General features: G+C 34.0%; 1 protein-coding gene across 2 annotated transcripts; it reads left to right on the forward strand.

Annotated features, from left to right (window-relative positions):
• The first annotated feature begins 30,787 nt into the window (after nt 1-30,787).
• Nucleotides 30,788-99,029, forward strand: CWC22 (CWC22 spliceosome associated protein homolog). Of its 2 annotated transcripts, none has more exons than XM_074302972.1 (20): nt 30,788-31,094; nt 44,386-44,540; nt 45,925-45,983; nt 47,938-48,039; nt 50,087-50,335; nt 52,624-52,752; nt 54,325-54,493; nt 54,881-54,934; nt 59,372-59,507; nt 59,597-59,803; nt 59,915-59,977; nt 64,615-64,716; nt 65,454-65,535; nt 72,267-72,327; nt 83,059-83,136; nt 83,835-83,987; nt 85,843-85,970; nt 87,916-88,017; nt 88,172-88,377; nt 98,160-99,029. In XM_074302972.1, the coding sequence occupies exons 2-20, from the start codon at nt 44,514-44,516 to the stop codon at nt 98,741-98,743; spliced, it is 2,691 nt and encodes an 896-aa protein (XP_074159073.1). In that variant the 5' UTR covers nt 30,788-31,094; nt 44,386-44,513; the 3' UTR covers nt 98,744-99,029. The 2 variants fall into 2 exon arrangements, with proteins under 2 accessions (XP_074159073.1, XP_074159074.1); XM_074302973.1 differs by lacking the exon at nt 30,788-31,094 and adding an exon at nt 31,838-32,048.
• The last annotated feature ends 45,150 nt before the right edge of the window (nt 99,030-144,179 follow it).

The raw sequence follows: 144,179 nt of genomic DNA on the forward strand, positions 1-144,179 counted from the left end.
AATCTTCCTAAGAGATCTATACCTATTAAATGTAAAACTAACTTACTCTGCATTTTCAAAATATCTAGCCCTTGTAGCTAACCAAACATTATTCCAAATTGGACAGGCACTGCCATAAAATCTTTCTCTATTAGGATTGTGTTGGATTAACTGAGTAAAGACCCTCTCATTGGGAATATGGCCTTAAACTATTCCCTAATTATGACTTGAGACTTTTGCAATAACATGTTGAGCTATAGCTAAAAAGCTGCAGGTGTTCAATTGTTTTGTGTGAACATTCTTTTCCTATTTTCCACCAACTCTTAATTAGCATGTAATGAGTTATTAAATTAATTTCTGTGTTTAAAGCATAAACCTGGACTCCCTCAAACAATGGGAGAAAAAGTCAAAGTGGGGGAGAGGGACTTCTATTTAATTTTATGTTTTGTTGTTTATGCTTGACACTCCTTTTATTGATATAATAAAGCCCTAAATGCTTTCTCTTACTCTGAGAGTCTTTGATTGTTTTTGTGGTCATGACTGTCCCACACAATTTGGGATCTCATTCCAGGATATATTCTATTAGTGAGGGGGTCTCTTTTGAACCAAACCCTTGGGCAAGTGCTCTCCAGAAAGTCTCTGATGATTCTTGGACTTGGCTCAGGAACTTTCACTCAGATCGGGTAAACTCCCAAAAAGAGACACATGGAGAGACACTCAGAGAAAGCCAAAACAGAGTGGTTTAGCAAAGATAGAGGATTAATTGGGTGCAAGAGATAATATAGCTGAGAAAAATTTTAAATCAGTCAGGTAAATTGTGCACAGCCCACAGAAGTAAGGACTTGGGGGGAGTGACAGAGAGGGAGGGAAAAGAAGAGATTCTATCTGTAAGCAGACTTTACTCTGCTAAGCAACTTGTGAGTCACCTGGGTGACTAGGATTGGGATTGGAAGAATTTAAATAGTTAAACTCTATAAAAGATTCCTATTTCCTTTTGATATTGGAAAAATCCTAGGTAGTTCTAGTCCGTAAGGATTCTCTTATTTTTCTTTGTTAAGATTGGGTGAGTTTGAAGGGGGTACAGTTTCTAAGAGAAATGTAGTGATGATGAGGTCCCCTGACCTTAGAGTGCTTTTATTCTAAAAATCTGTCTTTGATGATTCTAACATCTTCTGGCCTTAGTCCTACAAACATTACTGACTGTCAGACAAATAATCTGTTGGTCAATAATAACCAAGTTCCTGAGACAATAGTGAATAATCAGTAATATATAGAAATGCTGATGATTTCTGTGAGTTTATTGTATATCCTGCAACTTTGTTAAAGCTATAAATTGTTTCCAGTAGATTTTTGGATGATTTTCTGGAATTCTCTAAGTATATCATCATATCATCAGCAAAGAGTGATAGTTTTATTTCCGCAAGGCCTATTCTAATTCCTTTCATTTCTTTTTCTTTTCTTATTGCTAACAATTTAATGTTGAATAATAGTGATAATAATGGGCATCTTTGTCTCACCGCTGATCTTATTGGGAATGGGTCCAACTTTTCTCCATTACAAATAATGCTTGCTGTATATTTTAGATAGATACTGCTTATTATTTTAAGAAAAGCTTCCTTTATCCCTATGCTATCTAGAGTTTTTAATAAGAAGGAGTGCTGTATTTTGCCAAAAGGTTTTTCTGCATCTATTGATATTATAATATGATTTTTGTTGCTTTTGTTATTGATATGGTCAATTATAATAATAGTTTCCAGATGTTGAACCAGCCCTGCATTCCTGGTATGAATCCCACTTGATCATAGTGTATTATCTTGATGATAACTTGTTATAATCTCTTTGTTAATATTTTATTTAAAATTTTTGTACCAATATTCATTAGAAAAATTGGTCTGTAATTTTTTTCTCTGTTTTGGCTCTTCCTGATTTAGTTATCAGTACCATATTTGTGTCATAGAAGGCATTTGCCAGTACTCTTTTTTACCTATTCTTTCCAAATAGTTTTCAAGGTATTGCAATTAATTGTGGTAGGATTCATTTGTGAATCTATTTAACCCTAGAGATTTTTTCTTAGGGAATACATTATTGACTAATTCAAATATTTTTTTTAAATGGGACTATTTTAAGTAATTTATTTCCTCTTCTGTTAACCTGGGCAATTTATATTTCTGTAAATATACATCTATTTCAGTTAGATTATCAGACTTGCTACCATAGAGTTGGGTAAAATATCTTCTAATTATTTCTTTAATTTCTTTTTCATTGGTGCTAAGTTCACCCCTTTCATTTATGATATTGGTGATTTGTTTTTTTCTTTCCTTTTTCTGATCATATTAACCAAAGGTTTATTTATTTTGTTAGCTTTTTCATAAAACCAACAGCTAGTTTTATTTATTAGTTCAACAGTTTTCTTAGTTTCTATTTTATTAATATCTCCTTTGAGTTTCAAATTTTCTAATTTGATATTTAATTGGGGGTTTTAATTTGTTCTTTTTCTAGCTTTGTTAGTTGCATGCCTAATTCATTGATTTCCTTTTTCTCTGTTTTATTTCTTTAGCTATTTAGAGATATAAAATTTCCCCTAAGAATCGCTTTAGCTGCATCTCATAGTTTTTGGTATGTTGTCTCATTATTATCATTTTCTTGGATGAAATTGTGAATTGTTCCTGTGATTTGTTTTTTGACCCACTCATTCTTTAAAATTAGATTATTTGATTTTCAATTGATTTTTTATCTCTCTTTCTCTGGTCATTTATTGAATATAATTTTATTGCATTGTGGTCTGAAAATGAAGCATAACTCTGCTTTTTTTTGCATTTAATTGTGAGGTTTTTATGCCCTAATATATGATCAATTTTTGTGTAGGTACCATGAACTGCTGAGAAAAAAAAAAGTGTATTTCTTTCTGCCCCTATTCAATTTTATCCAGAGATTTATCATGTCTAGGTTTTCTAGGATCCTAATAGCCTCTCTAGTGTGTGTCTTGCTTATTTTGTAGTTAGATTTGTCTGGTTCTGAAAGGAGAAGGCTGAGGTTCCCCACTAGAATAGTTTTGCTGTTTATTTCTTCCTGTAACAGTATTAAAATCTTCTCTAAGAATTTGCCTGCTCTACCACTTGATACATACCCATTTAGTATCATTACTACTTCTTATTTACAGTACACCTTTGTGAGGGATGTAGAAAACCCTTTCCCAAAATGACTACTCAGAGATCACTCAGTAGAAAGCAGAAAGGTTGTTTATTAAAACATCTGAAGGATGAGCAGTTCTATCACAAGATAAGGGAAAGAGAAAGCTTGTGGTAGAAGGGCTAAAGAAGTAGTAAAGATACAAAGCTTTTATACAAGAGATTACATCACAAGTAAGAGAACATTGAAAAGGGGAGAAGGAAGCATCTAATAAAAGGTTTCTGTTTCCTCAAAATCACCTGGTTTCTAGGAAACAAAAAATCAGGCCTTTGGGCTTCAGATTAATTAAACAGACAGTGGTCAAACTAATAGACTAAATATCAATAAATGTCGAATACTGATAAATGTCATCAGCTCAGGTTAAGTAAATATATTTATAGCTGGCCAGGGCTCAAGTAAATATGGACCTGCACATATTGTACAGGCCATAGGGGAAAAACAGAAATAATTAAAATAAAATACAGAAAAAGAATTAATATATTACTGTAAGTTTTTCATCTTATCTCTCTATTCCACACACCTTTATCAAGATGTACTTTCCTTATTTCTTTTTGTTTCTTTGTTTTTTTTTTTTTTTGTTTTGTTTTGTTTTGGTTTGGTTTGGCTTTTGGTTTTGGGTGAGGCAATTGGGGTTGTGACTTGCCCAGGGTCCCACAGCTAGGAAGTGTTAAGTGTTTAAGGCCAGATTTGAATTCAGGTCCTCCTGACTTCAGGGCTGGTGCTCTATCCACTACTTCACCTAGCTGCCCCCTCTCCTGATCTCTTTTAATGAGATCTATTTTTATTTTTGCTTTATCTGAGATCAGAATTGCTACCCCTGCTTTTTTTTTACTTCAGCTGATGCATTATAAATTTGGTTCCAGCCTTTTACTTTTACTTTATATGTGTCTCCCTGTGTCAAATGTGTTTCTTATAAACAACATATTGTATTCTGTTTTTTAATTCACTTCTATTTTATGGGATAGTACATCCTATTCACATTCACAGTTATGATTAGCAGCTCTGTATTTCCTACTGTCCTATTTTCTCCCCTATATATACTTTTGTTCTCTCTACTCTGTCTTCAGTCATTTTTTTACCTTCTCCACTCACTATCTTATCTTTTATCAACCTTTCTCCTTTCTCTTACCTTTTTCCCTAGTGTTTGTCCTTCCTTTTATTCTGTCCCTCCCTTTCCTCTTTCTCCTCCTACTTCTTTATAAGGTTAGACAATTTTCTATACTTAACAATTAAATTATTTCCCCTTAAAGCCAAAACTGATGAGATCAAGCTTCATACATTGCTTGTCCCCATCCCTTCTTTTCCTCAATTATAATAGGTCTATTGAACCTCATCATGTTCCATTATACTTCCCTTTCCTTTTTTTTCCACCCATAAATGGCTTTTTCTTTGATCTCATTACATCAGAGTCTATTCATAAACACACCCCCTATCCATATAATGTCCCACTCTGTCTTTCTGTGGTTCTCTTGAATCCTGTGTTTGTAAATTACATTTTCTATTTAGTTCTGGTTTTTTACATAGAAAGTCTCTTACTTCATTAAATTCCATCTCCTCTCCTAAAAGAGAGGAGTAAAATTCTTGATTAGAACCCTAGGTCCTTTGCCTTACAAAATGTGACATTCCAGCTCTCTGGTCCTTTACTGTAGAAATTACCAGATATTGAATAATCCTGACTGTTGCTCCTTGATATTTGAATTGTTTTTGTCTGGCAGCTTGTAATATTTTTTCCTTGAGATTATTGTTTTGGAGTTTCATAACAATGTTCCTTGGGGTTTTCCTTTGTGCTCTCTTTCCAGAGATGATCAATAGATTCCTTCAATGAGTATGTCCCTCACTGTTTCTAGAATATTGGGGCAATTTTCCTTACTGAGCTATTTTTTTAAGTGGGCTATTTTGACAGTGAGGTATTTCACATTTTATTCCATTTTTTTCATTTTTTTTTTTTTTTTTGTTGATTCATGCAGTCTTACAAAGGCATTAGCTTCCACTTGCCCTGTTCTAGTTTTTAATGTGTGATTTTCTTCAGTTATCTTTGTATCTCTTTTCATTTGGTTTATTCTACTGTTTTCTTCAGATAATTTTCCCCTTCCTTTTCCAAACTATTGACTCTCTCATGCATCGCTCTCATTACCTTTCTCATTTTTTTCCTCTACCTCTCTTATTTGCCTTTTGAAGTTCTTTATGAGAAACTTCCAAGAAGTTTCTTTGGGCTTGAGACCAATTTATATCATTCTTTGATATTGATTCTGTGGACATTCTGTCCTTCTCTGAGTTTGTGTTTTGGTCTGCCCTGTCACCATAGCAGCTTTCTCTGGTCAAGGTTCTTTTCTGTTTCTTGCTCATTTTCTTTCCTTTTCTTTTGTTTTCTTTTTTGTCCTCTATTTTTACTTTTAAAGTTGAACTTTGCTCCAAAGGTAAAGGGGGCCCCAAGCTTCCTGTGCCCCCCTTGTATTTGTAGAGGAATCTTTTCAGGAAATAGCCTGCTTTGCAATCCTTTCCCATTATTTCTTATAAAACCTTAAAAGTAAAGGATATCCAATTATCAGAACCAATAGTCTCTACCAATAGTCTCTACCAATCCATACTTAGGTACAATTTGTTCCAATATTATTCCATTAACCCCTCTTAAAGCAGCAGAGCTCAGGATAAAGCCTCCATCCATCCCCTATATCTCACTTTCCCCACTGGTGTCATTTTATTAAAACCTAATCTAAATATTTTGGAACCAGGCTCTCTCCCTCTGGAGGGACACCTCCTCAATTCCTTATTTTTAGACATATTACATACCTTTCAGATAAAATTTGTTCTGCAATTATACATATCCTTATTTGCCAAATTTTCTTGCTTTTACTTCTTTATTAAAGGGAGAAAGCAAGGTAAACATTAAGATTAAGAACATAGGTAATATCAAATAACTTTGGACCAAATTTCACAAAATTTATACCACATATCCAGTTGGGTTGATAAAATGTTAAGCCACAGTTCATATAACATTTTTTACAAATTGCCCAATATTCAATTTAGTAAATAACATAGTAACTTAAATATATTTCATCTAATGTGACCTCTTTAGGTAAGGGAATCAAAATTTTTAACTTCAAATCAAATACAGATTTACATTTTTAGTGACAATACTTCAATATAAATACACACATATTTCTAAAATCTTATACTGAAATAAAAGACCTGTGGAGGAACCTCAAAAATAAACTTTAAAGGACAGCTTATAACCTCTAAAATTGACTTTGTTATTAGGAATGTTTTCCTAAACTTTCTAGATTGAATCTCTCACTGTTATCAATGGAAGTAGGTATATCCTATACTTATTTAGGATATGAAATCCTTGAGAGCTAAATTCACCTTAAGCTTTGATTAATGAGACTTGCTATTTGAAATAAAATCTTTTGGAACTGTAGCCGATATTATTTGGAGTTTTGAATTCAAGTATAATTGTCTGATGGATCATCAAGCCAGTAATCCACCATCTGAAAGAAATATGGCACAAGTTACTCAGAGGAATGTGATCTTGAATTACTACAGTTAGAGTTTAGTGTCTGGGTAAGAGAAGGACAACCTTGGCCTGTGCTTAAGGTGGGATACTTTTGACTCAGTTTCCCAGTGATGTCCCTTTCAATAAGAACCCACCTGATTATACCTGAGTATGGCTATAGGGTGGAATTGTTAAACTGAGGTAAGGATGCTTTATCCTGTCATGTATGTGCTCTCAGGCTGAGACCTGAAGGACCAGTTTTTTATTATAATCATGTCCCTGCCTATAGCATATTTCTATAATCAGGGCAAGTGTTTCTGTAGATGTAAGATCTTGGAATTAACTATCTGAAAATATGTGGTCATTATATCCCAAATTGTAAAGGGCTGAAACTCTTGAGTAGATGCACTGGAATCAGACAACTGAGCACTTAAAGGCTAATTACCTATTGGACAATACTCTATTAGCATATGCTTGGAAAATGGCCCTTCCTACTATTCTGTGCTGGCTGGATCTTTTGGTTTATACAGAGAATGGTAGGAGGGATTAGAGGGTGGAGTAAGACAAGCCAGAGTCACTTTGGCAGTAGACTAGAAGGGAGGTTGTGAAGATGCTGCATCCATCCAATTCACTTCTACCCCTAAAGACCAAGAATAAAGACCAAGGACTTTTGCTTATCCTGATTCTGGCTGATTCTAAGGTATCCAAGTATTAACTTGGTCTTCACATCAAATAAATGAGTAGTTGGCCTAGTCATCTATCTGTTGATAGATGCATGTATCTATTTCTTTTAGCATTTTTGTTGTGAAATGTTACCTGCTCTAATTAATGGGGACATAAATGATTGGAGTGATAGATGGCCCCAGGTAAGATTTGGAGGGGTACAGAACCCCAATCTGTATGCTGAATAGGCTCATTAGACTCCAAGCTGTGGTCACATTAATTACTAACCAGACAATAAAGTTACTGGATTTCTTACAGATTTGAGAAAGCCTATAGTTAGCAAGGAAAGGGATTTTATAAGTTTTGTGGTATAACTCACAATTTCCCAGTATAAATGACACGGATGAACTTTGAATTTGTGCCCCCTTTAATCTGTAAAAGAAGGGAGATTTGAGGCCTCAGACTCCAGAGGGTCTTGGAGAAGGCATATTTTTCAGACAAACCTTTTTCCTAAGATAAGCAGCACCATTCAACTGAAAATCTTGGGTAAATCACCCTCCATTGATCTTTTGGGTAGCCAGATCCCCTTTCAGGAAACTCTAAATTCTGAAAAAAAAGCCTTCAAAGTTATATTCATTCAAATTGGGAGATCCTGGTCTGATAATCAGCTCAAACTTCCCTCCAAGATCTGCTCATAAAATAGGTTTCTGTTAACTCATTCTTTGCAAATTTCATTAAGAGATTTGCCTGCTAATGATGGGGGTTGAGGTCTCTTTAAGATTCCTTTCTGATTTCCCAACCCCCATGGCTGAATATCTGGGCCCAGCCCCCACCAGATCTGATCTGGCTTGGGTTTTCTTAGCCCCGAACAAACAGTTTCTTCCTTATCTGAAAAGCCCACCAAGAACTTGGAACCACCCACAATCTTTTAGGTATAAAAGAGCCAAGCCGGAGCTCTCTCTTTGCAGGAACCCTCCCCCCCCCCCAACACATGGTATCCTTCCAGCCATGCAAGGGTTCCTGCCCGCCCAGAGGCCACCTTTGGTCCTGGCATCTTTCTAACTAAACTTTACTTCCAAATTCCTACAATAAACCTTTTATTTATCAATCTAGGTTTTTGGGTCTGTAAATTCATTTACAGGGGACACTGTACCTCATGGGATCTTGCGACAACAAATGGGGTTCCCCTTTTCCTTTCTCTCATCACTAAGAGAACACTTCTTATTGAAAAATAAAACTTCCTTTTTGCCACAGACTTTGGGGTTTGCGAATTCTTTTGCATTTGTACCTGCGTCTCCAAACAGAGGGATCTCTCCTCCTTCCCACACAGCATCATTTTGTGGCCTGGTACTGGGATCCCCAAGAGCCTGGCTGAGGTAAGCCCCCTTTTCAGGTGATCCATTCTATAGCAAAGATAGCCCAAATTTCCTGGAAAATTTGGGTTGTCTGGGGCTCCACACCCAGCAGAATTCTCTGTCTGGAGACACTGGGCCAGAAAATTTTTGTGGCTTGACAAAAAGCCCCCTTAATCAGGGAAAGTTTTTGTCATCTCTCTCTCTCTCTCTCTCTCTCTCTCTCTCTCTCTCTCTCTCTCTCTCTCTCTCTCTCTCTCTCTCTCTTTCAGGATGTCTAAAGAGAACAAAAAAGCTATAGAATTGGAAAAGCCTTGGGGTTTGTGACAAAAATGGAACAGTTTACTTCCTCTATTCCTAAAGATTCTCCTTTAGGCTATCTCTTAAAAAAACAGAGACAAATTCGGCTTGAAAGATCTCAAGATCAAGATCATTTACTTTTGCAATGCTTCTTGGCCTCAATGTATCTTGGAGAACCAGGAAAAATGGCCCATTAATAGTTTAATTAATTATAGCACCATCAAAGAGCTTGACTTGTTTTGCTGGAGACAAGGCAAATGGACTGAAGTTCCTTATGTTCAGGCTTTCATGGCTTTGTCTCAAGACTCTAAATTAAGACAAAACTGCAGAATGTTGCTGATCATGTTTAATGCAGGGGAACTGGAGGTAGAAACTGACTTTTAGATGACCCCCTCCTTTTCACTCTTTTAGGAGCACAAGAAGCTTCTGTTCCTCTTTGCAGTTTTTATCAGGAGGCCTGTAAATCCCCTTCAAAACTACCCCATTATCAAAAACAGGACCTTAGGTCCCACAATATCTGATTCCCCTCTCCTCCTGAACTATATTTTAAGCCACTCAGCCCCACGCCACAGTCCTTCTCATATTAAGAGTGGAACTCCCCTTTATTCTCCTCAAGAGCCTGATTAAGCCACAGTTACTACTCAGGACCCTGATTTAGCTACCATTTCTAAACTTTTCCCATTGAGGCAAGTTGCTGACCACTGGGGAGGAATATTTAGAGTACAGATGCCCTTTTCAATGTCAGATCTTTCTGAGAGAAACTGGGCAGGTACTCCAAGGACCCCACCAAGTATATTGAGGGGTTTAAGGCCATTTACCTCCAATACGATCTTTCCTGGGAAAATGTTAATATCATTATCTCCTCCTGTTGTACCATAGAGGAGAAAAAGATAATCTGGGATCAGGCCCAAAAGTTTGGGGATTACATAGCTGATTCCTCCTTTTATGGTAGATACCCCCCACAAGCAATAGTCATGCCAGTTTCAGACCCAGGATGGGACGACCAGAGAGACAGAGAGACAGAGAGAGAAGGGACCACCTCTTAACCTGCCTCACTGAAGGCATGCAGAGGGGAATTAAGAAGCAGGTTAACTATGACAGACTGAGGGAGATCACCCAACCAGCTGAGGAAAATCCTGCCCTCTTTCAAGGTTGCCTTGTAGAGGCCCTCAGGAAATACACTAACTTGGACCCCACTTCTCCAGAGGGGACCACTGTCCTCAGCATGCATTCTATTAACTAATCTGCCCCAGGTACATGGAAGAAACTGCAGAAGTTAGCCTTGGAAGTGGCTTTTGAAGTTTTTAACAACAGGGACCATGCTACAGCAGAGGAAGAGAAATAAAGAGCAGACTCAACTTTTGGGTGTTGCTATTTCTGAAAAACACAGGAGTTTGTGTTATAAGTGTAATGAACAGGGACACTACACACACAACTGTCCTCAGGAAAAAAAAAAAAAAAAAAAAAAAGCCCTTGGCCCTTGCCCTGAATGCAACAAGGAAGAGCACTGGAAGAGGGACTGCCCAGAGAGGATTAGAGCCACCACCTCAAGCCTTGCCCTCCAGTCTCCTCAGGACCAGGAGTGATGATGCCCGGGGTTTGGCCAGACCCCCCCCCCTTACTCCATGACCACCACTGAACCTAGGGTTATTTTGGATGTGGCAAGTAAGGCCATTGAATTTCTCTTTTTTGATACGTTGCCTCTCTTTCGGTTTTGCTCTGGCACTCTGGTCCTACTATACCCTGCCCTCATAAGGTAATGGGAATTGAAGGGAAACTGCAGAACTGTTTGGAACCTTTCCCTCTGCCTTGACAGCTTGGTGACCTATTGTTTGTACATTCCTTTCTAAAAATCCCCTCCTGTACTAACCCTTTATTAGGGCAGGATCTAATGGTGAAATTGGGGGCTCAATTCTCTCTTCTCAGACCTCCAAGTAATCTTTTTGTACTCCTTTCAAGACTCTCCCATATTCCCTATGAAATCTGGGAAGAAATAGATTCTTCTATGTGGAATCAGGCAATCCCCAGAAGGGTGACATACACTACCCCAGCCTTAATTAAACTGCAAGATCCTAGTGTATTTCCTCATAAAAGTTAATATCCATTTAAACCTGAGGCCAGGGAAGGATTGCAACCTCTGATTGAGGAATTTCTTAAGTTTAAACTTTTGGTTCCCTGCAAGTTTCCTTCCAATTCTTTCTGTTAGAAAACCAAAGCGGGAGTTTCACATGGTACAGGATTTCAAGGCAATTAATGAAGCTGTCATTCTGATCCGTCCCAAAGTGCCTAATCTTTATACAATCCTCATTCAAATTCCAGGAGACAAAATAGTTCTCCACCCTAGACCTTAAAGATGCCTTCTTCTGCATACCTTTGCATAAACACTCAAAGTTTCTCTTTTGCTTTTGAATGGGCAAAGGAAGGGAAACTTCCCCACCAATTAACTTGGATGATTCTGCCTCAGGTTTCTGAGATAGCCCATATATATTTGGACAGGTATTGGCTAAAGATTTAAGGGAACTGAAGCTGCCGGGCAGTAGTCTTATCCAGCACATGGATGACATTTTACTCTGCAGTCCCATCAGAGAGATGTCCCTAAATGCAGCCATGAAAACCCTAAATTTTCTAGCCTCGAGGTGCTACAGGATCTGCTTACCCAAAGCCCACATTGCCTGTCAGTCCATCAAATATTTGGGCCACAATCTCGCTCCTACTTCTCACTCTCTAACTGAGGAAAGAAAACAAATCATCTTAAGTCTCCCAGACCCTGCCTCAAAGAAACAACTGCTCAATTTCCTGCACATGGTTGGCTTCTGCAAGATCTGGATTCCCAATTTTGGGATTATTGCCAAAGCTCTCTATGATTCTATTCAAGGCTCCAATAATCTTTCTCTTGAATGGGAACCTGATAAGACCAAGGCTTTTAAAACCCTGAAAGCCAAACTGACCTCTGCTACTGTCCTGGCCCTGCCCAACTTAGAAAAGAAGCCTTTCACTCTGTATGTGGATGAAATACGTGGACAAGCTTTGGGGGTTTTGACTCAAACTCTGGGACCTGATCCCAGACTTGTTGCTTATTTCTCAAAGAAGTTGGACTTGGTTTCCCTAGGATAGCCCTCTTGTCTTAGAGCAGTGGTTGTTGTGGCCCTTTTAATTGAAAAGGACTCAACATTAAACTTGGGACAGCAATTAGAGGTTTTAACCCCTCACCAAGTCCAGAGCATTTTAGAAGCTAAAGGGCACCAGTGGCTTATGAGTGGGAGACTTACTAGATATCAGGCTGTCTTGCTAGATACCCCCAACTTAACTCTCTGAGTGTGCGACACCCTAAATTCTACTATCCTGCCCCCTGGCATCTCCCAACTGGGAGAAATTATCCATAATTGTGAAGAAGCTCTAGATTCTGTCTACTCCAGCAGATCTGACTTATGGGAAATTCCCCTTGAGAACCCAGAAGTTGAGTGGTTTACAGATGGGTCAAGCTTTCTTGAAAATGGGGAAAGAAAGTCAGGTTATTCTGTGGTGACCCTTAATGGCACCCTAGAAGCTAAGCCATTGCCTTCTGGGACTTCTGCCCAGACAGCTGAACTCATTGCCCTAACCAGAGCTTTAGAACTGGGAAAAGGAATGAAAGTGAACATCTTACTGGCTCCAAATATGCTTTTCATATTTTGCATGCTCATGGAGCTATATGGAGAGAAAGGGGTCTGTTGACATCAAAGAATTCTCCCATTAAACAAGCTATCCACAAACCCAGGAAGGTTTCAGTCATATTTTGTAAAGGACACCAGAAGAGAGATTCACTTCAGGCCAAGGGGATGAATAGGTTTACAGATTCAGCTGCTAGAGTTGCTACCTGATTACCCCTGACTATGACCTTTAATCCCCCAGCTTTCTGATTCTTATACCCCTTATAGTTCACAGGGAAAAAACCTTTGCAGAAGAGAGGGGGTACATCATTTCTCCCTCTGGTTGGTTTCAAATGCTTTTTACTTCTCAGGTAACCCAAGCAGACACAGCTCCCACCTCTTCAAGGAGACAAAAGTGGGGATTTTGGGAAAATGTTCTTTGGTACCTAAAGAAAATCACAGCAATGCTAATCCCCTAGGTAGGATACTTAGTGAAAACATTTCTCTCCAACCTGACTGCCACAATCAGTCAGCTGGCCAAGGAAACTTCACACTTTCTCCAGGAGATCCAAGAATCTTGGGACTATCTTGCTAACATAGTTTTAGATAACTGAATGGCTTTAGATTATCTCCTTGCCTCTAGTGAAGGTGTCTGCACCCTGGTCAATATCTCTTGTTTTAAGTACATTAACAATTCAAGGGAGGTTGAGCTTCACACTGAGAATCTTAAGAGAAAGCTGGCTGGAAGCAAGACATTCATGAGAAATTCCTTATACGGCCCCTCCCTCCCCACAATTGCTCTGGGTAGGGTTCCTGGTTAGTATACTAACTATATTCCTAATTATTGTTTTTTTTAACTCATATTCATCCCCTGCATTCCTTTCTTTTTAAATATATTTTAATAGTTTTTATTTACCAGATATATGCATGGATAATTTTACAGCATTGACAACTGCCAAACCTTTTGTTCTAATTTTTTTCCTCCTTCCCTCCCTCCCCCCTCCATGACAGGTTGACCAATACATGTTCAATATGTTAAAGTATAAATTAAATACTATATATATATATGTATGTACACACATATATATGTATATATATAATGTCCAAACATGTTTTGCTATACAAAAAGAATCAGACTTTGAAAGAGTGTACAATTAGCCTGTGAAGGAAATCCAAAATGCAGGCGGATAAAATTAGAAGGATTGGAAATTCTATGTAATGGTTAATAGTCATTTCCCAGAGTTCTTTTGCTGGGTATAGATGGTTCAGTTTATTACTGCTTTATTAGAACTGATTTGGTTCATCTCATTGTTGAAAATGGCCACATCCATTTGAATTGATCATCATATAGTGTTGTTGTTGAAGTATACAATGATCTCCTGGTCCTACTCATTTCACTCAGCATCAGTTCATGTAACTCTCTCCAGGCCTTTCTGAATTCCTCCTGTTGGTCATTTCTTACAGAACAATAATATTCCATAATATTCATATACCATAATTTATTCAGCCGTTCTCCAATTGATGGGCATCCACGTAGTTTCCAGTTTTTGGCCACCACAAAGAGGGCTGCCACAAACATTCTTGCACATACAGGGCTCTTTCCGTTCTTTAAGATCTCTTTGGGATATAAGCCTAGTAGTAACACAGCTGGATCAAAGGGTATGCACACTTTGATAACTTTTTGAGCATAGTTCCAAATTGCTCTCCAGAATGGCTGGATGTATTCACAATTCCACCAACAATGTATCAGTGTCCCTGTTTTCCCACATCCCCTTCAATATTCTGCATTATCTTTCCCTATCATTCTAGCCAATCTGACAGGTGTGTAGTGGTATCTCAGAGTTGTCTTAATTTGCATTTCTCTGATTAATAATGACTTGGAGCATCTTTTCATATGACTAGCAATAGTTTCAATTTCTTCATCTGAGAATTGTCTGTTCATATCCTTTGACCATTTATCAATTGGAGATTGGCTTGATTTCTTATAAATTAGAGTCAATTCTCTATATTGGAAATGAGGCCTTTATGGAACCTTTGACTGTAAAAATGTTTTTCCCAGTTTATTGCTTCCCTTCTAATCTTCTCTGCATAGTTTTGTTTGTACAAAAACTTTTCAATTTGATATAATCAAAGTTTTCTACTTTGTGATAAATAATTATCTCTAGTTCTTCTTTGGACATAAATTTATTCCTCTTCAATAGGTCTGAGAGGTAAACTATCCTATTCCTCTAATTTATTTATAATCTTATTTTTTATGCTTAGGTCATGAGCCCATTTTGACCTGACCTTGGTGTAGGGTGTTAAGTGTGGGTCAATGCCTAGTTTCTGCCATGCTAATTTCCAATTTTCCCAGCAATTTTTGTCAAACATTGAGTTCTTATCCCAAAGGCTGGGGTGCTTGGGTTTGTCAAACACTAGATTATTAGAGTTATTGATTATTTTGTCCTTTTGATCTAACTTATCCAATACCAAATGGTTTTGGTAACTGCTGCTTTATAATTCAGCTCCTGAATTTTCAAACAGCTTGTGAGACTTGTCTCTAAGTTTGAAGCTGCAAATTTTCAACTGCTCCTTCAACCTGCAGATCAAGGGACAACACCCCTTAAATGCTGCTGCTGCTGTTTTTAGATCTCACACCACCTCCCCTCCCAGCTTGAACCCCTCCCCCCAGTGAATTTAGGGACAACTCTATGACCTTTGTTTATGGGATACCTCTTTTTCAGTAATAATAACCCAAATCTTAACCCAATATCCCCAACTTAAGCCTCAAATACTATTGTAGTAAGGAAGTAGCATTGATAGTCTTCCTCTTTCACAGGATTGGTGGACTTCTTATAGGAAATGCACTCAGACACTGGATAGTTTGAGGTTCATCACCAACCAATTCCAATTTCCTCCCAAATAAATGAGGCCCAAAGTCCTTTGGAGTAGGGGGCAATGATTTTATCTTCTGAAATGACTTCCTACAAAGAATGGGCATTGAGTTGAGTCATCCTATAGGATGCCATTTGGAAAGGCTTGAGTTGCTTACAGATCTAGTGGGTTGAGTCAGATCCCTGTAGCTACTCAAAAAAACTATCTAGTAATGGTCATTTGAAGATGAATTGCTCAAAGCCTAGAGGAAAACAAACCTAAAAGAATTAGAGAGAGAGAGAGACAGAGAGAGAGAGAGACAGAGAGAGAGAGAGAGAGACAGAGAGACAGAGAGAGACAAAGAGATAGAGACAGAGAGAAAGACAGACAGAGAGAGACAGAGAGACAGAGAGAGAGAGAGAGACAGAGAGAGAGAGAGAGAGAGAGAGAGAGAGAGAGAGAGAGAGAGAGAGAGAGAGAGAGAGAGAGAATACAAAGAGCAGAACTCTCATTCCTGGGAGGTGTGCTTATATCTTCCTTGATGATTCTGCAAATAGCTAAATTAAACATCATCTCTTTTAATAGGAATTATATTATAACTCAAAAGCAATTTTGAGAAAAGGAGAATCCTATCAGAATAACAGAGGTATTCACAAAATCTTTCATTAATAGGTCTCATTTACCTGTCAAAAGCAGGATATTGAGATAAAAAGATTAGCCCAAACTTCACATGAAGCATGTGTAAAGCCTCTCTGCCAGTATTTTTTTAAAAGATATTCTGCCTCTTTTGTCAATGGCTGTAGGATGGCCTAGAAAAGGCTAATATAGATTGGCCATCAGATTTTTGATATAAATTATTCAAAAGACAACACTATGCATACTATACAAAAACAAATGTTATTTCCACATTAGCAACTATCTTAAATGAAAGTGACTTTCCCATTGATGTAACAAAATATTCCTTAAGTTACATCCTTCTAAGAAAACTTGAGTACACTAAAATCCTCTTCTCTAAACCATAATAAATATATTTCATCTTTAATTTTAATAATCAGTAAAATAACAGATCCCACAGTTATATCATTTTATTACATTTACATAAGATCCTTTAAAGACCTTATTTCATACAGATATATACATCTAGCAACAGATAGATGACTAAGCTAAATTATTTATTTATCTAATTATAAGATATAATGACCACATATTTTCAGATAGAAAACAGCAAGATATTGAACTATGCTTATGGCTTCTGTTGACCACTTACTCTGATTTTAGAAATTTGCTACATGAGGAAAAAGCAAGGGCCTGATTATAATAGCTAACAAATACACATTATAGCCAATTCAGGAATCTGTTTGAGTAACTTAATGGTATTTCTCTGAAATGGTGGGCACTAACTTAATTCAGATTATCATTTCTAAATTCAAAACTCAAAACAATATGTCCTATAATCCCAAGAGATTCAATCTTAATAAGCACAGCCAAAACTAGATGCTTGAATTGTCAGGTAGAAATTCTGCTTTAGGAACTTCAAGAAAGCACATTTGCTATCATATTCATTAAACAATGAGACCATGATGCACTTAATAAATTAGATAATTTGCTGAATGGGTTTTGAAATAAGCATTTTCAGAGAATTTGCAGTTAATCAGAAATCTAATAAACTTCTCTTAGAAGTTTCTTGCATTGCTAAGTGATAGAATCTTTGATATAGCATCACAAATGTCTTTGCCTTAAAACAACCACAGACTTGAAAAATAAAAACAAACATTCAGTTATTAATACCATGTAAATCTAAGCTATTCCTTTAAACAACAGAATCAATTAATGTTTTAGTATCTTGATTTAACTAGCAGGGGGAGATGGCAGAATTGGGTGGGGGGGAAGCTCCAGTGAGTGGGTTTGTTTTCTTACTTCTAAGGAGCAGCCACATCCAGTGAAGGAGAGGTAGACTAAGCCTTCTGCTTCCCAAGCCAACAAATCCTGCAAATCACTAGTTTACAGTTTTCAATTCTAAATTTTAGATTAACTACCAAAAATCATAATTAAAAACCTAAAGGTGAAGAGATAGGAACTCTATACTCAGAACCAAGCTTTTTTCAAACTTAGCAAGTTCACAAATCAGGGGAATGGACCTCAGGGCAGGGGCTGAGTTTAATACGATGGTCTCATCCTTTAGGAAGGTGGTCCAGTCATATCAAACTCCTGAAAGTTTGCAGAAGAGCAGTTTCACCCTACCATGTCCTGCCAGAAATCCCAGTCATGTTCCTGAGGTTAAACTATGGGCCACCCCATGGCCACCTTCCTTTGAGCCAGCCCACCACAGCACTGCACCTTTTCCCTTTTCCCCTTTCCCCATGCCACATGGTATCTCTCCTAAATCCACTATGCTTCCCCACTCCACCCCACTTCTCTTTCTTATAGCTAACTCTTTTAGGGTGCTAAGTTCTTTTTAGGACTTAGCCTGCCAGCTAAAGGCAACTTTGTGAAGTTTTTCCTTTCTCCTAGCAAATGTCAAGTTCCACTAAAGAATTTTCCCTTTTTATCATTAACTAATAAAACTCCTTTCTATGCTCTTCCACTTTATTTCATATTCACCATTCCTAGTGTCTATTGTCTCCATTTTGTTATAACCTCTTCCCTAAATAAATATACCTTTTGTCAAAGAGAACAGCCAATGTGCATTCTTCACATGATTGAATCCCAACATCATCTGATATCTACATAACCCAAATCATTCTGGAGTCCTCAAATCACATCTTTTGGTGCCAAACAAAACATCTTGTTCCTCTCTTTCTCCAACATCCTATCACATTAATAACCCTTAACAATTTTAGATTTCAGTATTACAACAATAACTCCAAATAACTTAATTAGTAATTTCACAATTTCTGTAAGTGATAGCCAAATAGACAACATTGTTTATCACCAAAATGGATAGGAATCTCATGTAATTTCCAGTCAAGTTTCTAATTTGAATATATACACCAATTGAAAAAGTTATTTTAAAAATCAGTACTTTAGCTTGTGATATTCTAAATGGATGTTCCATTTAAACTATCAATTGCTTTTGCAAATCAATCTTTCTTGTTCCTTGTTTTTAAAACCACCTTTTTTAAACTTTAAGATTGATAATATAGCTAATATCTAAATAACTTTGGACCAAATTTTATAAAACTTACACATATGTCCATTAGAGCTGACAAAATTTTAAAGCTTAGCTCGTAATTTTTACAAATTACCCAATATACACTTTAGAAAGCAAACATGTGAACTTTTTAGGCTAGTTACCAGCAAATTTTGTTTTAATAACCATTTTTAAACTTAAAGTCAAATCAGATTTAAACTTCTAGTAGAAATACTTCAATATTAATGCACATATATTTCTAATATCTTATTCCCAAATGTATCAATTGAAAGTAATTCTATCATATACAATTTAAATTTAAACACACAGTAATTTAGGCCACAATTTTAGGAGAACACTTCTCCTTCCCCTCAAACACTTCACTCTCCTAGACTGCTCAAAATCTCTGAAATGGCAATAAACTGTTTGAGACCTGAGATGGAGACAAAGGCCCCTGGGAGCAAAATAACTATGACTCCTATCCCCCCTCTAAATTTTGTAGTCTTCCCTAAATGGACTATATTGGGAAGGGGGAAAGATTTTAAAGTGTAAAATGGATTCCCCTAGATTTCCCCAAGCCATGTGGATATAGATCATACCCTTTTATAGAATCCAGAGTCCCCTGAGAAGAGTTTTGGGATTATGGGAGGTTAGGAACATAGTGACCTATCTAGAAAGAAACTTAGGCTGAATCCAGAGCATGGAGTTTGGAGAAGCCTACTGTTCTTTGGAGAGGCTGGACTGGACATAAGTCCACATGCAGCAGCCCTGGCCAAACCTTAAGAAAAATTCAGGTTAAATAAATCCACATAAATCCTCGGCATTTTTATATATCACTAACAAAATTCAACAGCAAGAGATACAAAGAGAAATTCCATTCCAAACAAATGTTGAGAGTATAAAGTATTTGGGAATCCATCTACCAAAGAAAAGTCAGGAATTATATGAGAAAAATTACAAAACACTTGCCACAAAAATAAAATCAGATTTAAATAATTGGAAAGACATTCAGTGCTCTTGGATAGGCCGAGGGAATATAATAAAGATGACAATACTCCCCAAACTAATCTATTTATTTAGTGCTATACCAATCAGACTCCCAAGAAACTATTTCAATGACCTAGAAAAAATAACAACAAAATTCATATGGAAGAATAAAAGGTCGAGAATTGCAAGGGAACTAATGAAAAAAAACTCAGAGGAAGGTGGTCTAAGTGTACCTGATCTAAAGCTATATTATATAGCAGCAGTCACCAAAACCATTTGGTATTGGCTAAGAAATAGACCAGTAGATCAGTGGAACAGATTAGATACAAAGGACAAAAAAGGATACATATATAGCAACCTAATCTTTGACAAACCCAAAGATACCAACATTAGGGATAAAAATTCATTATTCGGAAAAAACTGTTGGGAAAACTGGAAATTAGTATGGCAGAAATTAGATATGGATCCACACTTAACACCATATACCAAGATAAGATCAAAATGGGTCCATGATTTAGGCATAAAGAGGGAGATAATAAATAGATTAGAGGAACAGAGGATAATCTACCTCTCAGACTTGTGGAGGAAGAAGGAATTTATGACCAGAGGAGAACTAGAGATCATTATTGATCACAAAATAGAAGATTTTGATTACATCAAACTAAAAAGTTTCTGTACAAATAATACTAATGCAAACAAGATTAGAAGGGAAGTAACAAATTGGGAAAATATTTTTAAAAACAAAGGTTCTGACAAAGGTCTCATTTCCAAAATATATAGAGAACTGGCCCTAATTTATAAGAAACCGAACCATTCTCCAATTGATAAATGGTCAAAGGATATGAACAGACAATTCTCAGAGGAAGAAATTGAAACTATATCCACTCACATGAAAGAGTGTTCCAAATCACTACTGATCAGAGAAATGCAAATTAAGACCACTCTGAGATACCACTACACACCTGTCAGATTGGCTAAGATGACAGGAACAAATAATGATGAATGTTGGAGGGGATGTGGGGAAACTGGGACACTGATACATTGCTGGTGGAGTTGTGAAAGAATCCAGCCATTCTGGAGAGCAATCTAGAATTATGCCCAAAAAGTTATCAAACTGTGCATACCCTTTGACCCAGCAGCGCTACTACTGGGATTATATCCCAAAGAAATACTAAAGAGCGGAAAGAGACATATATGTGCCAAAATGTTTGTGGCAGCTCTTTTTGTTGTAGCTAGAAACTGGAAGATGAATGGATGTCCATCAGTTGGAGAATGGTTGGGTAAATTGTGGTATATGAAGGTTATGGAATATTATTGCTCTGTAAGAAATGACCAGCAGGAGGAATACAGAGAGGCCTGGAGAGACTTAAATCAACTGATGGTGAGTGAAATGAGCAGAACCAGAAGATCACTGTACACTTCAACAACAATACTGTATGAGGATGTATTCTGATGGAAGTGGAAATCTTCAACATAAAGAACATCCAACTCACTTCCAGTTGATCAATGATGGACAGAGGTAGCTACACCCAGAGAAGAAACACTGGGAAGTGAATGTAAATTGTTAGCACTAATATCTGTCTGCCCAGGTTGCATGTACCTTCGGATTCTAATGTTTATTGTGCAACAAGAAAATGATATTCACACACATGTATTGTACCTAGACTATATTGTAACACATGTAAAATGTATGGGATTGCCTGTCATCGGGGGGAGGGAATAGAGGGAGGGGGGGATAATTTGGAAAAATGAATACAAGGGATAATATTATAAAAAATATATATATATAATAAAAAATTTAAAAAAAAAAAGAAAAATTCAGGTTAGTTGGCATCAAGATGCCTTACAAGCACTTTTTTTTTTTTGGCTATTGTTATTCAGCTGACTAAGAGAAACAGAAAACAAAACACACACACACACACACACACACACACACACACACACAAATACAAACTGCTTTTAAATTCCTTTCTTTTTATCTAGTACAGAGTTGTTCCTTCTCTACTTTCTGAAGAACATCACTTTTTTCTTTACTAGAGTTTCTTGTAAATTTCTCTTGTGCAGATCCTTCCTGCATTCCAGCATAGAGATCTCCACACTCCAATGATCCATGATCACTAATATTTATTCTAGATTTCCTGACATCCATCTCGTCCAGAACTATATGAGAGGTATGTATCAGGAGTTCCCACTTCTTAGTGCCATTAAACTCCCCATCTTACTAAACTGCCTGTAACTTCAAACCCTGTAAGATGTCCTCAGTCATCAAAGGCAATACTTTGCCTTATGTTCTTATTCTTGGTCTTTGCACAGAGTTTGCTGATTATTGCAGTCTACTTTAGTTCCCTTCCTAATTCCTGGATTCATTAATGACCTTGCTTCCCAATATGGTCCTGGGATTTGGAGAGTCTATAAGGGGGAAAAATCCAAGCTGAAGATATGGCCTATAGCAGGCCATATAGGAAATCATCTACAAAAGCTTGCTAGTTTTGTTCTCACACTTCATGGGGCTCAGCTGTTTTCTTGCTCTCTTTTTTGTGTGACAAATAGGGTTAAGTGACTTGCTCAGGATCATACAACTAGTAAATGTCAGTTGTCTGATATTGGAATTGAATTCAGGTCCTTCTGTCCCCCTTCCAGGGACAAGGCCTATCTGTTGAGGTTGGGAATGGGACCCCAAAAATTTGGGATCACATTCTGGTGTTGTGAGGTATCTCAAAAGAATTTGCAGACTTAAACCCATTTCCTGATCAAGGGGCAAAGTTTATTGTCATTATAATGACATTACAAGCAGATTAAATTTCAAGAGGGTTTAGGAAAAAAAAAAAAAAACAAGAGTAAGTAGACACATTTATCTAATTCTTCATGTTATAAATATGCTAATTTTATGTCCCAGAATTAGGACTAAGGAATGGTCTCTGCAATTTGGTTCTCACTGAACAACAGATTATCACCATTCTGGAGAGCAATTTGTCTGTTCATATATATGAATGCCAAGAGGCTCTGTAATATATGTTTAGTATTTTTATTCCTTTAAGTTCTTGTTTAAATTCTTATCTTCTTTTGAGTTTTTATATTGGCATGCTACAGAGATTTCTAGGATGGGGTTTTGTCCAGAATAGTTTTACAGTAATAAAGTATTGTCATGTGAAAGACTGTGCATCTCCTGCATGTTGCTAGTACTGACACAATAGAAACATATTTGTATTCTGAAAAGTGAGTGATTCAGGTACAATATGTCTAATCACTCTTAGTGAAGATACATTCAATTACATTATAACTTCTTGCAAGTTGTGGAGCACTGTTTAGTCATTTTTACATCCTCAACAACCCCTAATAGTATCTTCCATCTAATAGGTGCTCAATAAATATTTGTTTATTGTTCACTGATTTTAAATAAAAACAATTAATGCTATTTACATTCCTTTCTTCCACCATCTTCAGGTATTCTAATAAATGAATAGTCTATTACAGGTCACGCAAATCATCAGCACTTTTTCTAATGCAACTTTGATTTCCAGGAGAGATTTTTAGAGTATTCCCAATATAACTAATTCATTCATTCATTCATTAATACACGGCTTAAGTAATCATCAAGGTGAATTAAATTTTAACTCAATCTAACCCTACAACCTTATGAGGAATCCCTATTTTTGCTTTTTTTTTTTTTCTGAGACTTTCAAATTCCTTGGATTAACAAGCATCAAAGAATAAATGCTTGAGATTGCAAAAGATTTTTTAGAATTTTCCCTCTTTTGTCATGATTATATTAAATGATTATATTAAAATAATATTGAAAGTATGACCCTAAATGTTATCTTGACCTAACACTGAAAAGTCTGACCCAATTGAGTCATTCAAAAGCTAGAACTTCATCCTATTTGTCTCATGTTTTTCAGGGTGACCTACATAATCATCTGGGTTTAGGCTAAAAATAAGAAATGAATCAAATATTGGTCTGTTATTTTCAGGAATTCTCCATTTTTTAGCACTTTTTTTTTTTTTTTTTAAAGCAAGTCTCCAGGACAGAGGCTAAGCTGTATTTGTCTTTTTGTCTTGCAGAGTGCCTTACACATGATATATACTCAGCAAATGTTTATTAGGAATTCTGCTGAATGTATCTGATTTTGTTTTCAGTTGCTGCATTACACTGATCTTCTTCATGTTCTTGATACTAAATACTACACCTCCCCACTCCATACCTTTTCATTTATTAGCCCTATGTTTGGGATGCTCTCTCTTCTTACTTTCACATCCTTACTTTTCTGGTTTACAGAAGACTTAGCTCAAATTGATGAGGTTAAGGTTCCTGGTGGTCAGGAAGTTAAATAATGATGTTAGAGGCAGGTGCGGGTTTCAGGGAACTAAATGAAGACACTTGACTCCCCTAAATTCCCCTAGGATTTGACATAGGGTAGGGAGTTGTGGGAACTGCCTTCTGGCAGTGCAGAGGTCCTCCATAAAGGAATTTACAATCCCAAAAAGCTAGACTGGTAAAAGAAGTTTATTATTGGCGTTGGGAAGTTAGCCTTTGCTATACACAAATAGAAACACTGAATTCCTTGGTGGCAAGGTCCTGACAGAGAAGTAAAATTTATAGTGGAGGAGTCCTCGCAAAGAAGTAAAGTTTCTAGCAGAAAAATCCCAACAAAGAGGTATAAAGTTTTGTTAGGGAAATAGGTGAGAAAGATAGAGAAAGGGTAATGCTGAATGAAATTATCATTTCAGCAGGCAGAGGGTTGCTGCTGTGTCAGGGAGAAAAATTCCTTGGCATGGCACATTAAATCCTCTGCAAGGACTGAGCCCCAAGTTCACTCATTTTGTGGCTAGAAACTAGAGGCAGTTCTTTATGGGGGCTGGGTACAGCCTAGGCTGGAATCAGAATAGAAAAGTTTAGAATTGAATGAGTGTCTCTGGGTTGATCTTCAATTCAATGGGAAGCTTAATCAATAGTGGGTGTTATCAATGGGGGTGATGCCTGGCTCTCAGGATAACAGAATGAAGCTGTTTATTCTGTTTCCCTTGGGTGGGATCTTTTACAAAGTCCAGGATTCAAGGAGACTTTCTCACATATAAAGTTTCTCTGTATGTGTATAGAACTCCAAAGAAAATATCTGTTTATAGAAACACAAAACATCATTTTCTATGGACAGATACAAAATATTTATCCATATAGAGTCTTTCTCTCTATATATATCCCTCTCTCTCTCTGTTATATATACACACATAAATTCTTTGCATTAATATATCCTTTGATTATAAGTTATTTGCAGTTCCCTTAGCACAATCTCATTTTTAGGGTTGAATATTAACAAAAAGCTAGAGTGATTAATCTCCAGCTAAAAAATTGCCCTAGAATGTGAGTAGGAAGTTTTCAAAAGAAGAAAGGCAAGCTATCAAGTTTCATATGAAAAAAATGCTGCAAATACCTAATAACAAGAAAATAGACATTAAAATCACTGTGAAGTATCATCTTGAACTAATCAGATTGGCAAAGATGCTATAAAAGAAAATGGCAGTTGTTGGAGGAACTATGACAAGGAAAGCATAGGAATGGATTTTTGGTAGAACAGTAAAACAGTACAACCAAAGTCAATTTGGAATTTTATTCAAAAAGTCACTAAATTGCACACACTTTGTCCCAGCATAGTAATATTATGTTTATACCACAAAAGAAATTAAAGGAAGTGGGAAAGCAGGATAGATAGATAGATAGATAGATAGATAGATAGATAGATAGATAGATAGATAGATATGGATGGATGAATGGATGGATGGATGGATAGGTGGATGGATAGGTAAATATGGATATGAAGTAGCAAGTTTGTTGTACCAAAGCATTGAAATCAAGTGGATATCTATCATTAAGGAATGGTTAAATGAATTTTATGTACATGTAAAAAAGACTTAATGGTGATTACAATGTAAAAGAAATCAACTATGAAAAACTTTGGAACTTTTTTTATTAATATAATAGACAACTATTACTCCATAGAACTGAAGATGAAACATGCTACCCTAATCCTTTAAAGAGAAATGGTGGGCTACAGATGGAAAATGAAACATATATCTTCAGATACAGCCAATGTGTAGCCATGTTTTATATGACTATACTTGTTATAAAAGAGTGCTATTGTTTGTTTGGAGGGACGGGATGTAGTTGGAGAATAAAGGGTAATGATAGTGAAACTTAAAAAAAAAGGAAATAAAGAAAAGAGCATCAAAGAATCATTTAATAAAATAGAGAATAGATCAAAATTTAGCAGAGGAAAGACAAACAGGACAGCATTAGATCTATGATATTAAATTTGAAAAAAAAAATTTAATAGATTATAAATTCCTTGAGAGAAGGAACTATTTTTCTTTTTCTTTTTCTTTTTTTTAAATCCAAAGGCCTATCACAAGCCTTTGAAAACAATAGGTACTTCACAGTAACAGCAAGATTATGTGATGTTCAACTGTGATGGACTTAGTTCTTCTCAGCAATATGTTGATTCAAGACAATTCCAATAGACTTGGGATGGATAATGCCATCTGCAACCAGAGAGAGAACTGAATATGTATTGAAACATAGTATTTTTTACCCTTTTTGTTGTTTGCTTTTTCTTTCTAATGCCTTTTTCCCCCTTTTGGTCTGAATTTTCTTACAAAACAGGAGAAATATGGAAATATGTTTAAAAGGATTGTACATATTTAACATATCAGATTGCTCTCTTGTGGAGGGGGGAAATAAGGGAACGGGGGAGGAAGGGGAAGGAGGGAGAAGAAAATTTGGAATACAAAATCTTCTAAAAACGAATGCTGGAAACTATCTTTATGTATATTTGAAAAAATAAAATACTACTGAGGAAAAAAAAAAATTTTATTTTCTTCCCTTGCAATATAGGGTAATAGAAGTATCTGCCATGAATGTTCGGAGTAAAATACTTAGGAAAAGCCCTTTGCAAATATTTACCTCCCTTCTTTATACAATGTCTCTTGTTATTATTCATGAGATTTCTTAGGTCTTATGAAGAAAACAGAAAAAAAATGAAGCATGAACAATAAATATATTAATCAAAAAGAGAGAGAAAATAGTAGGTACTTGTTAAATGCTTGAAAAGAATTGAATCTTTTGAAGAGCATGTTATATAGGTGAATTTTTGAAGTTAAATTTGTTTGAAAGTCTTCTTTTACCTTTTTGATACTTTATATCTTACTACTCTCTAGTTAAGTCCCTCAAGTTAAACCTTTATTTATTTTTTTTAATTAAAGCTTTTTATTTTCAAAATAAATACATGGATAATTTTCAACATTCACTCCTATAAAACCCTGAATTCTAAATTTTCCCTCCCTTCTCCCATTCCCTTCCCCAGTCAGCAAGTGATCCAGTATATGTTGAATATGTACAATTCTTCTATACATATTTCCACAAATATGCTGCTCCAAAAAATCAGATTAAAAAAATGAGAAAAAATTGCAAGCAAACAACAACAAAAAGAGTGAAAATATTCTGTTTTGGTCCATATTCAATTCCCACTATTCTCTCTTTGGGTATATGTGGCTTTCTTCATCACAAACCATTGGAATGTTCACGAAAGCCATGTTCATCAGAAATGATTTATATAATCTTGCTATTACCATATATAATGGTCTCCTGGTTCTAATCATTTCACTTAGCAACAGTTCATGTAAGTCTCTCCATCCAGGCCTCTCTGAAATCATCCTGCTGATCATTTCTATAAAACAATCATATTCCATAACATTCATATACCATAACTTGTCTAGCCATTCTCCAACTGATGGGCATCCATTCAGTTTTCAGTTTTTTATCACTATAAAAAGATCTGCCACAAACATTTTTGCACATACGGGTCTCTTTCCCTCCTTTAAGATCTCTTTGGGATATAGGCCCAGTAGAAATACTGCTGGATCAAAGGGTATACACAATTTGATAACTTTTTGAGCATAGTTCCAAATTGTTCTCCAGAATGGCTGGATGTATTCACAGTTCCACCAACAATGTACTAGTGTCCCAGTTGTCCCACATCCCCTCCAACATTCCTCATTATCTTTTCCTGTCATCTTAGCCAATCTGACAGGTGTGTAGTGGTATCTCAGAGTTGTCTTAATTTGCATTTCTCTGATCAAGAGATTTAGAGCACCTTTTCCTATGACTAGAAATGGTTTTAATTTCTTCATCTGAAAATTTTTTGTCCGTATCCTGTAATGTTCTGTTGTCTCCAGAAACTGCTGATTGCTCTCTGGAGGAGATCTGCTGTCTCAACTCAATCTCTCGGTCAGATACTTCTTTCTGTAGAGAGCTGCCAAATCTGACCTAGAGTAGAGACTCCTCCTCCTCCAGAGTGCGGCCCTCTTTTATCCTCCCAGAGAATGGGCATGGGATAATGCAAGGGCTTGTGGGAAAATTACTTCTACCAATGAACTTGCTCCTTTTAGACATTAAGTTCCTCCCCAGAAGTTCAAAGGGGTAAAAACTCCCCTTAAAGGCCAGAACTAGAGAATTGTTAAGTATGGACTTAGCAGTTAGTAAGAACCTAATATCTCATTATCTTATTAGCACTTAGTAAGAACCTAAAAATATCCTTTGACCACTTATCAATTAGAGAATGGCTTGAATTTTTAAAAAATTGAATCAATTCTCTATGTATTTTAGAAATGAGGCCTTTATCAGAACCCTTAAATGTAAAAATGTTTTCCGAACTTATTGCTTCCCTTCTGATCTGCATTAGTTTTGTTTGCATAAAAACTTCTAAACTTAAGATAATCAAAATTATCCATTTTGCTTCTATAATGTATCCTAGATCTTTTGTGGCCACAAATTCCTTCCTTCTCTACACATCTGAGAGGTAAACTATCCTTGTTCTTCTAATTTGCTTATATCATTATTTATGACTAAATCATGAACCCATTTCCATCTTATCTTGTTATAAGGTATTAGGTATGGGTTAATGCCTAGTTTCTGCCATTCCAATTTCCAATTTTCCCAGCCGTTTTTGTCAAATAGTGAATTCTTATCCCAAAAGCTGTAATCCTTTATTTCTTCAGGATTCATCTTGCCATTGCCAATCTAAAATGTTCCTGCCTGATAGCATATAAGTATTAAGGAGTGGAAGTGTGAATAATATGTACATTTAATCTTCATGCTTTTTTATTGATAAGTATTATTAGATATAACCCATGGATGATGCTTTAGTGAAAAATTCAGGTGACAGGCAGGGGAAAGAGAGAAGATTAATAAGATGACAAAGAGTGGGACAAAAAGAGGTAAATACATACTTTTGATACCACTGATATCATGTTTCATTAAGTCTACCTGAGTGCCACATTCTTAGAAAAGAGGCATTTATTTTCAAATCAATCTTTTTCACTATTTCCTGCCTCCTAGTCTTATGTTACTCAGTCTACTTCTCCTTAATGATAAATCTTTGCATAAAAAATTAAATTATCAAATGGCAAAAACAAAGAAATATTTCAAAATATGGAACAGAATTCCAAATATTAAATTAATTATAATATATATAAGTATATGTGTGTATAAGTATATATTTGCATTCATAATTCATTTATTGTTGCTATTATTGTTTATCCTTCATTTTTCAAAGAAGAACAATGACATCATGGGGTGATATCCTGACTTGTTTGTGAATTGAATTTTAGTGAGATAGAGTTGCACAAAGTCATTAGCCTCATTCTCTCTTCCAAAGTCATCAATGTCCAGTGGCAAGATGAAAGTCAAAACAACTGCTAATGGTCCAGGATGCAGTGGATGACATTGGCACTTTTCATGCCTGACCAAGCTCTAAGTGTTTCATAGCACTTACTTCAGTCATTTCATCTGCTCATGCTTCCCATGCTTGGGGAAGACAGCTCTCTAACTTACTGAAAGGTTTGAGGTCCTTTGATTACCCCTAACCTGGTATAACTGCAAGACAATTTCATCATGTGGTCACTAAGTATGATAAAGCTTCTTGGAGCCAGAGGTAAGAGTGGAATGACAGCTGAACCAAAGGTAGATATATAGAGGTGTTTGTGAATGTGTTTGTGTCTATGTGTGGGTGTGTTTGTGAGTGTGAACAAATGACCCAAATTAATCGCAGTTCTTCCTCTCACTGCCTCTGTGACTTGAGCACATTACTTAATCCCTCTGGGCCTCTACCTATAAAATGAGATGATGACAATAAATGAGCTCCAGGGTCCTTTATAGCTTTTAACTTATGATTCCATGTGACAGATTCAGACAGATTCAGAGATAGAGAGACAGAGACAGAGAGACAGAGACAGAGACAGAGATAGAGAGACAGAGACAGACAGAGACAGAGAGAGAGAGAGACAGAGAGACAAAGAGACAGAGAGAGAGAGACAGAGAGACAGAGAGAGAGAAAGAGAGAGAGAGAGAGTGTGTTGTTATTAAGGTTGGTATCCATATTGAGCTTATTTTGGAACATTTTGTAAGATGTTGGCCTAAATTTAATTTCTGCCAAACTAGTTTCCAATTCTGAATAGTAAGTAACTGGGTTTATCAATTACTATTCCAAATGAATTTATTTCTGATTCTCAGTCTAGTTTTTTCCACTGATTTTTCTATTTTTAACTAGTATCCAATGTATTTTAATGATTACTTACTAGAGTATAATTTGAGGCCTCCTTCATTTGCTTTTACTCCTAAGCGGATTTCCTGTTATATTAAACACAAGCCCCCAAATATAAGGTAATTTGTTCAAACTGTAACTTTCACGTTTACAAAGTACTTTACAATCATGATGTCATCGGAGATGAGCACTAAGATTACTGTTTTCACTTTAGAGGGAATAAAGGACATGCCTGGGGTCTCCTAGTTAAAGTCAGTAGGGTTTGAACAAGTTTAGGACTTCAAGTCACATCTCCAGCCAATTCACTACTGAGATGTTAGTGGTCCCTCAGGAATTTGCCACGTGCTCCCGTACTGTGAAGTTAGCCTTGTCGTGACAGAGACTTTCTAAGTACAAAAGCAGAAGGAGCAAACACATAGTCAGGAATTTTCGGGATTTTCCTGGAGTGTCTCCGCAAGATTATCACACTTCTTAATCACAGCAAGACTGCTTTGAAGCTGAGGAGCATAGTTCTTACGTAATAAGCCAGCACGCCCAGCTGTAACAAGGGAACTCTGATTCCCAACGAGCATTGCGGTACTACAACTCCCAGGATGCACCGCGCTAATTCTCCCCTCTACGTTGGTGTGGGCTGGAGCTTGTAGTTTCCTTCAACGCTTCTCTAGTGACCATCTTGGAGAGGTAGGAAGTCCGGGGGCTTGGAAGGTACCTGCTTGTGTCAGAATTTTGGATTATTTTCAAACGAGAAAAAAAAAAATCCAGCTCTGAAAATACCGACGGCTACTCCGTATTCAGAATCTGATATCTATTATCATTGACGTGCTCTCATCCCACGAGCCCTCTTCCTCAGCCTTGAGGTAGGGCGGGAAGGCCGGGGGAACCGGAAGTGGCGTGCTGTGGCATTATGGCGGCGCATTGGAGCTCCAGGTATTCGCAGAACGCGTTTGTGAGAAATGGTGGAATAGACTTGGCGTGGGGTTGGACGGCCGTAGGGGCTGAGGAAAAGTGGAGCTGGGTCTCGGACTCAGCTGAGAGTGGTTCTAAGCGCCGCTCTTTGAGGTGTGGGCTGCAGTCTGCGTTCGGTTCGGACCGGACGCGCCGGGGCGGAGCGGAAGGGGTCGCCCCCCACCCCTGCTCTGGCCGGGGGACTCTGCCTATTTTCTCCCCCCGCGGTAGCGCCGGAGCTCCGGGGAGGCCTCTCCTGGCCCGGGACTCTGGCTGCCCCCTCTCCCCCCGAGGGAGGAATCCAGGAGTTAGGGCAGTAGAGATGGCCCCACACCAACTTCAGCCTCCATAGGGATTTCTGTGAGCCGTAAGGTGGAACCTAGGAAGCCCTTAATTATTAACTTTCTGGCCCGTTCTTCTTTTTCCACCTTTGCCCTGTGCTGTCATTCCTCATTCTCTCCTTCACTATCTCCATTCCCCCCGGTCAGTTCCTCCAGCCTTGTCTACTCTTCCCCTTTCTCTCTCTATCTCTTTCCTCATTTCCCATCTTCTACTCCCCTTGTGTTTCCCTCTTTCCCCCTCTTTCTCTCTGCTTTCTCCCTTTTTCTCACCCCATTCTTCACTTCCACCTGTTTCTGTCTGTACTTACTGAGGTAAAGAGTTTAACCAAGTCACCAGCTAGTAAGTTCGTGAGGCAGGATTTGCACAGGCTCGCTGTTCCATTACAGGCAGAGCCACTTCCACTTTTCCTGATTTCTATCTGGCTCTGGGCCCAGATGGCCCTGGAGGGAAAGCAGGCAGGTGACTTTACACAGCCCACCGTCACTTCTTTACTTGCATGTCTCGGCTACACGTCTCCGATGTCTTGTCCTCTTGGAAAACAAAGTACAAACCACAACAACTTTACTAGGAAGGATTGGATACAGAACACCTGAGGTAGAGTGTCTGCTGGGGATGGAGGTTACCATTGAATTGAGGCTTGGAAAAAACTTTTTAAATTTATTATTCAACTTGGGAGAATTTCAACTAGTGTGATAACCTTGTGAGTATTAAGAAGGGGACAAGAACAAGAGATGTAAAGGTCAGATGGACAGGATTTGAGGGGCGAGGAACAGAGCAGACCGGAGATGACTGAGGTTGGGTACACGCTGATGCTCAAAAAGAGATAAGAAAACATTTGTTAGAGCAATTATGGGGGACTGGGATAATCTTTTACAGAAGGGCAAAAGGATTATATTGCTGGATCGTGGAACAGTTAAGATTAAGTTGCAGCTTTTTGGCATATTTAAAGAGCACTTGGGTAGTAAAAGAGAAGATGTCAGAGCTAACAGGATTGGGGTTTAGAGAGGAGAGGTTGAGAGAAGGGACAAGGAGTCAAAGGTAGTTGAATATATATAGTTGAGCTCTGTATATTTAAGTATATTTAAATGAGTTAAGATTAGAAATGGAATCAGTCAAGCATCTATTAAGCATTTATATCTAGGTATAAATGGAAAAGCAAAAACATGACCTCTGCCCTCAAGTATCATGTTCTCATATGTGATAAGACATGCAAAAAAAAATATATATAGATATATATGTAGAGAGAGAGAGAGAAGAAAGAGACAGAGACAGAGAGAGAGAGTGTGTGTGTGTGAGTGAGTGAGTGAGTGAGTGAGTGAGTGTGAGTGAGTGAGTGTGTGTATGGAAGAATTGGAAGTAATGGAAGATAATGACAGAAGGAAGGCAAAAGAAAGGGAGCCTGGATGGAAGATAATAGGAAAGGCCTCCCACAGAAGATAGGTTTTTGATCTGAGTCTTGGTGGAAACCATAAGATGGGGAATGGGAGTATCCACATATGGAAGATAACCAGTGAAAAGACATAGAATTAAAGAATGGAATGCCTTGTTCAAGAAGCAGCAAGGTGCTAGATTGTAGAATGTGGAATTGAATAAAATGTTAAGAAGCTTAGAAAAATAAAAGGAGGACAGGTGGTGGGTGTTTTTGAAAGCTGAAGAGGCTTTCATATTTGATCCTGGAGATGTTGGGGAGCCACCAGAGTTAAGTAGTGTCACAGCTGTGCGTAAGAAAAATTACTTTTTGCTTCTTAGTAGACTGGAATGGGAAAAGCTTAAGGAAGACTAACAGTCTATTGCCTGGCATGAGTTGATGATAACTTAAATCAAAGCTTAAAACTGCTCAAATTTTGGAAGTATCCTATGTATAGTTATGAAACTTATCTCTGGCTGTTCTCATTCTTTTCTCCTGATTCATATTATTCAACAGATTTTTCACCATCCATTCTTATTCCCACTTCTCTAAAGTTATAGTATCAAAATGTATTGATTCAATTTAGATCTTAAGCTCTTGATAACATTACCTCTTAATACCTTAATTAACAACAAAATTTGCTGTGTCAGCTTTATCAAAAGTTGCTTTGTTTTAAAATTTAACTTTTAAAAAGTAATATTTTAGGGGCAGCTAGGTGGGTGCAATAGATAAAGCACCAACCCTGAAGTCAGGAAGACCTGAGTTCAAATATGGTCTCACATTTAACACTTCCTTAGCTATGTGACTCTGGGCAAGCCACTTAACCCCAATTGCCTCAGCAAATAATAATAATAATAATAATAATGTTTGATTAATGCCTTTTGTATTTTATCACAGTCTCATTTCTCTAGGGGAAAAACAATCACTGCCTCACCTTATATTGAACCTTCTCTTTTGACAAAGAAAAACAATTAAAATGATTAATCTGAAAGTTTCATTATCCAACATTGTAACAACAGTATTTCAGTTTTTTAAAGTTTAGTTTCCTTTTAGTGATATTCATTGTGTTTTCTTTTGGATCTCTTTATTTCATTGAATTAATTCATACTAATTTTCTCATTTCTGGAAAGGATGATAAGACCATTTTTTAATTTTTCTTTATTCAAAAAAGTCATCACCAAGTAACTAGCCTATTGGTGTTGAGCTTATTTGGTTAGGCTGATCTTTAAAAAGCAAACACACTGTTTTCTGGGACCATAATTAGACATCCCATGTTAAACTAAGAATTGGAAAATCCTTCTCGGCCTAATCTCAAGCTAGTATTTTGTGATTGCTCTAAAATATTCTTGTTCAGGAAAATACAGGTATAGTCTTGCTGAGTTAGTTACTTGTGACAGGATGACAATTTATGTCACATAGTAATTCTAAGAAGAGCAGAGAGAGCTATAAATTTTATATAAATTACTCTCATCTCAAGAATTTCCAATTACCAAACATACACATTTTGAATCACAAGAATTTCCCTACAGACTCTACTGCTACTGTATTCATTGTTTTGATGAAACTGCTAGAGCATCAAATGTTAGAAATCTTGTCACTTGCACACTTGCATTTTGTGATATTGAGTGTATATGTAGGTTCCCTCCTCATAGCACAACAAATGACTTAGAACTAAAAGAAAAAGAAAGAGATGAAGAAGAAAAGAAACAACTTTTATATTTCATAAGGCTTAATATATATAAAAGAGGAAGAAAATATTTAAAAAACTTCATTTGGGAAAAAGGCTAGTAAAAATTGAAGAGGAATAACAGGAGAAAAATGTAACATTTTACAGTATAATTAGATTTTGTATTGTCTCTTGATCATACACCATTTCGTAACACTTTATGCTGGTTTTCATTATTAATTGTTTACATTGTATAACATTCTTTTCCTGCATGCTTCTTTGTTGACTGGGTTCCTCCTCAACTTTGAGTTTTAGAAACTTTAGTGCTTCCTGATTTGCATCAGAATAATATATATATATTTTTAAGGTTAAAAAAAATATGCTTCAATCTGTATTCAGACACAATCAGTTCTTTGGGTAACATTTTTCATCATAAGTCTCTTGGATCTTTGTATTGCTGAAAATAGTTAATTCATTCACAGCTGATCATCTACAATATTGCTGTTACTTTGTGTACATTTCACTTTGCATCAGCTCATGGAAAGCTTTCCTGGTTTTTTTCCAAAAGGCATCTTGTTCATCATTTCTTGTAGAACTATAGTATTACGTCACAGTCATATACCACAATTTGTTTCTCCCTTCTCCAGTTGATGAACAATCCCTAGTTTACAGTTCTTTGCCTTGGGGAAATTACTCTTGCCTCCCTCTCCCTGCCCTGTTTGTTCTGTTCTCTCTCTCTTTTTACACTTCCCCTCTTCTAGAATTTTTTTTTCCCCTTCTGACTGCCCTTTCCCCAGTCTGCCCTCTTTTCTATCACCCACCTTGTCTTTCTCCTATCTCCTTCCCTTCCTGATTTCCTGTAGGGTAAGATAGATTTCTACACCCAATTGAGTACATATGTTAGTTACCCTTTGAGTCACTTCTAATGAGAGTTAAGGTTTACTCAGTTTACCTCAACTCCCCCTCTTCTTTTCCATTGTAAAAGCTTTTTCTTGCCTCTTTTTTAGCAGATAATATATACCACTCTAACTTTCCCTTTCTATTTCTCTCAGTACATTCCTCTCTCACCACTTTATTTTTCTTTTAGATATCATTCAGATTCAGCTAATATTTGTGCCCTCCTCAATGACAAAAAATCATTATGAATCATAAGTATTATCTTCCCCTGTAGGAATGTAAATGGTTTGATTTTGTATTCAACTCTGGTTTTTAAAGAACACTTGAAAATTCTCTATTTAATTGAATGTCCATTTTCTTCCTTTGAAGAGTTATATTCAATTTTACTGGGTAAGTGATTCTTTTAATTCTAATTGCTTTGCTCTCCAGAATATCATATTCCAAGTCTTCTAGTTTTTTATGTAGAAACTGCTAATTCTTTTGTTATCCTAACTGTGGCTTAACCATATTTGAATTGTTTCTTTCTGGATATTTGCAGTATTTTCTCATTGTCCTGGGAATTCTGGATTTTAGCTATATCATTCTTGGAAGTTTTCTTTTGGGGATTTCTTTCAGGAGGTGATTGTTGGATTTTTTTCAATGTCTTATTTTACCCTCTGGTTCTATAATATCGGGGCAATTTTCCTTGACAACTTCTTGAAAAATGGTTCTTAATTTAATTTAATTAATTTATTTTTAATCACGGCTTTCAGATAGTCCAATAATTTTTAAAAATTCTTTCTTCTGGATCGATTTTCCAGGTCAATTGTTTTTCTAGTGAGATATTTTACATTATTTTTATTTCATTCTTTTGGTTTTGTTTTATTGTTTCTTAATTTCTCATAAAGTCCTTTGCTTCCATTTGCTAAATTCTGATTTTTTTAAGGAATTATTTTCTTCAATGAGCTTTTGTACCTTTTCTATTTGGCCAATTTTGTTTTTTAAGGTAATCTTTATTGTACTTCTTTTGGCATCACTTTTATTTCTCTTTCTAGTTTTTCCTCCACCTCTCTAAACTGATTTTGAAAATTCTTTTTGAGTTTTTCTATGGCCTGAGATCAAATCTTATTCTTCTTGGATGCAAGTACTTTGACTTTATCATCTGAAAGTATATTTTAATCTTCCTTATCACTGTAATAACTTTCTATGGTCAAAATCTTTTTCTATTTTTTGCTCATTTTCCCAGCCTTACTTAACTTTTAACTCTTTGTTAAAGTAAGGCTCCATTTCCAGGGAATAGGGTGCATTGTCCCAAGTTTTAGGAGTTTTCAGAGATCCTTCTAGGGACCTGTAAGTTTCCAGTTCTTCCATTGTGGTTTGATGTAAAAAGAGATGTGTTTACTACTCTCCTGGCTTGTGCTCTGGTCTATGAGCAACTACAAGCACTCTTTTTTGCCCTGGATCTATGAGAAGGATTTCTACTCCACTGTGGCTTTTAGTGTGCTTTTACTTTTTTTTTTTTTTTTTTTTTTTTTTATGATTTATATTCTTTTTTTTTTTATTTAAACTTTTTGAAAATTAATTTTATAATTATAATTTTTTGACAGTACATATGCATGGGTAATTTTTTTTTTACATTATCCCTTGTATTCATTTTTCTTTTTTTTTTAAATTAATTTTATAATTATAACATTTTTTTACAATATATATGCATAGGTAATTTTTTACAACATTATCCCTTGTACTCCTTTCTGTTTTGAATTTTTCCCCTCCTTCCCTCCACCCCCTCCCCTAGATGGTAGGCTTTCCCATACGTATTAAATATGTTATAGTATAACCTAGATACAATATATATGTGCAGAACCGAATTTTGTTGTTGCAAAGAAAGAATTGTATTCCGAAGGTAAAAATAACCTGGGGAGAAAAACAAAAAATGCTAACAGTTTACACTCATTTCCCAGTGTTCCTTCTCTGGGTATAGCTGATTCTGTCTATCATTGATCAATTGGAATTGGATTAGCTCTTCTCTATGTTGAAGATATCCACTTCCATCAGAATACATCTTCATATAGTATTGTTGCTGAAGTGTATAATGATCTCCTGGTTCTCCTCATTTCACTCAGCATCAGTTGATGTCTCTCCAAGCCTCTCTGTATTCATCCTGCTGGTAATTTCTTACAGAACAATAATATTCCATAACATTCATATACCATAATTTACCCATTCTCCAATTGATGGGCATCCATTCATTTTCCAGTCTCTAGCCACTACAAAAAGGGCTGCCACAAACATTTTGGCACATACAGGTCCCTTTCCCTTCTTTGGGATTTCCTTGGGATATAAGCCCAGTAGTAGCACTGCTGGATCAAAAGGTATGCACAATTTGATAACTTTTTTGGCATGATTCCAGATTGCTCTCCAGAATGGTTGGATTCTTTCACAACTCCACCAACAATGCATCCCAGTTTTCCTACATCCCCTCCAACATTCATCGTTATTTGTTCCTGTCATCTTAGCCAATCTGACAGGTGTGTAATGGTATCTCAGAGTTGTCTTAATTTGCATTTCTCTGATCACTAGTGATTTGGAACACTCTTTCATATGAGTGGAAATAGTTTCAATTTCATCATCTGAAAATTATCTGTTCATATCCTTTGACCATTTATCAATTGGAGAATGGCTTGATTTCTTATAAATTAGAGTCAGTTCTCTGTATATTTTGGAGATGAGGCCTTTATCAGAACCTTTTACTGTAAAAATGTTTTCCCAAGTTGTTACTTCCCTTCTAATCTTGTTTGCATTAGTTTTGTTTGTACAAAAGCTTTTTAATTTGATATAATCAAAATTTTCCATTTTGTGATCAATAATAATCTCTAGTTCTCCTTTGGTCACAAATTCCTTCCTCCTCTACAAGTCTGAGAGGTAAACTACCCTATGTTCCTCTAATTTATTTATGATCTCATTCTTTATGCCTAAATCATGGACCCATTTTGATCTTATCTTAGTATGTGGTGTTAAGTGTGGGTCCATGCCTAGTTTCTGCCATACTAATTTCCAGTTTTCCCAGCAGTTTTTGTCAAATAATGAATTCTTATCCCAAAAGTTGGGATCTTTGGGTTTGTCAAACACTAGATTGCTATTTTTATTCACTATCTTGCCCTGTGAACGTAACCTATTCCACTGATCAACTAGTCTATTTCTTAGCCAATACCAAATGGTTTTGGTGACTGCTGCTTTATAATATAGTTTTAGATCAGGTACAGCTAGGCCACCTTCATTTGATTTTTTTTTTCATTACTTCCCTTGAAATTCTCGACTTTTTGTTCTTCCATATGAATTTTGTTATTTTTTTCTAGGTCATTAAAATAGTTTCTTGGGAGTCTGATTGGTATAGCACTAAATAAATAGATTAGTTTAGGGAGTATTGTCATCTTGATTATATTGGCTCAACCTACCCAAGAGTATTTAATGTCTTTCTCATTATTTAAATCTGACTTTATTTTTGTCACAAGTGTTTTGTAATTTTGCTCATATAATTCCTGACTTTCCTTTGGTAGATATATTCCCAAATATTTTATACTATCGACAGTTATTTTGAATGGAATTTCTCTTTGTATCTCTTGCTGTTGGATTGTGTTGGTAATGTATAAAAATTCTGAGGATTTATGTGGATTTATTTTGTATCCTGCAACTTTGCTAAAGTTTTGAATTATTTTTAATAGCTTTTTAGCAGAATCTTTGGGGTTCTCTAAGTATACCATCATATCATCTACAAAGAGTGATAGTTTGATTTCCTCATTACTTACTCTAATTCCTTTAATTTCTTTCTCAGGTCTTATTGCCGAGGCTAGCATTTTCTAGTATAATATTGAATAGTACTGGTGATAGTGGGCAACCTTGTTTCATTCCTGATCTTACTGGGAAATGTATTCACTTTTCCAAATTTTCCACTTCCTCCCCTAGGTGATAGGCTATCCCATACATGTTAAATGTGTTACAGTATTATTCTAGATACAATATATGTGTGTAAAACCAAATTTGTTGTTGCACGGTAAGAATTGGATTCCGAAAATATAAGTAACCTGGCTAGATAGACAGTAGTACAAACATTTTACACTCAATTCCCAGTGTTCCTTCTCCGGGTGTAGTTGTTTCTGTCCATCATTGATCAACTGGAATTGAATTAGATCTTCTTTATATTGAAGATATCCACTTCAATCAGAATATATCTTCATATAGTATCGTTGTTGAAGTGTATAGTGCTCTCCTGGTTCTGCTCATTTCACTCAGCATCAGTTCATTTAAGTCTTTCCAAGTCTCTCTGTATTCATCCTGCTGGTCATTTCATACAGAGCAATAATATTCCATTCATTTTCTAGCCACTACAAAAAGTTGCTTTTACTTTTTAAGGATTCTAAATGATTGCTGGAGTTCCTAAAGTTCTGAAGACTGTTATTAGTATATGCTTTATTTTATTACCTTGCTTTTGTCTACTTCTCTTGTCCATTCTTGTTGCTCTTGCATCTTTCTCCTTTTTTTTTTTTTTTTTTTGCCTTGTCGTTCATCTAGGTTGAACTTTTTCCAGATATTGTTAGTCTCTAATATGTGTTTATCTAAAAACATCTGATTGAATATAATCTACTTAAAATATCTGTTCAAAAGCATCTTTCTAACTTCAAATGCTTGTTCTGGTGTGAAACTACTGTGGATGCTGGAAGGTTCTGGGGGAAATGGCCTCTTGATTTACTATTACAATTTTGTAATTTCCTATAGGCAGGAACTGAGTCTTCTAGTGTTTTTTTTTGCTTTTTTTGATTGCCTATAGTATTAGACCCAAAGATACCAAATAAATAAATACCTTTAGCAACAAGGAATGAATTGACAATCAATCCTAAAGTGTAGGACTGACTATATCACTCTTCTGGAAGAAAAAGAAGGGGGAAAACAAACTAATACTAAAACTGACCAACACACCCCTCAAATTTTAACTATCTCTTTAATATTTTACACTGTTTACCCATCATCCAACCCCTGCAAAGGCATAGAAGGCCATATCTAATTGTATCTTTTCTTTGGGCCAAGATTGGTTCATAACTTTGCAATATTTGGTTTGAATTGGTTTATAGTGGTGGTTCTTTCAATAACATTGCTGTGATCATTGTATATATTTTCCTGACTCTCTTTACTTCATTTTACATCAATTCATGTAAGTCTTTTTTTGCTTTTCTGTGTTCATCACAATCATTTCCTGAAGGACAGTCATATTCCATTACATTCATATGTTTCTGGTTTGTTTCTTCATTCCTGAAAAGATGATAATGGTCATCCACTTTCTTTCTAATTTTCCCCCAGTCCAAGATAAAAGTTTATGTAATATTCTTCTCTAAAATGTAATATTCTCTGGTTGGGGTTTTTTGGGGGTCTCTGGAGGCAGCCTTAGTTTCAGTTCCATAATCACCACAAGTGCAGCCAGGAATTAAAGTCCAAATCTTTTATTGTCTCCTTCACTTGGGGCTTGGCTAGTTTTTTGGGAGGCTTTCTGGGTCTTGGTTTCAGTGGAGAAGCGAAGGAGGACAGCCTGCCATCACTTCTCTGGTCTTCCCTAGTTCTGATTCTGGCTGAGTTTGTCCCAGCTTATATGGTCTCTTATCAAAGGTGTGAATCTTCTAAAACTATAATAAGTACTAAGTACTAAGTACATGTACTGAACTAGAGAACTGTTAGGCACCATGCTAAATAACCATTGTCTCTATCAATTCTACTGACTTAGCACCTTGTTTCAAGTTCTGGCCCATAACAATTTCTACCAGGAAAAGTGGTGCTGTAAGTAATTTGCTGCCTATCAAAACTTTTTTTGGGGGGGGTCAGATCTCTTATCATGGAATATATTCCTGGAAGCACAATCTCAGGGTCACAAGATATGGACATATTAGCCACTTTATTTACCTATTTCCAAATTATTTTTCAGAAGTTTTACCTATTCCAACTCTATTAGCTATGTATTGTGTACCTTTACTTCCACAACTTTTCCATCATTGATTGTTCCTTTTAATTCAGTGAATATATAATGATCTTAAATAGTATTTGCCAATACATTTTTATTTGCGGTGTTTTTACATTATTTTACGTTACAATTGTATACATATGGGTAGAAAAAAAATTTTTGAAACATTAAAAACAGACTCCAGGTTAAGGACTCTGGATCTATGAATAGTTTTTCAGGGCTTGTTATTATCTAAACTTTGTCATTCATAAGAGCAAGAACAAAAAAAAAAGATTTCAAAGATTATCTGAAACTTAGGTTCAAATAGTGTATAGTTCTGAACTGGGAAGTAGGTGCTGCTGATTTACACAAATTTTGATGTTCATAGTTAAGGATAGAAGCAACTGATCAAAAAATCAATCTGCACAGAAGCTTTTTATAGATAGCTCTGCAAGCTAATCACTTTTACTACAGCATGTAGCAGTATAAGAAGAATCATTGTAATTATTATTATTATAACATTATAACAATTATAACAGATTATAATAATCTGTTAAATCCAAGATAGCTCCCTAGAGGCGTCAGGATAAGTAAAAGTCCTTGGTCTTTAGGGGGAGGAGTGAAAGAAGCAGGCAAACTGCCAGAATTTACCAAAGATCTCTTCTGGGTTCTGAAGTCCAGAATCTCCACTTTTTTCCTCCTAATCCTGCCCCTGTTGCCAAGTGAAATCTTGCTTCTCACCCCACCCTCTAATCCTTGCCTACTATAATCTTAACATCAAACATTGAGCCAGCACCAATGGTGAGAAGAGCCATTTATCCAAAACTTATGCTATTAGAATCATTGTCCTTTAGCATATAAGTAATTAGCCATAAGTGCTTGGTTGTCTGATTCAAGTATACCTTTTTGTAGTTTCAGCCCTTTTACAATAATCACTATTGGTGTTCATGTCCTGGTGTGAAATAAAAGACAATAATATAGTTCCCTTACTTATAAATCAAGAGTCTTAGACTTTCCTTCCTAAATCTATGATAATTTAATTCTGAAATGTGAAGAAATCTTAAAAACCCTCTCTTATTTCTGTTCATTATAATATCAGGCTGATAATTAACATAATATTTAATTTTATTATCTCCTATAATTGGACCTACTCACTACAATTAAAAATAAGAAAACACTTATTTTCTCCTACCCATTTTATTTCTTTCATTTGGAAACAAGCACTTCTAAATATTAACTAAGTGGTTACATGGTAACATGAGTTTATGAATGTTTCTATGTGATGTTTAATTAAATATTTTACAAGTATATTTTATGGCATGTTATCTAGCTGTTGATAGCTAAGTTTTAGTTAATCCAAATATTTCTCTAATATGTATATATTCTAAGCAATGTGCTATTGAAAATCTTGAGTATAGTCATCATAATGATAGTTAACATAGAATTTTGAGATTTGCAAAGCTCTTTTTACATCTGTTTTTCACTTGATGCTAACAGTCCTGAGAAAAATGCTATTATTCCCATTTTAGTCAGTAAACATTTATTAAATGCTTACTTAGATACAAAAAAAGGGAAGAGTCAGTCCCTGCTCTCAAGAAGTAGTCTACCAGAGAAGATGACCTGCAAACAGCTATATATAGCATAAGTTGGAAATTATCAACAGAGTGAAACCACTAAAATGAAGGGAGGCGTAGGAAAACCTTCTTGTAGCTGGTGGAATTTCAGCTGAGACTTGAAGGAAACCAGGGAGGCCAGAAGGTAGAGAGAGATAAGAGAGACATGCCAGACTTGAGGAACAGCCAGGGAAGTGCCCTGAATTGGAAGATGAAGAGTAGAGGAGATAAATATCATTGCATCACAAAGTATTTGTGGCATATACTAGAAATATGTTCAGTTTCTTTGAAACTCAGTTATCAAAGCTGATTGATAAAATATCTCAAAATTTGTCCATTAAAGTGAAGTTTGTAATTTTTTTTGAACATTTCTAGCCATAGCTACAAAAAAATATACTATAAGGTTATACTCAAAATATTTAAACACACACACACACACACACACACACACACACACACACAAAAGGATTTTGTATTTGATCCTGGAATTGAAACTGAAACTGAGAGACACTGACTTTTCAAGGATCACATAGTAAATATCAGGCAGAATTTGAAGGTCCTGCAATTCAAATCTCCCATTTTACAGATGAAGAAATAGAAGCTTTGTGAAATTAAATGCTCGCCTAGGTCATGGAGGCAAGGAAGTATGAAAGTCAATTGGTTCCTCTGATTAGGTCAAGCATTCCTCCAACTGAACCACAATACTATGATATGCTTTTAAATTACAATTAAATGGGATACACTCAATTCAACAAGCCATCACTGTTCTAAGTGAAAATGGAGACATTTTGACCTTTTTAAAAATGGAATTTGTCTTATCAGACAGTTGAGTCCTCAGTTTACTTTCTAGTGATAAGGCTTGTTGTGATGTTACAACTCTTACATCAGGGTGAGTTTCAGAAAGAAATTTTAAATGGCAATGAAAATTTTTGTTCTAAACCATCAGTGAAAAAATTTAAGTGTTTAAGTAAGTCTTTATTGTTCATCTTTTTAAGAGTTTGATGAGCAGTTACTATTAGACCCAGTGTCTCCCTAGAATATTTCTGCCCACTGCAGCCATTTGCTTGATCATTCTTTCAGTGGATGTTCCATTTCTGTCTCATTTCGCACTGTTTCTTTGATTCTCTTAGTTCTCTGGAAGGAACAAAAAAATGAAAACTTATCCTCATAATATGTACCTTTGTCAGTTAACATTTATTCATCTGTTGTGGATATGAAACTCCATTAGGAATGTTTTTTTTACTTTATTCTTGTATAAATTGGATCTTTTAGGTTAGTTTTTTTATATTATCCTATGATAAAATAGCAAGTTTCTACTGTGTTGAATTAATACATCATGTGCTATTTAACAAAAGTTAGCTTTTGATTTTTTATATGTTTTACAGATGAAATTTCTCCAATCAGTAGGGAAACACTAACTACCAAGGAATTCATACCATTGAATTCTTTATGCCAATTTGGAGCAGTTTGTGTACTGCTACATCCTACTACAAACAGAAGTAAACAACAGAAAATGAAAAGTAGCGTGGGCCATATAAAAGTAAGTGTTTTTAGCGTTCCTTTAGGCAAGTTAAAGAGATAAGCATTATTCCAAAATGGGGATAAAATAGGCATTTGTCAGTATCATAGTTCATAAAGAAATAGAAAAAGAGAACACTTTTGTTAAATAGTTTAACTTAAAAGATCCTAACAATATTTGAATGCTTGGTTTAAAAAATGCACCTCTCTGTGATGAATTCCCTTACATTTTTCTAGAAGTACATAGATGTGATGCAAGGAACATCTGACTTTTCAACAGTCCAGGTTTTTATTCCTTTGTTGCTGTTGGTATTATATGGAAATGTCACCTGGCCTCCCTAAATTTTAGTTTCTTCATAGATAAAGTGAGGAAGTTGGACTAGACAAATCTTGGCTTGTCTACTGCTTCAAGAATTAAATCTACAAAGATGAATAAATACCCATTTGAAGCTTTCCTATCTTATGAAGTAAAAATTAAATAGCTCTTGAAAAAGAGATTTTGAGAAGGAAATTGAGCAAATACAAATTTGTTCATTTACAGGTATCTATAGAAACTTTGTATATATTGTGTCACAGAGTTTGAGAGGTATAGTGAAAAATCATTTGTGGTCATTAGTAATTTCTCCTTCCTTAAATCTCTCTACAGCAATTTCTTTGGACCTTTTATTTATCTAATCATGCTATCTTCTTACCCTTTTGTGGGCAAAATATGCCCCAATTAAATTGTATAAGTCTTAAAAAAAAAAAAAAAAGACAGTTACATATAGTTTAGTGTCTGCAAATGTTCTCAGAACTTGATAAGAGACTCGTGTCCCTCATCTTTTTTTTTTGCTTTTTTTCCAGAAAAATTGAAAAAGTGAATAGACTAGATTCAAAAGCTATGTATGTGCTTGATATGTTATGTAATTGTGAACCATTTTGTTATATATACATATATATTCTGTTTTCAGATTAAAAAGCTGTACTACATCTGTTCTAATCCATAATTTTTCTAGCCTTTAATGCTTCTTACTTTTGGGTTTAGTGGGCTGATAACTTTTCAATGAGAGACCACAGAGGTATTATATTGAATGGATGGCAGACTTCAGCAGAAGTGGCTCTTGAGCCTGGCAGAATTCATTTTTCAATGTCTCATTTAGGTACAAACTTTGCGCATAGAAATCTCGTATTGTAAGTAACATGAGAAAACATTTGCATTAATTAAAAATGAAATATAAGTGACCAAAGTGTTTCTAAAGTATTCCCTTTTTATCCAACCATATTTCATTGCCTAGGATTTATTTTTAACAAACATACTCCTAAATATTTAAATAAAAATAATTTCTAGATAATGTGTTCAGTACTATGGGTTACAAATGTTTGTTGAAACAATTCTTACATTTATTTTTTCTTTTTTCTCCTCAAAGCATAATTCTGGTCATGAAAGAAGAGAGCTTTCTAAAAGGAGTTCTTCTCCAGAAGATAGGTATAAACTTTATGTTCCACATGCATTTAAAATTCTGTGATTTAGAAATGTTAGAAAAGTAGATTGCAGTTTCACAATATATTATTTTCAGTGCCATGGTCTCTGACCAAGTGAGATGAGACTTACCTTCCACAAAAGTCCTCAGTTGTTTCTATAACTAAATCCCTGTAAAGGGACTCTCAAGGTGAAGAATTGGCCATGTGAACTGTTTGTCCCTCATGCCTAGAATGTGCTCTCTCCTCTGCTCCAACTACTTATCTCCCTGACTTCCTTTAAGTCCCTACTAAAATTTTGCCTTCTATATGAAGCCTCTCCAAACCCTCTTAAATCCAGTGCCTTCCCTCTGTTAATTATTTTCTACTTATTCTATATTGTTTGCTTTGTGTATTGTGTCCCCCATTAGAATGGTAGCTCTTTAGATAGGAATCATTCTTTTTTGCCTCTTTTTCCCTATCGTAGTGTCTGACACATAATAGATGCTTAATAAATGTTTATTGATTGATTTTATATGGAATTATTTTTTGTAATTATATTAGGTAAAAGGTAATAGTTTATATGAGTCGAACATTTTAATATGCATCAACTAAGTATTTGAAATTTTTCTCGGGGTAAAATGCTAGTGAAAAATAAATTGAAAGCAGAAATTATATAAGTTTCTCTTTTCTCTATTGAATAAACCTTTTCTTGTCATCATTATAAAATCAAAGTTGACAAGAGTACCTGAATACTACTTTTCTAGAATTGATGATAGTTTTCATAATACATTTATTTAGATTACTTAAACTAATAAGTTAGATAATCATACAGAAATTAGATCATGATTTTGTTTATGTTGGGTTGGGTAAGGACAAAGAGAATTAGGGAATACACCACTATAGTGGCTTGCTTCTTTTTTCCTTTTTGATTTTTTTTTTTTTTCTTTGAAAGTTGAAAAATTCACCAGGCATCTAACCTTTTTTACTGGCAACTAGATACAAAACAAATCAGCAAAGGCTATTGGAACCTCTAGCATAGTGCCTTCCCAGATGGAAATTGAGCTGGCACATATGCAACTAAAGGCCCCACCAAATTTAACCAGGAACAAAAACTTGATCATTATGATTTCCTAAGACTTTAGAAGACCTTGTATGATTTTGGACAAGTGATTTAATCTTGCTGGGCCTCCATTGCCTCTTAGATAAAATGAGAGGATAGAAGAAAATGGACCTTAAATATTTGATTTTTGAGCCTTCCATTTTATAAAATATAAGTCAAAAACTCTTTCAAAGCTTGATGGATTTGATTTTAGTAGGTTTAGCTACCAACATTTTTAAGTAACAGCCAGCCAATTAATAAGCATTTATTAGGCATCTACCATACATCAGGCACGGTGCTAAGTGCTATGGAAACCAAATGAGGCTAAAGACCATCCTTGAGGAGATAATCAGTGAACAAATTTGTGAGAATAAGCTAAATGCAGGAGAAATAAGAGATTAATTAAAAGAGGAAAGGCATTAGAATTAAGTAGGATTGGGAAAAGGTTTCTTGGAGAAGACAGGATTTTAGTTGGAACAGCAAAGATAAGGAGGTTGAGCTTTCCATGCATGAGGGACATTTAAGGAAGATGCTAGGAGCTGAGAGATGAAACAGCTGGGAGACCAGTGTCATTACTATCAAAGGTGGGGCAAAGAGTAAGGTATAGGAAGATTGAAGAAGGAGGAGGAGGGCTAGGTTGTAAAGAGTTATGATTGTCCCAAAGAGGATTTTTATTTGATCCTGAAAGTAAAAGGGAGCCACTGGAATTTATTGAATAGGAAAGATGATATGATCAGACCTATTCCACTCCTGGTCTTCTAGATATGGTCAAAACTGATTTGGTCATGTGATATCAACTAGTAGGATTCTTAGCAATGAGTATTCATTACCGCATTATTTTCCATCTTGTCATTTTTGCTTTTTTTATTCTATCTCTTAGATATGAAGAACGAGAACGATCCCCCCAAGACAGAGATTACAGCAGATCAGATCAAGAATATTCAGGACGAGGATATTCTAATGATAGTACCATGGAATTGCGGTTAGTGTTATAAAAAATTGGGGTTTAACATTTGAATTTTTTTATCAGAAATTTAGAATTAGCTTCTTTAAGCTTGGATACCATGATAGGAGTAAACTTAATGGATGCAGTGTAGTGCAAAATAAATTTTTATTAAGCACCTTTCTTCTTTATTCTGGTAAAGTTAGAACAAAGGAGAGAGGTACCATGAATTCAATGAGGAACAAATTCGCTTCCACTTTTCAAAAAGAGACTTTGAACCCTAGGTTATCAAACTCTTGAAGTCAGGTATATCCTGACTTCAAAGTCAACTTTCTTCACTGTAACTCATTACCTTCAGAATCATAATTTGCTTTAAATTTTTGTCTTATATATATCACCATTTCAGTAAAGCTCTCCACTATACTCCCAAGTTGTTTACACTTCTATTAAAATTGCTTTATATTTATTTGCATGATATGTAAATTCCTTGAGAAAGAACTGTCTTGTTTTTGTCTGTTTATACCTCTGTTAAATGTTTTAATAAGTGTTTGTTGAATTTAACTTAAACTACTTCCAAAAATATTTCACACGTGTTTTGTTTTGTTTTTTCAGTACATACACAAATTTTTTCTTCCAAAATACCTGCTTCATCATATCATTATCTTGCTAAAAATATTTGAGACTCACGCTATAACTTACCATATATAATTATTCATTAGTTTGCTATACACAAATGAAAAAATTCTTACTTTCAAGAAGCATACATTATGTCTAAGTTAAAAGAGAAAAAAGTAGGCTTTTGAGAACACTAGCATCAGAATAAGAGAAGAATTGGGATTGATGTTTTTTATAAAGTAGCAAATAAGTTAAGAACTCAAGGAAATAACTCAGGAAACTAGGGATTGTTAAAAAGAGAAGAGAAAGTTCATCCTAGGTGTGAAGGACTATTTGAACACAAGTATAGGCAAGAGAGACTAGCCTGTACAAAGAGCAGTAGGTAAGCTTGTCTGGCTGGAATTAAAATAAGTGAAGGGAAGTTGCATACAGTGAGCATGTAAAGATAAACTGAAAATAGCTTGAAAAGAGCTTTAAATATTGCAAAGATGAAACCTGTAAAGATTCAGTGGCTCTTCCTGAGCAAGAGCATTACAACTAAACTTTGGCTTTAGGAATCTGGATTTGACAATTATGAGCAGGATAGATTGGAGTGAGGGAGGAGACACTGAGACAAGGAAATCAAGTAGGACATTTTGTCAGCAGTCTAGGGCAAAGCTTTCTAAAATATGGGTTACAACCCCATATGGGATCATATAACTGAATATGGGGCCCGTGAAAAATTTGTCCACGGTAAAAATTAACAAATATTCCACTAAAATTTAATTCATATAAAAATAAAGTACATCCATCTCATTGTTATACCATTTTGCTTTCATCTTTAGTAAGTAGTAAAATATTTACCAAAGAATTGTTTTAAAATAAATTTCTTTATGATTTATTATCAAGAAATGTTTGATTTGATTTGTATATTTTATATTACCTACATTTTATATTTTATATACCTACATTCCCAGGGTCATGTAAAAGTTTTGTGGGCAAAAAGGGTCATGAGTGCAAAAAGTTAGGAAGTCCTGGTTTAGGCAAAAGACCCAGACTTCCTAAGCTTGTTTTGAAGAGGTCATAAGCTAGTTTCAACCTACATTTTCAAAGTTCTTTCCTATTAATGTTTTACACAAATACTTTATTCCACACAAACAGATCTTCTTGCTCTCCCACAAACATACCATGAATCATCCTTTTTATTAATTTTCTTCTCTGACTTGTGCCCAAGAATGCCTACCCACTTCAGATTCTCATAACCACCTCTGTTGCTTACTTGCTACTTAATCATGAGCAGTAGCACATTGTTATATATCTTTTATTTTTCTGTAATGTTTTGGTTTTTGTATAGTTGTCTCCTCAACCAGTTTTTTAAAACTAGGAACTATATTATATTGTTTCTAATACCTTGAATAGTGTTTTGTGCATTGTAATTACTGAATGAATTGAATTTAGGGTTTTTTTCTATTTGTTTTTTCATTCACAACAGAGGGAGGGATAGAGAAAAACGTAGGGAGAGAGAAAGAGATAGAGATTCAGATCGGAGAAGGTACAGAAAATCTCCTTCACCAAGCAGAAAGAGTACAGAAAGAGCAACAACTCAGAGCTCATCTCAGGATGAGCCCCCCACAAAGAAGAAGAAAGATGATGTGGATCCACTCCTCACTCGCACAGGTGGTGCTTACATTCCTCCAGCGAAGCTCAGAATGATGCAAGAACAGATTACAGATAAAAACAGGTACTTCATCATTTAGTAGATGTCCAGTTATATGATGTTTGTAGAAATCATATAGGTGCAAAAGGATTTTTGGAAAGAAATGGTGATAATATTTAGATAATATCCTTTGCTTCATTAGAAGACTGACATTGATCCATCCTATTATTTCCCTTCTCTTGATGAGAAAAAGACCATTCAAATCCTGATTGTATGGTTTGTACTTTTTGTAATTTTATTATCCAGTTATTCTTTGATTTGTGTTTAGTTGCTATATCTGTATCTTCTATAAGCAATCAGGAACTTTTAGAGGGGGAATCTGATTTTTGAAGGCAACCTGTGTAAGGATGAGCCTATGTATTCTGCATTCTAATTAGAATTACAGATTTGTTTTTAGCATTGAAAAAAAAAATCCCATCCAATAGCAATTTGATTTTATAGTAAAACATGTTATCATAATATTTTGTCCTATCTCATCTCCCTACAAATAGAAGGGGAGAGAATGTACAAGTTTGGTCACTGGAATAGAATCATACATGAAGCTCTTAAACAGATTGAAATGGCTAAATGAACCAAAAAACAGAGCTGGAAAGCAATGGACATTATTGCATCCAAGCTTCTTCTTAGCTCAAGCTTCTTAGCTTGCAGAAGCCCTGATAAACTGCTGGAGTGATAATTAGTAAGTTCTTTTTTTCCCCCAAGTTGACTTAAGCAACAAAGGCAAGCAACCATATATACAAACAAAAGAAAGATCAAGGTCTTAACCCAAATTATTTCTTTAAGTGGTAGAATTAAAAGAATTTACAAACAAAACCAAGCAAATAAAATGCTTTTGTATATTTTCATCAAGACCTAACCAAAATTCTGCCATCTAGGCTCAAGTTTTCCTTCAAATTTTTTTTTCTTCCATATAGTTTCAGTCATGTTTGCAATTTTCATTCTAGTCTGTATTACCTCATATGTGTTTTTTTGTGTGTTTCACATTTGTAATTTTTATGGCAATATGATACTCCATCATATGAATATACCATAATTTGTGTTTAGTTATTTCCCAGTTGTTGGGAATATAGGGTAATTTCCAATTTTTGCTGTTAAAATAGAACAGCTATAAAGACACAGATTTTTGTTTTATTCCATCCATCACATGTATCTGCTTTTTTCCTTTACTCCTACCAAACCTGCAAATTATTTATTTAGTTAGTTTTGACCCTATTAAATGACATTTTGTTCATTTGGATTTGGCATTCTAGGCTATGAACATCATTTAGAATCTTAATTATTTTATTTCTCATTAGCTATCTCTTGGATCTTATGCATTACTCATGTATTTTGTAAGCATTCAGTTCAACAAAATAATTATAATGTGCCTGTAAGCATGGATAAAGTCCTTGATAGAAATGTTGACTGAGAACAAGCTTTGATTTTTCTTGCTCCCATAGCCACATTCATTTAGCATTTATTAAGAGCTTGTTGTATGAAAAAACACAATGCTAATTTATCCTTGTTTATTTTTCTTGCCACCAATTTAGAACAGATCTTTATCACCTCAGGACTAGATTACTACTCTCTCCCAACTTCTAATCTCTATTCTACTCTCCTAGTCTGCCTACACCATTATCAAAATAATGTTCCTAAAATATACCACTTTCATTAAGTAATTCCCTTAAAACATGCCAAACCATTGTAAGATTCTTTAGACAAGCCTTTAGAGGAAAAGGAAATTAACTACTCCCAACTCTATCACTGTTAGTTCATAGATTAATTCTAGGTGTCAGTCATAATTTAAAAGGAACACTTGACAAACTGAAGTATTCCTTAAGAGAATTGCCAGAATGATTAGGGACTGGAAACTGAAAAATGGTTGAAGAAATTGGGACTGTTTTACCTGGAAAAGATGAGATTAGAGGAAGATAGGGCTGTATTTTTTTTTAATGAAATGAATTCTTTATGAAAACTTTAGTGATAACTAAGCAGAAATTATAATCTTTCACCATTATTTTACTTTACTCTGGAAAAATTTGCATCCTTTTTATATTGTAGCAAGTATCAGTTTTCTCATAGTATGGCAGGTTTGAGCATCAGCTTTGCATTTTAGAATTTGAACAGGTTAATTAGGGGGAGTTTTTAATTTGAAAGTTAGACATTTATTTCTATGGTTACAATGTATTGAATAGTGTCCTTTGTGTATTTATAGTAAAATTGAAAATTAAAAAAAGTTGTTGAATTCTTATATTTCTCATTGTTGTTATTATGAGTATGTTTAGAAAGTAACATAACATCCTTTGATTTACCTATTTTTAAATTTCTTATAGTTTAGCATACCAACGGATGAGTTGGGAAGCCTTAAAGAAGTCAATCAATGGTCTCATCAATAAAGTGAATATTTCTAACATTGGGATTATCATTCAAGAACTACTTAAAGAAAATATAGTTAGGGGAAGGTAAGTATCAAATATTTCATTTCACAGTATTTTTTTAAAAAGTAAACTACCAACAATGGCAAAAACAAACACTACTGTTTTAAAACATGGATACTAATTTTTGTAATTTTTCCTGTTTTCTTTCAGTGATATATATCGTATTCATTTCATGTGAATTTATGATTAACTAGATTTTAATAAGTCACCATGAAGCTTGTGTACACATACACATGTAACTGTTTTCAGAAGAACTTGTCCAATTGTTATTGATCATACTCCATGTCTTAAACTGCTCGAACTTTTAACAACCTTATTTCAAAAGCTTTTAAAAAAATAAAGAAATAGGCTGAAAATTTGGAAAGTGGGAAATATATTTTTAAAAGAGGGCTATGACATACCCTTTGTTATCTGTAGACTATGTTGTTACAAGGTAAGAAAATTACAGATTCTTATCTTCTCTATACCCCATTCACTTATTCATTTACCAAACATTTATTAAGGTATTTAAATGTCATATGGACAAGTGGTTTTAAAAAAAAAAAGACCAAAAAGATTTCTCACAGTTTATTTGTGAGGAGGGAGGAATGGATATAACAAATCCCCTGCTGGAAGACTTAATTCTGTTAGACATTCACATTGTAATATAACTTAAATCAGTTAGCTTTCTTAGTTTAGTTAGCCAAGACTAATTTTGATCCAGGAGCAGCAGGGAGGTAAGGGTAGAAAGGAGATATAAATTGGGTCAGGCAGAGCTCTTCATGGTCCTAAAATTGGAGGCTTTTACAACTATATATAACCACTAAGGAATTGATTTGCAGGAGGGTTGGTGAATGAAAATAAGAAATGGCATGATGCAAGGGAGGTATTTTTTATCTCTAGGCCCTCTCTTAATGATAACAGTAGTCTATGTTTCATAAAAAATCTTTTCTTAGTCTGCCTTTAGCATTTAGACCATAGATATGTTATGGATTAGTGCTATAACTAATGTCTCTTGTGAAGGGCAGGTAGGTGGCACAGTGCATAGATTAGCACACCAAAAGTCAGAAAGACTCATCTTCCTAAGTTCAAATCTGGTTTCCGACATTTATTAGCTATGTTACCCTGGGCAAATAATTTAAAGCTGTTTGTTTCAGTTTCCTCATCTATAAGATGAGCTGGAGAAAGAAACAGTAAACCATTCCAGTATCTTTGCTCACAAAAGTCCCAATTGAGTCATGAAAAGTCAAACATGACTGAAACAATTGAACAGCAACAATTTTAATACTAATTTTTTTTTAAATCCAGTTCATTTATCTTTAAGATTTTGTAATTTTTCCTTTGATGTTTTTTTTCTTCCCAAACTTTGAATGTTTTCAAAATGCCAGAGGTCATGATGTAAAAGAAATAGGAACTGAAAGAAAGAAACTCTAATCTGTGTTTATTAAAGTGCTGAAACATTTGGTGGTCTTTTGGTTCTCATGGCTATTTATAGGAGGAAATACATTAAAATTGTTGGTAAATGTAGTTTTCCCTCTGGAAAGATTATAGTGGATTTTAATAAATTTTCTTATTTAAATTTTTTTTGATGTGTTTTTCTGTTTTAAAAAATCACAGGGGATTGCTGTCCCGATCTGTTTTGCAAGCACAAAGTGCATCTCCAATTTTTACTCATGTATATGCAGCTCTTGTGGCAATTATAAATTCAAAATTCCCCAACATTGGCGAACTTATCCTCAAGAGATTAATTCTTAATTTTCGAAAAGGCTATCGAAGAAATGACAAGGTATGTAACACACTTGCATTCTAAATGCTGTAATGGTACAAACTGTTAAATGGTACAGATCTGATATAAAACAATATAGAGGAAGATTAAAAATAATTATATTATCATTCCTTAGCATTTTCCCAATTCATACATTAAAATGAATGAACACTCCTAAATACTTTCAACTTTCAATACTTTATGAATATACAAATGTTCATTTAATGATACTTTTAAAAAAAAAAAAAAAATATGTACTTGTTTTCCTACTTGAAAAACTGAGCTTTTCACACTAATTACATTTTAGATAAAACTTAAAATGATTTAGATTTTACAATTAAATGAAGATGTTTAAGACTCAGGAAGTCAAGTTTATTATGTAACTTTTTCTGTTGCTTCATTTTACAGCAACTTTGTTTAACTGCTTCAAAATTTGTTGCCCACCTAATTAACCAGAATGTGGTAAGTACTAGTCTTGAAAATTTTACCTATTCCATAAAATAAGAAATCTAGCCCTATAGCCTATCAATTATTGTTGCCATTTTCTTGTGAAGTACAACACTGGAATTAATTTATTTTCTCTTCAGTGTTTTAATTCTTGACTAATGAATTATTGTAATATTTTTTATAAAGAATAAGAAAATTAGAGTTGGAGGTTTTTTACATTTTCATTTTATATTACTAGCAAATTACACATGTGGACACTCTTTACAAATTACTATATTTTCAAATAGTGTGATTTTGTTTATTTTTAATCTTGAGACTAAAATTAGAAATTGTTTTTCTCTTTCACTTGTTTAGTAGATCCTAATTATGGGAGTATGGTAGGAAATATTATTTTCTCTGTATGTCTTCAGATTATTCAGTTTAAACAAATAAATAATTGTCATAGATATTATTAATTAATATATCTTCATTTTGATGTGATAATTTTTAATTCATTTGGCTCAAAGAAAAATACATTTCCTTACTCAATAGTTTTTTCCTCCAAAATAATTTAGAAGTTTTTGGGAAGTAGTAACAGTGATATTGATGTCAATTAAAAGCTTGCTTTTCATATCTCTTGTTAATAGATTGAGAAAAATAATAAACGAAAATGAACTTTGTTTAGGGTTACTAAGTGCAGGGTTTCAGTATCACCTGTCATTTCTTTTAACTATAGGAATTCCTTACTCATTAAAAAAATATTGAGGAGCACTTCCCTAGCCATCATGGGAGTAAAGTAAACTTATTCCTTAAGACTATTGATAATTAATTTTACCTATGCTGAGACACTGTAAGATTTGCAAACACTTTAGTGAATAGTATAAAGCTAATTGAAAATATTTTCAGAGCTTTTTCCAAAAATTTAAGTTGGCATATTTTGTGTCTCTTTCTGTTCTATGAAGTGGAAACATTATTTTTGTCAGACACAAGGTTATTTGATAACTTTTTCATTACATTTTTGATTTATTCATTCTGAAATTTAAACTTTTTTCCTTGTAATATGTGATTTTTAGAAAAAAATTGTCTAAATCTTTGACTTCATTATGAAAAATATTGTTTTTATGATGAATTTTCCTAATAAAATTATTCTAAATTTGCTCATAAATTATTCATGTTATTTCTTATCAAAATGAAATTTAAAACATGTCTCCTGATCTTTTTGCATTGATAATTTGAATCATTTCATAGTTACATATAGCATTTTATCCCTTTACCAAAAACTTTAACCAAAAACTAGTTTTTGAAGCAATTCATATGAGAGATATTAAAAGGTTGCATTATTATATATGCATACATATGTATACATATATATATATATATAATCTTTTAATCAGAAAATTGTATAACATGTTCCTAATACAGAATTAAAAGTACTTTCATTTGGAATATTTAATTATCTATTATAGATTAAAACAGTAAAATATAGCATTTATCTAAATATGAAGAGAATATTCCTTCATTAGTCAGCCATTCAGCTATTTATTGATCGCTTATTGTAGCTTATTGAGCCTGGAGTTAGGAAGATGTGAATTCAAATTACTAGTTTGTAACTGGGGCCACGCCTCTTACTCTCTGTATTCCTTAATTCTTTGGAGAAGGGGTAAATCATTTCCAGTATCTTTGCCAAGAAAATCTCTTGGACAGTATTGGCCTGCTGTAGTCCACAGGTCAAAAAGAATCTTAACAGTATTGAATGACTGAATAGCAACCACTGTGTGTCAGGCCTTTGTTAAGTGCTGGGAATATAAATACTAGGGGAAAGAAAGTCCCTGCCCTCAAAGAATAAAGTAAACTGAAAAGGGGGTGGAGGGAGATGGAGTTTGCCTTTCCCTTTTTTTTTTTTTTTTTTTTCCCCCAGGAAGGAGCAATGAGCCTGCTCCTTCCATCAAGTCAACCTGAGTTCTCACCTTGTAATTGTCCAACCTGAATTCTCACCTTGTCACTATCCAGACAACCCAACATCCCATTTGCTGGGGGCAGCTAGGTGGTGCAGTGGATAGAGCACCACCCTTGAATTCAGGAGGATCCAAGTTCGAATGTGGTCTCAGACACTTAACACTTCCTAGCTGATGCATCATCAATTCAAGAAGCTAAGACCTTTGATTCACAAATCTTGGTCAAAAGCACCCCTTTGAATTCCAATAGAGCCAACTTGGGCTCTCCCAGCCCCAATCTGATCTGAGCCAACTTGGGTGGTACCACCTCAGCCAATGAGCCTGCTCCTTCCATCAAGTCAACCTGAGTTCTCACCTTGTAATTGTCCAACCTGAATTCTCACCTTGTCACTATCCAGACAACCCGAGTTCTCACCTAGTAATCCCAACAATCGGTAGTTATTTTAAATGGAATTTCTCTTTGTAACTCTAACTGTTGGGTTTTGTTGGTATTATATACAAATGCTGATGATTTATGTGGATTTATTTTGTATCCTGCAACTTTGCTAAAGGTGTGAATTATTTCTAATAGCTTTTTAGTAGAATCTCTGAGGTTCTCTAAATATACCATCATATCAGCAAAGAGTGATAATTTGGTTTTCTCATTACCTACTCTAATTCCTTTAATCTGTTTCTCAGCTCTTTGCCAAAACTAGCAGTTCTAATACAATGTTGAATAGTAATGGTGATAGTGGGCAACCTTGTTTCACTCCTGATCTTATTGGGAATGGTTGCAGTCTTTCCCCATTACATATGATGCTTACTGATGGTTTTAAATATATGATACTGATTATTTTAAAGAAAAGTCCATTTATTCCTATACTCTCAAGTGTTTTTAGTAGGAATGGATGTTGGATTTTATCAAATGCTTTTTTTGCATCTTTTGACATGATCATATGGGTTTTGGTAATTTGGTTATTAATATGGCCAATTATACTGATAGTTTTCCTAATATTGAACCAGCCCTGCATTTCTGGTATAAATTCTACTTGATCATGGTGTATTATTCTGGGGATGATTTTTTGTAGTCTTTTTGCTAATATCTTATTTAAGATTTTAGCATCAATATTCATTAAGGAGATTGGTCTATAATTTTCTTTCTCTGTTTTCAACCTACCTGATTTAGGTGTCATTCCCTATTTTCTCAAATAGTTTATATAGCATTGGGGCTAATTGTTCTTTAAATGTTTGGTAGAATTCACATGTAAATCCATCTGGTCCTGGAGATTTTTTCTTAGGGAGTTGATTAACAGCTTATTCTATTTCTTTTTCTGAAATAGGAGTATTTAAGCAATTTACTTCCTCCTCTGTTAATCTGGGAAGCTTATATTTTTGGAGATAGTCATCCATTTCACTTAGGTTATCAAATTTATTTGGCATAAAGGTTATCAAATTTATTGGCATAAAGCTGGGCAAAGTAACTCATTATTTAATTTCCTCTTCATTGGTGGAAAGTTCTCCCTTTTCATTTTTAAGACTAATAATTTGATTTTCCTCTCTCCTTTTTCTAATCAGATTTACCAGAGGTTTATCTACTTTATTAGTTTTTTTAGAAAACCAACTCTTAGTTTTATTTATTAGTTCAATAGATTTTTTTACTTTCAATATTATTAGTTTCTCTTTTTAATTTTAGAATTTCAAGTTTAGTATTTGATTGGGGGGCTTTAATTTATCTTTTTCTAGCTTTTTAATTTGCAAGCCCAATTCATTGATCTTCTCTTTATCTATTTTATTCAAGTAAGCCTCTAAAGATATACAATTTCCCCTTATTGCCGCTTTGGCTGCATCCCACATTGTCATATCTTGAGAGAAATTATTAATTGTGTCTATAATTTCCTGTTTCACCCAATCATTCTTTAAGATGAGATTATTTAGTTTCCAATTACTTTTTGGTCTATTTACCCCTAACTTTCTGTTGAATGTAGTTTTTATTGCATCATACTCTGAAAAGAAAGAATTTACTATTTCTGCCTTCCTGCATTTAATTTTGAGGTCTTTATGTCCTAAAATATGGTCATTTTTTGTATAGGTTCCATGAACTGCTGAGAAGAAAGTATACTCCTTTCTGTCACCATTCAGTTTTCTCCAAAGATCTATCATACCTCATTTTTCTAATATTCTATTTATCTCTTTAATTACTTTGTTTTGTGGTTTGATTTATCTAATTCTGAGAGTGCAAGGTTGAGATCTCCCACTATTACAGTTTTGCTACCTATTTCTTCTTGCATGAGTTAACATTTTTAAACAGTTTTGGATGATTGTTAATAGATCTTAGATGTACAAAAGTAGAAAATGGAAATAGAAGAAATAAATTTACTGTCCAATTGAGAAACTAGTGTCTGTAGTAAGTGATAGAATTTATTGGCTTACATTGGCTTCACAAGAAATTTTCATTGACATTATGAAACATAAAGTATTATTTTATACATAATTATCCAAAACCATGTTCTTTTGATCATATATCATCTCACTCTTACAGGCACATGAAGTTTTATGTTTAGAAATGCTCACCTTACTTCTTGAAAGACCAACAGATGACAGCGTCGAAGTAGCTATTGGATTTCTTAAAGAGTGTGGCCTAAAATTAACAGAAGTATCACCTAGGGGAATTAATGGTGAGTATATCCTTTACTATAGAGTTAAGTTTTTTCTTGAATATTGTGTGAGTGTTTTATTTAAATAACTTTATTCTTTTGAATTACAGCTATATTTGAACGTCTTCGCAATATTCTCCATGAATCTGAAATTGACAAACGAGTTCAATATATGATTGAAGTGATGTTTGCAGTACGTAAGGATGGATTCAAGGATCACCCTGTTATTTTGGAAGGACTTGATCTTGTGGAGGAAGAAGACCAATTCACGCATATGCTTCCATTGGAAGATGAATATAATCCAGAAGATGTACTTAGTAAGTCAGACACACACACAAAAAAAAACATGCTGAACAGTTTGAAGTTCAATATAAACATCACAAGGATTTTCATGATTTTAAAATGTATTGTTTTTTTTTTCTTAAAAGATGTTTTCAAGCTGGATCCTAATTTTAAAGAAAATGAAGAGAAATACAAAACTATTAAAAAAGGTAAGTAGAATTTTATTTTAATTCTCAAGTTTACCAAAAACAACTTAGACAACTATAATTTTATATTTTTATGGAGGGTTTTTCTGATTATCTCTGATTATCTTAAAATATTTAATTTGTAAGAACTTTAAAAAGTAGAAAACTGTTTAGGAACTAGAGTGTATTCATTCCTAATTGAATTGAGCATAAATACCTTGTATTCAATCAGCATCAGTATGCATTTAATAAGCATTTGCGATATGTCAGGAATCACATTAGACATAGGGAATATGATGACAAATGAAATAACTCCTGTGTAAATAAAAGGGCTTAAATTTTTTGGGGGGCTGGAGGGGGATATGATGTCTATAAATAAGTATATGGAGAATATTTACCCTCCAAAATGGAGGGTAAATCATTTGGAGACAGTGGACATTATCATTCTACATTGTTGTGATCTTAAAAAAAAAAAAAAAAAAGGCATTATACAGAAGGTGGTACTTGAGTTAAATTTTTGAAGGAAATACAGGATTCTAAGAGACAGAGATGAGGAAAAAGTATCTTCTAGTCAAGGAAATGCCAATGTAAAGATACATAGTTGAAAGTTGAAAAGTCATGTATGAAAAACAAGAAAGCTAGTTTGGTATGAAGCCTGGGAAAGGGAATAATGTAAAAAAGGATAGGGATCAGATTAGAAATGCCAAATAAAGAAGTTTATATGGCATAATAGGAAGCTGTCAGATTTTGCTGAGTTCCATAATAAGACCTATGCATTGGGAAAGATGCTGAGGTGTCTCAACGAATGATTGATAGAGGAAGGGGATAGACTTGTTAACAGGTTATTTTAGCGAGAAATGAAAAGAACCTAAATGGAGTAGCCACAAATAGGCAGAATTGACCCAGCTACAAGACTTGTGAAGAAGTGGCAACTGACTTCATTTTTAATTTGAATAAGAATGAAGAAAGGATAACATTAAGATTATAAACTTAAGTGACTAGTAAGATATTGGTGTCCTTGACAGAGGGGGGAAAAAGAAAATTTTTTTTTTGGGTGGGGGGAAATAATAAGCTCTATTTCAAACTTTCTAAGTTGGAGATGTTTATGGAATCTCAAATTTGAAATGTCCAGTTAGCAGTTATCTTCCCCTGGCCCTTTAAAATTCTTTTTATAGGACTAAGAGTCTGTATTTCACAATTCAATCGTTATATGTTATCTTGAATTGTTCCTGATTGTCTCGTCCCTTAATATTGTCTCTATATTTAGAATGAAAATTACTTGAAATGGTTTTTTTGTTGTTAAATTTTTATAGCATCAAGTATAATGCATTATAAATGCATAATGTGTCCTGATTAATGGAAAAACCCAAACTATTTGTTTCTATTATCCAAATTGGATATTTTGCTTTGGGAATGTAGAGCTGTTATCACTCAGGAGAATAACTGAATGGAGACATACAGATAATATTTAAATCCATAGGAGCTGCTGAGGTCACTGAGTGAGAAAATTTAGAAAGAGATGACAAAAGGGCATAGGATAGCTTTAGAATGGGCTCAGTTAAGGGCATGATATGGATGATGAACCAGAAAGGAAACTGAGAATTTAACTTGATTATTTTCTTTTGAGTTAGTCTTTGGCATTACAGGAAGCAGTATGGTACAGAGTGCTGGATTTTGAGTCAGAGGACCTAGGTTCAAATTCCATTTCAGACATTACCAAACCAAATCTCTTGTGGAACCTCTGACAAACTTTTCCTTTTTGGGCCTAGTTTTTTCATCTGTACGTGAAGGGATGTAGAGCTTGGAGATCTCGTCCAGTTCTAACTCTATGATGCTATCTATCTCTGCTTTTTAAAAAAAAAAAAGTGGGTTTTACATCCTGTTTTTATCAGCCACTTATCCAAATACAAATGCTGATGATACCTATATCTTCATCCCTAGCCTCTTATTATTTTTATATTATATTTGCATTTCTATCTCTCTACTGAACATTTCTTCTCAAACATCCTATTAGTATATCTAATTTAACATGTCTAAAATGGAACTCATTCACCTCTCACCTCAAATCCCTTCTCAGATTCCCCATTGTTGTTGTAATATAGGATTTGGAGTAATAAAATATCTTAGAAGTTGTCTAATTTATTTCTCCTCCTCTACCCTCTTTACTTCTTTTAAAGCCAAGAAAGATTAAGTGATATTTCCAAGGTGGCTAAAATATCATAAGCCAGAAAAGCTTACAATTGTCTTTGACTAGTAAATTTCTTTAGTCATCTAAATCCAGTCTGTTCTCCCAGTCCCATCAAACTATCATTAGAAATCATTCTCATCATTTCGTACCATGATTACTCAACAGTTACATGACTGATTTCACTAATTTTAGGCATCCTGAATTAATTTGCCAAATTTTCCTAAAATAACATTGATAATACTTCCTCCTACTGTCCGTGATTTGACTCTTATCTATCTGATTGTCTCTCTTCTTTAACCCTTCTGTTCTAGCATGTCCTACTTTCTGATCATCTGTTTCATGCTCTCTTCCCCATTCCTCTAAAATTCCTTTTATAGCATCAAGAGTCTGTATTTCACAATTCAATAATTATATATTATCTTGAATTGTTCCTAATTGTCTTGTCTTTTAGTATTGTCTTTATACTTAGATTGAAAACTACTTAAAGTGTAACTCTTATAATAAGCATCAAGTATAATGCATTGTAGATGTGTAATAAGTGTCTACCCCAAAACATTTGTTTCTTTTATTCAAATTGGATGTTTTGATTTGGGGAATCAAAGTTAAAGAAATTTTTAATTGTAATTACAAGTACATTCCCTTAGGTTATTAACACAGTTGGAAATTCTAGCTGAGCTAATTCTTTTTTTTTTTTTTTTTTGTTATAAAATTAGCATTTATTCCTGGAAAAATTAGAAGTCCCATCTTTATTCCTCCTATCCCTTCTACCACATCTCCTCCCCCCATTCTCCTTTCCTATCATATATCCTGAATGATATATTTCAAATTCATTCCACACTTTAATTTCCCTTTCCCATCCTCCAGGATCTTGTCAGTATGCTAATAACTGGAAATATAATTTCTCACTTTTAAAAATTAAAGATTAAACATTTCTCCAAGTTAAGCAAAATTCAGATCAAGAGAAACTGATGGAGATACTAGAGTTTCTTTAACTTTCAAATATATTTCAAAAATATTGGGGCACATTTTCAGGTAATATATAGGAAAAGAAAATGCAGAGAGAAAAGTAATAATGGGCAGTATTAGTTACAGGACTGCCTAATGAGTTGTATTTACTTTGTTTTGTGTCTGGCAGCATTTTAGAAACAATGTATTTTCTCTACAGACTGATTTCTGATCTCATTACTTAATCAAAATTGCTTTCTCCAAAGTTATTCATCATCTTTTAATCGCCAAATTTAATGACCTTTACTTCTCTGCAGCCTTTGACACTCTTTGATCACTTTCTTCTCATGGATACTTTGTTCTCTTTAAGTATTCATGACACTGCTCTCTCCTGTTTTTCTTCTTTGCCTATCTCTGACTCTTTTACTAAATATCTGCATTCAGGTCATTCCTGCTAACCCATGAGTATCCCACAGGACTCCATCCTTAATCCTTTTCATACCCCTGTAACTGTTTCATTGTTGATCTCATTACTTTGCAGGGATTCAATTATCATGTGGATGCTAATGATTCTCAAATTTATTTAACAAATTTCTAACCTCCCTGTTGACCTTTAAGTATAGGTTCATCAATAGACTGCTTTGATCCAAATTCCAGGTTTGATAAGTTCAGAGGTCCTCATATCTAGAAGGCTACTATATAAGAGCTTGGTTGCCAGATGATTTGAAAGCATAGTAGATCATAAATCACATTGACTAGGATGCAGAAGAGTTTACCTATGCTATTAAAATTAGTGATTTAAAGGATGAAAAACTCATTGATCTTATGGACAATATCATCAAACAAATGAGATTAGAAACCCAAAGTATCTTAGGTTTTAAAAAGGTTTTTTACTGTAAGAGTAATAGAACAAATAGTGCTTTTTCAAAATAAAATTTCTGCAGCTGTTTTTTTTTTTTTTTTTTTTTTTAATATCTGACTACTCTTTGGATGGATTAATTATTGGTTTTGATGTTCACCATTTTTTAAAAATGGCCATGTATAGCATGAAATGGATAATAAAAGAATAATGACTTAGGGTTTTTTGGGAGAGGAAGGTGAGTTTGTTTTTATAAGAGGCTTTTGAGAACCCTGCAATTCTCAAAAGCCTTAATTTATCTTCTTCTTTACTCTGGCCTTTCATCGTTGACAACTCTTCTTAAGATAAAATAAATGTCTTTGTTGCCTCTCAGAGTAAGCCAGTTTCCAGTCTAAAATCTTCCACATTGTTTTGAAAAGCTACAAGCTAATTTTTCTCATTATTTGTCAAGTCTTTGTGTCTTAACTACTAAGGATTTTTGGAGGAATGATAATAGATAGATATGTTTGTTTGTTTTTCCTTAGGAGAGCACTTTGAGTTAGCTCATATATATTTAGTGATCTCCTACCCTGAAGTACAGAGTGAACCAACAGTTTTCAAAATGTGATATAAACAACATGTGACCTTCAATTTTTGCTGTGATTTTATTATCTACTTTGTTTTTTCTAGAAATTCTTGATGAAGGTGACAGTGATTCAAATACAGATCAAGATGCTAGAAGTAGTGAAGAAGATGAGGAAGAAGAAGAAGAGGGGGATGAAGATGAAGAAGGTAAACATTTTTTCCAAATAATCTCAGTACTATTTAAGAAAAATATAATGATGCTTATGTAATTAACTCTAACAATAAGTCTGGTAATTTTTTTTTTAAGCCAGATTGATATTTCTACTTTTACTTGCTATTTCATTTTAGATTTTAAAACAAATATGAGCAAAGGTTTCAGAAATTAGAGGGACTACACATATGGCTAACATTTGCATTTGCATTGTACTTCAGATTTTATATTGCTCCTGTGATGAGTCCTCAGAAGGTTAATAGCTCACACATAAGTGATTGAATTCTTCTAAAGTATTTAGATGCCATTTACCACTTTTGAAATGTTATTTTATCAGACAGCAACATGGAAGAAGTCCTTTCTAAAAAGAGACAGTTTGTGTGTAAAACAGGGAATCTTTTTAGTTTGGTTCAAAAACTTTTTGAAGCAATGTTGCCTACTAAAAGATAGCTCACTTTTTTTTTTGTCTTTTAAAAAAAGTCACATTTAGATTGCTTTCATGGGTTTATTTCTAAAAGATCTTGCAAATATAGTTGATTCCTGTCCTAGAGCCTATCACAGACCATGCTAGATTGTTCCCTCATGGCTCAATAAAGTTATTGACTACAGATTCTAGAACTGAAACTAAGGTATTTTCTAATTTGATGTTGTTAAAGCATAATTAAACAAAGGCTCATTTGCATTTGTTTCATACTTCTTGTGATGTTTTCTGAATTTAGTTTTTTTCTTCCAGGACAAAAAGTGACCATCCATGACAAAACAGAAATCAATCTAGTATCATTTCGTCGTACAATTTATCTTGCTATTCAGTCAAGGTAAGCTCATGTTTATATATATTGAAAGCACTTATCTTAGATGCTATTAAGTCATCTTATTCTCTTGTGGTTCAATATAATTTTGAGCAAAATCTTGAGAACTGCTACTCATTTCACCTAGACTTTTGTGATATAGTGTAAATTTAATAGTGTATGTTTACATGTTTGGATTCCAAGTTCTGGTTCTAAACAAAAGAATTGTTCTTGGGTAACTTTTAATACTGTGTGTTGTAGTACAGATGGAAGAGATCTGTCTACGTGGAAAAATATAAATAATATTAGGAAGAAGTCCCCAGACAAATTTTAAAGACCCTCCAAAGTGAGGCTAAGTAAAGACAATAACTACATTTTGAAAACAAAACAATTCCTTTTAAGTCATTGAGCTTAATTATGAAGAGAACTCCGTGAAAATGTTAAATAATTAATACATCTGTTGTTTTAAATGGGAAGAAACCTATTGAGATGGTGAATACAGTGTTTACATTTTATACTAGAGGCAGAATGTTTTCACAGATTTGTTTTGTTACTAGGTTTTATATATTTCCACTTAATATGATGTAATATCTATGATTCATAAGTAGGAGTCATCTTGTTTTCAGTCTGTCTGAAGATTTTCTTGGCTTTAAATTCATCTTAAAATGCAAGAATGTTAAAGAGCAAAATATTGGTTGGGAATTTTTTTGGTTTGTGCTTAGCACTTTATTCACCTCTATTCTAAGAGGAAAAATACCTCTTAATAAAATAAAGTATTGAATACTTATTCTTTTCAGACTGAATTATCATAGAAAATTAGACTTCTCTAATGAATAACTCTCCAATATAATATTCCATTTTGGTCCTTTCTTTTAATCAAAAACCAATTTCTACTAACTTTTGTTAGTTCCTGTTACTGTTACAAATATTCTTTCCTTTTTTGTTTTATTGAGAATGTCCACATTTTCTTAATAACCTGAATAATATAAATTATTACCTTAGTACTTCAAAAAGTACAAAATTCAGTTTATTTCTGCTACCCTTGCAAATTATAATCACTCCCACATTTTAATAAACAATCTCCCTAATTGCCATGCACACCCTCATTCCTTCAAAAATTCATCATGTTAGTGTGATAACCTTCTAATTTTAGTGATAAACTTTCTAAATTTTACCAAATTACTCTTTGAATGAAAAGTATAATTCATTGCTAGATCACTGCTTTCCTTTCCTTGGGTCGGATATTCCAGAGATAGTAGTTTGATATTTTTTCTTCTAGAACTTGGAAGATATAAAATTCTAATTTTTTAGCGAAAATGAAAGATAATGAATAAACAACACTATGGTAGAGCTAATACGGAATATAATAACTACAAATATAATTTCCCCTTTTCCATCTTCCTAATTTCAAGTCATCAGGTGGCAAAAACTTCTCCTATGTGGGCACTATTTTGGAGATCTATGCTCTAAATCACAGTCACCCTGACATTCTAATAAGATGGTCTAGCTGAAATCACAAACCTTTTGTGTTTTCAGCTATTAAATCTCCTACTTGAATTCAGTTATAGAGGACCCATCATTGTCAGCAATAAGCCCTTTCCCATCTCCTCTGAAATCTTGATCCTTTGAATATCATTAGTTTTTCTTGTCCTGTGTCTTTATTGCCACCTCCTCCAGAGCTGATAATCAGGCTCAGGTTTCACATATCTATTTAAAAATAAACAAATTTTAACTTTGACCTTCTTTCTTTCCTCCATATCTTCCCCTCAACATTCTATCACTCTCCCCTATAAATTTATCAACCTTTACTCCCTGAATCCTAAAAAGAGTAGATTATAAAATATATATCCTACCTCCATTTCCTCTCAATCTGCTCTTTATTTAGCTTACTATCTTGTTTCCATCATGATGATTCCACTGAAATATCTGAGACTATTTTTTTCCCCTAAGTTGAATGTCTTTGTTTTCCCCATACCATTCCTTTACTTTCCTAAAACATATGATATGTCAGATTATCTTTTCTCACTACTCAAAATGTCATATTTTTTATTTCTACCTTTTGAATATTTTTCGTTTTCTAAGCGTCAACTTAAATCCTGTGTGGACAGTGACCCTTACTTAAATTAAAATTAAAATCAAAGACTCTCAAGGTAAAAAGCAAAAAGGATTTATTACCACCTTGTGAGAAAAAACTCCTCTCAACCAGTATCAGTATAGGAATGCAAACCACAAGCTGCAAAATATAGGATTATATAGACTCTAATATGGAAGGCCCTCCCATTCTGATTGTGGAAGACTACCTAAGAGAGAAAGAATACTAGCTGAAATCACACTCTTTATCCTATTAGGAACTTAGGGCTAATGAAAAGGTTTGAGGGGGTGGATTTGGAGAGGAATATATATATTTATCTAATATAATTGAACATCTGCAGCTTTTGACTGTAGCATAACTTGTTATTGCAAAGTTTCAGAATATAATTAGGGTATAGGTAGAGACTACATTTTTATGAGAAGTCTTCATTCAATTTATCCCATTCAATCCCTCCTCTAGTTCATTAACCTTTGAACATGTCTCACAACCTTCTTGATACATTTCCTCAACCATCTTGTCCTCAATCTCTAATCTCTTTGAGCCTGGTTTGCTAAAAAAATTCAATGCCTTAATTATTTTGATCACAGTCTGGAATTTAATGAGCCTTTCAGCATATAAATCAGGTTCTATACCCCCAACTCCCATCTAGGGGGGATCATCTATTACCCCAACCATCTGTGTCCCCAGTAATTGGAGTAGGTAACCCTTCAAAATAAAGATGGCTATCACAAAAGTCAGCAACAATAGAAATGCTAAAACAAACACTCAGACATAAGCATCTATCAGCAGATGGATGACTAGTCCAAATAGTCACTTACCTACTTATTTAGATATAATGATTATATATTTTCATATTGAAAACTGCAAAATCTGATATACTTGAATTGTGCTCAGGGTTTCTACTGATCTCTTGATCTGATTAAAGAAAGTTTCTATAAGGAGAAAGAGTAGGGACATAATTAAGTACATAAATGACAGGATAAAGCATCCTTAACTCAGTTTGACTTTAGATAATTGTCAGTTTTCAACCAATCATGCAGTAATAATTTTACCTTATAGCCAGACTTTAGGGATAATCAGGCAGGTTCTTATTCAAAGGAACACCATTGGGAAATTGAGTCAGATGACTCCCATCTTAAGTGGAAGCCAAGGTTGTCCTCTCATTTCTTGTCTAGGTATTAACTTACACCTGTAACAATTCAGGATCACATTCCTCTGAGTAGCTTATGGCATATTTTTTTCAGATAGTGGGTTGCTTACTTGGTAATCCATCAGATAATCATGGTTGAATTTAGGACCTCAAATAATATCAGCTACAGTCCTAAGAGATTTAATCTCAAATATCAAGTCTCATTAATCAAATCTTAAGGTGAATTTAGCTCTCAAGGATAACATATCCTAAATAAGTATTTACTAATCTTAAGTTGATGACTATAAGAGATTCATCCTAGACAGTTCACAGCCTATCTTCATATCTATGTAAATGCAACATTAGACCAGTCATTTTTGTTTAAAATGCTCAATAATCAATCTATAACAAAACCTGTTCAGGTATTAACCATATAAAAAGGGACAAAGACAGAGACCACTCAACTCAGAATCCCCCTAAACAATTGGAACAGCTTTAAGATGACTCATTATAACCAATTAAAACTCATCTACCTAAGAATAGTTAGGTAACATACCTAAGAGATTTCACTTAACATATAACAGACTTGTAGATTCTAAATAAGCCCTTTTCTTTTTGGAATCTATAAAACCCAAACAAGTTCTTTTCCCAGGGCTGACAAGATAATTTCAAGAAACAGAGCAAGCTTTCAAATTAAGTAGAATTAACAGGGATCCCAGAGAAGGGACTAAGCTTGATTTTCTTGTCTATTCATCTAACTATCCTTAGAGTTTTCTGTGGAATGTGCTAGTTTATAAATTATCTTTTTATTCCTAACTTCTAGTGTTGGTAGTTTAATTGAACTTAGTTACTGCCTTAGGCAGAATTTGAAAGGCTTTGTTTAAAGTCATTGGGACTGATCTGTGATGTTGCTTTGGGGCATAACAATAAAGATTGTGTTTTTATTGTACAAAATTAAATGTTGTCTCTATGTGAAATTACATTTCTTAAAATGTAATAAAATTTTTTAAACAAAAATTTATTTTCTTCTACTCCCCATCCTTAGTAATAAAAACCTTAGTTTTTTGTCAAGCAAAGGAAGTTCCTTCATTGCCATAACCAAACTGTGTGCTTCATTTGCCCTTTTGGGACCGTCATTTCACTGTAACGAAGTGGGTAGCCTGTGGGACATTTTAAACAGATCAAATCCAACTTTATTAGGTTACCTTTTGACAAACTTCTCCAAAGTATTTGAATTAATTTCTTTCCATTTCTTATCTTTAATATTGGCCTATTAAGACCCATCCTACCACTATCTTATTCTTCCATTTTTATTGGGGCTACTTGAGTAATTTCAGCTCACCAAGTTTTTCCTCCTAAAAGATTAATTTGTCCTTTTAAAATGGCTTAAGTTTTTGTTTTTGATGCAGTTCAACTTGATTTGACCTTTATTCAAATATTGAAAGATTTCATGATTTCAGTCCTTCCTTTTCTTTAGACTTATATTAGTAGGTAGGACTACTATTTGTCCATTAATTTTACTTTTTTTTTGAGTGTATGTATGCAACCAAACCAATTTTGACCAGTGTTTGCTATAACAGATATATTCCTTTTTCTTTACCCATTCCTCCACCACTAAAAATTTATTCTCAGATTGAATGCATCTCTACTTCTTTCCAATATAGTGTCTGAGATATTAAGACTTAAACATAAAATGTGTTTTTATATGTAAATTTGCATTGGTAAAAATAGTTAACTTTCATAATTTTGAACCAAAAATAATTTTTTTATTGGAGTTACTGAAAAATTAGAACTTATACCTAACAAGTATTCTGTATGAGCTTTTCATTTTTTTAAATTTAAAAATACTTAATACAACAATGAGCTAACTTCAGAATGACCTCTTATGTGTGTGAAAAATGACCACATACTTTATAAATAAAATTATGAACAAGAAAAGCCTCTCATGCAGCTGGCTTTTTCAGTGATGTTTCACTTACTAGGCATGAAAGAAAATAATAAAATTTAACAAGGAAAACAGCATATTCATTACTTTCGCCATCAACTATTTGACTTTTTTTTTTTTTTTTTTTTTTTTTCAGAATTTAGGTTTTTACTCCTATTAACAAAAACTCATCTTTTAAGAAAATTAAGGGGGAAAATGCTTACATTGTTTCCATTTATTTTAATATTTTATTTCTGTATTTTTGTGAAAGTGATCTCTTCAAAATTGACTTTCCCATTGCAAACTATATTTGTGTACATCGTAGCTATAAAAGTTAATGGTTTATTTGTGCAGGTGGTTTTTCCTCATTATGCTTATTTTGATCCATTGCTTTATAAAATTCATCCCTAGTGATAAGTTGTCTTGTGTTCATAAATAGTAATTGGTAACTGAGGGTGAGGGATGAAAACATAGGTGAGTCTCACAGAATTTCTGTTGAATATTTTATATTCTGAATTTTAAATTTAAGCAGAATGAGAATTAATATGGAAACTTGCCTCTTGTAAAACCACATCAGTGTCAACATTATTCTTTAGTGAAGTTCAAATTTTCTAGTATTAATTAGGTGTGAAGAAAGAGCGTTGAACCTAGAACAACAAGACCTGGATTCAAATCCTGGCTCAGCTCTGTGATGCTTGTGTGATCCTTGAACAAATTATAAGACCTCTCTGGGCTTATAAAATGAGAGGGTTGCGCCAAGGAACCTGGGAGCTTCTTGAGAACAAGGACTGGTTTTGACCCTTTTTTGTTTTTCTAATGCTTAGCACAATGCCTTACACCTAATAAGTGCTTAATAAATTCCCTGTATGTCACTAAATATTCATATGATATATTTCCATCTTGTTTTCTTTCTGTTTCTGCCTTGTACTTCTCACTATTTCTTTTTTTATTATTATTATTTTTATATTTTATTTAAGTTAATACTTTTTAACTCTCTTGTTAATTTAGGTTTGTCTAGATTTGGTCATAGCTGGCTATATGAAAAAATGGCTTACTGGAGAAATCTGGGTCATAAGATATCATATTTTGAAGCCTAGGTCCAGATATTTAAACAGATATTTTGGACCTGAATTCCAGGATTATTTAATTAGAAAGTTTGAGAAATCCTTCAGAGCATATAACATGCACATACACTCATATAATTATTCTTCTAGTATTTATTTCATTATTATTTTGCATTTTCAAAATTATTTTTCCTCACTATTTTCCCCACTGTCATTTATTTTGCTGAATTTGTAACTTAAGATAATGAGTGGATTAAATAGCTATAAGAACCAAAACAAATTAAATGACTTTTCCTTAAAGTTACAGTTAAAATACAAAGACCTTGCATGGAAAAGTATGAAATAATATTACTGACTTTGCTATGATAGCTAGGCATCTGATATATCATTTATTTTTCTTCACAATAATATCAGATCACTGAAATTGCACAAAAAATATAATCAAAATAGGATTAACAATGAAAGGAAACTCTGTGTCTTCAATTATTCTGCTGTTTAAATGAATTCAACAAGTTGTGAATTTAAAATTTGCCATTTTTTTGTCTGCAGTTTAGATTTTGAAGAATGTGCTCATAAATTGCTGAAAATGGAGTTCCCTGACAGCCAAACAGTAAGATAATTTATCATTTTCTACAAGGAAAAGTAGAATGTGATGTTTAGCAAATTAGATTTTGTGAACTGAAAATATTAGGTAGTAAGAGCTAAAGAGTTTGATCATAAACATTTGCTTTAACAATTTAAATCACAGATCCTTCTTTTGATCTTTAACACTGTCTATCCTACAAATTAACCTATTCATGAGTAAAGAAGGAAAGCACAAAATTTGGAAATCGCATACATAAATGCTTTTGGAAGATTTGATATTAATTAAATTATTCTTTAAATATTTTGTTGAACTTGATTTCTGTGCTGAATTTTTTATACAACGAAAAATTGTTTTATAATGCAAATAGGAAAGATCACAGGGTCTTGCTGTTATATCACATTGTAACTGTAGAACAGAAAGTAAGTCCACACTGCTTTGCCTCCATTTCCAGGTGCATATACCAAAAAAATTTCTAATTATCAAAATAACGGATATTGCTAGTCTTGCAGGGAAATTAAGTGGGAAATTGACTAGTATGCTTCTTGTTGTTTGATATTTATTTTTAGTCTCCTCAACTTGATTGTAATTTCTTAGAAGATTGAGAACACATTTTCTTTTTTTGTTCTTATTTTATATGTTATTGATTACAATTAGCATGGTTCTTTGCATTACAGAATTAAATAAATGTTCATTCAATTATCCAAATCAGGAATTTAGGAACCTACTTCCTCTTTTGGACATAGCTCAATAAATTACCAAAGACTAACTGCTTTTTTTTCCTCCCTGTATTGTGATAGTTTTCCCAAGATTCTTAAAGACAATAGTCATGTTAGTCTTAAGTTTTGACTGAACATTTCATGACGTGGAGTTTGTATCAAATAATAGGGTTACAGAAGTAGCAGTATGGCAGGATTTGGGGGGGCGCGGTATGTAGAGGGGAGAGGAGACATGTCCCTGGCTTCTTCAGGTCCCATCTACAGAACCACCACTTATAAGAACACTTTCTTGGCCCTCCTTAATATCCATGCTTTCCCTCTGAGATTACTCCCTATTTTTGTATATCTCTTTGTATGTAGTAGTTTGCCTATTGTCTCTCCCAGTAGACTGTGAGCTCTTTGACATCAAAGACTGTCATTTGCTAAGAGATGCAAAAAGCTAATGAAATGAATGCTTTAGAAAGCAGAACTGGCCAAGTGGGGAAAGAGACATATAAGTTCACTGAAAAAAAAAAAAAAACACCTTAAGAAGAGAAATTGACCAAATGAAAGCTGAATTAATAAGAAATCAAAAAATAATAAAATAAAAGCAAAAGAATGAAAAAAGAAGAAAAGGTGAAATTTCTTTATTGGAAAAAAACAACGGACCTGGAAAATAGATTCAGGAGAGATTTTTAAAATTATTGGACTGCCTGGAAGCCTTATCAGAATAAAAGCCTCAACATCATCTTTCAAGAAATTAATCAGGAAAACTGCTCTGATATTCTAGAACCAGAGGGTAAAATAGAAATGGAAAGAATCAACCAGTCATCAAAATGAAAATTTCCAGGAATATTATGGCCAAATCCTAGAGTTCCCAGGTCAAGCAGAAAATATTAAGGGCAGCCAGAGAAAAACAGTTTTAAGTATTGTAAAGCCAGAAATCCAATAACATAAGATTTAGCAGCTTTCATTTTAAAGGATCAGAGAGCTTGGAATGTAAGATTCTAGAAAGTAAAGGAGCTAAGATTACAACCAAGAATCACCCACCCACAAAACTGAATGTAATCCTTTTGGGGGGGGGGGGAGGAATGGATATTCAATGAAATAGAGGACTTTGATGAAAAGACTGGAGCTGAATAGAAAATTTGATTTTGAAATGCAGGACTCAAGAAAAGATTAATAGAAAGGGGAAATCATAACTGTTAATATTATTATATGGGAAGATGATATTTGTAACTTGTAACATTGATTTTCTCATCATTAGGGCAGTTAGAAGGCGTATATATGGACAGGGCATAAGTATAATTTGAATAAAAAGGTAAAATTAAGAGCTGAGAAAGATGAATGACTAGGAGAAATGGAAAGGGTAGAGATATAATGAGATAAATGATTTCATATAAAAAAGGCAAGAAAAAAATTTTATAATGGAGGAGAAGATGGTAAAAAAAAATCTTAACTTCCTATAGAAGATGATTCTCTTTCAAAATAGCTTTTAATAATTAGTTTTCTCTTAATGCAAGCTTAAGTTTCTATCTTTACAACTTTCTCCCACCAACTTATATTATGAGAAAATGTCAAATGTAATGAATTATTTTAGAAGAGAAATATAATAGAAGTAGTCAGTATTTCTATGTAATCCCATTTTCATTTTGAATTATTCAAAATGAGATGCAAATATATACTATATGTTTTAGATTATTGCACTGAAATATATCTTATAGAAAATATCATCTTCCGACTCAGGCCAATAAAAAGCAGTAGTAATATTTATGGTCTTAGTAACTAGCAATTCTTTCACAGGTCATATTAAACAATCTTTTTTTTCCTAGGATTTTATGTTTTCCTAAGGAAAAAAAAAGGGGGTGGAAGAAGTAAGATGGAGGAAAATACAGTTAATAGTAACTGAAAAGAAGTCTACTCAATAATGGGATGCTACTACCAAGGAAAATACAGTTTGGGCTCCCCAAAATGATTTTAAAAGGGAAACAACAAAATACCTTTCAAATGTGCTAAATTAAATCACATCAAGACTGTTAAAAGAATACTTTGTAAGGCTCAACAGCTTATAATTGTCTGTACTTTGCATTTTTTTTGTATCCTCTTTGACTTTACTCAGAACTTTTTAATCTAAGAGTTGTCAAAAATGTCTTGACAAATCTTGAAACAAATGTTAGACTTTATTACCTACTAATGTGTCTAGCTAACACAGTGCTTAAACACCGTTACATCATAACTAACCCAACTAATCAATGCATATTAAGTATTTGAATCTTCTGTGCATATAATCTTGCATAACTATTGTCCATATACTCCTATAAATCCTCAACAAAGATTTTTTTAAATGAAAATTAAATATTTTATATTTCCTGACTAGCATGTAAAAACAATTTAAATTTTTTTAAATGTTTAAGTTCAAAATTCTCTCCCTCTTTCCCCCCACCTCCTCATTTAGAAGGCAAGCAATTCTGTTACACATGTAGTCATGCAAAACATTTTGTAAACATATAACTTATTATAACATTTATGTTATAATAAACAATTATGTTAAAAAATATATAGAAACAAAACAAAAAAAAACAACCCCACCCAAAAAAATGTAAAACCCAACAAAAATAATAACAAAACCAACCTCAAGAAAAATAAAGACAAATTTTAAAAGTATGCTTATCTGTATCCAGACACCACCAGTTCTTTCTCTGGGTAAGTGTAATTGTTTTGATTCTCTAAATTACAATCGTTTTCTGGCAGGCGCTTTCTTGGGGAGCTTCTGGAGTCAGCCTTGGCTTTAGTTCTACATAATCCCAAAATGCAGCCAGGAGTTAAAGTCCAGATCCTCTATTGTGTCCTTCAAAAACCTGGATCTTTTCCTGGAGCCCAGTTAGCTTTAGTAGAGGCCTATTCTCTTTTTGGTTCCTAGATGAGCTCTTGTCCTAATGTCTCCAAATCCAAAGGTTACTTCAGCCTCCAGCCTCTTGTCCTCTCCAATGTCTCCAGTCAGCATGAAGGTAGATGTGGTAATGAATCAAGACTCCTCCTCCTAGAGAGTAGGTTTGTGGGTATTCTCTGGGCTTGCAGGAGCTCCTTAAAAGTATGCTTTCTTTTTCTTTTTCTTTTCTTTTTTTTTTTTTTAATTTAATTTTTATTTTATTTTATAATTATAACTTTTTTTTTTGACAGTACATATGCATGGGTAATTTTTTATAACATTATCCCTTGCACTTACTTCTGTTCAGATTTTTTCCCTTCCTTCCCCAGATGGCAGGCGGTCTTATACATGTTAAATATATTACAGTATATTCTAGATACAATATATGTGTGTAGAACCAAATTTCTTGTTGCACAGGAAGAATTGGATTCAGAAGGTAAAAATAACAGTTTACACTCATTTCCCAGTGTTCCTTTTCTGGATGTAGCTGATTCTGTCCATCATTAATCAATTGGAATTGGATTAGCTCTTTTCTATGTTGAAGATATCCACTTCCATCAGAATACATCCTCATACAGTATTATTGTTGAAGTGTATAATGATCTTCTGGTTCTGCTCGTTTCACTTAGCATCAGTTGATGTAAGTCTCTCCAGGCCTCTCTGTATTTCTCCTGTTGGTCATTTCTTACAGAACAATAATATTCCATAACATTCATATACCATAATTTACCCAACCATTCTCCAATTGATGGACATCCATTCATCTTCCAGCTTCTAGCCACTATGAAAAGGGCTGCCACAAACATTTTGGCACATACAGGTCCCTTTCCCTTCTTTAGTATTTCCTTAGGGTATAAGCCCAGTAGTAGTATGGCTGGGTCAAAGGGTATGCACATTTTGATAACTTTTTGGGCATAATTCCAGATTGCTCTTCAGAATGGTTGGATTCTTTCACAACTCCACCAACAATGCATCAGTGTCCCAGTTTTCCCACAGCCCCTCCAACATTCAAAAAGTATGCTTTCTTAAAGATGTGAATCTCATGGAATTCTAGTAAATACATTACTGAACTAGAGAATTGTTAAGTACCATGCTAAATTAGATAATCATATCCATTCCAGTGACTTTCTTGTAAGAATCCTAACAGGTAAGGATAGCATTTTTCATTATAAGCTCTTCAATGTAAATCATGTTTATGTTCTCCATGAGTTTGCTATAAGAACTTCACTAAGTAATCTGGAGGCTTTTATTTGATTTTTCTTGACATTGTAATGGTATAAGTGGAATACTGACTCACTCCTTTGCAATGTATCTCTTACTGTCATACAATTTCTTTTACTACTCTTTAAATTCTCATTGCTTATCTTAGAACCTGCTTTCACCCTCCATTTACCTCTTTTTTTTTTTTTTTTTTTTTCCCCCTCTCTGTGATACTCACTTTTAGTTCTTCCAAGACAGTTAGTTGTATATTATCTCTCCCTGGTATAAACAGTAAAAATAGTAAACAGTTAGTAATTAAAAGAAAAAAAACAAAACAAAAAAACAGGCTTTTGATTTCCTGGAAAGTTTGGTATCTCTAAAGGAGCTTTGTAGTTTCCTAAAAGCAACCCAGCTTACCTAACCTCTACTCAGCTCTGGGCTCAGCTTTATTTCTCTGTACTGTTTGTCCCATCCAGAGGTGTATTGACCTCTAGCTATAGGCTTTTTTCTTTTCAGTGTAGATAGACTATTCTATGAGTAATTATGTATAACTTTTCTAGAAGTTTAATGCTTTAATGCTCCTTTATCTTACAAATAAGGAAAATGAGGCTCTTGGAGCTTAAGCATTTGACTCAGTTTATAAGTGAATAAGGTAGGATTTGATTCCCAGTTATCCTACTCTAAAGTCAGTACTCTTTACACCATGTGAAAAAAACCATAAGATTGTCTATCTACTCTGGAAAGAAGAAAGCCTATAGCTAGAGGGTAACACACCTCTGGATGAAACAAACTATAAGGACAAACAGAGAGCTTGGCCCTGAGGTGAATAAAGAGTAAGCAGGGTTGCTTTTAGGAAACTATAAAGCTCTTCTTAACTTTCCAAAAATGAGATTACTATAATAATGTCATCAATTTATTAATACTTTTTGACAAAGAAATGGAAAATGCAACAATATTAGATGGCATGCATGACAGAACTATCTTTTGGTAAATGAAAAGATTATTGAAAAGAAGGAGTGCGTAGTTCAAGTAAACTCAGAGTATTATCAAAAATAAGGATTGCCACACATGCTGAATAGTATCCTGTCCTATACTGACATTTTTGCTACTTGAGGGAAAAGGAATATGACCAGAAGTGGAATGTCTCTCTTGCTTGTGTTTGGTCCTGATATTTTTGTCTTTTTTTTTTTTTTTTTTTTAATTAAGGGGCTCTGCTCTTTAAGAGTAGGCTAACTATAACCATTCATTTCAGATTGAACATTCTTATATCTTTAGTTTGGTATTGTTTTAGATTCAGGTTTCATAGTAAAATGTCTTCATCACCCCAAAAAGTTTACATTTGAAGCATTATCTAGATAATCTCAAACCTTATGTTTTTCTTTACCAGTGGATATGTATTTTCAAATTATTTTTGATTTTGCATTGAATTGGATTTTGTGTTTTTAAAGTATGGAATATAGTCATGAGAAGAAACCATTCAATTAATCAGTATTACCAAAGAATATATTCTATAAGTGGAATTTTTAGATCACTTGAACAAAAATATTTAAATTTTAGTGATCCTTAATTGTTTATGGGCCAAAACTTGAAACAAGGTACTAAGTGGAATTGAGGAGACAATGGTTAAATCTAGTCTAACACTGATTTAATCCTACAACAAATAATGGTTTCCTAGTGATATAATGATTGGTTTATACTCAGGGTGGAGCATATAAGCAGGGACTGAGAGCCACAGAGAAGAAGTTGGCAAAGACAGAGAAGATAAAGGACTCCAGGCAGGAGCTCAAGCTCTTGGAATCAAGGAGAGAGATGGGCCTCTAAGAAAACTAGTCGAGTCCCAAATGAAGGAGACAAGACTTTGGAAAAATAGTAAAGAATTTGGACTTTTAACACATTGGCTGTACTTGTGATTACTGAACTGAAACGAAGGTTGCTTCCAGGGACCCCGAGAAAACCGAAACAAGAGAACATTACACTTAATGGGAGAAAAAATTTCAAATATCTAGGATGAGGGGAGGATGTGTGGGGAGGTGTATCCCATACCAAAATGTATCTGCCTTTTTAAATGGAATTTAAACTTCACTTGTAGACTCAAGGTCATATAGTGGCATACTTAGGTCAGTGTAAGATTTGTAGGGCAGTGAGCTCCATCTTGAATGTACTTAGAAGATCTCTTTTTTTTTTTATAGTTCTGTTGTTTACTCTCTAGATATCAAGGTGAAAGGCACTACTATTTGTTTGCTAGGTACCTTCTTTTAATAGTCTATCATCTTTTCATCCAAGTTGTTATCTATGCCATTACCTAAGATAACAGATGATCCTGCACATTGGAATTGCATACAGATGATAATTTTGCTTTTTCTTTGTTCTTTGATGGTTAAAATATTCTGTTAAGTGAAAAAATACATAATTCTGAGCAATGAATATTGTTTTTGAAATTTAAAGGATATTCAGATGAAAATATTTTTACCCTCCTGGCTAGTGGCTACATAATGGAATTTGAATTTGAAGATCCATATTTGTGCCTTTGTTCCCCTCCCTCCCTCCCTCCAAGGCAATTGGAGTTAAGTGACTGCCCAGGGTCACATACCTAGGAAGTGTTAAATGTCTGAGGCCAGATTTGAACTCAGGTTCTCCTGACTTCAGGATTGGTGCTCTTTTCATTGTGCCACCTAGCTTCCCCTGTCCCTTGGTTTTTACTAAAGGTATTGTCGTTGAAAACAAATATATTAGTGAATTAACCTTTAAAATTATAATTGAAGACAAAATTACTGTGGGAACTTGTCACATCACTTAAAAAATATAACTGAAATCCAGACAGATAGTTATTCCATAACTCACCTCAATCTCTTGATAATATTTGTAAGACTTTTTTTTGAACAAAATCTTTTTTCATGCATATGGTTATTTGAGATACCTTCCTAAAAATCATCGTAATATTTAATTAAAATGTTAAAATATTTAATTATTGTAAACCACTGGGGATAACAATGAGGTAATTGCATTACTGAGGGACAGGGGAAAAAAGGTAATTTGTTTTGCAAGAGTTGCTGACTTTATTAGTGGTATCAGCATTTTAACCAATTTCATTGTTTAAAACCTAATTAACTACAATATAACTCTTTAAGAAAGAGGCATAAAAGTTAGTATGCATTTTAATACATCAACCTAATATAATGTGAAAATCACAGAAAAAGTCAGAAAAACTGAAAGTTTTGATACTTTTCTGATTTACCATTAGATTGAAGTACTTTTAGTATATTTTTGCAGACATTTACAAATTTTAAATTTAATATACATTGTATTCAGAATCTTTCTGCTATTCAAAGATTTGCTTTAAATAAAATGCTAATATGTTAAACACCATTTTAATTTTTTAAATAATTAATAACTAGATTATAGTTATATGCAAGTTAGGGGATTATATATTGAGCTTATTTGAATCCCACTTTGCTTTCCCTACCCATCTGCCATCCAACCCCAAAATGTTCACCAAAAATGAACAATTTTACTTAAACATTCTAAGAGTCCTATATACTTTAGACAGTTTGATCTAGTAGTAGATGGACAGTGGCAGACTGTACCCATAAAATCATATGCACATAGATATCTCTTTCTCTGAAATCAAAAGTGAATATTCAGCACCACTTTAATAGATCCATGCTTTTATTAGCTTGGGTAGTCTTTTCTCTACTGCAGATTGCAAATAGAACCATTGAATGCTTCTTTTTGTTGTTGTTACTTTACTACTTTAAATCATTTAAGGATTCACTGAGTCACAGAATTTCAGAGTTGGGAGAAATTTTAGTGGCTGAATAATTCCACCCTTGCCTGAAAAAAGAATCCCTACCAAAACACACTCATTAATTGATCTTTGAGCCTTTGTTTCTCATATTTCCCTGAATTCCTCAAAGTTATAATTTTTTTACAGTAGCCCATCCATTTGTCGGCGTATTCCCAATACTTGGGCTTTTTCTTTGTTTCTAGTTTTTTTTAAAAACAAAAAAAAAATTAATTAATTAATTAATTGATGGCCCTCAGTATCACTGAGGTTTGGGCACATCCCAAACTTTTCTTCCAGTCTTTGAATTACTTCACTTCTCTTTAGTTCCCAGTTTCCCACCATATCCTCCCCCCTCCCAAAAAAAAAAAAAAAAAAAAAGGCTGTCAAATCTGTACATGTGATACTCTTTAGTGTAATTGCCGAGTCAAAAAGTTTATTCAGTTTTTGGACATGGTTCCAAATTGCTTTCCAGAATGACTGGACCAATTCAGAGTTCTACTAACAATGTATTGATGTGCTTGTTTTCCCTCATTCCCTCCCAAATTTGTCATTTAACTTTTTGTTACCTTTGTCAATCTAATGTGATATAAGATGGAACCTCAGACTTGCTTTAATTCTCATTTCTCTGTTAGTGGTTTGGGGAATTTTTTTTTTTTTTTTTGGCTATTGATACTTTGATCATAGAAGAAAAAGTAGATAATTTTTTAAAATTTTATATGAGTTAGAGCATGTAGAATAAAGGAAAAGTTCTTTTTTACTTCTTTTTTTCCCTAGTTTCCCTAATTTGTTCATTGAAAATAATTCTTCTATTTTTGAAAGATCACTGAATTTTTTCATTGTATGGGCAATATGATTTTTAACTCTAAAAAGGAATCAAATTAACATTTATGAAGCACTTATTTTGGACAATGTGCTATCCTAGTTACTGAAGTTACTTGTTTCTAAACAAGAAAGAAACAAGAACTTAATATTCTTCTGGGGCAACATAGACATATACCCAGATAAATAAATATAGAACATATTAAAGATAGTTTCAGAAGGATAGGATGAGCATATTTGGGATCAGAAAAGTCATGTTTTTCTGATGTGTTCTTGACAGCAGCCTTGAAAGGAGCTATGGATTTCTTTTATGAATATTATTATTATTGTTAAGGCTTTTTATTTACAAAACATATGCATGGGTAATTTTTCTAACATTGACCCTAGTAAAATCTTTTGTCCCAAATTTCCCCCCTTTTCCCCCACCCCCTTCCTTATCTGACCTCTTTGCTAGGATGCATTCCTCCCTTTCTCATGGAATTCAAGACTTTATCTAGGTTCAATTTAAGGTGTCACTTCATACAAAAGGAAACCCATTCTGATTACCTCTCTAACATTATCTTGGATCATACCTCTAGAAATCACTTTGTTTATATTTTGTATTTCATTTTTTTCATGAAGATTATTTCTCTGGACCTATCTTCTTTTTCTCTTTTACCATCCATCATCATAATCCCTTCTTACTCCAATAGAATGTAAACTTGAGGGAAAGGATTTTTAGTTTTTGCCTTTATGTTCCTGGGGCCTAGCCTAATTCCTGATAGTTGTTTGTTGAAGGAATTCCTACCCCCCAAAATGTGGAAATTCATCCCTTCTTTTGTCATATGCTTTAGATTTTAGGTTTTCTTCAAGAGGACAAAATGATTTACAGTTAAATAACAATAATTAATTAGCTAATCTAATTGAGAGATAAAATTATGCAATACATAATTGTGCTGGCGCATAAGGTTCCAGGGCTTTGAACAAATTCATCACTTAGTGTCCCAGGCTACTTCTTAAGAAAACTAAATTGTAGCACATCTGCAGATTTGCTATTTAGTAGGTGTTTCCTCACATGTCTTAGGTCTGGAGGGACATACCCTCCCTGCCCAAAAAAGTCATTCTAATTACTATGATTGACACTGAAAAATAGCAACAAGGCAAGATCTTTTTAAACTATAGACTTATTGTGATGTGCTTGATATTTTCAATTTGCCTTCATACAACAAAGCTTTGTTAACAGTGTTGAAAGTTAAGTATCTGATATTTTGATATGTTTATATGCTAAGTGGATGCAAACCTTTTTTGAGAGTAAGAAATGCATTACTTTTTTTTTTTCCCCTGAATAGAAAGAACTTTGCAACATGATACTTGATTGCTGTGCCCAACAGAGGACATATGAAAAATTTTTTGGCTTGTTGGCAGGGGTGAGTTCCACAATTCAGTCATTGAGTTATAACAGAGGATACAGCTAGTTTGTTGATTTTTATCGTGAATATTGTGAACTAACTTAAGGATTTTGTTGAAAAAAACAAAGAGAAAGAAGCTTGAAGTTAGTGTAAATTTCACTATCTCTTGCAAGATTTTCCTAAACCCACTCCTAACTTTCCTTTGTTTCACTAATCCAAACAGTATTGTTTGGAATTCTGACACTGTGACACAGTGGACAATCTTTCCAAGACTTCTGGAAATTTCTGCTTCTTTCTGGCAGTTTTCTCATCCTAATATAATTAAGCATAGGTTTAATTTTGTTTTCCTCCAATTCCTCATGTAAGGCAGCATCGTCAGTGCTCCAGAGAATATTAATGCTAAAACCTGCACTCATTCATTTTCTAGGCTCAACTCCTTTTGCAGCATTGCTTCTCTAAAAACACCTGTTTCTATAATTTTTTGCAAATACAACTTTATTTTAGCATATATGTAAGCTCTGGATCAGTAAGGGCTGTGCATTTTTAAATTTCCTTTATAAAATAACTTATTGCAGTATAATGAGATATCTCAAATATTACATAACATATGTGCATGTATTATTTGATGTAGAAAATGTACATTTTGATTTATTAATTAGATTGGGGGAGTTGTGCTGATAACTTATTTTACTTATTATTATTTTTTTTTTATTTAGCGTTTCTGCATGCTGAAAAAAGAATACATGGAATCCTTTGAGGGTATTTTCAAGGAGCAATATGATACCATACATCGTTTGGAAACAAACAAATTGCGAAATGTTGCCAAGATGTTTGCTCATCTCTTATATACTGATTCACTTCCATGGAGTGTAAGTAGTACCTTACATTGTAGCTGTCTCCAAAATTCTTTATTATTCTTAAATAAATTTTTCTTTAAATAATCTAGCCATAAAATTGCTTTTGAGAAAATAAACTTTCAAATGAAATGTGTGCCTTACTACTATTGAAGATTCTACTATAAACATGTTTTTCACAATAAAAGTTCTAAAAAACTGAGTTGTTAACATAGATATATGAGAAATACAATCTAGCATTATTCCAGCTTCTATGTCTCTAACAATAGTACTAAAGATATCTTTAGGTTACTATCTCCTCTCCATTGCACTGATCACAAAAGTTTAAAAATGTTCTCCAAAGATCTCTAGATTGTCAACAGATTATAATCTATAAACTTATGAAATATTTTCTTGAAAATCTTGCCATTTTTAGACTTTACAACCTATGGGCCTCCTTACTGTAAAACTTATTTCCTGTGTAAAGTTGGCTACCCCTGGCATATTGAATACCTAACTCCAGCAGAATAGTAATAGCCTTATATTTCTCAATGAAGATCACCTGGGAAACAAACAAAAAAAAAGAAATGTCATCTTTTAGAGTGATACAACAAGATGAATGAATTATTTTACCTCTCCTTTTTTCTACAACAATCATGGGTGGTTTCAGTATAATATGAAGTAGGAAGAGAGATAGGGTTCTATCTTGAGTTGAATCTCCTTTTTTTTTTTCTTTAGAAACAATGTTATAAATAATAAGTGTTCTCAAACATAGGGAGTTAAATAGATTTTTGAAAGTTGAGCTTGGGATCATAACACCTACTTATGACCTAGTTTCTATAAGATAATACTTCAAATTAATATTTGCTCAAATATTTTGAGCATAAATTACTTATTTATTGGAAACTGCTTTTATTTTGCTTTGCTTTCTTATAAAGCTTTATTCCTTCATGGAATAATGGAAGTTCCCAGTTGATATTCTAAATACCTTCTTGTTCATACTATCTTCACTTTTTTTTTTTTTTTTAAAATTTTTATACATTATCCCTTGTACTCACTTCTATATTATCCCTTGTACTCACTTCTTTTCCGAATTTTCCCCTCCCTCCCTCTACCCTCTCCCCTAGATGATTGGCAATTCCATACATGTTAAATGTGTTACTATCCTCACTTTTAATGATTTTTAAGCCTTACTATTTAAATATTTGCCATATATTTCTCAAAGAGTTCTGTATATTGTATTAGTTCTGTACTACATACAATATTGATACTTTTTTTTTGTAAAGCTCCAAAGTTTTTAGGAGCTGATAATCCTTGCTTCATCATTATATAATAATAATAATAATTTTTAAAAAGCTAGTGTTCTGGTATAAAAGCAAGTTAAAAATTAAAGAATGTTAAAACTGGCAGCAGCTTTTGAAGTCATTGACCTGACCCTTTAATTTGACAAATAAGAAAACTGAGGCCTAAAGATATAAAGCCACTTGTGCTTTTGGCCTCACATCATTTCAGTAAGCAGAGCTAACTTAGATATCCTGAGTCCCCTTCCATGTTACTTCTAATTGTTTTCTTCAAGGAAAAAAAAATGAGCCTATCCTAGGCATCTTCTTTGTGTTTTGAAAACTAATACAGAGAAATATTCTTTTAAACTTAGCTAAGTGGTCATATATATAAAAGTCAGAGTTCTAGTCAAATACTTTATGATATAAGGTAAATATTTGTTGTAATTTTTAATATTATTTGTAAGTATAGATCATAGAAGCCTAGAAATGAAAGCAATCTAGACTATCTTGTCAAAGCAAATCTGATGTTTTCTTTGTTTCCATCTTCTGAAAACTAAAACAAAATTATCTGCCTTTCCCCCTCCCACCCCCCACCCCCCCATTTCCAGGTTCTTGAATGTATAACATTGAGTGAAGAAACTACTACTTCTTCCAGCAGAATTTTTGTCAAAATATTTTTTCAAGAACTTTGTGAATACATGGGACTTCCTAAACTTAATGCAAGACTAAAGGATGAGTAAGTGGATGGTTTTATTATTTATTCTTTATCTTTGTCACTGTTGGGATCCTGTCTTTTTCTCGTTATCCCCCATCCACAATAAATCCTAATTGCAAAAATATGAATGCAAATTCACTTTGAAATTCTAAAAGCTGATTTAGAATAGATAATATCAGGGATTCAAATCAAAGTCAATATACTTGGAAGAAAGAACACTAAATTCATGCTGCATACATGGATTCACTCTATTTCTTTAAGCTTAATGTTTTAAATATTATTTATATTTCAGTCTCAGTATTTTTGCTTTTCTCTTACAAATGTGCTTTCTGTGTACACATATAGAGTTTAACACTCCCATCATCCAAAATAATTACTTTTTATTATATTGGAATTTCCTTGTATTAAATAAATATAAATAAATGATTCACTAATTAGGCCTTTGAAATCTGAATAACATTTTAATTGTAACAAGTTTGAGCTATGATTTTTTTTATAAGTGATAATTAAGGTAATGTCATTTCTCTATTGAATTTATATATATTGATAAGATATGACTTTCATCTGTAATTAAAATACTAAAACTTCCTTGGTAAGAATTCAGTGAAAATTAATGAATTAAATGATATTTTGGCAGATAAAGAACTTTATATTCATTTCCTACTACTATAAAGTAGTACTTTTTTGCTTATTAGCATCATTAAATATTAAGACTGTGATTTGATACTTTTAAGTCCATATGTAGAAACATTCATAATAATTTAAAGTTTTATTTATGCTGTACTTTGAATTTTTATTTATGCTGTACTCATATGATATTTCTCTTCTAAGCTTTTGATAGTTTTTTGTTAATCAGCAGTTAAGAATTATTTTATAATTTACTCTTTGGTTCACTGGGTATTTTTATAATTGTTTATTATGAATCATTTACTTGTTGGATGATTTAAATACCACATGCTGTCACTGTTACATTATTATTATAAACTTTCATTTATCCATCACATCCCCAAAGTTTTAATGCAGTTTTAAGCTTTAATAACTTCAGCAAAAAACAAAACAAAAAAAAAACAAAAAACTGAAACCATTATTTGAAAGTTTAAATACTTAAATTTCTCTTAAATTTTTTGAGCTTGGAAATTTTAATTACAGTTTTTTATTTTTAACAAGTAGACACTGTCATTATGCATTTTTTGTGTGACCTCTTTTAGACTGTCAAATCAGTAGTGCAATTCATCTTGCATGGCCACCTTGGTCATGTGATCTATCTCCACTAGATTTTTTTCTTGTGCAGTAACATCAAAATCATCACATATACATCCAAATTTCATTCTTAGGATAATCTTAAGACTAGGATATCAAATGCAAACTGAACAACTATTAACATTTCTAAAAAATTTGAAGATTGACTGGAGCAATTATACACAAGACTATAGTTTGTTGGATTTTGATTTTTAAAAATCAGTATTTAAAATTCTAAATAATTGTTTTGTTTTGTAAATTTGTAACATTTATACTTTTGAGATAATTACAGTTTAAAGCTGCCCTGACCACTTGTATATCTTATGATTACAAAGCTCCTTTACATCCATGATTTGTTCTTCACAGCAACCCAATGAAGTAGGTAGTATTAAGTACTTGTCTGGTTTTGCAGGTGAAGAAACTAAATCTCATAGAGATAATTTCTTGAGGGTCACACAGGTAGTGGTTAAGCGAAATTACATTGTAATTCATCAAGAGAAAGTGGAATTCTCTTCATTTTACTACACTATCTCACAATCAAGTCCATCATGTGATGATTTGCTGTGTTGGTTTCATGCAAACCTAGTCTAATATACTACTGAGAAAATTATTTATTTAGTTATATATATGTACTGCTTTAAAATTTTAATATGTTTTCTAGAATTTTTTATTTTAGTATTCAAATTCTGTTACAATCAGTTTTTGTTCTGATTTTTATTCTTATTAGGACATTGCAGCCATTCTTTGAAGGATTACTGCCCCGAGACAATCCAAGAAACACTCGATTTGCCATCAATTTCTTTACTTCCATAGGTCTTGGAGGTTTAACGTAAGATGTTTCTCTCTCTCTCTCTCTCTCTGTCTCTCTCTCTCTCTTTTTTTGACATTGTTACATTTTACTTATATCTTCTTTAAAGTTAAAATTAACCAATACTTGTTTTTTTGGGGAAAAAATAGCTAAATGAAAATTTTTTGTTGGGTAGGGATGAATTACGAGAACATCTAAAAAATGCACCCAAGATCGTCATAGCAAAGAAACCAGATGTTGAGTCATCAGATTCCTCCTCTTCCTCCTCTTCCTCTTCAGACTCTGACTCTTCAGACTCTGATTCTGACAGCAGTGATAGCAGCTCAGACTCCTCCAGTGCCAGTGATTCCTCATCCTCAAGTGACCACAGTTCAGACTCAGGTATCAAAAATGAATATATGAAGATGACTTTGCCTCTGCTATCTAGTGTATACTCATGAGGTTTTAGTGAGAAGTAAGTTTAATTCAGAGTTCAGTATTCCTCTATTTGGTATTTGTAATACAGCATTTTACTTATTTTAATCTTTTTTTTAAAGAGAATATATAATTCAACTAACTTTTATTAAGGACTTATTGATTCCAAGGCACGCTATATTAGGTGCTGGAGATACAGAAAGAAAAACAAAACTGACTTAGCCCTCAAGGAGCCTGCACTTTCTTGAGGGGACACCACAAATAGATAGAAAATTAAATACAAAATAGTTACAAAATTTATCTCGCAAGAGAGATAATGCTATGAATTAGGGAGCTAGACTAGTCTGGTTATATTTTCTTGAATAAAATCTTCCGTAGCTTTTATAATCCTAGGAACTTCTTGATTCGTATGTGTATATATATGCATACTCACATATATATATATACATGCATGGATAAAGAGGTACACACTCATGCATATGTCTGTGTGTCTCATTGTCCCTTTTGCCATAAGAAAAACTATTAAAAGATTCTTAAGTTTGCATTGTATGAATATATTAGTTTTAGTTCTTCCAGAAGCACTGTTGGTTTCACCTTGTATCAATCACTTCTGTTTCCTTTTTAATGACTTCTTAGTTACAAACCTATAAGTTGAATCCTGTTCTTTTAGTCCAATATACTATGAGGCTGTACAGTATTTTGCCTTAGGACACCAAGTCAGATATATAATCTTGTTGTTTTCTAGATTCTTGGATCCTAAAAGATTTCTGGGAGTGTAATATTCCTTTTCATATGTGACTAAAGTAATATAACAGTCAAGAGTATGGGAACCCTGTTTTTTCATTGAGTCTGGTTTGGGACCAGATGATAACACAGCATGAACTTTTGTAGTAAGGAAGCTTGTTGATTCAAAATTAATTTGATTTAGTATATGATTTCAACAGTGAATATTTGTTAATAAGTCAATAAACATTATGTAGGTGAGCTGAATTATGCATATGGCATGTTATCATGGTGATATTGTTGCATCCTTATAAGACTGCATATAGTTAATAATAGCAAAGCACAAGATGAGGACATGGTGCATCTGGATTAGAAAGGCATTGGTTCATCCAAGAGCTGAATTGGCTTGTGCAAAAACAACCAACCACAGTACAGCTGATCTGCTTGACAAAATCAGAGAATTGAGTTTTGAGTGACAAAATGACTGATTTTGCAGCATGCTGGGAACTAAAGAGATGGGAGGAGAATGATGAAGGTGGATATGGAGTGGCAGTATTTTTAATTTAGGATATTCTTCTACCATATTTTTGTTTGGTTATGTGAGAACCAATACTATAAAGAGAATAATTTTATTCATCTCAGCACTTTATTTTGCTTTATGTATCCAAACTGGAAAAGCAAAATAAAAATGAATAATATTAGGTTTTAGCTAAAATTTGAAATAAACACTTATGAATGGTCTAAATAAGATATTTGAGATATTGAGATATTTTCTCAGAAAGCAAATGCTTATTAATAACTTGTTTTATATTTTAATGTTTTTCTGAAGTATAGTCAATATAATATAGTCAATGTTGCTCTGATAATATATAAAAACAAAACTTTTACTGCCATATTAAGGATTTTAATTTGAAGAAAAAGAAAATCACATAAAGGCCCTAATTACCTTTCAATGATGTTCTTATTATTATTTTGTGTGTCCTTGTGAGTATTTATCTCATCAAAATACTAAAAAGGCAGTAAGAGCAGGTCAAAATCTTTTTCTTTTTTTTTTTTTTTTTTTTAATTATAGCTTTTTATTGACAAAACATATGCATGGATAATTTTTCAACATCGTCACATGCACTCACTTCTGTTTCAACTTTTCCCTTCCCATCTTCCACTCTCTCCCCTAGATGGCAGGCAGTCTCATGCATGTTAAACATGTTAAAGTATATCCTAGATACAACATATATGTGCACATCCATACAGTTCTCTTGTTGCACAAGAACAATCAGATTCAGAAGGTAAAAATAACCTGGGGAAAAAACAAAAATGCAAGTAGTCCACATTCATTTCCCAGTGTTCCCTCTCTGGGTGTAGCTGATTTTGTCCACCATTGATCAATTGGAACTGAATTGGATCTTCTCTTTGTCGAAGATATCCACTTCCATCAGAATACATCCTCATACAGTATTGTTGTTGAAGTGTATAATGATATGGTTCTGCTCATTTCACTCAGCATCAGTTAATGTAAGTCTCTCCAATCCTCTCTGTATTCCTCCTGCTGGTCATTTCTTACAAAACAATAATACTTCATAACATTCATATACCACAATCTATCCAACCATTCTCCAATTGATGGGCATCCATTCAATTTTCCTACAAAAAGGGCTACCACAAACATTTTGGCATATACAGGTCCTTTTCCCTTATTTAATATCTCTTTGAGATGTAAGCCCAGTATATTCACTGCTGGATCAAGAGGTATGTGTGCACACTTTGATAACTTTTTGGGCATAGTTCCAAATTGCTCTCCAGAATGGCCGGATCCTTTCACAACTCAACCAACAATGTATCAGTGTCCCAGTTTTCCCATATCCCCTACAATATTCATCATTATTGGTTCCTGTCATCTTAGCCAATCTGACAGGTGTGTAGTGGTATCTCAGAGTTGTGTTAATTTGCATTTCTCTGATCAATAGTGATTTGGAACACTCTTTCATATGAGTAGAAATAGTTTCAATTTCATCATCTGAAAATCATCATATCCTTTGACCATTTATCAATTGGAGAATGGCTTGATTTCTTATAAATTAAAGTCAATTCTCTATATATTTTGGAAATGAGGCCTTTATCAGAACCTTTAATTGTAAAAATGTATTCCCAATTTGTTACTTCCCTTCTAATCTTATTTGCATTAGTTTTGTTTGTACAAAAGCTTTTTAGCTTGATGTAATAAAAATTTTCTATTTTGTGATCAATAATGATCTCCAGTTCTCCTTTGGTTACTAATTCCTTCCTCTTCCACAAGTCTAAGAGGTAAACTATCCTATGTTCCTCTAATTTATTTATAATCTCATTCTTTATGCCTAAAAAATAGTTTCTTGGGAGTCTGATTGGTATAGCACTAAGTAAATAGATTAGTTTAAGTAGAATTGTCATCTTTATTATATTCACTCGGCCTATCCAAGAGCCCTTAATATTTTTTCAATTGTTTAAATCTGACTTTATTTATGTGGAAAGTGTTTTGAGTTTTGCTCATATACTTTCTGACTTTCCTTTGGCCGATAGATTCCCAAATATTTTATGCTTTCGACAGTTATTTTAAATGGAATTTCTCTTTGTATCTCTCGCTGTTGGAATTTGTTGGTTATATATAAAAATTGTGAGGATTTATGTGGATTTATTTTGTATCCTGCAATTTTGCTAAAGTTGTAGATTATTTTTAATAGCTTTTTAATAGAATCTCTGGGGTTCTCTAAGTATGCCATCCTATCATCTGCAAAAAGTGATGATTTGGTTTCCTCATCACCTACTCTTAATTCCTTTAATCTTTTTCCTCAACTCTTATTGCCAAAGCTAGCATTTCTAATACAATATTGAATAGTAATGGTGATAGTGGGCAACCTTGTTTCACTCCTGATCTTATTGGGAAATGGTTCCAGTTTATCCCTATTACATATGATGCTAACTGACGGTTTTAAGTAGATGTTCCTGACTATTTTAAGGAAAAGTCCATTTTTAATAGGAATGGATGTTGGATTTTATCAAATGCTTTTTTGGCATATATTCAGATAATCATCTAGTTTTTGTTAGTTTGCTTAGTGATATAGTCAATTATGCTAATAATTTTTCTAATATTGAACCAGCCCTGCATTCCTAGTATAAATTCTACTTGGTCGTGGTTTATTATCCTGAGGATGATTTTCTGTAATCTTTTTGCTAATATTTTATTTAAGATTTTGCATCAATTTTCATTAGGGAGATTGCTCTATAATTTTCTTTCTCTGTTTTCAACCTACCTGGTTTAGGTTTCAGTACCATGTCTGTGTCATAAAAGGAATTTGGTAAGACTCCTTCAATCACTGTTTTTTAAAATAGCTTATGTAGCTTTGGAGTTAATTGTTCTTTAAATATTTGGTAGACTGTCAGATTGGCTAGGATGTCAGGGAAAGATAATGCTGAATGTTGGAGGGGATGTGGGAAAACTGGGACAATGATACATTGTTGGTGGAATTGTGAATACATCCAGCCATTCTGGAGAGTGATTTGGAACTATGCTAAAAAAAGCTATCAAACTGTACATACCCGTAACTCCCACAATACTCTTTGATCCAGCAGTGTTACTACTGAGCTTATATCCCAAAGAGATCTTAAAGAAGGGAAGGGGACCTATATGTTCAAAAATGTTTGTGGCAGCACTCTTTGTAGTGGCCAAAAACTGGAAACTGAATGGATGCTCATCAATTTGAGAATGGCTGAATAAATTGTGGTATATGGAGTTATAGAATATTATTGTTCTGTAAGAAATGACTAGCAGGAGGATTTCAGAAAGGCCTGGGGAGACTTACATGAACTGATGCTGAGCGAAATGAGCATTTCATTTCAGGAGATCATTATATACTTCAACAACAATACTATATGATGTATTCAACAATAAGATGAACCAAATCAGTTCCATTTGTTCAATAATGAAGATAACCAGCTATACCCAGTGAAAAAACTCTGGGAAATTAGTGTGAACCACTACATAGTATTTCTAATCCCTCTGTTTTTTTCCGCTTGCATTTTTGATTTACTTCACAAGTTAATTGTACATTATTTCAAAGTCCAATTCTTCTTGAGCAGCAAAATAACAGTATGGATATGTGTACATATATTGTATTTAACATATACTTTAACATATTTAACATGTATTGCTCTACGTGCTATATGGGGGAGGGAGGGGAAAAATTGGAACAAAAGGTTTGGCAATTGTCAGTGCTGAAAAAAATTACCCATGCATATAAATACAAAGCTATCTAAAAATAAATAAATAAATGTTTCATAGAATTCGCATGTAAATCCATCTGGTCATGGGGATTTTTTTCTTAGGGAGTTGATTAATAACTTGTTCTATTGCTTTTTCTACTTTTTAACCAATTTACTTCCTCTGTTAATCTGGGAAAGCTATATTTTTGAAGGCATTCTTCCATTTCATTTACATTATCAAATTGATTGGCATAAAGTTGGGCAAAGTAAGTTCTAATTCTTGCTCTAATTTCGTCTTCATTAGTGGCAAGTTCTACCTTTTCATATTTAAAACTAACAATTTGGTTTTCCTTTTTCCTTTTTTAAATCAAATTTACTAAGGGTTTATTTTGTTGGTTTTTTCATAAAACTAGCTCTTAGTTTTATTTATTAATTCAGTAGTTATTTATGTTCAATTTTATTACTCTTTCCTTTTATTTTTAGAATTGCAAGTTTAGTGTTTGGGGGGTTTTTAATTTTTTTCTTTTTCTAGCTTTTTTAGTTGCAAGCCCAATTCATTGACTTTTAAAAATTATTATTACTACTTTTATAATTATAACATTTTTTTTGACAGTACATATGCACAGGTAATTTTTTTTTTTTTTTTACAACATTATCCCTTGCACTCCCTTCTGTTCTGAATTTTCCCCTCCTTCCCTTTACCCCCTCCCCTAGATGGCAGGCATTCCCATACATATTAAATAATGTTATAGTATGTCCTAGATATTATATATGTGTGCAGAACCGAATTTTTCATTGTTGTTGTTGTTGCAAAGGAAGAATTGGATTCAGAAGATAAAAATAACCTGGGAAGAAAAACAAAAATGCAAACAGTTTACACTCATTTCCCAGTGTGCCTTCTCTGGGTGTAGCTGAGTCTGTCCATCATTGATCCCAGTTCATTGACTTTTTCTTGATTTTATGCAAGTAGGCCTCTAGAAATATAAAATTTCCCCTTATTACCGCTTTGGCTTCATCCTCCACCTTTTGGTATGATGTCTTATTATTGTCATTTTCTTAGTGAAATTATTTATTATGTCTATGATTTGCTCTTTCACCCTATCATTCTTTAGGAAGAGATTATTTAGTTTCCAATTATTTTTTGGTCTGTTTTCCCCTGGCTTTTTATTGAATGTAATTTTCATTGCATCGTGATCTGAAAAGGATGCATTTACTATTTCTGCCTTTCTGAATTTGAATTTGAGGTTTTTATGTCCTAATATATGGTCAATTTTTGTATAGGTTCCATGAACTGCTGAGAAAAGAGTGTATTCCTTTCTGTCTCCATTTAGTTTTCTCCAAAGATCTATCACACCTAACTTTTCCAGTATTATATTTATCTCTTTTGACTTCTTTCTCATTTATTTTGTGGCTTGATTTATCTAATTCTGAGAATGCAAGGCTGAGATCTCCCACTATTATAATTTTGCTGTCTATTTTTTCTTGCAGCTCTCTTAATTTCTCTTTTAAGAATTTAGGTGTTACACCACTTGGTGCATATACGGTTAATATTGATGTTGCTTCATTATCTATGCTACCCTTTAGCAAGATATAGTGCCCTAACATATCTCTTTTAAAAAATTAGATCAATTTTTGCTTTTGCTTGATCTGAAATCAGGATGACTACTCCTCCTTTTTTGACCTAAAGCATAGTAGATTGTGCTCCAGCCTTTTACCTTTTGTCTGTATGTATCACCCTGCTTTAAGTGTGTTTCCTGTCAACAACATATTGTAGGATTCTGGCTTTTAATCAAGTCTGGTATCAACCTCCACTTTATGGGGGAGTTTATCCCATTCACATTTATGGTTAAAATTACTAATTCTGTATTTCTTGCTATCTTGTTAACCCCTGTTCATGCTTTTCTCCTTTTCTTTCCCCTTACCCCCCTCCTCAGTATTAAACTACTAAGCATCACTTACCTCTCACAGCCCTCCCTTTTTAGGATCCCTCCCCACACTTAGAATTCCTCCCCTTTTCTTACTTCTTTTCCTCACAATTTCTGTATTCCTTTCTGCTTAGTTTACTCCTTCCCTTTTTCCTTCCTAATTTGTATAGGTGTGAGAAGTTTCTGTGTAAATCGAATATGTCTAATATTTTTCTCTTTAAGCCAATTCTGATGGCAGTAAGATACACACTATGTTCTTCCCCCTCCCTCCTTTCTCTCAGATATAATAGGTTTCCTTTGCCTCTTCATAAGATGTAGTATCCCCACTTTACCCTTTTTCTGGTACAATTTCCTTTCTACCTCTAGTTTCTTTTTTATATTGTAAAACTGTAAAAACAAATTATACATGTGTTCTTTATGTATATTCATAACAGAAATATAGTTCCCAAGATTTCTTTTTACCTTTTTATGTTTCTCTTGAGTCCTATATTTGGAGATCAAACTTTTTGTTTAGCTCCGGTTTTTTCATCAGAAATAGATGAAATTCATCTATTTCGTTGAATGTCCATTTTCTTCCCTAAAAATGCTCATTTGTCTGGGTAAGTTATTCTTGCCTGCATACCAAGTTCCTTAGCCTTTCGGAATATCAGATTGCAGGCCCTTCGATCCTTTAGGGATGCTGCTAGATCCTGAGTAATCCTTATTGTGGCTCTTCTATATTTGAATTGCTTTTTTCCTAGCAGCTTGTAGTATTTTTTCCTTGGTCTGATAATTCTGGAATTTAGCCACAATATTTCTTGGAGTTTTAGTTTTAGGGTCTCTTTCAGTAGGTGATTGATGAATTCTTTCAATGTCTATTTTACCCTCTGTTTCTATAACATCTGGGCAGTTCTCTTTGATGATTTCCTGAAAAAATAATGTCTAGGCTCTTTTTTTTTTTTCATTATAATTTTCAGGAAGTCCAATAATCCTCAGATTATTTCTCCTAGATCTATTTTCCAGGTCTGTTGTTTTCCCAAGTACATATTTAATATTTTTTCCATTGTTTCATTTTTTTGGTTTTGCTTGACTGATTCTTGGTGTCTCCTGAAGTCATTCATTTCCATTTGTTCAGTTCTCATTATTGATGAATTATTTTCTTCACTTTCTTTTTTAAATTTCTTTTTGTAATTGTCCAATTGAGTTTTTAAGTGAGTTGTATTGTTTTATGGAATATTTTTTCATTTTGCCAATTGTATTTTTTAGAGAGCTATTTTCTTTTTCCAATTCACTAATTCTGTTTTTCAGGGATTTGATTTCTTTATTCACTCTATCTTTAAATGAGTGGGATGACTTATCCCACCCCTTCTTGCCAAGCTTCCCTTTCCTTTCCCTATATTTCTTCTAGCTCTCTTGTAAGAGCCTTTTAAATTTCTTCTATGAGAGTCTTTTGTAGTGGGGACCAGATCATGTCCCCCTTTGGGGTTTCATCTAGAGACAATCTGTTTTTAATCTCCTCAGGGTTGAAGTCTGTTCTTTATCAGTATAGAAACTAACTATTGTTAGAGTGCACTTTAATTTTGACAAAAAAGAATCAAAAAAAACAAACAAATAAAAAAAAGCAAATGTGGTCTGCTTTTTGGGCAGTGTAATATTAACAAGCTTTTGCTACAGATTACAGTGAAGCAGCAGTGGAACAGTAAAGGCTGAGCGGTCACTCTTTGAGACTCTGAGAGCGTGCTGAGTCACTCTGGGTGCTGGGTAGGTGTGGTCAGGTCCCAAGAGACCCCAGTGTTTCGGGATTGAAATCTTTACCCCCTGTGTTTATAGATTCTCTGCTAAACTACTGGCTTGCTGCCAGGGCAAAAAAGGTCACACTGGGTAAAGTTCTCCTGCATATTTTCTGACAGCTGAGACTACACTCCGCCCCACCCTCCAGTCTGTTCATTGTGAGCTGCCTTCCATTCTCTCCTACCTGGTCTAACTTATATCACCACCTGTGAGCAAAAACAGACCCTTTTTTTTTTTTTTTTTTTTTTTTTTTTTTTTTTTAGCATATTTCCAGGGTATCTTCTGTTGGTAATATATTTGTGGGTTTTTTCAGTCAAGCACTGATTCCGAGCCCATATCATGAAAAAAGGTAGTCTGAGAGCAAGGAAAGGCTTAGATAGATGTGTGTGTCCTCTCTTTCATCCTGGCCGAAAGTTGAGTAGGTCAAATTCTAAAGTTAAAAGTATCATCAGCTATTTATTTTGTTTTCTGTTTCCAAAATCTTTAGTTAAATATAAGCTCCTCATGGGCCTCACAAAAAGCTTTCCATTTTGTCTGTGTGTCCCCACTTGTTGGTGCCTTTGCCTGGCACATATTTCACGAATGTTTACTTGATTAGAAAAATGTATAAAATATTTAACATATCACTGCATCCTCCACATCTTCAAAAAAATATTGTTGTCTTTGTGGTCTTCATTTATTTTGATTCCCGCAGAGCTGGCACAGTACAGATTCCTTATCACTGCAGAGATAATGGAACTTGTATGGGTTTTTTTTTTTTACTTTTCAAACATTTTGGAAAAACAGTTGTAAGGAATACATAGTAGTCTCATCAGTGGCATAAAATCTGTCACCTTTCCTTTTGTTTTATATGTTAGAAACAAAATGGAGGATTTTTGTGACATTTTGTTCCTGAAGATTGATCATGGCTCTTTTAAAAATAATCATGATTCAGTGTTTTTTGTCAGTTAATCTTTGCTTTCTTTTTAATTAACCTGAAGTTAATGAAATTTTACTCTATTGGCAAGCTGCAAATGGCATTTTTATGTGTTATTATATATTAAGAAATTAAAGTAAATGTTAATTTACATGTACTCTATACTTTGCTTTCACTTTTAGATAAAGATGAAAGAAAAAAAGAGCAAAGAAAAAAGAAAAACAAAGAAATTGATAAAACAGTTAAGAAAAAGAAAACAAGTGAAGAGAAACACACAGAAAATAAAATGGAAAAAAGACAGCGAGAGACAAGAAGTGAAGGGGAGAGAAAATCAGAAAAAAATATTGACCAAAATTTAAGAGATTCAAATTGGAGAGAGAATTCATCAAAACATGGCTCTGACAGAGATAATACTACAGAACGAAACAATTACAGAGTTTTAAAGGACAAAGATCGTGATAAATGCATAGAGCCTGAAAGTAAATCTGGTGATATCAAGAAGAGGAGAGGAGAAAGAAGAAATTCTTTTTCTGAAAATGAGAGAGACAGACACAGAAACAAAGACAGTGAGAATCATAGAAGGAAAGAGAGATCAAAGTCAAGAGAAAGGAGTAGAAATAATCCAAAACTCAGAGATGAAGAAGATCGACATTGGAATGGTACAGAAAAGGAATCTGAAAAGCCCAGTAGACGTTCTGAGCCATCCCGAGACTCAAGGAGAAATCATGACCGACGAAGAGAAAACTCTCCAGGAAGGCGAAAATAATACTTAAATGCCTGGCATTCAGTCTGAACTGAATTTTTTTACTTTTATTACTGAACTTTATTTCAAAAAAAAAAAAAAAAAAAACCTTTGTATAAAGTACTGTTTTGTATTATACATTTTAAGAGGTTTTCAGTGAAAAGTATTTTATAATCAGTTCTCCCCACCTTCACCCTTCAAAAAGTAACCTTTCCCCTTTGGTTAAACATATTTGAAAAGAACATTTTCACTAAAGAAAACGTAATGCTTGCTTTTATTTTGTGAATAAAATTGTCATACTCTCATTAAATCAGTGTATTTATCAGTAACAAAATTATTTTTCTGTAAATATTTCCTGGTGGTCTAAGGATATAATAATATTAATTTATTCATTGTTTTTTTGTTGCAGTTTTTAAAAGATACAGATTTAATTCCAAGTTGCATATTACATCTTGTACATATATAGATGAGCATAACTTTCCCCCCCCCCCCCCCCTTAGGAATATTTTGTGGCTTGGCTTACTTTAAATGGTCTTCATGTTACATTATGACCTCATTTACTTTGCCAATAATGTCTTCTTTTTTTTTTATTGTAGTTTTTATTTTCAAAACATATGCAAGGATAAATTTTCAACATTGACCCTTAAAAAACTTTGTGTTCCAATTTTTCCTCCCCTTCTCTCCCCCCCTTCCCCTAGAAGGCATGTAATCCAATATATAATATCTTCTAACTGGATTTCATAATAAAGCTGGATTTAAAATTTTTATAACACCATTCTTTTAGTCATACAAAATATTATTACAGCAGGGTAATATATTTTCAGTGAGTATTAACATATCCTTGTGAAAGAGCATGCAGTTATGAGAAATATCACCATAACTGAAATTATTCAAATTGTTTTTGTGAATAATTTTAAATTTTTCATCATTGTAAACCCACCATTTGAAATACATTTATTTTTATATTTTTTTAAATAAAAAATGTCCTCTGAGAAAGCAGATTAATTGACACAGATTTTCCCTTATTTTCTATTAGTAATCTTAAAGAAATGAAACTCATTTAAATCAATGGGTTAGGTGTTTCACAATTTCATAATAATATTTTGTCTTTAGCATTAAGTAAATCAAATTTTTGACTTTTTATTATAAAACCTAGACATAAAAAACACATGACTAAAGGTGTCAAGAATAATCTTTTGGCTAGTGTGACTTCACTTTTCTATTTAGTTGAGAAATTAGCATAGACTGTAAGTCTGGAACAAATTTGCATTATTTTTCTCATCTCCCTAATCCAAAGGACTAGGATTTTGCAGATGCAAATGTAGCTTTTTTTTTTTTTTTTTAATATTGAGTATAATAAAAGTAAGGTACCAATTAAGAGTTCAAGGCACTGAGATTCTAACATGATAAAGCAGAAAACAAACCTATAAAAATCTGCAAGTTCATCCTATCTAAAAATTGGCCATGCTGTCTAGGTTATTTCCTTAATAAACAGATGGAAATTTTACAAAAATGATGAGTTTCCAGAAAGGAGAGAAGAGATATAAATGCCCTTTCAGCTTAAAGTAAAGAATGCCATATTTTACTAAAATTTTAAGAAAGATATATCATGGACTATTTGTATGTTAACCTAAATTAACTTTCAAAAGCTCAAGTGGAAGGTTCAGCAATATTCAATTTCTGGCTCTTAGTTTAATTCTAGCATTACAAAGTTAAGACTAAATCGTCTCTTAAGGACCTTTCTAAAGCTTGGTATATGTATATATATAAACATATCCTATAGGGTAGGGCTTCTTAAATTTTTTCTACTTGTAACTCTCTTCTATTCAGGTAACTTTTATATGACTCTGGGTATGTGAATACAAAATAAATATATAAATCAAATAGCAATAATAAATCATAATTTCACAACCCGCACAGTTATGAGTCTCAACCCACAGTTTAAGAAGCTGAGCTACAGAAAGAACATACACTTAAGAAGTGAAATCATAAGGCCTTCAATAAAGTCTGTTTTTCACAAATTCCTTTCTATTAAAAATGAAACATATTTGAAAGCATTTTGTGAAAAATACTGGCTTCTACATAAATTTTTAATAGATCTCAATAAGAATTGCTTTCATTAAACCCCTATTAATTACCTAGTACTATTAATTACCTGGGTACTACATCTGGTACCCAGGAAAGAAGTAATGAGATATAAGTACAATAATACCTGTCACAATCTGTGATGATTAGACATAGATCAAAAATCAAAGCTTTAGAAATGTTTATTAGGCTTTTCCCATGTATTGGCGGTTAAAATGTAAATGTAAGAACAATATAACATGCATAGTGGAGAATTAGGTCAGGGAAGGGTTTTTAATAACTAGTATTTGATAATGACAAACTACTTTCTGTAGAGAGATGAAGTTTGCTTATTCATTCATTGTATTTAGCCAGTGTGATCAAAGTCAAATTTTGAGGGGACGGTGGACTAGACATTATAGCCAATCTCATTTAGCTTTGGCAAGATAACATCTTTAAATGTTAAAAATGGTGCAATATATTTGCCATGAAATATTTGAAATACAGCGTTTTAATGGTATATCTGTCAAAGCTATGATATTAGCCATATCTTTATTATCTTGGATGAATTATCCAAATGGTTTGCTAAAGGTCAGTCTTGCTTTTCAGTTTCTATTTTAATTGAATCTTTTATTTATATTCACTACCCAACTTACTCTTGCCTAAGCACAGCTTATAGTCCAATGAAAATACCCAGAAAGGTAGGTATTTCAGTATATGAAAGGTTATATAAAACAGTGGTGTCAAACTCAAATAGAGACTGATCCGTACATAAGGGTCCCATATATTGACTTAATATTAAAATATAATATTTCCTATGTTTTGTTGTATTTTTATTCAATTTGTCAAATAATTCCCAGTTGTATCTTAATCTGATTCCAGGGTATTGTAGACCATATATGCAGGTAATAAGGAGTAATGAAGGAGTAGGAACATGGAAAAATTTTAAAGCTTCAGTCTCAGCCAGTGTAATTTCATCATATAATTTCAAGTGTCGTATTCTGAGAACATCCGACATTTACCACATTTAAATTTATTGTATTGCATGTTCAGCTTTTTTTTTTTTTAAATAAGATTTACTATTATACTCACTAAAACACCTGAAACTTGTTTCCTTCAGGGTTTTCTTACTAACCCAATCAGAGAAAAAGTAGCCCTGAGTTTATTGGTACTAGTTTTCATTGTACTATTCTTTCCACTCACATACCCTTCCCTTCCCCCAAGAGAAAGCAAGGAATTCAGTTGAGACTCTGGAAGCATATTAGAAAATGCACAATTCTAGGAGCCATCTATATCTAGTTAGAATTATGAGCTTGAATAAAGTCAATCCACAAATTATTCTTTTACAGGGTTGGCGATTACATTCTCTAGAGCATGATTTCTAAATGCTTTTGTATGTTATGAACTTCTTTGGAAGATTAGTCAGTGGACCTCTTCTCATTAAAGGTCCTAACTGAAAGATTTAAATCTCTTGCTTGGCTAAGCAGTGCCATAACTTAATAATTGTCTTTTGCTCCCAAGTCTAATCACATGCAAACTTTATGAAAAAAGCTATCATTAACTTAAAACAATTTCTCCTAAAATCAAGATATGATAAAGATAATACTCAAAATTTTCACCTCCATGTGTAGAAATTCCAAAGTATCATCTTTCTGATACATTTCAAATAGGTTATAAGTGTCAGAGAGGAGCAAAGAAAGATGGGAGATCTGAGAAAGCAAAAGTATCTGATGGGGGATGAGGGAAGCTTAAAGAGAAGTTGCATTTGAGTTTAAAAAGACTAGTCAAACAAAGGAAAACTATGGCAGAAACTAGACATTGACCAATATCTAACACTTGTAAGAAGATAAGGTCCAAATAGTTTCATGATTTAGATATAAAGGGTGCAAGGTATAGCCTTTGTCAGATCTTTGAAAAAGGGAGGCATTTATGGCCAAAGAAGAACTAGAGAATACTATGAAATGCAAAATAGATCATTTTGATTATATTAAATTTAAAAGTTGTTGCACTAACAAACCCAATGCAGCCAAGATTAGAAGGGAAAGAAAGCTGGAAAAAAAACTTTATAGCCAGTGTTCATGATAAAGACCTCATTTCTAAAATATATAGAGAACTGACATAAATTTATAGGAATACAAGCCATTATTCAATTGATAAATGGTAAAAGGATATGAAGACAATTTTCAGGTGAAATTAAAGTGATTTCTAGTCATGAAAAACTGCTTTAAACCACTATTGATTTTCCAACTCTAAAGTACCACGTCACACATCTCAGATTGGCTGAGATGATAAGAAAAGATGGTAAATGTTGGAGGGGATGTGAGAAAACTGGGAAACTAATGCCTTGTTGGTGGAGTTGTGAAATCATCCAGCCATTCTGGAAAGCAATTTGGAACTGTGCCCAAAAGGTTATAAAGCTATGTATACCCTTTGCTCCAGCAGTCTCACTACCTGGGTCTGTATCCCACAGAGGTCATAAAAGGGGGAAAAGACCCATATGTGCAAAAACATTTGTAGCAGCCTTTTTTTGGTAGTAGCAAGGAACTGGAAATTGGGTGGATACCCATCTATTGGGGAATGGCTGAGTAAGTTATGGTATATGAATGTAATGGAATATTGTTTTATAAGAAATGATTTGCAGGATGATTTCAGAAAAGCCTGTAAAGACTTACATGAACTGATGCTGAGTGGTTCTGAGAACAGAACAAAGTACATGGTACATAGTAGCAACAAGATTATGTGATGATTATCTATTATGGATTTGGTTCTCAACAATGTGGTGATTGAAGGCAATTCCATTTTTAGCTTTGGACAAGATAACATCTTTAAATGTTAAAAAAAAAATGGGGCTGTATGTTTGCCATGGAATATTTGAAATACAGTATTTTATTGTATTAAAGACTTGTAGACTTGGGATGGGAAATGCCATCTGCATCCAGAGAAGGTGGAACATAGATCAAAGCATAGTTTTTTCACCTTTTTTTTCCCCCCATTCTAGGGGGCTTTGTCTCTTTTGGTCTGATTTTTCTTGCACAACATGTCAAATATGGAAATATGTTTAAAAGAATTGCACATGTCAAATTATCTGCTGGCTTAGAGAGAAGAGGAGATAGAGGAGAAATTTTTGAAATACAAAGTCTTACAAAAATGAGTGTTGAAAACTATCTTTACAAGTATTTAGAAAAATTAAATACTATTAAAATTCAAAAGCAACAACAACCAAAAAAACCAAGATTTTGATAGGGGAAGAAGAGTGAAAAGGACATTTTAAGCATAGAAAATGAAGAAAGAGAAAACTTTAAAGCAGAGTTATTTACTGCTGCTCCAGCATAACCTGTTGAAATTGGAAGGCAGATGTGTAGAACAATAAATAATCCTGCAATGCCAGAATGATGTCAGATTATCGAAGGCCTTGAATGGTCTACAAAGGAGTTTGAACTTGGTAACCTTCTAAGAAAAGGAGTAAGATGATCCCACATCTATGAATATTCAGCTGGATCTGTGATTTCCTCTATTTATGGATTCTCTAGCAATGCAGATTTCAACTCATCCTTGCCTGCTCATCCTATGGAACTTCCCTCCCCCCCAACCCCAATGTCTTCTAAAACTTCACAATAGTAGGCTAACCTATCACCCTAGTTCAGACCTTTACCACTTCACAGCTGGATTACTGAAGTAGTCTGCTGGTTGATCTGGCTATCACAAGTCTCTCCCCACTCTAGTCCATCCTCCGCTCAGATGTCTCCTTTTCCTAAAGCACAAGTCCCACCATCTTATCTATTTGGCTGCCTTCCCCTCTCACCAATTTTCTTTTATCTTATAGCCATCATACTTCTTGATCCAATGATACTGGTCTCCTTGCTTTTCCTCATACAAGACAATCCATCTCCTGACTTCAAGCATTTCCTGATTACCTTCCATGCCTCGAATGTTTTTCAATTACTGTAGTCACATTCAATTCTCCATGACTCTATTTGAGGCTTTCTTAGCAAAAGTATTGGAGTGGTGTGTCATTTCTTTCTCCAGCTCATTTTAGAGATAGAGAACTGAGGCAAACAGAGTTAAATGACTTGATAATAAAAGCTCTGAGGTCAGATTTGAATTCAGATCCTCCTGATTCTAGGCCTAGTACTCTCTCCACTGTGCCATCTAGCCGCCACTGTGTCTGGAATGCTCTTTCTCCTCATCACCACCTCCTGGCTTCCTTCAAGTCCTATCTGAAATCTCATGTATAAGAAGCCTTTTAAAAAGTACTTGTAAAAAATGTTTAAATTTTTTTAAAGTTTTGAGTTCAAAATTCTATTTCTCCCTTCCTCTTCCCATTTACTAAGAGAATAAGCCATTTGATATAGGTTATATTATACTCATGTAAAATATTTCCATATTTGTCATTTTGTGCTAGAAAACAAGCAAAAAAGAAGAAAGGAAGGAGGAAAGGAAAGAGGGAGAGGAGAAAGAAAGGGAAAATAGCATATATAAGTCTGTAATTAGATATCTATTCTTTCCCTGGAAGTGGATAGCATTTTTTATTATGAGTTATTTGGGATTTTCTTGGATTGCTATATCATTGAGAATAACTATGTCATTCACAATCCATCATTGTTCTCCTGGTTCTGTTCATTTTGTTTTATATCAATTCATATAAGTCTTTCCAGGTTTTTCTTAAATCCTGCTCATTTTTTATAGCACAATAGTATTCCATTTCAATTGTATACCACAACTTATTCAGCCATTTAGACACTACAAAAAAGAGTTACTATAAATATTTTTGTACAAAGAACTCCTGTGTTTAAAAAAATTGTCTTTGAGATGAACACTACTGGATCAAAGGCTATATATAGGTCTATATAGCTCTTTAGCACAGTTCCAAATTGCTTTCCAGACAAATCCACCAATGATATGTTAATGTTCCAGTTTTCTCACACCCTCCTCTAACATTTATCCTTTTTCTTTTTCTACAAAATGTCTTTTCTAATTCCTCTTAATTTTATTTGATTTCAATTCTATTGATTTATTTTCTCCTTATCCTGCATAGAGTTTGTTTGCACATGGTTTGCATATTATTGAACTTTCTAATAGGGACTGGACTGTATTTCACTTTTCCTTTAAGAGGCTAGCAGAATTCCAAATAAGTAGCCATTTAATTAAGCTTTGTTGACTGGATTATATTTCAAATGTGTTTCTTATAAAAAATATATTATTCTCAATGGAAAAATCCAAGGAATTCTGATTTGAGAAACAAGATTTGTGTTACTAGCCATATCCCAAATTTATAATTTCATCTTCATTCATTGTAATCTCTGTTATATAGTACTTGGTAAATATTTGGGTATGAACAATAAGGAAAAAATCAAAGATAATACAGAGAATGAATTAAATTGTAGGAATAGAAGAGAAAAGTATGGAAAAGATGTGTATCTTTTGCCCTGTCACTCTGTTTTTGCTGTTACTCTCAGGATATTCCCAATCTATTGGATTTTCTTTTTCATTTTCCTTTTTGCTTCTTATGCTTCTACTTTTACATATCAGGAAGATTTGGAATTCTAGTGTTTTCTCTTACAATCAAATATTTGATTTTAAATTAAATTTTTATTTTCTTCCATTAGCAAACCTCTACCTTCTCTGTTTCCCACTTCTCTTCCCCTTCCCATCCACCAAATTATTGAGAAAAACAACAACAAATCCCTTTTTAAATTACAAAGTCATCTATTTCTTGTGTTTGTCTTAGTCAATAGATTTCCAAGTATTTTATATTTTGTATAGCTATTTTAAATAGCTCTACAATAAAACTGTAGTTTTCTTTATTCAGCACCTAAATCTATATAATATAAAATTAGCCACCTAATAAATATTCTTTGATGAAGATATTATTCTGACAGTCTTCTCTAAAGTGCAGTTGAAAACCAAAAAAAAAAAAAATTATTTATAGTATGCTTTAGTGATGAATATAGTATGTATGTATGTGTATGCATATATACTTATTAACTGAATCTCTAGCCTGGACTATTGCAATAGTCTCCTAGTTGGTGTCCCTACCACAAGTCTCTCCCTACTCCTCCATTAGCTAAGTAATTTTCTTAAAGCACAGGATTTCATGTCAGCTCTCCTACTCAGTAAACTTTAATGGCACCTTATCACCTCCAGAGTCAAATATAAAATTCTCTATTTGGCATTCAAATCAGTTTACTTATACTTTACAGTCCCTTATCCTTCAAGAACCCATTGGTCCAGGGACCTTAGCTGCATTGCTCTTCCTCAGACACTGACTTTGCATTGGAATGCTCTTTTCATTGTCAGCTCCTCACTTCTCTGGCTTCCTTCAAATTAATGTCCAGTGAATATAGGGAAAGCATGTTGGTCACTTGAATATAGTGTCACCACAATATATTTGTATACTATTACATTAAGGAACCTTCTAGAAATAAGAAAGCAGCAATACCACTGTGTTCTACCCCAGTCAAGCTATGTTTAAAGTATTGTCTTCAGTTCTAAGCACTATTTTTAAAAATAATTTCCCCAATACATGTAAAAGAAAGTCAGCAATCCTTTTTTTTTTAATTTTCAGTTCTAATTTCTTTTCTTCTGTCCCTCCACTATCTTGAGAAAGTAAGCAATTTGATATACTGCATAATACTGCAATAATTTCCATTTTTGCATTGTTGAAAAAGAAAACAAAAACAAAATAAAACAATAAAAATAAAGTTTTTTAAAAAGCATGCTTCAATCTGCATTGTTCAATCCATTCATCATTTCCCTCTATGAAGCTGGACAGCATTTTTCATCATGGGTCCTTGGAATCATCTTGGATCATTGTCTTGATCAGAGTAGCTAAGTCTTTCACAACTGATCATCCTTACAATATTGCTATTACTATGCACAATGTTCTTCTGGTACTAACTTTACTTCGTATGAATTCTCAAGTTTTTTCTGAAACTATCCTGCTCATCATTTCTTATAATACAATAGCATTCCATTATAGTCATATACTATAGCTTGTTCAGCCATTCTCCATTTGAAAGGCATCCCTTCAATTTCCAATTCTTTGTCACTAAGAAAAAAAAAAAAAAAAAAAGCTGATGTAAATATTTTTCTATAAATAGATCATTTTTCCTTTCCCTTTATTTCTTTGGGATATAGAATTAGTAGTGGTGTTGCTAGGTCAAGTGATATATACAGTTTTATAGTCCTTGGAAGGGTTCCAAATTGTTCTCCAAAATGGTTGGACTAGTTCATAACTCCAACAGTGTATTATTGACTTAATTTTTCTATATCCCCTCCAACATTTGTCATTTTCTTTTTCTGTCATGTTAGCCAACCTGATAGTTTTGAGATGGTACCTCAGAGTTATTTGAATATAAAGCATTTTTATATAACTTTTGATTGATAACTTTGATTTCTTCTTCTAAAAACTTCCTGTTCATATCTTTTGACCACTTCACAAGTAGGGAATGGCTCTTTTTTTTTTCTTTTTCTTTTTTTTTTTTAAAGCTTAGTTCCCTTTGTATTTGAGAAATGAGGGCTTCACTGAGAAATCATGTAAAAAAAAATTCCCATTTCCTGTTTTCCTATTAATTTTGACTCCATTTGTTTTGTTTCTATAAAACCTTTTTCATTTCATGTAATCAAAATTATCTATTTCACTTCATTTAATTCTGTCTATATATTCTTTGGTCATAAATTCTTTCCTTATCTATAGATCTTACAGATACATTTTCCTATGCTCCTCTAATTTATCTATGATATGACCATTTATGTTAAAATCATTTATTCATTTTGATCTTACCTTGGTATATATGGTGTGAGACATTGGTCTATGCCTAGTTTCTGCCAAACTGCTTTCCAGTTTTCACAGCAATTTCAGTCAAATGTCGAATTCTTACCCCAAAAGCTTGGATCTTTGGGTTAAGCAAATATTAGATGACTATGGTAATTTATTATTGTGTATTGTGTACCTTGTCTATTTCCCTAATCTACTACTTTATTTCTTAGCCAATATCAGATTCTTCTGATGCTATTATATTGGAATATAGTTTGAAATCTTTTACTGCTAGAACATCTATCTTAACATTTTTTAAATTGTTTCCCTTAATATTGTTAACAATTTGTTTTTCCAGATTAATTTTTACTATTTTTTCAAGCTCTATCAAATACCTTTTTTTATTTTAATATAGCACTAAATAAATTCAGTTAGATGAAATTGCCATTTTCTTTTATATTGGCTCAGTTTCTTCATGAGCAATTAATATTTCTCCAATTGTTCAGATGTGTCTTTATGTGGAAAGTGTAATGAATATGTATACATATATAGTATGTAAATATGTGCTAAGAAGGATATAACACTCTCCAAAATACATAAAGAATTAAAATGGGAAGGGAACTAGGATAAGGGATGGATAGGATAAGATAGGGATCCATGGGGGTGGGGTGGGTATTAAATAATAGTAAGGCAGGCTTAAGGAGTAGAACTAAAGTTAAAAAGTTGGCAGGGATAGGAAATATATATATATACACACAATAATAAGAATCAGGAGTAGAACTTATTAGGAAAAACAGTAGTAGAGCTAGTTATTGATCTCAAAGTCAAACAATTATTCAATCAAAAGAGAAATCTACATTTTATGTCAACCATATTAATAATTAATAATATTAATTAATATTAATCTCTACCTACTTACCTCCTTCCTTCCTTCCTTCCCTTCTTTACTTTTTATTTTGGCAACACTATCTCCGGTTTCCTTCTCCCCCATAAATTTACCAAAAACAAACTCACAATCCTTCAAACAAAAAAACAGTCAAGAAAAATAAATACATTTGTTTGACATATCCTGTGCCCTTCATTCTTCTATTAGGATGTGAGCACCTTGCTATATTGTCAGATTTCTGCAATCAGGGTTGATTTTTTTTCATTGAACAGAGTTCCATAGTTTTTAAAATTTGTTGTTCTTTATGACTTTGTTACTATATAGCTCATTCTCCTGATACTTTCATTTTAGTCTACAAGTCTTTCTAGGTTTCTATGAAGCTGTCTTCATTTCCTTTAGTACAGTAATATTCCATTACATTCCCTAATTGATATCCACTTCCTCATCTTCCAAATCTTTGCTACAACAAAAAGGGTGGCCATATATATTTGGGGTTTTTTTTTTGTTTTATAATTATAACATTTTTTGACAGTACATATGCATAGGTGATTTTTTACAACATTATCCCTTGCACTCCCGTCTGTTCCGAATTTTCCCCTCCTTCCCTCCACCCCCTCCCCTAGATGGCAGGCTTTCCCATACATATTAAATATGTTATAGTATAACCTAGATACAATATATATGTGCAGAACCAAATTTTGTTGTTGTTGTTGTTGCAAAGGAAGAATTATATTCCAAAGGTAAAAGTAATCTGGGGAGAAAAACAAAAAATGCTAACAGTTTACACTCATTTCCCAGTGTTCCTTCTCTGGGTGTAGCTGATTCTGTCTGTCATTGATCAATTGGAATTGGATTAGTTCTTCTCTATGTTGAAGATATCCACTTCCATCAGCATTGATCTTCATATAGTATTGTTGTTGAAGTGTATAATGATCTCCTAGTTCTGCTCGTTTCACTCAGCATCAGTTGATGTAAGTCTCTCCAAGCCTCTCTGTATTCCTCCTGCTGGTCATTTCTTATAGAGCAATAATATTCCATAACATTCATATACCATAATTTACTCAACCATTCTCCAATTGATGGGCATCCATTCATTTTCCAATTTCTACCCACTACAAAAAGGGCTGCCACAAACATTTTGGCACATACAGGTCCCTTTCCCTTCTTTGGGATTTCCTTGGAATATAAGCCCAGTAGTAGCACTGCTGGATCAAAGGGTATGCACAGTTTGATAACTTTTTGGGCATAGTTCCAAATTGCTCTCCAGAATGGTTGGATTCTTTCACAACTCCACGAACAATGCATCAGTGTCCCAGTTTTCCCACATCCCCTCCAACATTCATCATTATTTGTTCCTGTCATCTTAGCCAATCTGACAGGTGTGTAGTGGTATCTCAGAGTTGTCTTAATTTGCATTTCTCTGATCAGTAGTGATTTGGAACACTCTTTCATATGAGTGGAAATAGTTTCAATTTCATCATCTGAAAATTATCTGTTCATATCCTTTGACCATTTATCAATTGGAGAATGGCTTGATTTCTTATAAATTAGAGTCAGTTCTCTGTATATTTTGGAGATGAGGCCTTTATCAGAACCTTTTACTGTAAAAATGTTTTCCCAATTTGTTACTTCCCTTCTAATCTTGTTTGCATTAGTTTTGTTTGTACAAAAGCTTTTTAATTTGATGTAATAAAAATTTTCTATTTTGTGATCAATAATAATCTCTAGTTCTCCTTTGGTCACAAATTCCTTCCTCCTCTACAAGTCTGAGAGGTAAACTATCCTATGTTCCTCTAATTTATTTATGATCTCATTCTTTATGCCTAAATCATGGACCAATTTTGATCTTATCTAAGTATGTGGTGTTAAGTGTGGGTCTATGCCTAGTTTCTGCCATACTAATTTCCAGTTTTCCCAGCAGTTTTTGTCAAATAATGAATTCTTATCCCAAAAGTTGGTATCTTAGGGTTTGTCAAACACTAGATTGCTATTTTTATTCACTATCTTGCCCTGTGAACCTAACCTGTTCCACTGATCAACTAGTCTATTTCTTAGCCAATACCAAATGGTTTTGGTGACTGTTGCTTTATAATATAGTTCTAGATCAGCTACAGCTAGGCCACCTTCATTTGATTTTTTTTCCATTACTTCCCTTGAAATTCTCAACCTTTTGTTCTTCCATATGAATTGTGTTGTTATTTTTTCTAGGTCATTAAAATAGTTTCTTGGGAGTCTGATTGGTATAGCACTAAATAAATAGATTAGTTTAGGGAATATTGTCATTTTTATTATATTGGCTCGGCCTATCCAAAAGTACTTAATGTCTTTCTAATTATTTAAATCTGACTTTATTTTTGTCGCAAGTGTTTTGTAATTTTGCTCATATAATTCCTGACTTTCCTTTGGTAGATATATTCCCAAATATTTTATACTATCGACAGTTATTTTGAATGGAATTTCTCTTTGTATCTCTTGCTGTTGGATTGTGTTGGTAATGTATAAAAATGCTGAGGATTTATTTTGTATCCTGCAACTTTGCTAAAGTTTTGAATTATTTCTAATAGCTTTTTAGCAGAATCTTTGGGGTTCTCTAAGTATACCATCATATCATCTACAAAGAGTGATAGTTTGATTTCCTCATTACCTACTCTAATTCCTTTAATCTCTTTCTCGGCTTTTATTGCCGAGACTAGCGTTTATAGTATAATATTGAATAGTAATGGTGATAGTGGGCAACCTTGTTTCACTCCTGATCTTACTGGGGAAGGTTCCAGTCTATTGCCATTACATATAATGTTTACTGACGGTTTTAAATATATGCTCCATATTTTAAGGAATAATTCATTTATTCCTATACTCTCAAGTGTTTTTAGTAGGAATGGATGTTGGATTTTATTAAATGCTTTTTCTGCATCTATTGAGATGATAATATGGTTTTTGTTAATTTGGTTATTGATATAGTCAGTTATGGGCATATATATTTGCATAAATACTGCTCTTTTTCCTTAAATCTTTGAGGTATAGAGCATTTAGTGATATTGCTGGGTCAAAGGTTACTCATAGTCTATTGACTTTGAGGGCATGGTTCAAAATTGCTTTCTGGAATAGCTGGACCAATTCACACTCTACTAATAGTAGAACAGTGAATCTCTCTTCCCGGATCCCTTCCAACAACTATCTTGAGAAGAGCATTACACATATATTTTAATCTATTCTTTAAGTTTTTGATTTGACATCTTCATCAAAGAAATTTTCTAATATGATTATTCCCAGGAAACTATTTCCCATCTAACTTTATTTTCTTTGATTTTGTTTCTTTAAAAACTTTTCAATTTTATGTAATTCAAATACTCCATGACATCTTCCATATTGGGAAAATGTCCAAAGATATCCCAGCCAAAAGAACATGTGTAGCCTGCTTGGCTAGATGCAATCCTCCAGGCGAATGATAGTTATTCTATGATTATTTCCTGTCTTATTAACATGTGATTTTTTAAAAATGCCTCTTTGGCTGCTGATCTGGAACTGAGTATATGTGCAAAACATTTCCATGGGAGGCAATTTGTTATCTCTTTGTTCCAATAGTGACTAGGGCTTTTACTAATACAGGCCTTGAAACTACTCCTACTCCTCTATCCACCTGGAGATATATATTTGGTATGAATTCTACTGACTGCCTTCTTCTGGAGCAATTCCAATTTGTCAATGTCATTCCTGTAAGTTAGTTCCCAGAATGAAATCTATATGATTGTTTGGCCAGCTAAACAAAACTGTGGGACTGCTATTTATTTACATTCATTATAGCCTAAGATTAAGTGAGCTTTTTTGGCTTCTGTGTCACATTATTTGTTTATGTCAAACTAATATCCCACTAAAACCTCTGTATTTCATTCATATGAACTATTGTATTTTTACTAGTGCTCTTGATATTTTTAACTTACATATGGTACACTTATTACTTTGAATTTCATTTTATTAGATGGGGATCATTGTTTTAGTCTATCAAGATCTTTTTGAATTATGACTGCCAATTTGTATATGATCTATTTCTTCCTGCTTGTTTTATGGTTTCAGCAAATTTGGTAAAATACCATCTATGTGTTCATATAAGAAAATGTAACTAAACCAAAGACAGAATCCTTGGTCCTAAATAGAAACCTTCTAGTTTAATATTGAGCCATTGGGATCAGTGATTAAGAGCTGAAAATGGAGCAGGGAAGAATAACTATTTCATAATATTTAAGGGAGAAAACTTGTTACCAGAAAGAAAAAACAAGAACTAGAAGTTTCAGAGAGTCAGCTTTCATCTTCATGAAAAGATGAATATATATATTATGTGAAAAAAATGCAAACTATAAGTTCTGTAGGAATCACAAAAGCCTTTTTAAAGGAGGTGGTGTTTGAACTGATTTTTAAAGAAAACTAGGCGTTCTTAGAAGCAAAAGTGAAATTAAAAGGAAGGAAGGAAGGAAAGAAGGAAGGAAGGAGACAGAGAAACAGAAGAGAAAAGACAATAGTGAAAGAAAGAAGCAGCAGAAGAAAGAAAGAAAGAAAAACACAAAGAAAAGAAGGTAACTTCAGGTGTTAATTAAAAAAAAATACAGAAACCCTCCCTATCTGAGACATAGAGGCAGAATTATATTTATCCTGCAGATATCTTCCATAGGCTCATCCAACACAATGTTTTCAGATTTTACTTCTATAAATTCCTTTTGCCTCTAAAGTAGAATGCTTATTCTCTGATGATATTTCTCTTTTTCATTTCACTGATCAATCATTGTGTCTGAGAAGCCGACATTTTAAGATAGTCTCTATTTTTCAACCCCTAGTCTTTGTTTCAAATAATAAGTTGCGTTGTAAATGAGAGGAATTATTGTAGACTTAATATAAATGTTAGGAGAGTAGGCAGAAAGGTTCCCCTTTGAAGCCAGAGACAGAAGAGGGTAAAAAGGATAGGATGTTATAATCCCTGGAGCTGGAAAAGCAGCTGATGTGATATAGTAGAAGAAACATTGGAATGGAAGTAAGAGAACCTAAATTCAAGTTTCACTTCGGATGCATAATACCTATGTGACCTTGGTCAAATAACTTAAATTTGGGTCTCAGTTTCCTTCAATCAAGTCAAAATTTATTTATTAAACAGTTCCAGCCATCATGCTAATTGAACAAACAGAAAATGGAAAAGAGGGAAATAATGACTGGAATCGAGTGACTTGTGTGAGATACAGTAAGGAAAGTAGTGATACTGTATCATTGAGTATGTAGAGGGGAATAAGGAGTAAGAAGACTGGAAATATAGCAAGGGGCCAGGTTATGAAGAGCATACTAAGCCAAAACAGAGAATTTTATATTCGATCCTGGAGGTAATAGGAGCCACTAGAACTTATGGATTTAGGCCTGCATTTTAGAAGGAATACAATGGTAGCTGAGTGAAAAGGTACATTGGAGTTGAGGCAGAGAGCCAAACAGATATGAGTTGAGTTTTTGGCATTGTCAGAGGAGAGATAGGGGCATATTAAACAACATCTTCAAAATTATGCAACATTGCTATAAATTGTCATTTACCATATCTTTGCCTTTTACTTAAAAATAGGTAACTAAATTGCAAAATATTTTAAAGGGCTTTTCTGTACTATAAAGTGATGAGACCTTAATTACCATAAGAAGCCTTACCTAAAAATATATTTTTTAACAACCATAATAGATATTGTATCAAAAAAAATATGACTTGGGGACATCTAAGTTGCACAGTGGATAGAGCACCAGCTCTGAAGGAGGACCTGAGTTCAAATATGACCTCAGACACTTAACACTTCCTAGGTGTGTGACCTTGGACAAGTCACTTAACCCCAATTGCCTCAGGGGAAAAAAGATGACATTTAGTTTGTGAGTCCAAGTGACTGGGGAAAGTATAGTGCCTTTTATAGTAATAATGAAGAAATGAAGAAGAAAGGGTTTAAGAGAAAAACTAGTTCACTTTTGAGTAAAAGTTTAAAATATCATCAGTTTGAGACATTTCATAAGCAGCTGAAGATGTGAACCTGGAGAGTTGAAATTCCAGAATTGTATATATAGAGAGAGTATAATTGAGTTGTTTGCTGATGAGACCATCAAGCGAAATATTATTGAGCAGAATAGGATAAGTGCCCCTAAAGGGCAGAGCCTTTATGCATTCCCACAGTTTAAAAGTGGTATCTGATTGAAAATCCAGGAAAAGACATTGAGAAGAAGGGGTCATTCAGGTAGGAGGAAAATTGGGATAAAGTAATGTCTCAGAAATGCAGAAAGAATGTGTCTTTGACACATCAAAGAGAAGAAAGTGATCAACAATATTAAAAACTGCAGACAAATAAAAAAGAATGAAGATTGAGTAAAGGCCATTGGATTTGGCAATTGTTATTGATAACTTTGAAGAGTGTAGGGAATTTCCTCACTTGTAACAGGAGAATCTTGGACTGGATCTCTTTTGACATCTTTTACATTTCTAGAACTATAAACTTAAGAGTATAATGATGTCATCAATACTTTCTATCAATATTTAAGTGATTCACAGTAGAAAGGAAGCAGTTTTATGTTAGATCAAGCCAATCTAAAATTGTAATGTATTAAGAGTGGATTGGATTTAGGGACAACAATGATTCTGGTTAGGAGAAATAATGCATCTGTAGCATTATGAGGTCTTTGATTCTGGGTCTTTATATCTTTGTGTTGACTGTGGTGAAAGCAGGCTCTGCCTAGGTCTCTATTGTTTCATTATGGTGTGTACTGATTTAAAATCTATAACTTTAACAAGAGTTGGAAGAAATATAAAAGATGAGAAAAGTCATGGTCAGCTCCAGCCTAGAATTGCCTATTTAAATTGGATTTAAGAAGTAAGAATTAGATTTGTAATATCAATAAAGAACTTGTAAAAGTTTTTGATCCTGGATTTGTGAACAAGATAGAGAAATGGGAGCTAGATAGAAGCATGTTAAAGTTAATGTTTCTAAAGAAATCACTTCATGAATTTTAAAGTACCATACAAATGCCACAAAATATTGTAGTTATGTGAATGTGAAGGCACTGTATCACCTAGTAGATAGAACCATAGGGTTTAGAGTCAGGAAGGCCCAAGTTTAAATTTGTCCTCAAACACTTTCTAGTTGTGTGACCCTGGGCAAATAAGTTAACCCTGTTTGCCTCAGTTTCCTTATCTGTAAAATGAGCTAGAGAAAGAAATGGCAACCTACTCTAGATCTTTGACAAGAAAACCACAAATGAGATCATGAAGAGTTAGTCACAGTTGAAAATGGATGTATAGCTGGTTGAAGAGTGCCATGTCTCTGGTTGCATGCCATGCATCTGACTTTAATTCTTTTCTACTCAATATGTTTATTAGATTAAAAAGTTATCATGCTTATCAAATTTGTGGATAGCACAAATCTTGGAGGGAAAACATGTATTGCTTGACAAATTCAGAATATAAATTTGATCTCAACAGACTAAGTATAGGAGTATAAGTTCATAGATCTGGAAAACTGTGTACATAATTTTAAGATGAGGAAACTGAGGTTCAGAGAACTTAAATGACATGGCCATGTGTCACACAAGTGATGAGAGATGGGAAAGGGGGAACCCCGTTTTGGTCGGTGCAAAGATAGTAAGATAGTCCCATGACAGCGCAGTGTCCCCTGGGCCAAAGGTGGTCACTGGGCAGGCTGGAACCCTTACATGGCTGGAAGGATACCATGTTGGGGGGAAGGGCTCCTGCAAAGAAAGAGCTCCAGTTTGGCTCTTTTTATCCTAAAGGGATTGTGGGTGTTGCCCCAAGTTCCTGTCGGACTTTCGTATAAGGAAGAAAGTATTTGTGGGGTTTGGGGAAACCTGAGCAGATAGTGGGGACTGAGAAAACCCAAGCCAGCTCATATCCGGTTGGGGCTGGGCCGGGATATCATTGGAATTCAAAAGGGTGCTTTTTGACCAGGATTTGTGAATCAAAGGTCAGCCATGGGGGTTGGGGAATCAGAAAGGAATCTTAAAGGGATCTCAACCCCTATCACAAGTACTTTTTGTCAGATATGGGATTTGATTCCAGGGCAATGCTCTTTCTATTGAACCATACAGCCTAATTTTGTACTTAAAATATCAGTCACACAAATATAATTTGGGAGATACATAGCTTGTTAGCAGTTCAAGTACAAAAGATCTCTAAATTTTCATTACTAAAAAAGTTTTAAGATGGTCTTAGGATTATGTTAAAGCCAGTAACAGCCCACTGTACTCTATGTTGACAAGAGATCTAAAGTAGTTTGTTGTATTCTGGGGATGCAGAATATCTTAAAAGACATATTGGAAAACTCAGTTCAGTGAGAATCTCTCTTTCAAGTCGCTTCTCAAGGGCTTTACCTCATGGCTCACCCTCCAAAGCCAGAGAGAAAGAGAGAGAGTTTTGGGGCTCCCCTTGTCACTATGATGTCCCTCCTAAATATAAGAATCTATTGTACATTTAAAAATTTTATATTTACCCTGAAAAATTATTTTAAAAATGTAAAAGTTTAAAGGAAGAAAAGTATGTGCAAGATTCTATTTTTTCTTTCAAATATGTCTGGTGGAAACTTTTCGATTAAGTCAGGAATGTTATTAGAATATGCATTGATCAATTGTAGGACACTTTTCCTGTTCAAAACAACATTGTAATATAGGTAACTTTGCATTTAAGAAAATTTCAAACAATGCCCTATAAGAGAACCGATGTTTAGTTTTAATTTGCTTTTTCCCTAAGGACTTGTAGGGAACTATAATTTCATAGTAAGTAAAATCAAGGACTTCACATTTCTCAGTTTTCTCCTTCCCATCTTTCTTCTATGACTGACTATAAAATTAAGTTGATCCTTTAATAGAAGCCCTGTGGCTAAAATCCATCCCGTTGGCTTCTGCTCTTAAAACCAACATGACTTATTTTGACCCTTCTTTTAGATAATGCATTAAATCCTTAGATAAGTCAATCTTTTTAACTAATAGTCTGCTTTCAATATTAGTAGTCTATTACTTTAGCAATCTCAGATTACTACTTAATTTGTCATTAAATAAAATTAAATAATTGAAATGTCATTTGAAGAAACATGCTTGATTCCCAAGGAGTCATTTCAAAGTTTCCTTAAATTGTGAGAATCAGGGTTTTTAATATTTACTTATTAGAGAAGAGGAGAACCACTCTGCTTAGGCAAATAGACTTTAAGTCTTTTCTTTCAGTAGTCATGAATACATTGGAGAATAGAAAGATAATAGAATCATTTCAATTTCCTTATTTGATGCAAAAAGCATTTTTTTCTTGTAATGAAAAGGATTGTTTCTATGTTTCTTCCTCTTGGGAAGACATTTTTTCCTCCACCTTGAAAATGGGTCTTTCTCCTTCTGAGACTTTTCTGCTCTCTGTGCTGTTAGGTCATTTTCTTTCTTTTTTTTTTTTTTTTTTTTGCCTGGCTCAGCTGTATCTCATCAAGTAGCAACTCACTTTCCTGGAGTTGCAGTTCCTATTTTCTATCTTTCAGTGTCCTATTTTTAGAATTATTGTTTTATGCATTGTCAGCCACATATGCTAACCATTCTAGAAGTTTGTCCCATAGAGAAGTATATAGGAGAATATATTTGGTGAAAATCTAGATTATGTGCTAAGTGCAAAGCAAAATTATGATAAAGGTCTTTTTTAATTGATTTTCTCCCACTAAAAACCAATATCAAACCCGAGGATTGCTGACTTCATTAACTATTGATTTGGCCACTGAACAAACAACCACAAAAATCAATGGTGAGGCAGTCAAACAAATGCCAATATACTACAATCCTCTTCAGTAGGACAGTAGAGATAACTTTCAGAGAGGGAATGAGTCTCATGTACAGGAGCAAAGAAGCCAACTTGTACAGCTGAGATTAATTATCAGAATTAGAAAAAGTGTGTCATGTTTATGGCTGTGCCCTTTCTAGCTTAAGCTGAGATGTGAATCCCCAGGAGCACTATGAATTTTCTGATAGAATCTTTAGCCAGAAGATATTGAATCAAGAAAGGACAAAGCATGATGCAGTATTCAATTCAATTCAATAAACATGAATTAAGTGCTTAGAAAGGATACCACATGGTGCCAGGTGCTGAGAAAGATTCAAAGATAAATAAAACATGATCTCTAGTAAATAATAGCTTACCTTTCAAGAGCACTTCACAGTGCTACTTGTTACAAAGGGACAATTCCAGGTTGGATTCTGGAAATAGAAAATACGATACAAACACAAGGTAGGAAGGGTAGATGATAGTACTTCAGAAGAGAGTCTCTTTTAGTCTGGTAGATTAGTCATTGAAAATATCTCCATTAGGTTTGTAATAGTTTCAATAACAATGGACTGTCAAATATCTTAGGGTGTCATTAAAACTAAATAGCTAGATAAAGTCAATCCACTTTTTCTAAAAATCATGTAAAAATACTTTCCTCTCAATTTCTGAAAATCAGAGGTTATTTAAACACTGGCCTTCAGCAGCAGGATGAATAAAGATAAGGGCCCTTGCTGAGCTCAAACTTCATTTTCTTCTAGTGATATATGCAGCTATATGAAATCTTTCTCCCAGTCATCCTCTCCACTGCTGTTTCCCCATCCCATAGCAGGCATCAAACTCAGTGTCAGTCATTCAACCAGGATACTTGTGTAAATTAGATAAAATCAAGTGTGAGAGACCTCTAAGACTCAATTCTGGATCCATGATCTCCTCTCTCAACCTGTCTTCCTGAGGATGACATACTTCAATTTCATGGATTCAGGCTCTATCAGCCAATGACATAGTATATAATTTATGTATTTCTTCTCTCTTATTTGAACAAAAGAAAAAATAAAACTTTGATAATGATAGAATCACTTAGAACTTGTTGGGGTTATTGAGTCCTTCATCTGCCTACTCTATGTATAAATCTACTCATACCTGAAATATTTTCTTTCAAGTTGATATAACAAGTATTTTATCAATTATTCCTCCAAGGTTACTATTTATTTTTCACCAAATATGATCCATGAGCAATTCAATTAACTTCTCTGTGTCCCATTATCATTATCATAAAATGATGGAATTGGACTGAGTTAGAATCAAATAGGAATAAATCCCTGCAGGTGCACATAGTGACTTAGAAAGACACAAATTATATTGATTTGTATTTTTATTTGTTTTGTTAAACATTTTCCACTTAATTTTAATCTTATTCAAATTTAACAACATTACATCACTTCTTTCTCTAATTTGATTATCTAAATAAATTGAAATCAATGATCCTTGACTCTAAATCTATGAAGTCTATGCAGACTCTATCTCTATCTTTATTTTCCTTCCCCTATATCAATGCTCCAATTCTATATTTCTAACTAAATGCTGTGTAACTATATCTAGATAACATTCAAGTACCTCGAACTCAATATGTATAAACTTATTACCTTCCTTCAAATACATTCTTCTTGTTTTATTTCTACTAATAACAATTTCATTTGTTAGCCCTTTAATCTGTGTTCCAGACATGACTTCTTTCTACTGCATCCAATAGAGATAGATAAGATCAAAAGGTAACATACAGAATTTCAAAGATGCATCTAAGCTTTAGGGTCCCACCTAATTTACCTTAATCACAGAAACAGAAAGTGTAGGATATTAACCAATCTACTTCACTTTCCAGAGGCCACATAGGGATTCTTCTGTTGTCTACCTATCCCACTCTGATACTCCTTCCTTACCAACCATCCCATCTCTCCTCTAAAGATTACTTGTCCATAAAAGGCAAATATTAAGAATTTCCATTTTTCTTATTTTTTTAGTCATGTCTGATTCCTTATGATTGTGTCTGGCATTTTCTTGGCAAAAATACTGGAGCAATTTGCCATTTTCCTTTCTAGCTTATTTTACATATAAGGCAACTGAGGCAAATAGTGTTACATGACTGGCCCAGCTAATAAGTGTCTGAGGTCAAAGTTGAAATAATGAAAACGAGTCTTTCTGATTCCAGTACTGGTGCCCTATGCACTGTGGTATCACCTAGAAATTTCCAGATATTTAATAATACTCATGTTTCATGCTCTGCTTATACAATAACCGATAATATCAACAGGGAAAGGGAGATAGAGAAAGAACAAGACTAAGAAACCAGATCATTGCCATAATCTTTCTATAAGCCTTCAGTGGATTCTCTGCCTTGGATTCTCCAGTTTGTGTTGTCATAGATGCTGTTCCTCCTCCTCACTTAATCAGGAACAGTCTGTCTTCTTTTTTTGTATCCTTGATAAAGCAAGCTCACAACAGTGAATTCTTTAAACAAAGATAATATGGTGATGACAAATGCAACTGAGGACCATTTTACTAAATATCTTTGGTGAGAGTGGAAGCCCACAGATTGATATAGATCTTCTTTGACCCTTTATTTCCCACACTCCTCATAGAAACACCCAGTTGTTGAATCCTATAACTTCAAATACCACCAGCTCTCTCACATTCAGCACCAGTTCAACACTCATGCATGTTAAACTTAATATGTTTGCTTCTAAACTTATCATCTTCTCCTTACTAAGTATTTCCCTCCCTTTGTTGTGCCATAGTTCTCTTTTATTATCCTGACTCAGTTTTCCTAATTATCCTGACTCAGTTTCTCTAAATTGTCCTGCCTTGGTTTCCCTGAATTGTAGTGCTTCAGTTTCTAATTGCTCTGCTCAACCACCCCTCCCTCCTAATCATGATGGTCCAAATAAGGAGAAAGACCTTCTATCTTAGGCATCATCAGAATGTTGGGTACCTCTCCCCATTCTGTAATTCCAATTTATCAGATGTCCCCCATGCCTCTCCTGACCCTGTCAGAACCGGATTGTTAGTCCCCTATCAGAACTGGATTGTTAGTTCTTGCTCTCAGTGCTCTGCCTCTGTCTAGCCCCTGTATCTGAGTGATGTGTGTATATATATATATATATATATATATATATATATATATATATATATATATATATGTCATTGAGAACTCACATTGTTCACTGGATTCTTAGAGACAATAGTCTCATTCAGCCCTGGGACCAAACCATGGATCCATTTGGTCCCAGTAAATCTCTCCCTTTCAAATAAAATATTAAATATTCTCTAATCTCTATCTGGCCTCAGTTTCTCCAGCTTTACACTTTCAACTTCTTTATTCATGATTATGATCAACAATAAATTCTTAGTCATTCAGGCTTAACATTTTGGAGAAATAAATAAGCTTTTTTTTTTTTTTTTGTCCTATGCTCCTTTCCCCAAAATTCAATCAAATGATATTTATAATCCTGCCCACCAACCTAGTATAGGTCTACAGTTGTTATTGTTATTTGATCTTCTTTCTGTAAGAGGACCAATGACATCAGGAGGAGGATATCTTGACTTACAAATGAATTGGATTTAAGTGAGGCAAAGCTGTGCAAAGTCATCAGACCCACTCTTTTCCCTAGAGTCATCCAAGTACAGTGTCAAGACATTGGTCAGGATGACAAGCAATGCCTTTGAATACAGTAGAAGTCACAATACTTGTAGCCTGGATTATTGGAATAGACTTCTAAATGGACTTCCTGTTTCCATTCTCTTTCCTTTCTTTTTCCTTTTTAATTTAACTTGTACACAGATGCCATAATAATCTCTTAATACTCAGGTCTCATCATGTAACATTTCATACTATGCCTTTACTATATTGTCAGAAGAATGCTAAGCATCTATTGTCTACATGTTATCAAAGCATTTGACAATTGTGTGTGTGTGTGTGTGTGTGTGTGTACTTTATGTATGGAGAGTACAAAACTGGAGACATATGGGGTAGTCATTTAGATGAATTAGGAATGCCTGGATGGCCAGAGCAAAAACATAGTCATTAATTAAGTAAACTTGGATGGAAGTTTCTAATGGCATGCCTCAGGGATCTGTGATTGACCCTTCACTGTTTAATATTTACATTAATCACTTGGTTAAGTAATAATTAACTACCATAATGGGTTTGGGATCCAACTGACTTGATCACAACTCATCTGTGACAGCCAATCCTATGTAATTCTTAACCATGTCCACTCAAATTCACCATAGGTGGCCACCTAATGTCCTGGAGATCCTCACTTTCTTCTGGCATTACAAGGCTATTGTTGGAACAGTATGGCTGTCTACCTGTCATCTCTCATTCTTGCCATGTGACCAGGTCATCTATATTCCTAGCAAACAATTCCTTGTTGACATTTTTACTCCTGTTGTTCTTTAGAGTTCCTTATTGGTTATATATTGCAGATTGCTCACACCCATCATGTTCTTCTGGGTAACACTCATTTATTATTAGGTAATATGTATTGATTAATAAGTAATGTTAATTAGATCAATAAGTAAATAAATTAATATTAATTAAATTAATTACTGGGTAAATAGATAAGGAGAGATGAATGTGTAGATAGATAAAAATAGATGGATAGATACATAAAAAATAGATAACTAGGTAGATAGATAAGAGATAAGCTTGTTTATCAGCTCTAATAATATGTCCAGCACTGCACTGAATACAAATCCAAGAAAGCAAGATAGTGCCTACACTCAAGTAAAAAAACAGAAAAAAAAAAAAAATGAAACAATCCCAATGAAATAATTGTTAAAACAAGAAACTGGATTACAGCTGAATTAATGACTGATTATGACATGGAGTGAAAAGCCTGACATATTTTCAGAAAAAGGTCAATGCTAAAGATAGATGCATTTAGAGGACACCTTGCTTGTAAAGTGAATAAATATATTGTTTCATTAAAATAGATTTGGTCAAAATTTTCAGGAAGGAAGGAAATGAGCATTTTAAAGTTACCTAATCTATACCAGGCACTGTGTTAAGAACTTTACAAATATTTTATTTGATCCTCATAATAACCTCAGATTAGATACTATTGTTAGTCCCCCTTTCACAGCTGAGAAAGCTGAGGCAGACAGACTTAAGTGACTTGCTCAGGACCACACAGCTAGTAAGTGTTTGCAGCTGGATTTGAATATCTTCCTAATTTTAAACCCACTTCTCTTTTCTCTGCACCATGGAGGTAACCTCTTGGTGATATGACATCACAATTAAACGTCTTCAGTGTTTCAGAGCATAAGTCCTTCAAAACAACCTCTGAAGGCAGTATTTTATTTACTCTTGTAATGCAGACATAACCACAAACCAGCTGGAAAAATTAAAAAGCAATTAGTGGATTTTCTCTGCCAGTTTATTTCACCTGTGTGGGAAAGACTATTTCCTGAAATGAACAGCTATGGTTTGGTTTCTTGTTATTATTGTTTTATGCTGTCTTTTAAGTACAATAGATAGTAGTAAAATGATAAGATGAGAATGACAATAAAAGAAAAGATTAAAAGATGATAAATTTGAATAAAGCATCTTTATTTGAAATAAAAGAATGTAAAAGGAAATCCCATCTTTCAAAGTAAATATTTACAATAATGTTTAGAATTATTTTTCTTCGCATATATTTTCCTTTGAAAGAGATCTCATTTCAGAGATCATATTTTGATGAATACAGTATTGTATATATGTGAATATTTTGGGCGTATTGATGTTTATGACATAACAATATTTTTAAATCACCAACCAATTAATAATTAATACATGTATGCTTGACAGTGTATACTTTACATTTATTAGGTATTATATCAAATGACATGAATTAAATTAATGTAAATATTTCCTTAAAATTGATTTGTTTCACATTGGTCATGCTTGTCCTTTTAAACACTTGATCACCAATTATTTTTATTACAGAGGAAGGCTACTTGTCTGTTATCCATGGAACTTTCAACTGAATAAATTTGTGTTTAATGGCTATGGGTATCGTAGTTTATTTGTTATTTTTAAAATTTTAACTTTTTTTTTTTTTACAACATTTCAGTTCCTGTACAAAATGACAAAGATTTCCCAGAATATTTACATTATTTAACTTAAATAGGATCTTATGATATATGTACATGTATATGTATGTACATGTATTTATGTATATATGCATCATTTTTATTCTTTTGGGGAAAGTTACAAAGAATTAAGTTAGGGCAAGTTCTATACTCTGTTGTAATGATTATAAAATAAATTTATAGCTTTTGAGGCCTCTTTCCTGTTAATTTTCTTTTATTCTATCTTCACTGTATGTAATTCTCTTTCTATAAAGCTATTTTATTGCCCTCATAACCAAACAACGGCACAGATCAAAAACACAACACAAAATGCCATCAGTGACGTGATTAATATGTGTACCAGATAAATAGAATGGAATTAGAGAACTCTAAATCTATAATTAATATTCTAGAGACAGAAATGTTGAATATTAAAAACCTATTTCATCTTTCTTAAATTCTTGACAAATAAAAAGAGTAAATGTTTATCTATTGTATAATTTGAATATCCAGTTAACTTTTATATTTTTCACTCATTTGAAAAAGATTTATTAATCTCACTTCTGATACAAAATGTGCCAAATTAATTTTTTAATTTATAATTTTCACAACCTAATGAATCTTTGAATCCAAAAGATAGAATAATTTCTTTGAGAATGCATTATGTTATGTTTTTCAAATGAATAAAATGTGTAAATATATGTGCATGTGCACATGTATATGTAGGTATGTATGTGTGTGTGTAAACACAGTTTTTTTACCCATGTGGAATATGTGTCCACATAGGTCTCTCAAGATGTAGCTCACGGGGAAGTAATAACATCTCTTTAGAGGCTTCTTCCCCACCACCCCTTTTTTCTAAAGGAGACTTTGACTGCTGCCAGAAGAGGAAACAGAATATTCAGCCAGAGCCACTCAGTTGTCCTCGGAGACATGGGGTACCAGGCTGGAATTATATCTATCTACTCCTTAAATATTGTTAATTTAAGGGAAATAATTATTAGGCTCAAGTTGTACTCCTGCTCACTTCCTTAATGGAAGAGAGTCCCAAATTATATATCCAAGGTTTGATTCCTTTCCCATCAGATGTCAATTCCACAATGAATACACATAGCATATAAACCCATTTATTAAAACCAATAGCAAATAGAAATTAAAGAAAGTAGATCTGAAAATATATACCAAATGATACACAGAGTGAATGAACTATATGTGATATAACTACATATATGAGATAACTCAATTTAAATGAAAGAGGGGGAGAAAAAGAAAAGAAGAGGAGAGAGAGAGAGAGAGAGAGAGACAGAGAGACAGAGAGACAGAGAGAGACAGACAGAGAGAGAGAGAGAAGAGACAGAGAGAGAGAAGAGAGAGAGAGAAGAGAGAGACAGAGAGAGAGAGAGAGACAGAGAGAGAGAGAGAGAGAGAGAGAGAGAGAGAGAGAGAGAGAGAGAGAGACAGAGACAGAGACAGAGAGAGAGAGACAGAGAGAGAGAGACAGAGAGAGAGAGAGAGACAGAGAGACAGAGAAAGAGACAGAGAGAGACAGAGAGAGACAGAGAGAGAGAGAGAGAGAGAGAGAGAGAGAGAGAGAGAGAGAGAGAGAGAGAGAGAGACAGAGAGACAGAGAGACAGAGAGAGAGAGAGAGAGAGAGAGACAGAGAGAGACAGACAGACAGAGAGAATAATGCATAGGCAGGCAGAAGGGAACAGAGAGAGATAGAGAGACCTAAATCCCATCCATGGGAAAATTCCTGGTCTGTAGTATATAAGCTGAGAATAGTGACTTGCTTGAAAAGCCAGATCCTCCACATATTACTTTCTTTCTAGAGTCTTTCTTCCTTAAGTGACCTAAAGAGAGCTTGGAATAGTGCATCTTCTCTCTTGGAGTACAAAGCCATAAGACCAGGGTGTCTCTTCTCTCTAGAACTCTCCATCTCTGCCCTTTATGAAAGTATGGGGCATTGAATGCTTTATTTTCACGGATGAGGAGAGAGAGTCTCATACCAGATTTGAGACTTGAGTTACAACCATGTATCTGAGAAACTTGTAATTAAAGTGTTAGAAGGCAAGTTTTCTTAGGGTGATAATCTTTAAGAGATTCTGTGGCTATTCACTAGGTAATTAGGTAGCAATGGATAGAGCATTGGACTTGGAATCAGCAAGAACTGCATTCAAATCCTGCCTTAGACACTCACTCTGTGTATGACTCTGGGCAAATCATTTAGCTTCTGTCTGTCTCATTTCCTCATCTTAAAATGGGGATGATAGCACCTATTTTATAGAGTTTTTACAGGGATAAAGCAAAATAATATTTGTAAAGTACTTTTCAATCTTTAAAACACTAGCAATTATTATTACAGCAGATGCACTAAAAGACACATTTACTTGTTCAAATTCATTTACTGAATTTTTATTGTAGAACACTTGAGTGTAGGACTCTCAAGGAGTCAGACAAAATTTGTGGAGCACTGGCTTAGGTCCTAGAGATAGACCAAAACAATGGGGTTCATGTACTGAAAGAAGTCTCAATTTATTACAAGATAGAGCACAATCAGAAATGAAAAAGGCACCTCAACTAAAACCTACAAGTAATAATAAATCCATTTTATATAGATTTTTTAAGATTTATAAAATGGTTTGCATATATTATCTTACTGGAATCTCATAATAAGGTTTTGTGATAAATAATAGAAGTATGATTCCATTTATTTGAGGCTCACAGATGTGAACTAATTCATCTTAGATTATACAATTATTTGTTAAAGAGAGTGGAGGTCAATTGACTCACAGAGTAAAACTTTTCTTATTTTACCTTAATGGAGAGTAAGAAATTTCAAACATTGAGGAAACTTTGGAAGGGGAACAGAGGCAAAGATAAACCTAAGTCATTTGGGAATTTAATTGCCTTTGGGAAATATATGTGAAATATATAGAAAAAAATATATATATATACTTAGCATTTATATATATACATATTTTATATACATATATAAGTATATAATATGTGTATGCATGTTATATATAATTATATAATTATCATTTAAATATAACTCTCATCTGGGAAGTCTTTTTTTTTTTTTTTTAATAAATTTCTTGCTCAAGAGGATCTAGGAAACTATAATTTTTCCAATCTTCATCCATTTTCCTACACTGAAAACCAGAATAATTCTCTCTCAGATTTTTGAAAATTTGCATCAGATAATACATTTCAAGGTTTGGCTTAGGTACAAAGAGACTAATAAGTTTCTTCTTTGACCAAGAACATGGTTAGGAGCAAGGCTCAATCTTTAGAAATCTGAATCTATTCTGGAAACAATCAGGTCACTGAAATCCCCCTGAGCCCTTCTGAAATGTTACAATAGATAATCTCCTTTTTTTTTTTTCCTCATCCAAAGCTAATCCACTCTAGGCATAAATCTGTGGGGTTCCATAGAATTGACCAGAGATCATAAGCACTGGGGTAAAGATAACAAACCAATAGACTGAATACTATCAGGAGATCTCATATTCTCTTGTAGCTATTCATATCCATGGTTTCACTTCTCTCTTCTCTAAAGTTTGCCAGGCTTTTCAGTAGGGAGGTCAGTAGTTAAAATCGTCTCCTTACTCACCTCTACTTAGTAACTTAATATCAGTACTTTGTCTGGATATTCCCAATCCTCAATCTTTAGGGACCTCTATACCATTCTGCCCCCAATTCTATTGGTCCCAAAGATTTAGGAAAATGAAGAATAGCCTCTCTTATTATTATTGCAAGATATAGGACAATCAGAAATGAAAAAACACCTCAACTAAAACCTACAAGTAATAGTAAGCCCCTTTTTATATAGACTTTTAAGATTTCTAAAATTGTTTGCATATATTATCTTACTGGAATCTCATAATAAGGATTTGTGATAAATAATAGAAGTATAATCCTGTTTACTGAAGAAAAGAGAAGCTATTTTTCAAAATTCTCCCTCCCCTCCTCATCTTCCCCCTTCCCCTCACATACATACATGTTAGGATCTAGGTGGCAAGGCAGATAGAATCCTGAACTTGGAATCACAAAGATCTAAATTTCAATCCTGCCACATTAGTTGTGTGACTGGGCAAATCACTTAACCTCCCCCCTCATTTTGTCATCTATAAAATGTGGTGGCTGAGCTTATTGGTATCTAAGATCCCTTTCAGCTCTAAGTTCCTGATCCTATGGATTGACTTTTGCCTTAAGGTTATGATGGAAGTACCATTTATATCAATCATTATTTTCTCATACTTTGGCTCAAAGTTGATTTTGCCACCCCAATTATACCTATGGGCAGGAAGTACATTTAATATATTGTTTCCCTGAACTTTGACAGGTGTGACATTTTTAAAAGTTTTAGAGATAATTTCTGGGCAATTTAATCATTTTAGTAATAAGCCAACATTTTTAATAAAAGGGCCAGTGGTACTCTAGAATGCCAAAAGCAAGCATGGCATAATGATCTCACAGTTTCCTGAGGGTGGCAATCAATTCAACTCTGACTAACAATTAATGAGAGACCTAATATTATAATGAGGGGTTGAATCTGTTCAATTGCACTTTGATTATATTATTTATTTCTAAGTTACATCTAACATTACACAATTTATTTTAAAAATTTATCCCTACTAAGAGGCAGCTAGGTGGCACAGGGGATAGAGCACCAGCCTTGAATTCAGGAGGACCAGAGTTCAAATCTGGTCTCAGACACTTAACACTTCCTGGGCAAGTCACTAAACCCCAGCCTCAGAAAAAAAAAAAAAAAAAAAAAAAAAAGTTATCCCTACTCAAACCTGAAAAGAGTGCAGTGGCTTCTCTAACTGGGTGGATCTGAACAATAGCGTTAGGAAAGTTAACCCAACCTCATTATTAGTTGTTTGTCCATCTTTTCTGAAGAGTACCATGACATCAGGGAGGTGATACCATGACATGCAAGTGAATTTGATTTAAGTGAAGAAGGGCTGTGCAAGATCAAGCACCTCATTTAACCATCCAGAGTATTAGAAACAAACTGACTCTGAAAGTCAGGTAACAAAGAAACTTTATTGAGAGAGAAAGTCCAGATAAATTGGACATTTCTGGTCAGAAGCAGGCTCTGTCCCTCTAATGGGAAGAGGGAGCACTAGGTACAGAAGCTGATATATTGTTAGTTTATCACAGTTCCTTCCCCCCAAAGAATGAATCGGTTAGTTTCCCTGAGGGTTACATCATTTCTTACATGCTACTTCTAGACCTGTTCCCTGTCTGTTATCATACATCCCATGTTGTGTTAATGATGTTCTAATTCTATGTAGTATGTGTCTGCTTATATGCATGAGGTTTATTAAGCAAGTGCAATAAATAAAAGCCTTTTCCAGATCCTTGAACTTGGTCAGTTTAAACTAGTTTCTAGACTAGACATCTTTTTTATGTTACCTTGAGACTTACAAAAGTCAATGGAAACTTAGCTTTTCAATATTTCTCATTGTCTGCTCAAGGTTTCTGAGGAATTGAATTTTTAACTGTTCTGTGGAAACTTAACCCTAATTTGTTACTTACAATTGCCATCTGGGTCCAGTGGGCAAATATAGATCAGAACTAGACATAGCCTTGGATGCAATAGTAGACCTAAGGTCTTCAACAAATCTCAGTTTGAGGCCACACCTATTCAGTGATTAAGACTAGATAGCAATTAAGGCAAAGAATCTTCTCTTTCACATAGTCAAAAAAACAATTTCTAAATTAACTCCTAACTTGGTCACCTAATATCTACCCTCTTATGCTTAGAGGATATAATGTTGCCCCTTTTTATCTTATAACCCTTTTATATAACCCTTTTAATTACCCACTTCCATACATTCTCATTATCTATAACTCTCTTAATCCTATTAGTATTTTCAGCTTATCAGAATGTCTAATGTCTCCCCCCACTCTGTCAGAACTGGAGTGATTGTCCTTTCTTTCTCTCAGTGCTCTGACTCCACCTCTGCCTCGGTCTACCCTTTGGTAGCTTGGAGCTACAAATTAGCACAAATTAGTAGCTGGATGCTTTGGACATCAGCCCTGGGAGCAACATGCCCCTGGCACAATCTCTCCCTTTCAAATAAAATATTAAAACTCTCTAATCTCTCTCTATCTTGCCTCAGTTTCTCTAGCATTACAGGACGAAGGAAGTAAAGAAGAAGGGAGAAAGCAGGGAAGGAAGAAATAAGGAAGGAAAAGAGGGAGGGAGGAGAAAGGAAGGAAGAGATGAAGGAAAGGAGGGAGAAAAGAAGGGATGGTGGAAGGAAGGCCAATTGCAGCTAGTGTCATCTCCAATCATCCTGATCTATGTCTGGCTGCTGCACCCAGATGGTTCCAGACGGAAAAGTGAGACAGGTGATCTTGCACAGTCCTTCCTTAACCTAATTCACTTGCATGTCATGGCATCATTTCTTTGATGCCATGGTCCTCTTCTAGAACAAAGGATGAACAGCAAACTCTGTGAGAGAGCTGGACCACAAACTGGAACTGGTCAGTTGGAAAATTTCCCTCCTTCTTTACCAGTAATGTCCTTCAAGCAACTGTACTTTTGAAATCAGGACTTTAGAAAAAATGGGTAACTCTGATTCTCTCCAAATTATTGGTTATTAATAATTGTTTCTCTCACAGGTAAGGATCCAAGCACAATATAATTTGGATGATAACAACCATAACCATTATTTGATATTTGCATAATATTTTCAGGTTGTCAAAACACTCTGTGTACATTGTCTCATTCAATGCCTACAACATCTCTGCAAGGTAGATGCTATAGGTAATATTATGCCCATCTTAAAGATAAGCAAACACAAGTTCAGAGATACCAAGTGATTTGTTCATGGTCTCACAGCTGTTAAGTCTTTGAGGTATATCATTTGGAAGATGATTTTCTTTTCATAAAGACTCTCTCAAGAGTCTGAGTCAAGACAGTTCCATCTCTCCAACTGTGAAGGCATCTGGGATCTAAAATCCTGAAATGTATTATTTTCCATTTTGCAGCCCTTGATGGGGCATCTAAGGAGAGAGCATTTTATTTCTCAGCTTCGTAGGGAATTGCACACATGCTTCTCCCTCTCATTTTTCTTTTAAAATTTGCAGTGATTTTGTTAGAGACGATAGCTCCTTTATGAGGAAATACATCTGAGGAACCAAATGAGGCCTCCCAGCAGATTCAGTCATTTGCAAAGCCATTGGAGAATCTGTAGGTAGAAGCTTTGAAAACTGAAGGAGGGAGGCAATGCATCAACTGCATATTTATTCTCCTAACTGCCAGAAAAATTAAATTTGTTTTTCACCTTCTGAAAACTCAATACATTTTTATTGCACAAATCTCTCCCATGTTTAATGCTACCCTGCAATCAATTTTCCTATTAAAATGAATGTCTGGTCTTAATTTTGCATTTCCTCATTAAAACAACGCTTAGCATATTCAGTGACTGCCCAGTTTATGGGTCTTGTTCCTAATTTTTTATAACCTTTGGATTCTCATTCAGTTCAACCAAGCTGGTTGTTTTTCATATCTTAATATCTGTTAAAAGACTAATAATAAGTGACATTTACATAGTTCTTTAAAGTTTGCAAAGCCTTTTAAATACATTATTTCCTTGGATCCTTAAAACAATTCTATGATGCAAATGATGCTTTTATCACCATTGAAGGCTTGGGGAATCTGAGGTTGAGAAAGATTAAGTGACTTGTCCATGATCACAGAGCTAGAAAGTGTTAAAGGCCAGTTTTGAATCTTAGTCATCTTTATTGCAAGTCAGTACTTTTAGCACTACTTTTCAGATCATAAGACCATTGATTCAGAGCTGGAAGAGACTTTAAAGGTCATCTAACACCAATATCTAACACTAACAAGACAAGGAAACTCAAACTCAATGGGGTTAACTGACTTGCCTCAAGTCAATAACTATGTGTCTATTTAGAATATATTTGTTCACATTCTTATATTATTTGTACAAAATTGTATTAAACACTTTTCACACAATAGACTGTAAGGTAGTTAATATAAACATTATTATCCCCATATTAGAACTGAATTAACTAAGGTAGAAAGAGCTAAAGTGACTCTCTTGGGGTCAGAAAGCTAGGAAATATCTGAAGTAAAATTTGAATTTAGGGCTTACTGACTCCAAGTTCAGTGCTTTACTTATTGTACCATCTTATTGGCACAGGATATAAAATTAAATGTGTAATCAATCAGTGGATGTATTATAAGTGTTTTCCTATAAATAGCCTATATAATAAAGGTGTCAATAAGTAGTGCAGAAAACAGATTAGCAATGAACTTACAGTGTTTTCAACAGCATGTCAAGAGCTATTTAAAGCCATAAAAGAAAAAACTTCCCAATTATTGGACAAAATCAGTTTATTTCAAGTTGTTTGTTGGTTCAATTGGAAACCTATGGATTTAACTAAATCATAGAGAATATATGCATGTATATGTGCAGACATACACAGATGTGTGTATACATATAGATTTTGTATCTATATGAATATTTATAAATATGTCTAATGTTTATATAGTTCTCTAAGGTTTGCAAAGCACAAAGATCCAGTGTGTCCTAAAAGTCTTAGTGTAATTTTAATCTTTAATAGGCTCATTTAATCTTTATGACAACCCTGTGAGATAGATACTGCTATTATCTCTATTTTATTGATGAGAAAACTATGTCAGAGAGGTTAAATGTTTTGTCCTGAGGCATATAGCTAATAAATGAGGCAAGACTTGAAGAGAAAGGGCTTCCTGAATCTGTCTAATTTTCTGTTACCACATGATATCTAGCTGCTTATTTCTCTTTAGATAAAGATATCTAGCTATAGTATGGGGAAAATTGCAAAAAGACTTTAAGCAATTTCAATTTCATTTCTGAGATTTGCTGAATAATTAATCAAAAAGGAAGCAAAGTAATCAAATTGATGGAAATCTGCAATGGATCTGCCAGAATGGGCAAAGTTGAAGAAATAAATGTTTTCCCATGTGTTTCTAGCACTTAGAATCAATATTTTTGTGGTCTTCTGAGATTCAACCTAAAAATAACATGTGTACATCACTTGATAAAATCCACTACAATAATGTTCCAATTTAGGAATAATCCATATAATACTGACCAATACAATGTCTTCTCTTCCATATTCTCCACCTTGGTCTTGCATTCCTGCTCACTGCCAACGGTGATTGTTTCTTCCTCTTCCTCATCTTCCTTCTTCTTTTCCTCCTCTTCTTCCTTCTCCTCCTTTTCCTCTCCTTTTTTCTCCTGTCATTCTTATCTTCCTTTTCCTTCTTCTCCTCCCTTTCCATCTTTTTACCTCTTCTCTTTCTCTCCCTTTTCCTTCTCCATTTACCAAAGTGTCTGTCTCTCCAAAGAAAGGTAACAAGGAATATATATATATATATATATATATATATATATATATGTATATATATATTTTTTTTTTTAAGGCATTTTTTTTTTTTTTGTGGAAAGAATGGGCTTAAATTTAGTGACAGTGGATCCATGTGCATAATGCATGGATGCCAAAGGAATAATTCACAGCTTCTGATTATTGGAAATCCCTATGTGGAGTCCTCAGGAAGTTCCCCTGAGATGTAATACTTTTCTGAATTCCAAAGTTCAATGTTTTTGTGAAGTGGTGAAACTAAAGGTGTTACTCTTGGGTCTAGCAGACATTGTTAGTGATGCTGATGGTATCTCCTAAGTCTCCACCTTTTGAAATTCACATAATCTATCATAATTGTTCATATTCTGGTCAATTGTGTCTCTGAATACTTTTAAAAATCTTTTTTGGGGAAGACTTTCTAATTGTCCTTAGAATGTTTTTCTCCACATTCAGTTTGATTCATTTTCTTCAACTAGTTCAGTCTCTCTCTCTGATAACATGGTCAGTGGAAAGGGGAGAGGAGAGAAAAAGAGAGAAGTACTTTCTACTTTCTTCAAGAGCAATTTCCTCAATGATCTAATAATTCTAGGGAGCAATTTGACCAAAGGACTATAAAACTGATGTGAGCTAAGATTCTTTTCTAATTCCCAGCCCCCATGAATCTCAATGGGAGATATCCAGGCTCTCCCAGCCCCCACTGGATCTGAGCTAACTTGGGCTATTCCAGTCCCCATTCTGATGATCTGCACAGGTTTCCCTAACCCCCACAAACAGCTTCCTCCTTATCTAAAAACCCATTGAATTCTATTCTAATTCTAACCCTGGCTGAAGCTCAAGCCAGAGGCCAACCTGGGACTCCATTTATCATCAAGATTACCAAAAGCCCCCATTATAAAATGGGGAACCCTGGAGCCCACTCTTTGCAGAAGTCCCAAATATGGCATCCTTACGCCGGCCATGCCAAGGGTTCCTGTCTGCCCAGTGCCAGCCCAGGCGTCTTTCTACCTTTACCCTTACTTCCAAACCCCAAATAAACCTCTTTTATTAATCTAGGTTTTCAGGTCTGTAAATTCCTTTACAGGGGACTCTCACGCCATTACTAGACCTCATTTAATTCTGTATCCTTGCACCGAATCCAAAGGGGTTGCAGGAGAGCTCTATTTGACTCCCTGTAGCCCGAACCTGCCACTAGACCTCAATTAATCCTAATTTCATCTAGGTACCCTTTACCTAATTCTCATCAAAACCATGTATATTCTTTGATCCAGCAATATCACAGCTAGGTCTATTTCCCAAAGATATTAAAAAGGTGTGGGGAGGACCTCTTAGGATGAAAATATTTATAGCAGCTCTTTTTGTGGCAACTAAAAACTAGAAATCAAAGGGTTGTCCATCAATTAGGAAGTGGCTGAACAAGTTGTGGTTTATGATTGTAATGGAATACTATTTTTCTATAAGAAATGATGAGCAAGATGATTTCAGAAAAAAACAGGAAAGACTTACATGAACAAAGTGAAATGAGCAGAACCAGAACAATGAAGAATTGTGAATGACTTAACTATTCTCAATAATACAGTGATCCAAGACAATCCCAAAGGCTTCATGATAAAAAGTGCTGTCCTTCTCTATATTTGTTTTTAAAACTTTAAGATCCAAATTTTCTCCCTTCCTCCCCATCTCAACCTCCTAATTAAGAAGACATATGTAAATTTATGCAAAACATTTCCATTAAAGTCATATACTATCCACCCATAGAGGAAAAAAAAAAACAAAAACTTATGCTGTTTTATATAGACTGAACCATACTATTTTTCCTTCCTTCTTTCCTCTCTCTTTCCCTCCTCTCTCTCCCTTCCTCTCTCCCTTCCTCCCTCCCTTCCCTCCCTTTCCTCCTTGCTTGCTTTCTTTTCTTTTCTTTCTTCCTTTCCTTCTTGCTTTCTTCCTTCCTTTCTTTTTTCTTCCTTCCTTCCTTCCTTCCTTTCTTCCTTCCTTCCTTTCTTGAATAAATTGAAATCAAAAAGAAAAAAATTGGGGTTTTGTCCCTGAATTGCTCATTGAATCCCTGAGTGATCTTAAGACGGTATTTATCCTCAAAGGGCCTCAGTTTTGTCATTTTTCAAATGAAGGACTTTGATGAGATGACCTCTAAGATCCTTTCAATGCTAACACTCTATGATTTTTTTTTTGTAAAGTAAGGTTGGTCCTACATTCACTGCTAAAAGGTACATCCAAATATTTTTAGTTATAGAGTTGTAAAACAATGTTTTATATTCAAGAAATAAAATATTTACCTATATTTTATAATTCATGCCACAGATTATTTCTTCATGCTATTTTTATTTATTCACTTGCTATTTTTATCCATTTGCACGACACTTATAAAAGGGAGTACAGTGTCAATCATGTGATTCCCAGACAGTTGTTTAATATTTATTGAGCATTATTAAGCAATGGCCCCAAAGCCAAAGTGAAATGGTGTTTTGAGGTTACTAGTAATTTAAGAACAAAGTAGATTTTTTTTCACCCGAAATAAATGGATAATTGTATCAAATATAAGCCTCTCTTCTAGGGAAATATAAACCAAAAGCATTTGATGTGGAATCAAATTTACATGTTCCTCTCCCCTACAAGTTTTTATTCTAAAGCAAGAAACCATACAGAAATAAGTCCACATTCATATTTGTGTGGTGAATAAATAAAAGCATTTTCACTTTCTATAATTATATATATATAATATATATATATATATATATATATATATATATATATAAATGTTTAGCCTATTTATTCAGCTTTATTGGCTTTGTGGCCCAGAATTCATCTTTTAATTGTGTTACTATCTATTTAACTTTTTACTTTGGCTATATAGACACAAGGTATGATCATCTCAATTGATCTTTACAGAAATCCTACAAGGTAAATATTTTTATTATTCCCATTTTATAGTTGAAGAAACTGAGGCAAACAAAAGTCCCTTGTGGTCACCAGCTAGTTAAGTATTAGAGGTTAGATTTGAATTCAGGTGTCTTCTGATTCCAGGCCCGGAGTACTAGCCAGAACATCATCAACTCCCAGCTTAAACTCTTGAAACCTGGACAATCTCTCCAAGTGGCAGAGATAGCATTCAGTCCTGAGCTTCAGATATGAAGTTCAAGAACAAATATGTAGGACATGTAATCACTGCTCAGATTCCTTTTGATGCATCAGAGCTGCACAGGAATTCAAGTCAATTACATTTAAGAAGCATTTATCAAGTGCCAGTATGAGGAAAGGACTAAACTAGATGGTAAAGACAAGTCAAAAAAGATAGCAATCCCAATTCTTCAAGGAGCTCACCTTCTCTTGAGCATGGGAATAGCATACATATGCAAGGAAAACGCAAAATACATGCAAGATTAATGCAAAGTAACTTCATGGGTAGTAACAGCAGAATCTGGAAAGATTTCCTGGGAAAGGTAGAATTTGAGCTTGATCTAGAATAGAAAATGTGATTTTAAGAGACAGGAGACAAAGATGGGGAGGGAGAGAGCATCCCAGGCCTGGGGAACAATCTAGGCTGATGTATAGATGCAGAAGATGGAATGTCACAAATAGGGAAATGACAGCTTGACTGGAGCATAGAGCTCATAAAGGGAAATAATGAGAAATTAGCATATAGGCAGGAGTCAGTTTGTGAACATCTTTAAATGCCCAAAAGAAAAATCCATTTTTTAGCCAAGAGTCTATAGGGAACAACCAAAACTTTTTAAACAAGGGAGTTACCTGTCCTTTTGCAATAACAATTTGAATTAGAGAAAGAGGCTGCAGGCAGGGAGACAAATTAGGTAGGTGTTGCAACACTCCAGGGAAGAGGTGAGGAGGTCCTGAATTAAGGTGATTTTGATGTGAATAAAGAGAAAAGGATGGATATGAGTCAGGTTGTTAGCACTTACTATGTGTCAAGAACCTTGCTAAGCAGTGGGAATACAAAGACAAAAAAAAGATAGATCCTGCTCCATCTATGGATAAAGAAGATTATCAGTAGAGATAAGACACCAACTTTAGGGGAATTTGGAAAGGTATGGAAGGCAAGATTTAACCTGGAACACAGGAATCCAGAAGCCAAAAGGTTAAGATGAAGATTCTAAAATTCCAGACAAGGAGGACAGCCAATAGAAAAGTACAGAGATGTGATATGGAGGGTCTTGTGAGAGGAACAGGAAGAAGGCCCATGTCACTGGATCGTAGAGTACATGAGGATGAGCAAGGTGCTAGAAGTCTGGAAAAGTAGGAGAAGGTTAGGTTATGAAAGACTTTGAATGCCAAATAGAGAGAGCTATCTTGGATCCAGGTAGAGGAGGTGACATGATCAGACCTACAATCTGATGGCAGAATGGAGGGTAGAATAGCATGAGGAGACTTGAGGCAGGTCAACGGACCAAAAGGCTATTGTAGTTGTCCAGATGTGCAGTGTTGAGGGTCTATATCAAGGTGGTGGCAAAGTAAGAGAGAAGTGAGCATATATGAAAGATGTTGCAAACATAAAAGATATAATTGACAGGATTAAGCAGCAGAGGATATAAATGAGGAAGAGGTAGGGAGACACAAGAGTGAGGAGCGAATGTGAAACCTAAGTTGTAAGTCTGGGAGAATGGGGTGCCTTCAACAGTAATAGGGAAGTTAGAAAGAGGGAAGGATTTTTGGAGAAAAGATAATGATTTCAATTTTGGATGTGCTGAGGTAAAGATATATATAGGACATCCACATTGAGTTTCCAGTTGCCACTATTCCATTCACCACAATGGCTTTTCAAAACCTTTTCAAACCTCCTCACACCTACCATTATTCTTTGTCTACCCACCCTTCTCCCTGAAAACATCACCTCATACTTTGCTAAAAAAAAATGAAGTCATCTGCCAAGAGCTCCTTTTTTTCCCCCTCCTGTACTTCTCACATCAGGCAGTACCTTCTGCCATTATGTCTTCCTTCATCCCTATCTTTAAGAGGTGAATTCTCTCTTTGCAAAAGCTGATCCCTTTACATGCCCAAGTGATTCAGTTTTATCCTGTTTTCTCCAACAGATTGGCTCTTCTATAATCCCCATTCTCTCACTTATCTTCAATCTTCCGCAACTATTGGCTGCTTTCCTACTGCCTACAAGCAGGCCCATATCTCTACAAAACAACACTTACTTGATCCATCCATATCCTTTTACACTAATCCCACATTTCTCCTGTCTTTTTTGGGCTAAACTCACTGAGAAGGCCATCTACAAAAGGTGTCTCCAGTTCCTTTCCTCCCACTCTGTTCTTAACTCTCTAGTTTGGCTTCTGGACTCATCAAGAAGCAGCTCTTTCTAAAGTTACTAATAATTTTTAAATTGCTAAATTTAATGACTTTGTTTAAGTTCTCTTTCTCTCTGTAGCCCATGATACCATCAATCACTCTCTTTCCTCTGACACTCTTCTTCTCTCCAAGTTTCCATGGCATTACTCTCTCCTGGTTTTTTTTTTTTTCCTACTATTCCTTCTCAGTCTCCTTTACTAAACCTTCATCCAGATTTCAGAAAGGTCTGGAGAGACTTACATGAACTGATGCTAAGTGAAGTGAGTAAAACCAAGAGAACATTGTACACAGCAATAGCAAGATTATATGATAATCAATTCTGGCAGAAGTGGCTCTTTTCACCTGCTAGGTGATTCAGGCCAGTTCCAATGGTCTTGTGATGAAGAAAGCCATCTGCACCCAGAGAGAGAATTTTGGGCTTTGAGTATGGATCACAACAAATATTTTCACTTTTTTAAATTGTTGTTTGCTTGCATTTTGTTTTCTTTCTCATTTTTTCCTTTTTGATCTGATTTTTATTGTGCAACATGATAATTGTGGAAATATGTACAGAAGAATTGCACATATTTAACATATATTGGATTAGTTGCCATCTTGGGTAGGGGGTGAGGGGAAGAGAGGGAAAAAATTGGAACACAAGGTTTTGCAAGAGTGAATACTGAGAATTATCTATGCATATGTTTTATAAATAAAAAGCTTTTAAAAAAAAACAAAATTCAAGGGAAAAAATAAACTAAATCTTCACCTGCTAGCCATGGTTGTTCCACAGGGCTTTTTCTTCACAGAGTCCCAAGCACTGAACTATGACTTTTATTACAAGTAGGCCAACCTGTTAGTAATGACCAAGTGCTGATAGCAGGTGGAATCTGCCTTAAATAGCATCTCTTGGTTTGTTTACCTGATGAAAGTGGGACCTCAAAAGTTTATTCTTGATATTCATCCAAACCAAGTATTTCAAACTTTATTTTTGGAATAGATTTCATATTAAATTCTTTAATTTATTTATTTAATTAATTTATTTAATATTTTCCTCTCAGTTACATTCAACTCTTTTTACATTGTTTTTAAGATTTTGAGTTCCAGGTTCTCTTATTTATCTCCACCCACAATTAAGAAACCACATGTAAAGTTATGCAAAACGTTTCCAAAAAAATCAAGGTGAAAGAAAACATAGATTCTCCACTCTAATGAAAATAAAAACCCTAAAGAAATATTAAATTAAAAATAAAGAGAAAAATAGAGAGAGTGATAGAGAATGCTTTGATCTATATTCAGACTCAATCAGTTCCTTCTCTGGATATACACAGAATTTTTTATCATAAGTCCTTCAGAGTAGATGTCAATGATTGCACTACTGAGAATAACAAAGTCATTTACAACTTTGTCATCCCAGAACATTGCTTTATTACTTTGTATATAATAAATTTCACTTTGTTCATGGAGAGCTTTCCAAGGTTTTTTTTTTTCAAAATACATTTTTTAATTTGATTTTTTTATTTTATTAAAGCTTTTAATTTTCAAAACATATACATGGATAATTTTTTAACATTGACCCTTGCAAAACCTTGTGTTTCAAATTTTCCTCAACCCTCTCCTCTGGATGGCAAGTAATCCAATATATGTTAAACATGTTAAAAATATATGTTAAATCCAATATATGTATACATATGTATACAATTATCATGCTTCACAATAAAAATCAGATCAAAAAGGGGAAAAAATGAGAAAACAAAATGCAAGCAAACAATAACAAAAAGAGTGAAACTTCTATATAGTGAACCACACTCAGTTTCTACAATCCTCTCTCTGGGTGTAGATGCTCTCTTCATTACAAGATCATTGAAACTTGTGTTATGGAGCTACCTGCCAGTGGCTGCTGGAGGTCTAAGTCAGATGGATCTCTTCATGTGAAAGAATAATGATGATGATACAAGGAGACTGAGATTCTCTGACCTCTCTCCTCTTCTCTCTTGCCTCCAATTTATTTCATTTCCAATACACAAGGAATGTCTGTGTTATTAAAGGCTGCTTTGCAACTCCTTCAGATGTTATGATTCATAGCTGTGGAGGCTCTCGGAGAATTGACCTGCTCCTTCACTTGGGCATGGTCCTTAACAGGAACTGGTCTGAATCATCTAATTGTTGAAAAGAGCCATGTCCATCAGAATTGATCATCCTATAATTCTGTTGTTGCTATATACAATGATTTCCTGGTCCTGCTCATTTCACTCAGCATCAGTTCATGTAAGTCTCTCCAGGCCTCTCTGAAATCATCCTGCTGATCATTTCTTCATTTCTTATAGAACAATAATATTCCATTCCAGGTTCTTTTTTTTTCCCTGAGCACATCCTGCTCATTATTTTACAGAGAATAATAATAGTCCATCAGAAAAACTTTATTGAAAAAACTTTTGTTTTTTTTTAATTTACAATTACTATTGCTAACTGTATTTTCTCCCATTTATTCTCTCTACTTTCACCCTGTTCCTCCTCAGAAGTGTTTTCAACTGACTACTACTTTCCCCAATATGGCTTCTCTTTTGTCATCCTCTTCCTTCTTTTCCCTCATCCTATTCCCTTCCTATTTTCCTGCACAGTAGGATAGATTTCTATGTTCCCTTTGAATATGTAGGTTATTTCCTATTTGAGCCAATTCTGATAAGAATAAGGTACACTTACTCACCCTTCCTTTCCCCTCTTCCACTCCACTCTAAAAGCTTTTTCTTGTCTCTCTCTTTTTTTTTAATGGTAGGTAATTTGCACTATTCCACTTCTCCTTTTCCTTTTCTCCCAGTACATTCTTCTCTCACATCTTAATTTCATCATTTTTAAAAAGAGGTATTATCCCTTCATATTCAACTCACACTCATGTTCTCTCTATATATTCCTTCCAACTGCCATAATAATGAGAATATTCTAATGAGTTACAAATATCATCCTTCCATGTAGGAATAAACAAATAAGTCCCTTATGATATAATTTTCATATCACTACCTTCTTATGCTTCTCCAGAGTCATATTTACAAATCAAATTTTCCGTTCATCTTGTCTTTTCATTACAAAAGCTTGAAAATCCTCTCTTTTGTTGAATGACCACTTTTTCCTTTGAAGGATTATACTCAGTTTTGCTGGTTAGGTGATTTCTTGGTTGCAATCCTAGCTCCTTTGCTCTCCAGAACATCATATTCCAAGCCCTCCAGTCCTTTAATATAGAAGCTGCTAAATCTTGTGCTATCCTGATTGTGGCTCCACTATACTTGAATTGTTTCTTTCTGGCTGTTTGCATTATTTTCTCTTTGACTTGGGAGTTCTGAAATTTGGCTATAAAATTCCTGAGAGTTTTTATTTTGGGATCTCTTTCAGGAGGTAATCAGTGGATTCTGTTGATTTCTATTTTACTGTCTGGTTCTAGAATATCAGGACAATTTTCTTTGATAATTTATTGAAAGATGATGTTCAGGTTCATTTTTTGATCATGCCTTTCAAATAGACCAATGATTTTTAAATTATCTCTCCTGAATGTATTTTCCAGGAAAGTTGTTTTTCCAATGAGATATTTCACCTTTTTTTCCCCCTATTTTTTTCTTTTTGCTTGCTTTATTGTATCTTGATTTCTCATAAAGTCATTAGCTTCCATTTGCTCAATTCTATTTTTTTAAAGAATTATTTTCCTCAGTGAGCTTTTGTACCTTCTTTCCAAGTTGGCCAATTTTGCTTTTTGCTTTTTAAGGCATTCTTCTCCTCATTAGTTTTTTTTTTTCTTTTTAATTTCTTTTGCATCTCTCTCAATCCTTTCCCTAATTTTTCCCCTCTCTCTCTTACTTGATTTTCAGTCCCTTTTCAGATCCTCCACGGCCTGAATCCAATTCTTACTTTACTTGGATGCTTTGGATGGAGTAACTTTGACTTTGTTATCATTTTCTGAATATTGTTTTGATTCTCCTTGTCACCATAATAACTTTGAAACTTTTTTTTGTTTTCTACTCTTATTCCTTGCCTATTACTCAGCTTTTAACTATTAGTTAAAGTGGGGCCCTGTTTCCAAGGTGGCAGGTACACCGTCTCAGGCTTTTGTTTTCAGAAATCCTTCTAGGAATCTGACCACAAACACTCTTTTTT

The sequence above is a fragment of the Sminthopsis crassicaudata genome, chromosome 3, assembly GCF_048593235.1.
Source record: "Sminthopsis crassicaudata isolate SCR6 chromosome 3, ASM4859323v1, whole genome shotgun sequence".
In the NCBI taxonomy this organism is placed as follows: Eukaryota; Metazoa; Chordata; class Mammalia; order Dasyuromorphia; family Dasyuridae; genus Sminthopsis; species Sminthopsis crassicaudata.

What these genes read in the sequence shown, in the direction of transcription:
- CWC22 (XM_074302972.1), top strand. Translation starts at nt 44,514, where the DNA reads ATGAAAAGTAGCGTGGGCCATATAAAA. An exon ending in TAATCCAGAAGATGTACTTA is followed by an intron (nt 59,804 to 59,914) that starts GTAAGTCAGACA and finishes TTTTCTTAAAAG; the next exon opens with ATGTTTTCAAGCTGGATCCT. An exon ending in TATCTTGCTATTCAGTCAAG is followed by an intron (nt 65,536 to 72,266) that starts GTAAGCTCATGT and finishes TTTTGTCTGCAG; the next exon opens with TTTAGATTTTGAAGAATGTG.